At 35.7% G+C, this 144179-nt stretch overlaps 1 pseudogene; it reads right to left on the bottom strand.

The window, feature by feature from the left end:
- Positions 1 to 32940: 32940 nt before the first annotated feature.
- On the bottom strand, positions 32941 to 128677 carry LOC114205260 (U1 small nuclear ribonucleoprotein C pseudogene; annotated as a pseudogene).
- Positions 128678 to 144179: the final 15502 nt, after the last annotated feature.

Below are 144179 nucleotides of genomic sequence, written 5' to 3'. Positions count from 1 at the left end.
ATTTATTGTGATCATAATTGTATAAACTGCATCATTGAGTGTAGGTAGAAGAAAACTTCTGTTTTGACTAGCTGACAATAAATGTAGAATCTTGCACCAACAGTCTTATATGTATGATTAGTAGAAGAATTTTCCACGACTAAATTCTGGTTCAGTACATTTCAATCCTTTTTATCCTCTCTTATCCATAGATTTATTCCTAGATGCTATAGAATATGTTCATTTGCACTCCCCAGTTCTCACCTTTATGTCACGATGCCAGGTGAATCATCACATCAGTAGTTGGCATATAGGAGAATGGCTAGCAATAACTTAACTATACATATATATAAATATATGTACATATATACGCCATTAGACTCTACCTAATCATATTCTCAATTTAAATGATCTTAAGTTGGATCCCAAAAGTACCCACAGGTGTTCCAGTGCCATCAAGTAGGAGGAGAATTCTGATGGAGGGGAAGACAAGGTAAAGAGAAATAGTAGTCAACTGATCTTAGTTAAAATACTTTACTTCAGGAAATTTCGCAGAAAGATTTGAACGTGTGAACATATTTTTAGGACCTTCCCCAGGTCTTCGAAGGGGTACAGGCAAATAAGGGACCATAACACTTCAAGAAAAATTCCCTCTTCTAAGAAAACTGATCCATCCTAGGCCTTCTGTAACTCAGCTGATGGCAGTTCCATCTTTCAAGTAACTCAGTTCAAAGAACTTGAAGTAATTTTGATTTATCTCTTTCATTCAGTTTCTATATTTATAAGTAAATCCTTCAAAATATACTCAAGACTCCAAATGTTTCTTCCCATCCCACTCTATCATTGTGAACTGAGCTGCCATCAACTTTCTTTTATATTATTTTAATAACCTCCTAATTCATCTCTCTTATTTTACTCTTACTGTCTTTCAGTCTACTCTCAATATGGTGATTCAAGTGCTCTATTTAACATTCGGTTATGTGTAAGTCAGATCATGCACTTCTCTGCTTAGCACCCCTGCATGGAACGTATTCTTAAGTAAGAGCCAAAGTCATTATTGTCACCTATAAGGCCTTCTTGATCTGATCCCCTTAGTTCTTGACCTCATTTCCCTTTACTCTCTTCCTTTTCTTTGCTGCTGCAGCCAGGCTGGTCTCTTCACTTCCTCAGACATGCTAGGAAGTCATATAGCTTGTAGTCTTAGCCCTCACAGCTCCTACTGCCTGGAGGGACCGTGTTCAGACAGAGCTGTTTCCTCACTTCCTTCAGGACTTTATGCAAAAGTTACTTTAGTGAGGATTTCTCTAGCCTTTTCTACTATAATTTTCCCCTTGTATTCTGCCACAGATTCTTCAGATTACTTTTCTTGCCTTAATTTTTAATAATTATCATTTTCAAAATGAGTATGTGCTTTATTTTTATTTTTTCATATATAATCTATATTTACTACTAGAAAATAAGCTCCATGAGGCAGATATGTCTCTTTTGTTTATTGTGCCCCTCCCCCCAATGCCTAGAAGGATGCCTGGCATAAGGTAGGTGTTCAATAAATATTTATAAATGCATATTCATCAAAAAGGAATGAATTTTGATCTGGGGAATACATAGTCATCTTTTGTTTATCAACCTCTTGGACTGTTCCCAAGTCCTTCAAACTGGAATTAATAATATTAATGTGTTACCATAGTATTTTGCAATGACCTATAAAATATCATAATCCTGATGGAATTGTACTTAGTTGTTTAGCATTCTTCTTTACTCTTTACAATATGAATTCTCTTAGGTCAGGGTCTGTGTTATGATCACTTTCATATTCTGAGTGTATAGTCTATTGACTATAACTGGTAAGAATTTGAATAATATTCATCAAAATAACTGTGAAACTAAGTGAATATATTGGCTAAATGCCAGTAATAAATTTTATTCTGAGGCATAGAAGTAAAAGTTGTTCTTTCCTTGAGGGAGAACTCCAGATAAAAAAAAGACTTGACAGGGGCGCCTGGGTGGCTCAGTTGGTTAAGCGACTGCCTTCGGCTCAGGTCATGATCCTGGAGTCCCAGGATCGAGTCCCGCCTCGGGCTCCCTGCTCAGCAGGGAGTCTGCTTCTCCCTCTGACCCTCCTCCCTCTCATGTGCTCTCTCTCCGTCTCTCATTCTCGCTCTCTCAAATAAATAAATAAATAAAATCTTAAAAAAAAAAAAGACTTGACAGGACAGAATCTTTAACTGGAAAACCCAAGTCAGAGAATCCTTGGGAGTTCTATGCTCAGCAAGAAAGTAGCACTTTAGTTGCTACAGAAGTTACAATCAGAGAGGAGTCCATAATGGATTACTCAATTAAACCAGATGTTTACAAATCCTGAAGCATGTAATAAAGGCAGTCTTGGGCATAAAGGCCTTTTAGTATTTTTCATGTCAAAGGGGGAGAATAACTTGAAATGTTCTAGACATCCTCTTCATTTGAGGATTGCATTCCAGAGAAGCATCTCTCCAAGTGTATAAAGAAAATTTTGTTCATAGGATATTAGTAAGGTTATGTAAAAAGAAACACGAAGGACCTATTAGGTGAAATAAAGCTAAAATTATTTCTTTATTACAGGATTCCCCCCCCAGCCTTTAATATGTGTTGTGATTCACCAAGGAGTAGATACAGAAGCCCACATTCCCTGAAAATTTTTGTTTACAGAACTTATTTTTGCTTATTTTTTCTTTGGCACCTTTATGTCTAAATATTTTTTAGAGGAGGCTCCACAAACAGCAAATCTTGATGGGACATATGGTTCTGGGGAAAAGGTGTCAATGACAAAGACCCTGGCTTTAGATAATGTTCTTCATGGGTTGACACCACGTGTTGTGACAATAAACCAGCAAGAACCATCATTTTATGGCACAAAGCCTTAACATTCATGCCTATTCCTGAGTCATGTATTTCATTGGTACATTCAATATTTATTTCCCTTTAGGAAGACATATCAGCTGATTGTTCACAGGATCGTCAAGTGCTACCTTAAGGTGAGTTATTCTGAGAAGCTACTTTATACCAGAGTAGTTCCCCTATGGATTTCAGTGGTTTGAAACTACTGCAGTCACTTTGCCAATGATTGTAGGTATTTTCAGCCACTGTGATCAAAATATTTTGCAAATATGGAACATTTTTCTGCTAATCCTGTTTGGGACTACCCGTATTCTCATTACATTGTTTTTTCTCCCAATGAAATATTCTCTGTATTTGGAATATTCTTTGTATCTGAAATATTGCACAAGATGGTGTAACAGCTGTGTGAGAAGCTGGTTGATTTCAGAGTCATCTCCAACCTTGTGATTGTCCAAATTCCAAAAGAGAATGAGTATGATTATAGCCTACATAAAAGTTACAGGCTACAGAAGGGCTGGCTCCAAATCAAATGCCAAATGATGCCACCATGTATTGTACTTTAGACTTGTCTAAAGCTGAGCATATAGAAAACACTTGATTTAATTCAACAAATATTTATTGAGTACCCATTATGTACAAAATAGTTTGTTTCATGCTAATCCCTGGAGCAAGATGACAGTCTCAAAGTTTAATCAGCAAAGCATTTATTGGACACCCACCAGGATGCTTCTCTTCAATACCACTATAATTCTATGTAGTGAACACTCATCCAACCCATATGAGCAGCAAATAAATATAATTGAATGGATGTAATTGGGAGAGGATTAGTAATGCTGACAGCCCAGCCACTGTAATTTCACATCAAGTGCCCTTTTGATAAATCTACATAAGAGAAGTCAGACGTGGTTTTGACAGGGGTGGATCCTGACAGGAATATGCCAGGAATTTTACCAGTTATAGATCAATTTCCAAGTAATTGGAAGCTGAGTGATTAAAACCAAATAGAGAGTTAAAGTTTTAAGCTGAGGTTATCATTTTTAAGAGCTGGTAGGGAACATAAAAGAAAAATCCAATGTCAGCAAGGTGAGTGCTCAAATGAGTCCAGGTGTAAAGAAAGCTAGAACTGTCAGATTCTGTGGTGCAATTCAGGAAAGGGTTCAGGACTGAAAATAGAATCAAACCATACTTAATATTCGATGAATATCAGCAAGTGAATAAAGAGATGAACCCAAGTTAGGACCGGAAACCAAGTCAGAAAATCTAGAAAAAATACTAAAGAGAACAACATGAGCAAAAGTTAATGTGATTTTTTAAAAAAAGATTTTATTTATTTATATGAGAGAGAGAGAAAGCATTAGCAGGGGGTGGGGAGAGGGAGAAGCAGACTCGGAGAAGCAGACTCCCCACCGAGCAGGGAACCTGACATGGGGCTCATTCCCAGGATCCCGGGATCATGATGAGCAGAAGGCAGATGCTTAACTGACTGAAGCACACAGGCGCCCCTAATGTGATTTGAATGATAGGAGAAGAGGGACCTAAGGGGAGGACAACGTTAGAGTTTGCTCTTTTGTTTCCATGTAGAAATTAATGCAAAAAAAGTCTGGCTTTAGGGACTCCTCAGGAAGTTTAGATGAAAGATTGAGACATATGATTTTTTTTCTTTTCTGGAAATGAGCCCCTGAGTAAAGCAATCTATAGTTGTACCCATTCCATCAACTAAGCAGAAAAGAACAGGGTCCAGGGGGTGTGTCCCGTATATTCTGGTTCATCTGGGGGTGTTGGCAACAGATCATTCCAGAGAACTGAGGTCAGAAATTTACACTCAGTATCCCTTCCTCACCTATATTTGGGCACTTGACTGCTTTTTCTCACTCAGTAGAGGAGGGTGGTGGCTCTGTGATAAGGTAGACATGCTTGTAGAAGAATAGTAAGGATCACCTCAGGCTTATTTTCAACTGTGTGCTCTAGAGTCAAAGTAAAAATCGCTCTTAGATCTATTTTTGGCAACAAAGATAGTTGCCAAAATACAAAGTTTGTATTGCCAGTGTGTATAATATTATGTGTTCTTTGTAGTCAAGATTTCACATGATCTCTGCATTCAGATAAAAGTGAGGGGTAAAAACTTTATTGACTTCCCCTAGTATGTGATCTAGTGAGTTAAGGAAATCTTTTCTGAGTATTTAATAGTTACACTGAAACTTAACAAGCCTTATAGTTTGGTAACAAGCAAGCTGTGATGGAATGTGCTTTTTCTAGCATAGTGGTAACCTGCATCTACACACACAAAATGACCGAGCTGAGCAAAGAAAACATCCTGACATCAGAAAACATCCATAATAACTTCAGTGAATAAAAATCATATGAAATGAGTGTGATGTTATCACTATAGGTGGCACAAGCTATTAGTAACTAACACTCACAGACACTTGCAATATGTCAGACGTTTCTTATACCTTAATTCGTTTAATCCTGACCATAGCCTGAGAAGAGAGCTACTATCATCCTGTAGGCAGAGTAATGAAATGTCCCAATGCTGATCGTCTGATCAGGTAGGCACTGCTTTTAAATACAGGTCTGATTTCAAAGCTTATTACATCTTTATCCCATATTTCTTTGCTAGTGCCTCTTAAATGCACATAAAAGGAGGTACAAGGGGTTTAATGGTTGTAGCAGATGCCCTTTGAGCTCTGCATCACATCCCTTGGCTACCTCTGATTTCAGCCTGTATGTAGCTGGGTGCAGTCGTCCAATAGCTCATTTCAAACACTCATGCTTTACTGTCTCAGTGTTGTCCCTGAAACTGCGGGGATTTTCTTAGCTTGGTTGAGTTTGTGGGGGTTATAACACCCCCTGGAATAGCCCTCACCTAATGGATGAGGGTAGTCTGGTACATAAAGGCCCCAGTCCGCTCTCCTTCAGAGGGATGTTTCTGAGACAACTGCTACCTGATTCCTCCCAGGGTCTGTGGGGGATTAAGACACAGCTGTCCACAGAGGTGACCAGCTTCATAAAACACACTTCAGTTTTCTTGCTTTTCTGTCTTTCTCCACTCTTTCAATCTAACTTCCTGAGATTATTTCCCAAATAAATCACCTCCATCTCAGTCCTTGTGTCAGGTTTTTCTAACAGGGGAATTCAAACTAAGATGGTGATTTGAAACATTGGATTTTTAAGTACAATTTTACACTGCATTTCTGTTGGAATCTGTTAGATCTTCAGTAAAAAGTAATATGATATGACATTCTACTTGTATTTTACTACCACATGGGAGTCCTCAGGTATTTCATTTAAAAAAAAATGAGCAAAACATGCATAAAACACAGCATAAAATCTGAAGGAAATTTAAATACTATGAAAAATACCATTGGAAACATCTGTTATTATAGAAAGTCAACTGCAGAGTTAAAAGTATTAAAGGCCAAATTCTAATTGTACCAAGTATATTTATAAAGCCACCATTGTATCAAAAAATTATTTATGCCAACCCCAGTGATTTTATATAATTTCATTGATATTTATTTGACCATCTCACTGATATCATAAAATAAAAAGGAACTTCCCATAGGCTATTTTTAATGGATGCCTCCTGTAAACAAATTTTATTTTTAAATATTTTTTAAAATTTATTTTATTTTATTTTATTATGTTATGTTAATCACCATACATTACATCATTAGTTTTTGATGTAGTGTTCCATGATTCATTGTTTGCTTATAACACCCAGTGCTCCATTCAGTACGTGCCCTCTTTAATACCCATCACCAGGCTAACCCATCCCTCCACCCCCTCCCTTCTAGAACCCTCAGTTTGTTTCTTAGAGTCCATAGTCTCTCATGGTTCTTCTCCCCCTCCGATTTCTCCCCCTTCATTTTTCCCTTCCTGCTATCTTCTTCTTCTTTTTTAACATATAATGTATTATTTGTTTCAGAGGTACAGGTCTGTGATTCATCAATCTTACACAATTTGCAGTACTCACCATAGCACATACCCTCCCCAATGTCTATCACCCGGCCACCCCATCCCTCCCACCCCCCACCACTCCAGCAACCCTCAGTTTATTTCCTGAGATTAAGAATTCCTCATATCAGTGAGATCATATGATACATGTCTTTCTCTGGAGGGTATTATGCTGTAAACAAATTTTAAAATGTAATTTGTGTTATTTAATTCAGTGTGTTGTGTAGATGTAGCAATGATTTAGAATTTATCTGAAGTGAAATACCTCATGATCTTGTTTCCTTAGAAAATGCCACATATTTTTCAGAAATAGTCTTCTAAGCTTTTTTTCTGTCACTCACATATATTTCAGAAGCAATCGCTGTAGTAAAAGGTTAGTCTTTGAAGGGTTTCTATGTTTTTCCGTCCCCTTAAAGTGTCAAATATAGGGACATAGAAAGAGAAAACATATTGTATTGAATGATCTGTCATTCATTGGAAGGTGATGGATGGGGTCAGTCTCATTCAGGCAGTAAATTCACATCCATTTTCTCAGAAAGCTTTTTGACAGAGTTTTGGAAGTCCTCTCTTTATGTAAAATATTACTTCCTTCCTATTGCTCCTCTATCCATTTCCTCCTCCCTCATTTAGAAGGCAGTGAAATTTTAGTTACATTGAAGATCTTTTTAAAAATCAAAACACCTGATATGTTTAATGAAAGTCAGTGCTTTGATAATCTAGAACTTGCCAAAGGAAATGAATTACTCTGAGTTGTCTTCTCATCAAATTCATTAAAATGAGTTAGAGGCAGAGGTAATTATTTGTTTCACACACTGAGAAACAGGTGTAGATGCTATTTGGAGATCCAAATGAACATGCCAATTAGTACATTAGTTTTATGTGCAAATGTAGTCTCACTTAATTGCTGTCTGAGAAAATTTGCCTTTTTTATAAAGTGAGTTTTGGAAAACTATACTGCTGTTCATTCACGAGCTATGATGATGGAATGCTAATGAGTGAAGAGAGAATGTCTACACACTGCATCTGGACCTTTTTGGAAATGCCAAATTTGCAATGCTCTGGGTTCTGCCCCCATGATTAACACTTTGCATTATTGTATGTATCACTGGGGATATGGTACTGCCTACTGCCTAAAGCACAAAACTATAGAAATCAGTTCTGATAGAACATATATGTGTTGATGATGGGAAATATAGAAAAATATGAGATATTTTAGAGGAATTTAGGCAGGAAACGGCAGAAAAGCAAGGCCTCTCAGATCTGATACTGCATTTCAAGAGAAAGAGCAAAAATTTAAAAAAAATTTGTTTGAAATAACCTTGCTAAGGATTAGTGTTGAGATTCCTGATTTTTGGTTTCTTTTCCCTTATATTTTTATTTATAATCTAATGGAAGAGAGTGAGAGGAAGGAGGCTAACTTTGTGAATGCTATCATCTGACATATAAGTTATGATATTTTTAGGTCAGGAAGATTATAAATATTCAGCAGAATGAATTTCCATGAAGCAAGCAATATATAAAATAATTTATTATTTAGAAACCTCAATTATGCCATGTAAGTTACTATTTGTGGTAATTGGTTGGTGATCTAGAAATAGCACCTCTGATGAAAAATGCTGGTGCTCTTACAACCCAGCCACTTGTTGGAGCATCTCTGTGCTTTGTTTAGGACATGAGGTTATAAGGGTATACAAGGGTTGTCTTGGCAGGGATGGGAAAAGACATGCCATTCTTTCCTGAGCAAATTTATAGCAGTTATAAATACTGGGTTTGTTCAGAGCTCTTTGCTTTTGCAGCAAATAATTGGAAATAATTTTTAAATATGATTTTTGACAATGTTATGTTTTGAAAAAACTAGTTATAGAAGTATAGAACAGAAACCGAGAAACAGACTCTTAACTATAGAGAACAAACTGATGATTACCAGAGGGGAGGTGGGTGTGGGGGTTAAATGGATGATGGGGATTAAGGATGGCACTTGTGATGAGCACTGGGTGTTATATTTAACTGTTGAAACACTAAATTCTACACCTGAAATGAATATTACTCTGTATGTTAACTAACTGGAACTTTAATAGAAACTAAAAAAAAAAAAAAAGAAAAGTATAGACCAGGACATACTAGTAGAAGTTAATCTAATCTAATCCCTCTTGTTCAGGGATTTGTAGAAGCTGGTTTACCTGGTAGTTGTTACTCAGCCTGTACACAAAAGAGTCAATTTTAAAAACATTTGCTACATAATATGCAGAATATTTTTTCATTCAAAAATATTACTTAAGCATCTCCTTTACTACATCTTGGGACAAATGAAAGTAAGCTCAAATCTATAATTGGTTCTGCCATCCCTCAACAAACTTACAGTCTGGTTGGGAAGACAAGGCATAGTTGCATGAATAAAACAGAGTAACTAAAAAGAAGAAACCAGAGTAGCAGGCTATGTAATCCACATACATGAGAAATATAGTTATTTTATATGCAGTTAATATTTTTTTCAGAGCAGTTTTTTTCTCATAATAACTTCTTGATTGAAACAATGATGATCTTTTTTCTCTATTCTCACCATCCTTTGGCTGACTTTTTGATATTTCTTAAAAAAAGAAAAGATGGCTTTAGCTTTTCTCGGTGTTTATGGCCTGTCATACTCCTTTGGTCTAATTAACTGCAGATAGAATGAGAAGAGCTTAGAGTGTTGTTATCATCAACAACTTAACATCAGTCTCTCCTGTTGAACATCTCTAGTGAATATATTTTTGTTTCCTCTGATATTGTTCCTAATTCTCTTCATTTTACATGTATGCTTTTGCTTGTTGTTTCTCTTGGCTTAGAGTTAAGTCTGTGTGCTTCTTGGAAAGGAAATATTTGTTGAGAAGCTAAAAAAGCAGTAAGTAGAATTTACAGTTGGTGTTAAGTTTGATATCAGTGATACACTTCATTAAAGAAAACAGATTTAAATAGCCTCTTCAGTCTATATTAAACTTTATATAAGGTCTGAATGTCTGTAGCATTTATTTGCCATATTCTAGAGCTAAAATAAGCATTTCTGAGAGACAAGACTTTGTTCTGCTGGTATAATAGTCCATTTTGTTAATCATAGGCTCCCAGCTGCTTCTTAATGAGATACAAGCATAATTCAGAGAAAAATAGACTAAGAAACCAAGACTATTAGTAGCAAACGATGTAATAAGAGTTAGAAAGGAAAGAATATGAGCCACCAAAGGATTTTTTTATCAGGCTACCCTGTGGTACACTCTTACTGTGGGCAGACACAAATTGATATTCAACATTACATTGAAAAGTTACCAACTGTTAAATTGGCAACTTTATGATGGCAGGAGGAGAGGAGAGACCTAAAAATTCTTGCAGCTCTGTGTAAAAGGCATCTTTAGATTGATATTTGTAATGTTTTAACTTTTTTCTGGATAATTAAAAAGATTTTTGATCCAGGTTGTTTGAATTGTGATTACTGTCAAGAGTGCTTAAGCCCAATAGATATATTGGAAATAGTGTAATTTTTCAAATGTTATAAATTGATCATTTTACAAGATATTTTCTGTCTTTTTTAGTATGTAATCACTCACAGGTTAAATTTGACACCTAGCCAATGCCAAATATACTTTAGATGCATATCTGTTTTTTGCACAAGCAAACAGAATTCTGGTAGACAGGTAGAGGGTATCCACTCACCTGAAAGATGCTGGAGTAATCTATCTCTCATTTTGTTGAAGAAAGTCCTCATGGATGTCACCCAAAGTGAACAACAGCACTTGGAGGAGTTCACGGAGCATAAGCATCCCATGTACAATAAGTAGGTTAGCCCCAAGCAGGTCCTAAGAGATATTAGAGTTGGACAGTCACAAGGAAATGTCTGCCTTTCAAATTATCATGACGATCAGTGGAATTATATAAGGAACAATTTCAGCTGAAATTAAAAGCTAAATACACGATGGACTTGTCATTTTATTGGCAAGATATTTTTAAACACATGCAGCCATCTAGATACTCATTCGTTTTCTCAGGAGGTTATGCCGTTGCTGTGAACAATTATGAAGGAGTAACCAGTTAGAGGTCATCTAAATTATTAAAGTAAGAAAATTTGTCACACATTTAATAAAGAATGTGTTTAAGTGAAAACTATGTTCATTGTATTTGGTCATGTGTAATATCTGAGGTCTCTCCTCTTTGACAGTATCAACTTAGATTGAAATGAAAATGTTCTGTGTCTCACACCATTCCCATAAATCCTCATACATTAATTAGCATTCTCTGTAAGCTTTGTTTAGTCCTTTAATTTTTTTCTGTACCCCATTTCTTTGGTGCAGAAGACCAACCACTCCGACATAAAGTGTCATCCAATTCATCTTTATGCAGGTAAGGAGAGTTTTACCTTCAATTTCCAAAACAGGTGGTTGTTTTCCCTTTAAGAGCCTCTAGAATAGAAATGTTATGATTTTTTTCAATAACAATTTCATCACCTTTATACCAGGTATATATCTTTCATCTTTGCATCTGGCATTTAAAAAATCTATGTTATAGGTTAAACCATTTTCCTTTAACTGTGAGCTTTATCTATTAAAATACAGATACTCTAGAAGTACGGTTTCAAATAAATAACTTCATACCTTGTAATTGTTTAATTTCTAAGCCACTAGACATAAATTGGATAAAAATTGAGAGAACACAACTACCTAATGTAAAAATTGTCAGATTTGGATGGTTTCTATACTGACAACAAAATAATTTTTAAAGAGAAACAGAAAATGTGATTCTTGCTCAGAATCACAGAGACAGCTGGTTATTTATACATGCACTATAATATATATGGTGGTTTGAAATAACCTACTATTTCTACTTAGAATTATAGTATGCTCTGATGCTTTTGTAGATCATGTGCCTCAGTTTTTCAATGTAGAGTTGCCTCTGGGTAGTGCTAGGACTGCTCTGTTTTAACAATCATCAACAGAAAAATGTCAAGAACCATTTCCATTAGTATTTAGTCAGATCAATCAAAATGACATAAAATAGGGTTTAGTAAAGTAGTCAGTATTGCTGGTATAAACTGTTCTATGAAACAATATGACAAATGTTTTGACAGTGCTGGCTGGAATAATAATTGCAACCATTCTTTAACCAGATGTTGCGACTAACATGACATGATGTTAGAGAAAAATGTAAACAAATATATTTTGAGCCATATGTTTAAGAGCTTTTTAAGTCTGCTTATAGTGCTCAGGCCCATTATATATATACTTGGTCAAATTCATTTATTTTACGTATTCATTTATACTACCTCATTCCTAAAGGACTTGAGGTTTGTATACTTGATACAAAGACAAAAACCCATAAATATATTTAGTACTCTAGCCAGAACAGCCTTTTGTTATTCATTCAGAGGTAATACTTTGGCCCCATGTGCACTGATGGAGGTGAAAAGGATTTTAGCTCTCCTGTTCTATTAATATCAATGAGTTTTTCAATTCCCATAGTCTACCTCCTTGACTTTCCTGTTAAATTTTATCAAGAAACAGAGATTGAGGAATCTTCAAAACAGAAACTGCAGATTCAGGAAACTCTTTGATGTCTTCTAACAATTTGAATGAAAAAAAAATTCTTTATACAATTGCTTTTCCTCAAGAATAGGTTACTCTATTTGAAACAAGCCAAGAAAAGATATAATACATGGAAACTTAGGAGGTGTTTGTCTAGAAAGTTAGGTTTGTAAAATCATATATAATTTTAATTCCTCTTTCTATAACCTCTCTTAGACACATAATTCTGATTAATGATGTAGCTCATTAAAATTGCTCTGCATGTTCCTTAGACTTTTTGGAAATTAGTCACTTTACTATATACTAACATCAACTTCCTGAGGTCTAAGTTCTACTTATGACTCTGACACTTTTTTACCTCAAGTAAATCTTTTCATATTTAGTGCCCTGTGTTTCCATATCATTAATGAAATACTAATTTGAGGCTGCGTGTGTGTCTTTGAAATTGGTTTTGCATGTAAAAATTACTAAGTAGAAATTAATTTCAGTTTAAGCAATCTTAAATTTTTGAAGTTTAAACAAAACCAATTCTGAAGCTTTAAGCTTGGACAAAATGTTTATTCTATTACTAAAATGCAACATATTCTAGTAATCATTGCCAAAGGTAGCTGAATAATATTTGGTCCCATTCAAAAACTTAATATTAAGTTCTTTAGAACTTTGAATGATTTATCATGTGTAAATACAGCATATGGAATTTCTCTTAAATATTTCAATTTTCTGATTGACAATCTCTCTAAAGCACTCAATCTTAAAATCTGATATATGAAACTAAAAACATGGTAAAATTCATTTAATAGTCTAATAGTTAAGATTGTTTAATTTCAACTTAAAATCAAGTTTAAAATAATAATTTAATTATATATTTTAAATGGGATGTATTGAAGCATTAATCTAATCAATATTCTCTTAAATATAATAAATATACAAAAATAAATATTCATATTAACTGAAAGTATGAATAGCATTGCTTTGATTTTATAAATATTTTTATACTTCATTATAAATCTTCCTTTGGATGCTTAACTACTATACAAATGTGTTATTTCAATCAATTTGGGGAGTACCTCCCATATAATTTGGGGTAGCTTCTCAGTTTTCTGGAGCTAATACAGAGATTTAAGGAAGACTGAATTCTTATTGAAGTTGCTCTATAACTGCTGTTTGGGGGTGGTTACATATTTGCATTCAAGTTGCAGATTAATTGCATAATTTTTTCTTTACCCATAGATTCATAAATTGCTCCCGTGCTTTGATCATTTTCTTCTTTGACTCTTAAAATATGTAAATGCATTTTCTAGCTAACTGTGTAGACATTTGCATTTGTTGAAATCTTTATTTTCTTATTTCTAGAATCACACTGATATTATAGATTTTATTGCAATAATGATTAAATTTTAGACTTTCATTGCTCCAAATGATTATTTAATTATAACTTTCAAGGTCATCCAAATGACATGAAAGATCATTTAGCAACATTTTCAGTATTAAGATTCAACTCACTTAAAAATTGATTGTGTTTGTACTATGCAAAAGAACATTTCCAGGAATTTAGAGCAATAAAAGGTTCATCATGATCTGGTCTTTCAGAGAGGTCATGTTATGGAAAACTTTAAAAGACCTTGAACAAAGCTAAAAAAGTTAGAAGATCACTAGGTATATTGTGGGAATAACTGTATAGGGAAGGAGTGAGAGATAATATTAATGAAGCATGTAATGAAGCATGTAGATTTCAGTAGATACCTCTACTGAAAACAATTTTGAATACTCGGCAGAGAGTCTGAGTTCCATTCTATATGCAGAAGGAATATAGCTCTGACAGTCATGGACCGGGTAGGTTTCTATGTAACCAGAAGCTAAAAAACTCAGGGAAAAGATAGTGCTAAAAATATAAAATGAGGGAACTCTTCATATAGAGCTTACATCTAAGTAATGGAACTTGGTGATTTTATACAGAATAAAGTGGTAGAAGAGTAGAGAGATCTGATCATTAAGATTCAGGCAAGCATGAGCAGAACAGAAGGAGCCAGGACAAGGGTCTTCAAGATAGTAACCAGCTTTGAAGAAAGACAACCATGTTTTGGAGAAGAGAAGAAAAATATGAAGGGTGGGTAGTGTGGGAGCTATTTCATGCTGTAGAGATGAGATAACACTTTTAGATAGGTAGGAACAGAACTCAACCTCATGGGTAGAAGAGAAAAGAAAAATAGAAGCTGTAGATATAAATGCAGTGTTCTGTTTCAGTAAGCTTTGTGTTGAGGAAAATGAAAGGGATTGGATAGGAAATTTTGTGTGTGTGGGGGTCAGTATTTTGGGGGTAATGGAATGTGAGAATATTAGGAGATAAGACCCAAGGACTGAATGAAAAGGGAGTATTGAACACCAAGAGGGAAGAACTTAGGAGCAAATCCAAAAGATAAGGAGGAATACATGTCTAGATAGAGGATGTGTTGAAGTGGGGATGGGGGGGGTGGTCTGAGACAGGACATCCACTTCTCCTAATGCCTGGAGGGAAAAGAATAAAGGGCATATCCAGATTCTGAGGTGAAGCGAAAAAGAAAAATTTACGTAATTAATATTAGTTGCACTCAATGCTATGAATGATTAGTCAGAGGAAAGGCATAGCTGAAAATACTTTTCCTTTCTATGCTTCTAGGAATAACTGTATTGTTTTTCAACATATTTGAGAGGAAAAATGAAATCCAATAATATATTTTATAATTGCTTATTAATGATTATTATGGTACCTCTGGTTGGAAATAATTGGGCAGAAACATCACAATGCTTATAAATTGAATTCATTTTGATATTTGAAATGTTATTACTGTATCCATTTTGAACAATTTTTTGCAGTGTGAGATTTATTATATGTTGGCAGAAACAGTTGAATTTGTTGAAATGACTTTGAAGAGAGGTGTAGTATCAGTAATAATCTCCAGAAGTCAGTTCACCAATAGCTAAATTAGCAAAGGTCACAAATAGGCTATTCACAAAAGATGAAATGCAAATCTTCAATAAATAAGTGAAAATTCCATTTCACAGGTAAGAAAAATAGAAAGTAAATACATTTTTAAAAAAGTTTTTATTAACATATAATGTATATTTGTTTCAGGGGTACAGGTCTGTGATTCATCAGTCTTACACAATTCACAGCACTCACCATAGCACATACCTTCCCCAATGTCCATCACCCAGCCACCCCATCCCACCCACCCCCCTCCACTCCAGCAACCCTCAGTTTGTTTCCTGACATTAAGAGTCTCTTATGGTTTGTCTTCCTCTCTGGTTTCATCTTGTTTCATTTTTCCCTCCCTTCCTCTGTCTTGTTTCTCAAATTCCTTATATCAGTGAGATCATATGATACTTGTCTTTCTCTGATTGACTTATTTCGCTTAGCATAATACCCTCTAGTTCCATCCATGTCATTGCAAATGGCAAGACATCATTTTTTTTGATGGCTGCATAATATTCCAGCGTGTGTGTGTGTGTGTGTGTGTGTGTGTGTATCACATCTTCTTTATCCATTCATCTGTCGATGGACAGCTTGGCTCTTTCCACAGTTTGGCTATTGTGGACATTGCTGCTATAAACATTGGGGTGCATATATCCCTTCAGATCACTACTTTGTATCTTTGCGGTAAATACCCAGTAGTGCAATTGCTGGGTCTTACGGTAGCTCTGTTTTCAAGTTTTTGAGGAACCTCCATACTGTTTTCCGGAGTGGTTGCACCAGCTTGCATTCCCACCAACAGTGTAGGAGGGTTCCCCTTTCTCTGCATCCTTGCCAACATCTGTAGTTTCCTGACTTATTAATTTTAGCCATTCTGACTAGTGTGAGGTGGTATCTCTTTGAGGTTTTGATTTGGATTTCCCTGATGCTGAGCGATGTGGAGCACTTTTTCATGTGTCTGTTGGCCATTTGGATGTCTTCTTTGGAAAAATGTCTGTGTGTGTCTTCTGCCCATTTCTTGATTGGATCATTTGTTCTTTGGGTATTGAGTTTGATAAGTTCTTTATAGATTTTGGATACTAGCCCTTTATCTGATATGTCATTTGCAAATATTTTCTCCCATTCTGTCAGTTGTCTTTTGGTTTTGTTGACTGTTTCCTTTGCTGTGCAAAAGCTTTTTATCTTGATGAAATCTCAATAGTTCATTTCTGCCCTTGCTTCCCTTGCCTTTGGCACTGTTTCTAGGAAGATGTTGCTGTGGCTGAGGTGGAAGAGGTAGCTGCCTGTGTTCTCCTCAAGGATTTTGATGGATTCCTGTCTCACATTTAGGTCTTTCATCCATTTGGAGTCTATTTTTGTGTGTGGTGTAAGGAAATGGTCGTTTCATTCTTCTGCATGTGGCTGTCCAATTTTCCCAACACCATTTGTTGAAGAGATTGTCTTTTTTCCATTGGACATTCTTTCCTGCTTTGTCCAAGATGAGTTGACCATAGAGTTGAGGGTCCATTTCTGGGCTCTCTATTCTGTTCCACTGATCTATGTGTCTGTTTTTGTGCCAGTGCCATACTGTCTTGATGATGACAGTTTAGTAATAGAGCTTGAAGTCTGGAATTGTGATGCCACCAGCTTTGCTTTTCTTTTTCAATATTCCTCTGGCTATTTGGGGTCTCTTCTGGTTGCATACAAATTTTAGGATTATTTGTTCCATTTCTTTGAAAAAAGTGGATGGCATTTTGATAGGGATTGAATTAAATGTGTACATTGCTCTAGGTAGCATTGACATTTTCACAATATTTGTTCTTCCAATCCATGGGCCTGAAATGTTTTTCCATTTCTTTGTGTCTTTCGATTTCTTTCATGAGTATCCTATAGTTTTCTGAGTACAGATTCTTTGCCTCTTTGGTTAGATTTATTTCTAGGTATCTTATGGTTTGGAGTGCAATCATAAGTGGGATTAATGCCTTAATTTCTCTCTCTTCTGTCTTGTTGGTATGTAGAAATGTAGCTGATTTCTGTGCATTGATTTTATATCCTGCCACTTTACTGAATTCCTGTATGAGTTCTAGCAGTTTTGGGGTGGAGTCTTTTGTGTTTTCCACATAAAGTATCATATCATCTGTAAAAAGTGAGAGTTTGGCTTCTTCTTTGCCAATTTGGATGCCTTTGATTTCTTTTTGTTGTCTGATTCCTGAGGCTAGGACTTCTAGTACTATGTTGAATAACAGTGGTGATAGTGGACATCCCTGCCGTGTTCTTGACCTTAGGGGAAAAGCTCTCAGTTTTTCCCCATTGAGAATGATATATGGTGTGGGTTTTTCACAGATGGTTTTTTTGATATTGTGGTGTGTACCCTCTAACCCTAAACTGTGAAGATTTTTAATCAAGAAAGGATGCTGTACTTTGTCAAAGGCTTTTTCTGCATCTATTGAGAGGATCATATGGTTCTTGTTCTTTCTTTTATTAATGTATTTTTTCACACTGATTGATTTGTGGATGTTGGACAAAACTTGCAGCCCAGGAATAAATCCCACTTGGTCGTGGTGAATAATCCTCTTAATGTACTGTTGGCTCCTACTGGCTAGTATTTTGGTGAGAATATTTGCATCCATGTTCATCAGGGATATTGGTCCGTGATTCTCCTTTTTGATGGGGTCTTTTTCTGGTTTGGGGATCAAGGTAATGCTGGCCTCATAAAATGAGTTTGGAAGTTTTCCTTCCATTTCTATTTTTTGGAACAGTTTCAGAAGAATAGGTATTAATTCTTCTTTAAATGTTTGGTAGAATTCCCCTAGGAAACCATCTGGCCTTGGGCTCTTGTTTGTTGGGAGATTTTTGATGACTGCTTCAATTTCCTTAGTGGTTATAGGTCTGTTCAGGTTATCTATTTCTTCCTGGTTCAGTTTTGGTAGTTGATACGTCTCTAGGAATGCACCCATTGCATCCAGATTGTTGAATTTGCTGGCACATAGTTGCTCATAATATGTTCTTATAATCGTTTGTATTTCTTTGGTATTGGTTGTGATCACTCCTCTTTCATTCATGAATTTATTTATTTGGGTCCTTTCTCTTTTCTTTTTGGTAAGTCTGGCCAGGGGTTTATCAATCTTGTTAATTCTTTCAATGAATCAGCTCCTAGTTTTGTTGATCTGTTCTACTGTTCTTTTAGTTTCTATTTCATTGATTTCTGCTCTGATCTTTATTATTTCTCTTCTCCTGCTGGGTTTAGGCTTTATTTGCTGTTCTTTCTCCAGCTCCTTTAGGTGTAGGGTTAGGTTGTGTATTTGAGACCTTTCTTGTTTCTTGAGAAAGGCTTGTATTGCTATATACTTTCCTCTTAGGACCGCCTTTGCTGCATCCCAAAGATTTTGAACAGTTGTGGTTTCATTTTCATTTGTTTCCATGAATGTTTTAATTCTTCTTTAATTTCCTCGTTGACCCATTCATTCTTTAGTAGGATGCTCTTTAGCCTCCATGTATTTGAGTTCTTTCCGACTTTCCTCTTGTGATTGAGTTCTAGTTTCAAAGCACTGTGGTCTGAAAATATGCAGGGAATAATCCCATTCTTTCGATACCTTTTGAGACCTGATTTGTGACCCAGAATGTGATCTATTCTGGAGAACGTTCCATGGGCACTAGAGAAGAATGTGTATTCTATTGCTTTGGGATGGAATGTTCTGAATATATCTGTGCAGTCCATTTGGTCCAGTGTGTCCTTTAAAGCCTTTATTTCCTTGCTGATCTTTTGCTTAGATGATCTGTCCATTTCAGTGAGGGGGGTGTTAAAGTCCCCTACTATTATTGTATTATCATTGATGTGTTTCTTTGATTTTGTTATTAATTGGTTTATGTAATTGGCTGCTCCCTTGTTAGGGGCATAGATATTTAAAATTTTTAGATCTTCTTATTGGATAGACCCTTTAAGTGTGATATAGCATCCTTCCTCATCTCTTATTACAGTCTTTGGTTTAAAATCTAATTTGTCTGATATAAGGATTGCCACCCCAGCTTTCTTTTGACATCATTTAGCATGGTAAATTGTTTTCCACCCCCTCACTTTCAATCTGGAAGTGTTTTTGGTTATAAAATGAGTCTCTTGCAGACGGCATATCGATGGGTCTTGTTTTTTAATCCAATCTGATAGCTTGTGTCTTTTGATTGGGGCATTTAGACCATTTACATTCAGGGTAAATATTGAAAGATATGAATTTAGTGCCATTATATTGCCTGTAAGGTGACTATTACTGTATATTGTCTGTGCTCCTTTCTGGTCTATGTTACTTTTAGGCTCTCTCTTTGCTTAGAGGTCCCCTTTTAATATTTCTCTGGTTTGGTGTTTGCAAATTCTTTTAGTTTTTATTTGTCCTGGAAGCTTTCAATCTCTCCTTTTATTTTCAATGTCAGCCTAGCTGGATATAGTGTTCTTGGCTGCATATTTTTCTCATTTAGTGCTCTGAACGAGCCAGGCCTTTCTGACCTGCCAGGTCTCTGTGGTTACGTCTGCTGCCAATCTAATGTTTCTACTGCTGTAGGTAACCGACCTCTTGTCCCGAGTTTCTTTCAGGATTTTCTCTTTGTCTCTGAGACTTGTGAGTTTTACTATTAGATGTCGGGGTGTTGACCTATTTTTATTGGTTTTGACGGGGTTTCTCTGTGCCTCTTGGATTTTGATGCCTGTTTCCTTCCTCAAATTAGGGGAGTTCTCTGCTATAATTTGCTCCAATATACCTTCTGCCCCTCTCTCTCTTTCTTCTTCTTCTGGAATCCCAATTATTCTAATGTTTTGCTTTATGGTATTCCTTATTTCTCAAATTCTCCCCTCAAGATCCAGTAGTTGTTTACCTCTCTTTTCCTCAGCTTCTTTATTCTCCATCATTTGGTCTTCTATATCACTGATTCTCTGCCTCATTTATCCTAGCAGTTAGAGCCTCCATTTTTTTTATTGCACCTCATTAATAGCCTTTTTGATTTCAACTTGGTTAGATTTTAGTTCTTTTATTTCTCCAGAAAGGGATTCTCTAGTATCGTCTATGCTTTTTCAAGCCCAGCTAGTATCTTTATAATCATCATTCTGAACTCTAGTATTGTCTAGTAATGTCCATATTGATTAGGTCCCTGGCAGTCAGTTCTGCCTCTTCTTTTTTTTTTTGAGGTGAGTTTTTCCATTTGTCATTTTATACAGAGAAGAATAGATGAATGAGAGAACAAAATTCTAAAAGGGTAACAACAACCCCAGAAAAATATACACTTCCAGAAAGTCGTCACTTTTCTGTTCATAGAATTGCCACTATTCTTTTCTTTGATCTCCTGTTGAGTTTGTAGGTGTTCTGAATGTTTGATAACTATCTAGCTGAATTCCTGGGACCAGATGAAATTTAGGTCTCCTACTCCTCCGCCATCTTGCTCCTCCCCCTTCCACGTAAATACATTTTTGACCTATTGGCAGAGATTTAAATAAAAGTGACACTGCTGTTTTGGTGAATATAGAGTACAAAATACTTCCCTGGGAGTAAGAACACAATTTGAACTGTGGGGACATTAACAAAGACCCAGGACCTTTTGTACATAAGCTCAGCTAACGTGAGTTTGAAAGTTTTTTTTGTCCTTTTTATCTTACCTGAAGTCAGAATAATGTGGACTATAGAGATTCCAAGTAATGAGTAGCATTTTATAAGTCTCCTAGTAAAAATTTTAGGGAAATAATTTTCTCCATCACTAGATAGACAATGAGAGATATCTCAGATATAAAACACAAAGTGAATTTTATATATATATATATATATATGTATATATACATTTTATATATAAATTTTATATATATATATGGAATGCACATGCATTTACCAGGCTGTGATCAAATCTAACATAGACATGTAATCATCACATATATTTCTATTAGTGGGGGTAATTAAATCCATTTGAAGATGTTTAAAGGGGTCTTTAGGCTTGGGATCTGGTTTCTGTTCCATCAGCCTTGATTAAGTAACAGGAGTGCAGGCCATGCATTAGGAAAATACTTGACTATGGCTTTAAAGTTTTCTCATGAATGCAGGATTTTAATCATTTTATCTCTACAATGACTGACCAGCTGATTTGTATGCTGTTGGCCAAAAGGGGGAACTGCTTTATTATTCATAAGACCGGTATAATATGCATAGAAAAGGCCCATTGCAAAGTTAATAGGAAACAATATTTCTCCCAAGAACATGCTACAGCTGTTAAGTGTCATAACTACTTCCTTCTTTGAATGACTATTGCTTTTTTAGTTATTGAGAAATGTAGTTCTCCAAAATCTTAGGCTGTTAGAAATTTTGTTGTTTTTTGTTGTTTAAAATTATATAATATGAAAGAAACCTTGAACTCTCATCAGGAACCTCTATGTCACTTTGACATAAACAGCTTTGACTTACAACCAGAATCCATAGCTTCAGGTAGGGGGTTTATGAAGACAGCATTCCTCATTTCTGTTAACTTTGTAGTTTATAAGGAAGAGGATCATGGATCCACTTTCTTGATAATTTTCATATTTGGGGCTATTTTTCCATTTTACTTAAGTTGTTGAATTATTAGCATTAGGTTGTATATACTAGTCTCTTGTTATTCTTTTAATGTCAGTAGGGTCTATACTGATGTCCCATTTTTCTAATTCATTGATTTCTAGGTTTATCTTTATTATTTTCTCCTTTTCCTTGGGTTTAGTTTGCTTTTCAATTATTAGTTTCTTAAGGGGGACACTTAGATTGTTGATTTGTGAACTTTTAAATACAAGCACTAAATGTTATAAATTTCACTCTAAAGATTGCTTTAGCTACCTTCCAAAAAATGCACTTTTATACTTATTTTTTGTGTATTTTTATAAGTTATATGACTTTAATCCTCTTAAATTATATAGCCTTATGTTATGACTCAGAATGTTGTTGATCTTGGTGAATGTTCATGTGCACTTGAAAAGGAAGTTTATTGTGCTCTGCTTGGTAGATGTGCTTAATTAGTGTTTTCTATGTCAGAATAAGTTGATTAATAGTGCAATTTAGTTATTCCACATCTTTACTGATCTTTCTACTTCTGTCAGTTATAGAGTAGTGTTGAAATCTTTAACTGTAATTCTAAATTTTTCTCCACTGAGGTCTATCCACTTTTGCTTCTTCTATTTTGAAGTTCTGATATTGGCTGCCTACACATTTAATATTCTCATGTCTTCTCAATGCATTGACTTTGTGATTATTAACTGATTTCCCTCATTATCCCTGGTAATATTCTTTCCTCCCAAATCTATTTTATTTGACAGTAAAATAGTTATTCCAGCTTTCTTTTACTTAGTTGTACTATAGTACATCTTTTTTCCATTACTTTAATTTTTTTCTTTCTTTGACTTCATAATTAATGTGAGTTATTTGTATGCTGAGTTTAGTTGGGTTTTGCTTTTTATCATCTGACAATCACTGTCATTTTTTGGAGTGTTTAGATCATTTATATTTAACCTAATTATTGATGTGATTGGGCCATGTCTTCTTTCTGATCAATATTATTTAATGTTATTTTTTTCTCCATTATTGAACAACTCTTTTTTGGGGGGAGTTCTAGAGTTTATATTATCAATTTTTAACTTATTATAGTCTACTTTGAGATAATGTAATATGTCTTTGTATATTGAAAAAAAAAGAAGTAGATAGTAGGAAGGGAAAAATGAAGGGGGGAATCGGAGGGGGAGATGAACCATGAGAGACTATGGACTCTGAGAAACAAACTGAGGGTTCTAGAGGGGAGGGGGTGGGAGGATGGGTTAGCCTGGTGATGGGTATTAAAGAGGGCACATACTGAATGGAGCACTGGGTATTTTACATAAACAATGAATCATGGAACACTACATCACAAACTAATGATGTGGGCACCTGGGGGGCTCAGTTGGTTAGGTGACTGCCTTCGGCTCAGGTCATGATCCTGGAATCCCTGGATCGAGTCCCGCATCAGGCTCTCTGCTTGGCAGGGAGTCTGCTTCGCCCTCTGACCATCCCCCCTCCCATGTGCTCTCTCTCTCTCTCAAATAAATAAATAAAATCTTGAAAAAAACTAATGATGTAATGTATGGTGATTAACATAACATAATAATAAAAAAAACCTGAAAAAAAGCAAGTTACAACAGTATCCTCTTTTCCTCCTCATACTTACACTTTTGCTACTATACATTTTTCTTTCTTTTTTTTAAAGATTTTATTTATTTATTCGAGAGAGAGAGCAAAAGTGAGAGAGATCACAGAGGGAGAGGGAGAAGCAGACTCATTTCTGAGTGGAGAGCACTATGCGGGACTCGATCCCAGGACCCTGAGATTATGACCTGAGCCAAAGGCAGACGTTTAACTATCTGAGCCACCCAGGCACCCGTATACATTTTTCTTTTACATAAATTACAAGTTACACAGTTCACTCATTATTTTTGTTTCAAGCTATACATTATCTTTTAAATAATTTTAAAATTAGAAAACATTTACATTACTAACATATTTACAATATCCTGTTCTTTGATTGCCTTGGGTAAATGTAAGGTTTCATTTAATATTTTCTTCTGCCTTAAAAACTTCCTTTAACATTTATTTGAGTGCAGGTTTTCTGGAAACAAATATTTCCAGCTTTTTAATTTTTTAACTAGTTTTTTTTGGTTTCATATTCATTTTTGAAAGATTTTTTCTCTGAATATAAAGTTCTAGATAAACAGATTTATCAAAAAAAACACATTAAATATATCATTCATTGTCTTTTAGTCGGCATTGCTTCTAATGAGAAATCTGAGATTTTTATTTTTGTCCTGTTTTATGTAATATTTTTTCTCTGTCTGCTTTGCAGTTTTTTCTTTCTCTATCTTTGGTTTTTAGCAATTTGATTATGGTTGACTTTCATGTGTTTTATTGCATGTTTATTCTTTTAGAATGTGTGGGCTTATGGTTTTCATAAATTTGGAAGTTTTGGACCTTTATTTCAATGTTTTTTTGCCTCCCACTCCCCTCAGAACTCAATTGTATACAGATATTAACTGTTTGATATTATCCACTCAGCCTCTGTTTTTTCTTTTTTTGGTCTTTTTTACTTTCCATGCTTCATTTTATATAGTTTCTATTTCTTCTAGTTTATAGATTTTTTTCTTCCGCAGTTTTAATCTTCTGTTAAATCCATCCAGTGTATTTTCTATCAGGTATTGAATTTATCTCTATATTTTATATTTGGGTTTTTTTAAAAAGCTTCTAGTTTTTTTCCTTCCCATGGTCATTTCTATATCACATTTTTATTTTATTTATTTATTTTTTAAAAAAGATTTTATTTATTTATTTGACAGAGAGGGACACAGCGAGAGAGGGAACACAAGCAGGGAGAATGGGGGAGGGAGAAGCAGGCTTCCTGCAGAATAGGGAGCCCAATGTGGGGCTCATTCCCAGGACCCTGGGATCATGACCTGAGCTGAAGGCAGATGCTTAATGACTGAGCCACCCAGGCACCCCTCTATGTTACATTTTTAAACATGTGAAAAATATTTAATAGTTGTTTTAATACCCTTGCCTGCTAATACCATTACCTCAGTCATTTGTGTCTCTGTTTCTATTGTTTGACTTATCTCCTGGTTATGGATCGTATTTTCTGCTTCCTTGCAAGTTTCAAAATATATGATCAGATCTAAAGCATTGTGACTATTATGTTGAGTGTTAGGGATTTTGTTATTTTTTTTAAGTAATGTTGGATACTCTTCTGGTATACACTTAAGTTACTTGGATCTGTGGTGGTTTGTGTTGAAAAATTTTCTGTTGGTGCTTGATGTAATTAAACCCCATTACAAAGAAATAGCCTTCTGTGAATTTAATTCAATGTTTCAAGTCTTATGAAATTTCACCATTCTGGCTAAGAACACAAACTAGTCCTAGCTTTGTGTGAGCTTTGGAAATTTTTATGCCTCCTCATTTCGGTTGTTGTTTCCCAGATGATGTAGTTTCTACTTACAGATGTGCAGATCTGTACTAAGCCAAAGACTTAAAGGAAGTCTCTGAGGATCTCCAGAGCTCCCTCTGCATGGTTTCCTATTCTTTGGTGCTCCGCACCATATTTTCTAAGTAGTTCAACCTCTCAAAATCTGATCTTTGTCCCCTCAGCTCAATGAGATCACCAGGCTTTCTGTGGGTTCCTCTTCCCTTTGTTGAGTCTTTGGGCAATAAACTGGTATAATATTAGGGCTCATTTTATTGATTTTCCTTCTCACAGGGAGTAGTCCTTAACTGCTTGTTGTCCAATGTTTGAAAATCATTGTTTTATATATTTTGTCCAGTTTTCTAGTTCTCTAAGATAGGAATAGAAATTTAATTTCTGTCCCTCCAACTTGGCTGGAAACAAACATCCTCCAAATCGATTTTAATTCTGCTATTAACTTTCACTTTTCTTTAATCCTTCTTGTGTCATCATTCTCCATTCGAATTATCTGTGATCTGTAATTCACAGTCTGTTCACTCCTTAGGGTTTGTTCTTATTTAATTAATGCCAAATCTTTTTGCTTTCTAAGATCTAGGATGTACATCCAGCTCTCAACAAGATCATGGTATCAGGGGTGAAGGATTACTAATTAAAAAAAAAAAAACCTGAACAACTCAAGTGAAAACACTTAGATTATATCAGAGACTCTGACAAGCACTGACATCATAATTCTGTATAAATTCTTACTGAGGTTAAGGGCATTTAATAAATCAAAGGATATTTTTTTCCTGCCCAAATGTATTTAAAAGAAAAACAAAATCTCTGCTTTTAATATTCATGTCTTGCTTAGTACTATGTGCCACTCTTGATGCACAGGGTTGACATTTTTTAAAATAATCAAGCATCAATTCACATTTTATCAGTGGTTCTTATTCTGGACATGCCCATTGCACTTGGGGGCTACTTGAAGCCTTGCAAACTGATGGAACATTTTGTGTATATATGCATATGTACATTAGTTCTATACCTTTTTGTAATGGTATAGGGCCCCGTGATACGAAAAAAGTTTAATTGCAAATCAGATTATAACCTAAACTATTACTTATGCATGTATTTTTGATGTGAAGGAATCACTAAAAAATTAATGAAATTTTTTATTTTACTTTATCATTTGTTTTATTTGGTGCTTGATGTTCTTATATTTTCTGTATATTTAGAGTTTATTTTTTTAATTTTTTTTAATTTTGTAGAGTTTATAATTACAAAGAAGTGATTTGCAGCTTTCAGGGCCTGTTACTCTGTCTTCAGGGTTGAAGATAACAATTTTTTTTAACTTCCATTAGTAATGTAATCCCTACCATTATTTTCAAGAATGGTCAGGAATAATGACTGGTAAGAAATAATTGGGAATTATATTTCCCACTGGAATTTCTACAGCTCATCAAAAGTTTCTGTTACTTCTTTGAGATCTTAATATTATTCAGGGGAAGGTAACTAGAAATAAAAAGTCTTTACTCGGCAATATGCCTTTTCTCTAGTAATGATGATATGGTGGTGATACTTGTTAATGTGCAGAGCTTATCGATTCAAAGGAAATAATTTGTGAACTGCAAAATGGTGCAGTAAAGAATATTAAATCTATTTTTGACAGTGTTTCATGGAACATATCTGTATATTAAAAACATATTCTTAATGCTTTTTTCCTCTCAAATTGACACAAAGGAGTTGGTCTTTTTTCCATATTGCTGCAATGAAAATATGGATGTTTGTTATACTTTTACACATTTATTGAGGCATAACAATTTACATACCATAAAATTCATGCACTTTAATGGTATAATTTTTAATAACTTTATAGAGTTATACAACCATCAATACATTCTAGTTTTAGAACATTCTATATACCCCAAAATTTTCTTATGCCAATTTTCAGTTAACTCTTCTCCCATCCCCCGCCTTGGTAACCCCTTTCTGCTTTCTATCTCTAGATTTTCCTTTTCTGGAAATTTCATAAAGATGGAACCATAAAATATGTAATCCTATGCATTTGAATTCTTTAATTTAGTATTTTTGAGGTTCATCCACATGGTAGCATGATCAGTAGTCTGCTTTATTTTTACTCAAGGGTACATTCTAAACATAAAGGTAATAATTACCACTAGCAGGATATTTTTGTCAATTTATTTTCAAAACATTGCATATGTATTACATTAGGATTTATTTTTTATGAATACCTAATATTTTAGAAAATATTTTAAGGGGATTTTAAAATATAACTAAGTCATGTTTAATAAGGAGAATTATAGGTAACATATTTATGGCATACTCACTCTGCTATAAACATGGGGTTACATAGATATATAAGACACATCTACTTCCTTGAAGCTGACTCTATGGTAAAACACATGTGCTAATTCTTGTGCACACCATTTCATATTCATTTATTTATTGCTGTGTAACAAAACACTATGTGTTAGTAGTTCAAAGCAGGGTTCACAAAATACTAGCTGATGGGCCAAATCTGATCCAAGGCCTGTTTTTGTATGACCTATGAGCTAAGAATCATCTTTACATTTTAAAATAATTGTTAAAAAAAATAAAGAAGAATATGTGACAGAGACCATATGTTCCTTGCAAAGACTAAAATATGGCCCTTTACAGAAAAAAAAAAAAAGTTTTGTTCCCTGGTTTAAACAAAAATGAATGTTACCTCTAAAGATTCTGTGGGTTGACTCATTCCGGATAGATGGTTCTTACTTTGAGTCTTTCATGTGGTGGTAGGCAGTTCCCGACTGGGGCTACAACCATTGAGCTTGACTGATTGTTCTTTCACATGGCTGGCAGATGATGTTTGCTGTGGCCTGGAAACTCAGCTGGGAATGTTTACAGGAAATCTATGTTTGGCCTTTCTATGTGGCTTGCACCTCATACAGCATGGTATCCAGAGCATCCCAAATGGTAAACATTCTAAGAGATCTATGCAGAAGCTGTAAGGTTTTTTGGAAAGTCATGGAGTATAATTCTTCTGCAATTTATTGAATATACAGCATCAGCTTAGATTCAATGTAGGTGGGGTCCAGCACTCTAGGGAGTGACTACTGGGAGACATGGTTCCCCGCAGGAGGCCAGAGGAGGGGGTGGTCTTTGCAGACTAACTTCCACAATCTTTACTCTGGATTCTAATGACTCCTTTCCCTCCCAAGTGCAAAATATATGCAGTCCCTCGCAAGACTCCCCAAGTTTTATCTCATTATATTATCACAATCAGGTTTAAAGCCTAGCATTTCATTATCTAAATCAGGTCCAGATGTGAATGAGACTCCTCAAATAAGGTGCTTCTTAATCTGAAAATCTGTACATCAAAGAGACAATTTACCTGCCTCCCACACATTCAAAATAGACTGGGAGACATGATAATTACTATAGCCATATCCATCTAAAACAGGAAATAGGCGCATGAAAGTCATTGTTCTACAGCAATGTGAAATCCAGCTCGGCTCAGGTGATGATTCATCCTGCTTTGGTTGCAGGAAACGTATGCTGGTTAAGGCCCAGTTCTGCCCCCTGGGATTGTTGACTTCTGGTTTTGGCTCTATCCTTCGGGGCTCCAAACTTAATCATTCCTTCTTTTCCATAAGAAATGGCCAAGCTCTCAGCTGAGTAAATTTTACAGCCTGCTTCCTGCTCATAGAAATTTGATGCCTGAGATACCTTTTCATTGTAGCTGTCTCTTTCAGTACAAGTTGGTACAATTATTTTAAAAGTTTGTTCATTTTTATGTATCGAGTTATAAATCTGTTCATTTGCTAATTGTGGGCCCACACCCACATTTTTTTTTCTGAGAGGATCCCTTCTCTAGCTCACAACTTTAAAGAATCTTTGTCTAGTAAAGAGTATCTAAAAGGCAAGTCCCTTAGATTCATAGCAGACCTTTTTTCTAGGCAAGAAAATCTAAGTAGCATACCCTTAAGATTTTTTAAAAACATTTTATCTAGCTAAGAGGGTATAGAAGGCATGCCCTTATTATTCTTAGAAGTCATTTTTTTTTTTCCTAGTGGAGAAGGTCTACAAGGAACTTCCTTAAATCTTTCTGAAGCCTTAACAAAAGGTTTTACAGATGCTCTCTCAATCTGAAATTTATCCTGAGGCCACATTTTACAAAAAGAGCCCTGATTTGATCTTTGTCCAGATGCCATTTCTTACTTTGAGAAAGTTGTGCTGTCTGGAAAGACTGGGTGTGAGAAACGATTCTATATTTTAAACAAGCAAGTCCTTGTTTTTTATATCTCCTTTAAATTCTGATAAAAAATTTAAGTCTTTTCTGTAGTTGTAATTTCTCTATATTTTTTCATATCCAGCTAAAATAAAATAAACAAGATGGCATTTTTTCATATTCTTCCAGGAAAAAAGAATCCTGAGCTATATCAGATATCTCATTAAGTAAATTTCTGATACCCAAACAGTAATGCACCATGGCGAAAATGGCCAGAGCAGTGTATCCAGAATGGAGGCACAACGGAGTGCATTATCTGTGATTTTTAAAACATACTGAAACAATCTAAAAGTCATTGTTTATACTATGACCTTTGAACAGCAATTCTTAAACAATGCACTGCGAATATTCTCCGCTGGAGCAGACCACTCCACTACTCTCTCTTGTGGTTATGTTGGGATATCACTTTCATGGTTATGTTAGGTTATATGGCAAGAGGGTTTTGCAGATGTAATTAAGGTTTCTAATTGAATGAGTTCATCAGAAGTAATATCCTGGTTGGTCCTGACCTAATCATATGAGCTCCTAACAGGGAGTCTAGAGGTTAGAGACAGAAGTCAGAGAGATGCAGTCCTGTTCACCTTGAAAACACACATTTTCAGGTCACAAAGCGCCTATGAGGGCCATGAGACTTCGGCTTGGGGAGACCCTGACAGAGAGCCAGACATACAGATATTGTGAGATAATAAACAGATATTGTTTTAAGCCACTAAATAAATTTCTAAAGTGGAACAAAAATGCTCTTGGAGATAAATATAACATCCTTTGGAAATACAGATGATGAAGCAAGTACTTATCCCTGAAGGTTTTGATGCAAGCTGCATCATGTTGACATTTGAACTAGGCCTTTAAGGATGAGTAACAGCTAGCCTGGCTGGCAAAGGAGGAAAGGATATTTGTAGAGTGAACAGCACGAGTTGTCCCCCTGAGTGAAAGGCAGATGCTTGGGATTATGGAAGAGAAACAGATTGAGCATTAAGGTGATTTTAATGTATAGTTAAGTTTACTGCCAAGAATCTAATTTTAAAGGATACAATATTTTGTTTGAGTTTATGGATAAAAACAATGTTTTAAAAATATGGATACCTACAGAAGAAAAGGGCTGGGAAAAAGTAAAATCTGTTGTGTTTCTGGACTTTATTGATTAATATCACCTAAAGTGCCAAGGTGGGACAGGTCAAAGGATATGGAACCAAAAGGAATAAACTTTTACTAATCTATGATAATAGTCTTCATACAAATAATAATCTATCCAACTTTAAAGGGCTGTATATTTTATATAGAAAAATATGCTAAAAAGTTTTATAAGAAATCATGAGATTTATGGTGTATATTGAGATGCTGCTTTATGTTTAAAATACTGTCAATATTAACTATATATATCCTATTTAAACATATAACCCATAATAAAATTATTCCACATTTGAAAATCTCATATCAATTATAAAGAAATGCATTATTTAATCATAATGCATAAGAAAACCAATTCAGATTAAACAGGAAGTTTGAAAATACTTCTATTTCTTATTTCATTGTGTATCATTTTTATGTGGAATCATAAAACAGCAAAAAATGCGGTGACAAAAAATGTAACAAATTCTGGACATGCAACAACAATATTGAGCTACTCAGCTAAAAGTAACAAATTGCTGTGTTTTTTTCCTCTAATTTAACAGTGCTGCGGAGATGAGCCAGGCACTTGTGCAATCAGCATGAGGAAACTAAGTTAGCAATAGTTCAACTTCAAGATTAAGTTTTTATAGTAGAGCTACCTAGTGGAGCTTATATGACAAGGCTCATATTTTTTTGTCTCTTCATCCCCTTATCTCGATTTTAAATTTGACTGCTTTACTCTTTAGCTATGATGGCTTCTTCTTTCTGAGATGAGGAAATTAAGGCTCAGAGAGAACATTATGGAATCACTGACTCTCCTATTTAGAATGGAACACAGAGATATCTGAGTCACAAGAACCCTGGTGTGGTATCCTGGTAATGCTGAAGATGTGATTACCTCTTAGAGGCTAGGATACCTTCAGGCTTGATACCTAGAAAGTATTCTCATCTTGAATCAAAAAACATTTGGAGGCACATACTTTAAGTCTTTTAAGTCTTTTAAGCATAAGACAGCGTGTCAAATATGTAAAGATTGCTCTTATCATTGCAGTCCACAATCCACTAGGCTAATTCTTTAGGTAGGCCAATGGTTGAGTAGGGGTTAAAATTCAGGTCTCATTCTTCCCATACTTTATTTTTTACCCCTACCTCCATGCTGTCTAGGGAACGATCCAGGATGTATAAGTAGGAAAGGGCAAGTTGTCATTGCCTTCCATGAAAATCTTACCATAAAATTTTACTAATATTTTTATATAGTTGAATTTTTAAAAAATGCTATATAAATGTTTACATCCAGAAATTGCAATAGAAATTATGTGATATTAGAAGTTATGTTAGCTTATACAATTTCCAAAAGGTTAGAATGAAGAACTTTACAACTTATGGAAAGCGTCAAGGTCAGTTTAGCCAACTTTCTAAGAATATTGGGTGTACCCCATCTAGGAAAGAATGAAAGAATATATTGCTTTCAAACCAGCTTCCTATTTGATGAACTAAAGCAGCCATGCAGTATTGTACAGATCGGCTAATGCATTTTTTTCACTTAACTGTAATGGTCACTTATGAAAAAATTTAAAGCTACTAGATAGGAAAATATCATGACTATGCTTTTTTAAACTGCCCAGGGAATATAATAATACTTGCAAAGGCATTTTTAGCCAGAACATTATGAGAATCTTAACAGTTGACAGATGTAATTTGCTCCTATCTTGTCATGGTTATTTTGAATGGGGAAAGATGTGCCATTAGAGGAGAAGTTCTGCCAGCTAATTAGCACATTAGATGTTTTATCAGCCTTGCTGGCTTCCTGCACATAGTATGGTTCAGTATATTCAAGTTTATTTGACATGAGAAAATGGCAGTGCCTTTTACATATGAATCGATATAAGTAAAAGTATATATTACAATGTGCTATGGTTTGAACGTATGTATCCCTCCTCCCCCATGTTATTGTGTTGAAAATCCAATACCCAATGTAATGGTATTAGGAGTGTGGGGCCATAAAAGAAGTCCCAGAGGGCTAGCTTGTCACTTTTGCTTAAAACACAATGACAAATCTCCAACTGGAAGAAGGCCCTCACCTGACCATGCCGGCACCTTGATTTCAGCCTGTGCCAGCCTCCAGAACTGTGAGAAATAAATTTCTGTGTGTTTTTTTTTTTTTTAACTAAAACAGTTGACAATTTTATTTCCACATTTCACAAGACAAATGAAAATTGATTTTTTTTTTAATCTCACTACTCCCCTGCCAAAACTATTCTCTCTTTGATAGGAAGGAGGAACAAGTCTTCCTTGTCCTGCTGTTAAAAAACACCTAGAGTCACACCACCATTATCTCCTGGGGAAGCAGAACAAGTAATATAAAATGGACATAAAAGAGGCTCCCCCCTCTCCTCATCTGTCCAATCCTGAGTCATTCCTTGCTGCGTGGGTACCGTGTGGGCAAGAGATCTCATCACTGGGGACCCCGGCATTCCTGGCATGTGGCCTCCCATAAGCAGACTCATTCCAGGAGCAGGTCCCGCTGGCATCATCCCAGGAAGAGGAGAGCCCATCATTGGCATCATGGGAGGGCCCCCCATATAGAAGTGCTGGCATCATACCAGGGCAAGGCAGACCCAGGAGACCGGGGGGTAAGTGGGATCCTTGCCTATGCAGGAGTAGGAGGTATCTTTCCTTATTGAAATACAGCAGTTGTTTTGTCAATCAGGCTCTGAGCCTGTTCTTCCATACATTTCTGAGAGTAGTCTTTCACATTCTCCTTGTGTTTCCCACCACTGCAGTGTTTATTTTTCACAGACGGACAGTCCTGGGTGAGATATGTGTTGTAGTGGTCACAATAAAATGTAGGCCTGTTGCTTTCAAATTTCTGTTTTTTATAAGCTAACCAGTCTGTGGTATTCTACGGCCCGAATGAACTAAGCGCAAAAGAAATTGTAAATTATGTTCAAGGTAGACTTATATTTCTTTAATTTGTATTTCATTAATTTTAATGTATTTCATATTCCTGTCTACACCTCAAAGTCCAATGTAAATGCCACAAAGTATGGTATGTCTATCAAAAAGGAGCAATTGAAGGCTAGAGAATAAATAATGCATTCCCATAATTATATGCTATTTTAGCCATTTTCAATAAAGAAAAGGAAAATGCCTCATTATTGTACCATATAACATACTAAAGGCATTGTAGAAATAATGTTTCTAAGTAACTTTATGTGGAATACTGAAATAGGTTTATATTAAATCAACAGTTCAATTTTTAGAAGTATGTAATTTTGCTATGATCTTGTCAGGGAAGAAATTGTAAGAGATTATGAAAAAAAGATCATTTCTAGCTCCATAAGTCTAGGTTTCCAGAATTTTGTTCTAAACTCTATAGGCAAAAATAAGAACATCTGAACGAGGACTATGAGCTGAATATCCTTGTGAATAGTTTTCAAAATAAGTGATCTTAATCTGGGAAATTGGTCTCCTAGAGTTATTTAACAAATTTAAACTAGACAAATGTGGAAAGCTGTGGACTTGGGAGATGATATACACAAAAACCAAAATAATAGAAAAAAATCTTCAGTGAGTGTATGCAGCTCAGTAGTCCTTTCCCCCTTTTGTCTCTCCATCTCTTCCTGTGGTTGACTCATTTCCCTGGCTTAGAAACATTCAGAGGCCTCCTTTTGTCTTAAAGGAGGAAATTTTTACCTGATCTTGCCTGTCACAGCCTCTGTCATTAAATGAGACTTTTATATTCACATGCCGTACACCCACAACTTCATAAATGTCTTAACCAGCTCTGGCTCTTCAAGCGTTATAACTAACCCCAAGCTCTGCACTGGTGTTTTGCCTTTCATTTCCCATCTTTACTGTCAGGAATTGTCACAATCCTTTATCTTATGCACCTAACTTTTCTTTTCCAAGTGGAATTTTTCCTCCCACTAATTAAAAAAATATAGGGGCGCCTGGGTGGCTCAGTCATTAAGCGTCTGCCTTTGGCTCAGGTCATGATCCTAGGGTCCTGGGATCGAGTTCCAAGTTGGGCTCCCTGCTCCGCGGGAAGCCTGCTTCTCCCTCTCCTCCCGGCTTGTGCTGTCTCTCACTATCTCTGTCTCTCTCTCTCAAATAAATAAACAAAATCTTTTTAAAAATATGGAATATGTATATAATACACTTAGGACATTAGTGTCTGCCTTCAGCTCAGGTCATGGTCCCAGGGTCCTGGGATCGAGCCCCACATTGACCTCTCTGCTCAGCGGGGAGCCTGCTTCTCCCTCTCCCTCTGCCACTCCCCCTGCTTGTGCTCTCTCTCTGTAAAAAATAAATAAAAATCTTAAAAACTATAGATATTTTCAGGCTTGTGTTGATTAAAAATCAAACAACACGTGAATAAAGTCCCTTAGTTTACCACCTATGCCCCCATCACTACCACCTCATCTCCTTCCTTTAAGAACCAAATAGGTTTCAAGAATTATCATTTTTATTTTTTCAGAATTTCATTGTCTCAGTATATCCTGCTCCCACTGAAAGCCACACAATCTAGCTTCCTGTCCATTCTCTGCACTGGTACAGCACTCAATAAATTCGTCAATGACCTCTCTGCTGCTTCTCCTGATGGCTATTTATAGTAACATCTCGTTCAATATTTCAGAATCACTTAAAACTGATGGCTACCCTCTCTGGAAAACTACCCTCCCTGAGTTTCCATGTTAGGGTTCCCCTTTCCTTTTCCTTCTGAATTTCTATCCATGTTCCTTCTATTTCTTCTTTGCATTTTATCTCGGCACAGTCCTGGGTTTTTTTAATGTTCTCATTCTTCACTCCCTATTCGCTTGGTGATTTGATCCATATCCAGTGCTCTGACTGCGACCTCTATGGAGATGAAAGCTGGCCTTGTTCTCGTTCTCTTCCAATTCACTCCTTTCACTGTTACTTCTCTAAAGAAAGGATTGGATTATGCCATCCAGTGGCATAAGCCAAAAGCACAGGAACAAGTCTGCTACCCTTTTCTCTCTCGCGTCACCCTTTATTCAGAGCTTTAACAAATCCTGCCAAAATCTCCTTTTAAATATTATTGAACTTGCCCCGTTTTTCTCCATCTCTACCATAATCACTACCACCCTTATCCAAGCTATCATGATCTTTTGCTTGGATGATGCCATCATGTCCTGACTATCTATCTTTATTCACTCAGCCTTTCTTCAATTAGTTCTTTTTTTTTTTTTTTTAAGATACACTTATTTATTTTAGAGGAGTGTATGCAGGCTGGGGGAGGAGCAAAGGGAGAGGGAGAGAATCTCAAGCAGACTCCCCACTGAGAGTGGAGCCTGCTGTGGGGCTCGATCTCAGGACCCTTAGATCATGACCTGAGCCAAAATCAAGAGTCAGAAGCTGAACTGGCTGCACCACCTAGGCACCCCTTCAATCAATTCTTTATATTGCAAATGTTAACTTGATTATGTTGCCATGCTCCCCTCCACACACTTAAAATCTTTTGATAAAATCTCATTGTTCTTTGGATAAAGAAAATCTCTTTTAGATGACTTGTAAGACCTTACATGGTTTGTAACAACCAAAGAAACTCTTTAGTTTCTTTGCCCCATTCACAAAGCACTCTTCAATCCTTTGTATCCGATATACTTTCCCAAAATACCTCTTTATTTATTTTTAATTCTCAAATTGCAATTCAAGCATTGCTTTCTCAATGTAGCCTTTTCTTTCTCCATGATAACAGTCATCCCACGATGGTCTTTTAGGATCCTGATAACTCTTGTTTTTAGCACTTCCTCCAGTTAGAACTTTGCATTTTTATCAGTGGTTACAAAAATATCTACCTTTGCTAGTCAACTATTAGTTCCACCGGGAAAGACATTAAGATTTTTGTTCTTTATTATTACATAATTAATGTTCAAGAAATAATGTATTGTATGACTTAATGAATGCCTCCCATATTAGTATCCAACTCCTTTCTGGAGAGTTTATAACTCTGGACTCCATCCCACTTTTATAATACTGCTTTTAACTCTTTGGTACCGGCATTTGCTTCTTGTTCTTTCTCATTCTTGACTCTTAAGCAAACTTCTAAGGACTTGATTGGATTTGCCCTCTGCCACTCTATTCTGAGAAATTGTAGACTAGATAGTGCACCTAGTCTACCACAATTCTAGAATTTGGACAGAGCCTTGTAGTTACTTAAAGTTGCCATTCTCCTTTTCCCTTAGGAAAATCTTGCATTCATGCCTTTTACTCAGTTTACTAGGACATCTGCTCAATAAGATTTTTTAATGTATTGTTTGCCTCATTATTTACAGCCTTCCTCTTCTGTTTAATTGTAGCTACTCCTCAGTCTCTTTGGTTCTTTGAATTTTCTTTATTTCTTATCCTTCTGATAACTCATCTATAGTTACAGCTTTGTTTTTAGCAGCTTTATTAAGATATAATTCACATACCCATATAATTCACTATTTAAAGTGTACAATTCAATAGTTTTTAGCATATTCACAGGGTGCATATCTATTACCACAATCATTTTTATAAAATTTTCATTACCCATAAAATAAACCATGCACTCCCCAACCATCACCCTGCAATCTCCCACCTCTTTCCTGCAGCTTTAGGAGACCACTAATCTACTTTCTGTTCTATAGATTTGCCTATTCTGGACATTTCTTTTAATTGGGATCACACAATATGTAGTTCTTTGTGACTGGCTTTGTAGTCATGATTTTAAACTACATCGCACTGTAATTTCTCAATAATTTATTTCTAGACATAACTCCTCCTCTGAATTCCAGTAATGAATTGACAAATGTGTGGTCTATATAAATCATTCTTGCCGCAGCATAACATACCTAAAGTAGAATTGGCAACTTGACTTTTCAGCTAGCTTGCCTGCCTTTATTCCTTATTTCTGTCAAGGCACATGACATCATAGGCGTGTTCTCTCCCCAACCTCGTGCTTGCTGTAAACCCATCTATTCAGCACCAAGCATGTAGGTGTTTGTTAATTGCTTTTTGAATGAATGGTGATTTGATAGATGCATCAGTTACCTTCTGTTTAGTCTCATAACAGTTGACCAGACCTTCATTTCCTCAGGCATGCTTCCAAGGGTCTTTCTACCCCAATAAGACTTTGATTTGTTATTCTTAAAATATCACTCTCCAATTCCTATTTAGCATATAGTTACTGAGTTTTTGCTGGGAAAGCAGACTCATGCAATTCAAAGAATATAAGATTTGATATTATAGGGTCTGGATCTAAGTCCTAATTTAATTACTTTCCTGCTGTGTGATTATGGGTAGGGTACTTTGGCCTTTTTTTGGATTCAAGTTCCTTATTTGTAAACTGGGAGAGGTGACATTAGTATTGCCTGTCCCACCGGAGATCGAAACATTTGCAGTACCTGCCATAGTACCTATTATATTGCAGGTACTCACAAACATTGGTGGCAAAAGATATTCGAATGTGTTTGTGTGTTATAAAATACTCTCTAATTTACAAGGATTAATTTATTAATTAACCCTGTTTCAAGCTCTGAGAAACAAATAAAAGATCTAAACCATTTTCTGGGAGCAAGAAATATTGTAACCCGTTGGCTTAATACAAAGTTGGATGATACACTTTCATTAAAATGCAGTGGTTCGGTGAGGAAACAATTCAGTGCTTCGAATGTTGGAGTATATTTTTCAATGAGTTTTGAAAAGATTGGTTCATTACTTGTGTTTGTACAGCTTGGGTTCAGAAGCTAGGCTACTCTTACCAAGGCTGATCCTGTAAAGTGAGAGGACTTAAAGCCTTCTCTTAGGGCTACGTAAGGCATCAGGACCTGCCCTTGGTCTGCATTGCTGCTCTTGTCCCTGCTGAGACCCTCTGGCAACTGAATTGTTTCTTCTTTGCCGAGGCAGCCAGGATCCTTGGGCACTAGATTGCTAGAATCATTCTCTCACCACAAGCTCCCTTGTCAACAGTGGAAACTATAACCCAGAGGGAATAATGAGCAACAGTAATTCTCTTGGACTAGATCCCTTCCTTTTCCCTAAAAGCTATGGAAAAAGGTTATGAATCTATGCTAACTGTGCAAAGAATCACTTATTTTGAGATAAAGAATTGTTCTGGAGGTAAGAATTTAGTTTTAATCTTTCGAACAGAGTCTCAGTTACTTAAATTATTGAAATATTCTTGGGCTCCCTTTAATATGGTTCTATAATCTGGTCTTCATATATTCTTATAATTTATTTGCCACTTTATTTTGATGTTAACCATATGATCCATGAAAAATCATTGCCTCAGTGGCCCTCAGACATAACTTTTTCTTTCTTATCTTTTCACTGTTTTTTTTCTTTACACAGGGATGCTTTTATTTTTTTTAATTGAGGTATAATTGGCATATAACATTTTATTAATTTCAGATATACAGCATGATTCAATATTTGTAAAATGTAAAATGTAAAATGATCACGACAATGAATCTAGTTAAAATTTTTATCATAGTTACAAAAAATATATTTTCTTGTGATGAGGACTTTTAAGGTATGCTCTCTTAGCAACTTTCAAATATACAATATAGTATTATTAACTATAGTCATCGTGGTATACATTACATCCTCATGATTGTTTTATAACTGGAAGTTTATACCTTTGGACCCTCTTCACCCATTTCATCCCACCCCCACCTCTGGCAACCCAGCCCCCACCCCTTTTTTAAACCCACTTCTGCATGCAGGGAATATTTTCCCCCATTGCTTTGAAGCTTCCTCTGATCATGGAGGTTTACAATCATCTTACCTTTCTTTAAACTGTAGAATTTATATTCAACACCCTACTCTTTTGGCACTGGATCTATTCCCCAATGAGATTATAAAACTCTCAGTAGTTTTATTTTTTTAAGATTTATTTATTGTTAGAGAGGGAGTGCTGGGGAGGGGCAGAGGGAGAGAGAGAATCTCAAGCGAACTCCCATTGAGTGTGGAGCCAGACATGTGGCTCAGTCTCATGAGCCTGAGATCATGACGTAAGCCAAAATTAAGATTTGGATACATAACCAACTGAGCCACCCAGGTGCCCCAAAACTCTCATTAGATTTTATATTTTTTGTCCCACCAGTGTCTAGCATGTTACAAACATAGAGTGCAGTCAATACCTGTTTTTGTACAGATAAACAGATGATTGCTATAAATAGCTGAGAAAAACAGATGCCATTAGGAACAACTCTCTTAGAAGGTTGATTCAAGCAATTTTACTAAAACTTATTGAAAAATGACTTAATTTTAAAACCAGAGACAGAAAAATACCTAAAGAACAATGAAACAGTTTATCAGTTAATTGAATTCTGAAATTAATCATTTTTGTATGCAATGTCCCTGTTTCTAGTCTAAGTTCAAGTATGAATGCCAATGTTGAATTCAAACAGAGCTTTGGTGAATGAGTAACTAGCTCAAGGTCAGCAACAGGCTAAACATGCTGCTTGTCTGCTTCCTAGTCAGTATTGTGGAAGTTACCATTGTAGCTGAAAGGTCACTGTGATACCCCACAATTTGCATTATTAAACTTTCTGGGAATACGATCCTATATCATGCCATCTCTTAGACTACTTAAGTTTTTAAAGCAATGAGATTTTATGACTTTGGGAAACCAACTCCTGAAGCCTAGAAGAAATGACATAACACCAATGACATTGAGAATCCCTATAAAATATTGACAGGTGACAGAAACCTAAGCAGAGATAGATATGACTTTCATTTACTGGGCACTCTAAGTCAAATCAATTAATATTGATTAATTGGTCTTGCATCTAATTAAGTGGTATTCTTTTCACCTAGGTAAAATCATTGAACTGTTTTGTGTGTGCATGTGTGTGTGTGTGTGTGTGTTTCTGTGTCTGTGTGTGTGTATATATCTATCTGTGGTAATGATGCCGAGACCCGTGGTCTCCACTTGCCACTAGCTCAATGTTGTGGATGTTTTAGAAAAGTAGAGGGGCGCCTGGGTGCCTCAGTCAGTTAAGCGTCTGCCTTCGGCTCAAGTCATGATCCCAGGGTCCTGGGATCAAGTCTGGCATCAGGCTTCTTGCTTAGTGGGGAGCCTGTTTCTCCCTCTCCCTCTGCAGCTCCCCTTGCTTGTGTGCTCTCTCTTTCTCTCTCTCTGTCAAATAAATAAATAAAATCTTAAAAAAAAAAGAAAGTAGAAAGTTTTCCCTCTAGGAAAATATGACTGCAAAGCTCACTTGAGAACTTGTCTTAACCTCGCGATTGAATCCAAGACTATTTTGGTTTGTTTGTTTATCAAGCAAAATGTTCTGAAACACTGATATGATCATTGTTGGATTTTTAAACTCATTTTTAATTTATTTTGAATGTGATAAATGATAAAATTATGAATATAATTTTGTATTGAATGTGCACACAAGATACTCTAAATCCATCACATTATTATCTACTTAAAAAGCAAATCATGATCATGTTGTTCGCTACACTCTGATCCTTACCCCAGGGGTGTCTCTATGAAAGCCAGGTCAAAAGTCCTATGCATACAAATTTCAAATCTGTCTTAGGGGAGGAACAGAGACTATTAGATTAGATTTATAGATAAGAGATAGCCAACCCTTTATCCTGAGATGGGATGGAAAGAATCCTAGGGTTTTTCTCTAACCCTTTGAAACATAAATGCATCTTTCCAAGAGTCCTATAAACCATGGGTGTCTACTACTTAATGACCTAGATCTATTTCCAGCTTCTAGATTCATGTTTTTTGAAATATAAACAGAGACTGTGCTTCCTGTCACTTTGGGCCTTAACCTAGGGACCTAATTCAGAGCATTTAGCATTCCTGGGTCAGAGCACTTAACTACAGATCTAATTCTCATGGTATGTGAAGAGTAAAATGTTTCTAGAGGAATTGAAATCATACATTCCCTACCTTATGTCATAAACCTTTCTGTGTCTGAGGAGGTTATGGCTTTTCACAGGAGCACTGAGAAATATAGGGGCATTTTTATCTCCTTGTAGGCTAGATTCGGCGATAGGTGCTTTCCATTATATTACTTGATTGTCACAAGAAGTCTGCATGATAGCTATCACTGTGATACTTTTTAAAGTTGAGGAAAATGGAACTCAGCAAGTTTAAGCAAATGGCCCAAGATTATGAAGATAGAATAGCTATTGGTTTGGTAAAAAATAAAATTCTGCCTTGTTCCAAGCCCATCCTCTTTCCACTATACCAAATGAAAGTTAAGGAGAACAATTTCAAGGCATCTCTTTTTTTTCTTTTTTTTTAATTTTTTATTGTTATCTTAATCACCATATATTACATCATTTGTTTTGGTGTAGTGTTCCATGATTCATTGTTTGTGCATAACACCCAGTGCTCCATGCAGAATGTGCCCTCTTTAATACCCATCACCAGGCTAACCCATCCCCCTACCCTCCTCCCCTCTAGAAACCTCAGTTTGTTTTTCAGAGTCCATCATCTCTCCTGGTTCGTCTCCCCCTCTGACTTACTCCCCTTCATTCTTCCTCTCCTGCTATCTTCTTCTTTTTCTTTTTTCTTAAAATATGTTGCGTTATTTGTTTCAGAATTACAGATCTGTGATTCAACAGTCTTACACAATTCACAGCGCTCACCGTAGCACATACCCTCCCCAATGTCTATCACCCAGCCACCCCCTCCCTCCCACCCCCGACCATTCCAGCAACCCTCAGTTTGTTCCTGAGATTAAGAATTCCTCTTATCAGTGAGGTCATATGATACATGTCTTTCTCTGATTGACTTATTTCACTCAGCATAACACCCTCCAGTTCCATCCACGTCGTTGCAAATGGCAAGATCTCATTCCTTTTGATGGCTGCATAATATTCCATTGTGTATATATACCACCTCTTCTTTATCAATTCATCTGTCGAAGGACATCTTGGCTCTTTCCACAGTTTGGCTATTGTGGACATTGCTGCTATAAACATTGGGGTGCACGTACCCATTCGGGTCCCTACATTTGTATCTTTGGGGTATTTACCCCAAAGTATTACTACCCCCAGTAGTGCAACTGCTGGATCGAATGGTAGCTCTAATTTCAACTGTTTGAGGAACCTCCATACTGTTTTCCAGAGGGGTTGCACCAGCTTGCATTCCGACCAACAGTGTAGGAGGGTTCCCCTTTCTCCACATCCCCGCCAACATCTGTCATTCCCTGACTTATTAATTTTAGCCATTCTGACGGGTGTGAGGTGGTATCTCATTGATGTTTTGATTTGGATTTCTCTGATGCCAAGCAATGTTGAGCACTTTTTCATGTGCCTGTTGGCCATTTGGATGTCTTCTTTGGAAAAATGTCTGTTCATGTCTTCTGCCCATTTCTTGATTGGATTATTTGTTCTTTGGCTGTTGAGTTTGATAAGTTCTTTATAGATTTTGGATACTAGCCCTTTATCTGATATGTCATTTGCAAATATTTTCTCCCATTTTGTCGGTTGTCTTTTGGTTTTGTGGACTGTCTCTTTTGCTGTGCAAAAGCTTTTTATCTTGATGAAATCCCAATAGTTCATTTTTGCCCTGGCTTCCCGTGCCTTTGGTGCTGTTTCTAGGAAGAAGTTGCTGCGGCTGAGGTCGAAGAGGTTGCTACCTGTGATCTCCTTTAGTATTTTGATGGACTCCTGTCTCACGTTTAGGTCTTTCAACCATTTGGAGTCTATTTTTGTGTGTGGTGTAAGGAAATGGTCCAGTTTCATTCTTCTGCATGTGGCTGTCCAATTTTCCCAACACCATTTGTTGAAGAGACTGTCTTTTTTCCATTGGACATTCTTTCCTGCTTTGTCAAAGATAAGTTGACCATAGAGTTGAGGGTCCATTTCTGGGCTCTCGATTCTGTTCCATTGATCTATGTGTCTGTTTTTGTGCCAGTACCATACTGTCTTGATGATGACAGCTTTGTAATAGAGCTGGAAGTCCGGAATTGTGATGCCGCCAGCTTTGCTTTTCTTTTTCAAGATTCCTCTGGCTATTCGGGGTCTCTTCTGGTTCCATACAAATTTTAGGATTATTTGTTCCATTTCTTTGAAAAAAGTGGATGGTATTTTGATGGGGATTGCATTGAATGTGTAGATTGCTCTAGGTAGCATTGACATCTTCACAATGTTGGTTCTCCCAATCCATGAGCATGGAACGTTTTTCCATTTCTTTGTGTCTTCTTCAATTTCTTTCCTGAGTATTTTATAGTTTTCTGAGTAGAGATCCTTTGCCTCTTTGGTTAAATTTATTCCTAGGTATCTTATAGTTTTGGGTGCAATTGTGAATGGGATCGACTCCTTGATTTGTCTCTCTTCTGTCTTGTTGTTGGTGTATAGGAATGTCACTGATTTCTGTGCATTGATTTTATAGCCTGCTACTTGACTGAACTCCTGTATGAGTTCTAGCAGTTTTGGGGTGGATTCTTTTGGGTTTTCCACATAAAGTATCATATCATCTGCAAAGAGTGAGAGTTTGACTTCCTTTTTGCCGATTTGGATGCCTTTGATTTCTTTTTGTTGTCTGATTGCTGTGGCTAGGACTTCTAATACTATGTTGAATAGCAGTGGTGAGAGTGGACATCCCTGCCGCGTTCCTGACCTTAGGGGAAAAGCTCTCAGCTTTTCCCCATTGAGAATGATATTCGCTGTAGGTTTTTCATAGATGGCTTTTATGATATTGAGGTATGTACCCTCTATCCCTATACTCTGAAGAGTTTTGATCAAGAAAGGATGCTGTACTTTGTCAAATGCTTTTTCTGCATCTATTGAGAGGATCATATGATTCTTGTTCTTTCTTTTGTTAATATATTGTATCACATTGATTGATTTGCGGATGTTGAACCAGCCTTGCAGCCCAGGGATAAATACCACTTGGTTGTGGTGAATAATCCTTTCAATGTACTGTTGGAACCTATTGGCTAGTATTTTGGTGAGAATTTTTGCATCCATGTTCATCAAGGATATTGGTCTGTAATTCTCCTTTTTGATGGGATCTTTGTCTGGTTTTGGGATCAAGGTAATTGTGGCCTCATAAAATGAATTTGGAAGTTTTCCTTCCATTTCTAATTTTTGGAACAGTTTCAGGAGAATAGGTATTAATTCTTCTTTAAATGTCTGATAGAATTCCCCTGGGAAGCCATCTGGCCCTGGGCTTTTGTTTCTTGGGAGATTTTTGATGACTGCTTCAATTTCCTTAGTGGTTATAGGTCTGTTCAGGTTTTCTATTTCTTCCTGGTTCAGTTTTGGTAGTTGATACATCTCTAGGAATGCACCCATTTCTTCCAGGTTATCTAATTTGCTGGCATAGAGTTGCTCATAGTATGTTCTTATAATTGTTTGTATTTCTTTGGTGTTGGTTGTGATCTCTCCTCTTTCATTCATGATTTTGTTGATTTGGGTCATTTCTCTTTTCTTTTTGATAAGTCTGGCCAGGGGTTTATCAATCTTGTTAATTCTTTCAAAGAACCAGCTCCTAGGTTCGTTGATCTGTTCTACTGTTCTTTTGGTTTCTATTTCATTGATTTCTGCTCTGATCTTTATTATTTCTCTTCTCCTCCTGGGTTTAGGCTTTATTTGCTGTTCTTTCTCCAGCTCCTTTAGGTGTAGGGTTAGGTTGTGTATTTTTGACCTTTCTTGTTTCTTGAGAAAGGCTTGTATTGCTATACACTTTCCTCTCAGGACTGCCTTTGCTGTATCCCAAAGATTTTGGACAGTTGTGTTTTCATTTTCATTGGTTTCCATGAATTTTTTTAATTCTTCTTTAATTTCCTGGTTGACTCATTCATTCTTTAGTAGGATGCTCTTTAGCCTCCATGTATTTGAGTTCTTTCCGACTTTCCTCTTGTGATTGAGTTCTAGTTTCAAAGCACTGTGGTCTGAAAATATGCAGGGAATGATCCCAATCTTTTGGTACCTATTGAGACCTGATTTGTGACCTAGGATGTGATCAATTCTGGAGAATGTTCCATGGGCACTAGAGAAGAATGTGTATTCCGTTGCTTTGGGATGGAATGTTCTGAATATGTCTGTGAAGTCCATTTGGTCCAGTGTGTCATTTAAGGTCTTTATTTCCTTGTTGATCTTTTGCTTAGATGATCTGTCCATTTCAGTCAGGGGGGTGTTAAAGTCCCCCACTATTATTGTATTGTTGTCAATGTGTTTCTTTGCTTTTGTTATTAATTGCCTTATATAGTTGGCTGCTCCCATGTTCGGGGCATAGATATTTACAATTGTTAGATCTTCTTGTTGGATAGACCCTTTAAGTAGGATATAGTGTCCTTCCTCATCTCTTATTACAGTCTTTGTTTTAAAATCTAGTTTGTCTGATATAAGGATTGCCACCCCAGCTTTCTTTTGGTGTCCATTAGCATGGTAAATTGTTTTCCACCCTCTCACTCTCAATCTGGGGGTGTCTTTGGGTCTAAAATGAGTCTCTTGCAGACAGCATATTGATGGGTATTGTTTTTTAATCCAATCTGATAGCCTGTGTCTTTTGATTGGGGCATTGAGCCCATTTACATTCAGGGTAACTATTGAAAGGTATGAATTTAGTGCCATTGTATTGCCTGTAAGGTGACTATTACTGTGTATTGTCTCTGTTCCTTTCTGATCTTTGTTGCTTTTAGGCTCTCTCTTTGCTTAGAGGACCCCTTTCAATATTTCTTGGAGGGCTGGTTTCGTGTTTGCAAATTCCTTTAGTTTTTGTTTGTCCTGGAAGATTTTTATCTCTCCTTCTATTTTCAATGACAGCCTAGCTGGATATAGTATTCTTGGTTGCATATTTTTCTCGTTTAGTGCTCTGAAGATATCTTGCCAGTCCTTTCTGGCCTGCCAGGTCTCTGTGGATAGGTCTGTTGCCAATCTAATATTTTTACCATTGTAGGTTACATATCTCTTCTCCCGAGCTGCTTTCAGGATTTTCTCTTTGTCTCTGAGACTCGTAAGTTTTACTATTAGATGTTGGGGTGTTGACCTATTATTATTGATTTTGAGAGGGGTTCTCTGTGCCTCCTGGATTTTGATGCCTGTTTCCTTCCTCACATTAGGGAAGTTCTCTGCTATTATTTGCTCCAATATACCTTCTGACCCTCTCTCTCTTTCTTCTTCTTCTGGGATCCCAATTATTCTAATGTTGTTTCGTCTTTTCATATCACTTATCTCTCGAATTCTGCCCTCGTGATCCTGTATTTGTTTCTCCCTCTTTTTCTCAGCCTCTTTATTTTCCATCATTTGGTCTTCTATATCGCTGATTCTCTCTTCTGCCTCATTTATCCTAGCAGTTAGTGCCCCCATTTTTGATTGCACCTCATCAATAGCATTTTTGATTTCGACTTGGTTAGATTTTAGTTCTTTTATTTCTCCAGAAAGGGTTTCTCTAATAACTTCCACGCTTTTTTCAAGCCCAGCTAGTATCTTTAAAGTCATGATTCTGAACTCTAGGTCCGACATCGTACTAATGTCCACATTGAGTAGGTCCCTGGCTGACGGTACTACCTCTTGTTCTTTTTGCTGAGGTGATTTCTTTCGTCTTGTCATTTTGTCCAGAGGAGAAGAGATGAGTGAGAGAACAAAATGCTAACAGGTTTACAATGTCCCCAGCAAATATACTGTATACAAATCAGAAAACACCTGAAACCAGGGGAAAAGAAAGGGAAAGAAAGAAAAAAGAAAGAGAAGAAAGAAAAAAAAAAGAAAAAAAGATAAAAACCAAAACAGAGCAATACAAAAAAAGCAGAATGTGATCAAATATGATCAGGCTAGTGCATAGATCAGTGCCACACACTAGATTTTGGGCGTATTTTGGTCTGTTAGAAAAAAGTGCCTCCTAAAATTTTAAAGGAAGAAAGACATATATGTACAAAATAAGGGTTGATACAATGAAGGGATAGAAGATGACTGTAAAGATGAAAATTATAAAAGATTTTATAAAAGGACTTGATAAGATAAGAAGTTTGAAAAAAGAAAGACGATTTAAAAAAAAAGAAAAAAAGAAAAAAGGGAGAGAATGTGATCAGGCAGGAGACTAGAACAGAGCCATACACTAGTGATTTAGGGTATATTTTTATCTGTTAGAAGAAACTGTATCTCAAAATTTTAAAGAGAGAACTTATATATATATGCCAAAAATAAGGGTAACTACTATGAAGGGATAAAATATGACTCTAAAAATGAAAAATAAAAAATGTTTTTTTTTTTAAAGAGATTGATAAGATGTTGGTTGAAAAAGGGAAAAAGAAAAAAGAAAAAAAAACAGTTAACAAAAATTAACTTTGATGAACTAATGAATCATGGTAAAAAAAAAGCCATGATTTCTATGTGCAGTATTCCCCTAGTGCTGGAGTTCTCCCGTTCTCCTTGATCGGTAAACTTGGTCTTGGCTTGCTGGCTGTTCGTGCTGATCTTCTGGGGGAGGGGCCTGTTGCTGTGGTTTCCAAATGTCTTTGCCAGAGGCTGAATTGCCCCGCCCTTGTCGGTCCGGGCTAAGCAAGCTGCTCGGGTTTGATCTCAGGAGCTTTTGTTCCCTGCAAGCTCTCCGTACAGCCTTGGAGGACCAGGGCAAAAATGGTGGCCTCCCAATCTCCACCCGGGGGAGCTGAGAACTTGGGGCCCCGCTCCTCAGTGCGCCCCCAGAGAAAAGCAGTCACTCCCGTGTCCCCGGTCTCCGGCCGCACTCCGTGCTCACCCGGCCTGTGACCGAGCGTTGCTATCTCTGGCACCCGACCCTGTGTGGAGTCTCCAAACCCAGCAGATCCCTGTGGTGCGTCCCCGCGCCGCTCCTCCTGGGGGAGGAAGCGGAGTCTCCCCGGATCTGCCGCTTGTTGGGTCCCTGCTGCAGGAGCAGTGGCCCGACTGGGCCGCGGATCACAGTTTATGGCCACCCCAAGCTGAGAGCCTGCCCCTCGGCTCCGTCTCTGCAGCCGGCTTCCCCACTCCGATACCTGGGAGCTCTGCCGCACTCAGGCACCCCCGGTCTTTCTGTGACCCCAAAGGTCCTGAGACCACACTGTCCCGGGAGTGTTCCACCCCCGCTTAGCCACTGCAGCGACGTCCCTCAGCGGAGCCGACTTCTAAAAGGTCTGATTTTGTGCTCTGCGGCTCTAGCACTTGCCAGAAGCGGCCGGCAGAGGCCCCTCCCCCGCCGTCTATCCTCCCGAATATCGCCTCGGATTCACTTCTCCGCACGTCCTACCTTCCAGTAAGTGGTCGCTTCTCTGTTCAGATAGTTGTTGCTACTCTCCTCTTTGATCTCCTGTTGAGTTCGTAGGTGTTCAGAATGGTTTGATCCCTATTCAGCTGAATTCCTGAGACCAGACGAAATCTAGGTCTCCTACTCCTCCGCCATCTTGCTCCGCACCCCCCAAGGCATCTCTTGTCCAAAGTTTCTTTGACAAATAAAACAGATTTCATTTTATTACTTTCACTTTATAGAAAGTTAAAAACCTAGGGAAATATGAATCCACATTGGTACCTGGTGTCTGGGAGAAAAAAAACCAACATGAAATTTTTCTATAATTTTCAAAGGATAATTTTTAAAAGTACCTGATATCAGAAAGGGGACCTTTCTAAAAACAAAAACTACTACAAAATGTGTTATTTAGTAGCTCTAGTTACTTCCTCAGATGGACACATCTTCTCTACCTTTTCAATGTCTCCATTTTTCCAAGTTAACATGAAGAGACCTATACTGAGAGGCAAGATAAGTACTCCTAAGAGATTATACAATAGCACATCATAGATCTGAGAGAAGTTTTCTACATGTCTGGTGCCTAAGGATAGCATTTAAATAAAGGAAACATGCTAAACCTGGAATGCTAGGTAGAGTTACTATACTAATGGTGCTTTTTCAGCCTGAAGTCAAATACAAGACAAGAGATAGTATCTTCCTTCTTGAAATAAAGAATTCCTATAACTTGAGCAGAGAGATGAACCAGCAAATTTCCTTATTTCCTTAGTATACATCCCTCACTCCACAATAAGACAAAAGAAATTGATTGAATGAATTCAAAACCAAACACAACAAAACATAGTGGCTTTATAAGATATGATTAATATTTCCTTTGCCTTTTTCAAAATGGAAAAAATACTCATAAACTAATATTTTTTCCAATTATTTAAAGTCTTAGAAATATTTTTGGACAACAAATGACATAATATTTGATACTTCTCAAAATATACAGTTTTATATTTTAATTGTGGGTAATAGGAAAACTTGTGGAAAGTCAAATGGCTCACAGTTGATTCAAAGACTCATTTGAAGGAGAAAGGAAAGAATAATATGATCTGAATTGGAATTGAAATCTTGTTTTTATTTAATTTGATATGATTTTTTAGGGAAGGAACAGGTGAAAAAATATGAATATATGTATATTTTCTTGATCCTCCCCCTAGTAAATTACACATATCAGGGAAAAAATATAAAAACATATACATCTGAGGTTCTAAAATTTGTATTTTTGGCTCTATTTATTTGTAAAGCACTTATCAAGACTTTTTAGAAAGTGCTACAAATTATAAATAGCTGGGAGAATTGTGTGAACAAGGAAATGAGGGAATATATATTTCTCTTCCAGATATAGTAATACTGTACCTAGGCACTTTCCAAATCTACTTTATTGTGAAGCTCTCCATCACACAAAGCCTCTTCAGGATGATCTTCTATGCCTTAGAACCTCTAAATACAAGAATCTGCCTGATTTTTATTCCTCAGGTTTAGGTCCTTAGATACATATTGACTTGCCTTTATCAAAGAGTATATTTAGTTGATTCATAATTTTCAAGTTTTGTGTTTTAGGTTGAAAGTCCCTTGACATCATGCATTTTCTCTTACATGTTATGTAGCTCTATATAAAATCCAGAGGGACTAAGATGTTATTTGCAGAAAGAACTATTGAAAGAAGTTTTTGGAATTATGGAACTTAAGTCACCAGACCTGAATGAAACATGTTTAAGCAATTCACTTAAATAGATTTCTCCCTCAAAAATATTCTAAAGAAGTGGACACTAATGGGAATGGCTTTCATTAAATGTCAAATATATAATGCCCTCTGTCCTTGACCTTGGGAAAATCAATATGTTACATTGACAGGTATGACTAGCTAGGCATAATTAAGAGATTTAAAAATGTTAGCATACATCTGCAAAAGAATGAAACTGGACTATTTTCTTACACCCAACACAAAAATAAATTCAAAATGGATTAAAGACCTAAATATGAGATCTGAAACCATAAAAGCCCTAGAAGAGAACACAAGCAGTAACTTCTTTCACATCAGCTATAGCAACTTTTTTTTTTTCTAGATAGGACCCCTGAGGCAAGGGAGACAAAAGCAAAAATAAACCATAGGACCTACATCAAAATAAAAAGCTTCTGCACAACAAAGAAAACAATCAACAAAACTAAAGGCATCCTACAGAATGACAGAAGATATTTGCAAATTACTTCTCTGATAAAAGATTAATATCCAAAGAACTTCTAAAACTCAACACCTCCCGCAAAACAAATAATCTAAAAATGGGCAGAAAACATGAACAGACATTTCTCCAAAGAAGATATACAGGTGGCCAAAAGATATATGAAAAGATGCTCATCATCACTTACCATCAGGGAAATGCAAATCAAAACTACATTGAGACATCTTACACCTGTAACAACAGCTAAAATCAACAACACAAGAAACAACAGGTGTTGGCGATGATGTAGAGAAAAAGGAACCCTATTACGCTGTTGGTAGGAATGCAAACTGGTGCAGACACAGTGGAAAACAGTATGGAGGTTCCTCAAAAAATTAAAAATAGAATTATGCTAAGATCCAGCAATTGCACTACTGGGTATTTACCCAAAGAATACAAAAACACTAATTCAAAGGGATACATACACCCCTATGTTTATTGCAGCATTATTTACAATAGCCAAAGTGTCTATTGATAGATGAATGGATAAAGAAGAGGTGATATATATATCTCCATAATATTCTATTAGATATATATATAATAATGGAATTATATATATTTATAATGGAATATTATTCAGCCATAAAAAGAATGAAATCTTGCCATTATATAATATATAATATATATAATGGAATATTATTCAACCATAAAAAGAATGAAATCTTGCTATTTGCAATGACATGGATGGAGCTAGAGAGTATAATGCTAAGCAAAATAAGCCAGTCACAGAAAGACAAATGCCATATGATTTCACTCATACGTGGAACTTAAGAAACAAAACAAACAAGCAAAGGTGAAAAAGAGTGAGAAACCCAAGAAACAGACTTTTAACTATAGAGAACAAACTGATGGTTACCAGAGGGGCGGGGAGTGGGGGGATGGGTGAAATAGATGGTGGGGATTAAGGAGTGTGCTTGCCCTGATGAGCACTGGGTGATGTATGGAATTGTTAAATCACTATATTGTACACCTGAAACTAAAATAACACATATATGTTAACTAACTGGAATTAAAATAACTTAAAAAGAAAACAATAGAAAGCATAAAAAAACCAATGTTAGCATGAACCAATGCATATCAGTAGAGCCATATTTAAAATAACATATATAATATATATATAATATAAAATAACATATATAATATATAATAGGGATCAGTTAAAGCAGAAGATAGAAAATGCTTAAAATCATTTAGTAATAGAACTTTTGAATGATTAATCACTAACTATACTAAATAATGAACTTGAAACTGTTTTTTTACTTTTCCCAAATGAACAATATCACTACAAGGTGCTAAATTATCCCAATTACAACTTGTTTAATTTAGCAATTTTGAGGCAAATGAAATGAGGGAGTAAGAGAAAGGAGTGGCCCCCCAAAATTTGAATTAATACAAATACAAGAGATATCTGGGGACCTCATGTGGGTGCTTTTACAGTAGTTACATAATTTGCTTCTCTCCTATATCACAAGATATAATTCCTTCCAAGGAGCTAAAGCTATTTTATTTTCTTCTTTCAAATGTATAATAAAACGTCATGCACATGAAACCTCTTAAAGATTCAATAAGATTAAAAAAAGACCAGGACTAAACAGAGTATCGAGATTTCTACTAACATTGTAAAGGGTAATTCATTGTATATTAGGCTATGGGAAAGAGACTTTATGGGTAGGTTTTTCTTTTCTGATCTGCACAAGTCGCACTGGATTTAGTGAAGTGTTAGCATTACGTATAAAAGAGATGTGTTCGTGTCGTCACATTCTAAGGTTCTCTACGCCATGGATATTGTTTATCTTTTAGTGCTGTTACCACCCCTCTCCAGAAACAGGTCTTACTAACCTATAGTGATCTTTAAGCCTTAGTCTGCCTCTCACGATTTTTTCCCAACGATTTGTGGTTTGTCCTCATCTTTTTTTTCCTTTCAGGAGCCCAATAATTCTTTGAAACCGGCTCAAGCTCTTACCTTCCTCGATTATGTCCTGACTAATTCCAGTCCATCATGCCCCATCTATTTGGTAGGAAATAAAAAAGTTTCTTGGAGAGACAGATGAATAGGGCAGCAAGAAAGTCAGCTGCTAGATCGTCTCTAGTTTGTGGCCTAGATAGGCCAAAAAAAAAAAAAAAACTGGCAATGAAAATCACTCTGGAGATCAGTTGTTACTACACTTTCTCTGTGCTTCCTTTGACTCTGACAGGTAAGAACATATGGCTGAGTGAGGCCAGACTACAAAGGGTCAGTCTGACTGCAAAGCTGTGCAAGAAAGATGACTTGTCCCTCTTTAAGCCTGCTTTCCCTCTGGCTTACTATGGGAAGCAAACACTCAGAATAAAAGATCTATAAGGTATAAAAATTTAAACGAGCAGACACAAAATGAGTGACCTCCCTTTCATCCCTTGGTTCCTCTTTTATTTTCCCTAGTTCTTCATAGAGGTGATTTCCGTTCTTAATTATGCAACTACTGCAGCCTGTTCCTAATAGAACCAAAAAAAAAAAGTTAAATTGGAAGTTGAAAGAAACCAGATGTTCCCTGCACTTTGTATGGATAGTAAGAGTGTATGATAATTACGCTAGGCTCTGCTGTCATATAAGACAATTTGTTTCCGAGCCACAGTTACCTAACTTTGGTACTCTAGTATTTCTGATGACATGATATCCCACAGCAGGTCTGGCTGTGACCTACCGGAAACATTTCAGCAACTTTGGTGGATTCTTGGCAGAAATGTCTAAGAATGAATCATTTACAAATAACTCATCTCCCTGGAGAGAAATAAAAGATACCAATGATCAGAGATACAAACATGTTTGTACTTAGTGAATTAAAAAAAAAATGAAACTGCATTTTGCTTAATTGTTAAACAGTTGTTCTTTCCCTCACTGCCACGCCTTATCATGTGAACTAGATTCTTTTTTCATCTTATGCCCTTCCAGAGCATTCTTTGTTTCTTTTGGTTCTGGTCAATTTGCCAAATTCCCATCCCTTGTTTTGTACATTGTTTTTCATTTTTTGTTCTTATATTCCTTTGGGATGTTCTTACTTTTAGGTTGTTATGGAAAGTGACATAGTAAATTGAAGTAATTATACCCATTTTTTCCATGGTTAAGTTACACATGGCTCACTGTCCTTGTTTGTTACAAATACCTTACCATCTGGGGATCCTCATTCTATCCTAAGATAATCGACTAAAGTAGATATACAAGGATCTTCAACGTCTCTTAATATGACTTGTAAACCTTTCCCCAAATTGTGTTTTTTTAAACTGTTCCTTTTTGGAGCACCTGGGTGGCTCAGTAATTAAGCATCTGCATTCTGCTCAGGTCATGTTCCCAGGACCCTGGGATCGAGCCCCACATCAGGCTCCCTGCTCGTTGGGAAGCCTACTTCTCCCTCTCCCACTCCCCCTGCTTGTGTTCCCTGTCTCGCTGTCTCTCTCTCTGTCAAATAAATAAATAAAAATCTTAAAAAAATGATAATAAACTGTTCCTGTTTTAGGACACATGATGTAATGAGCCCTGAACTCTACCTCTGAAACTAATAATAATATACTATATGTTAATTACTTGAATTTAAATAAAATAAAATTTAAAAAAATAAAGAAAAACTATTCCTTTTTTAATACAACTTTCTGATCAAAAACCTTGAGTGATTTTTTTTTATTGTATATTGGATATAATCCAAAACCTTTATTGTCCATTTGGGATCTTTCCTAACCTTATCCTAATTTGAAATAATCTCTCCTGCAAGTAATTAATTTTACATGTCCATTATCCATGACTTATATCCTCTTACTTATTTGGGAAATTCTTCCTTTTCCTCACATCTGATAGAAATCATAAGTATTTTTCATATCCAATTCAAATTTCACCTCTTTGATATTGTAACTCTCTCCATCTTCTGAACTCATGCATGATTTATATTCTCTGCTATCCATTTTAAGCTTTCTATAAAGTCTTATTTATAAACTATGTTCATACATCACATACTTTTTCACCTAGATTGGAAATGTTGTAAGGAAAGAGGCAACTTTTTTTTTTGGTTTTATTACTACTCTAGTATGGCTTTTCTGATAGTAACTAATTTGTTTTCTAGACTAATACAGCAGATTATACTGTATTAGGTATAATTTAGACTATTCCAAGTGGTTTTCAGTCAAAGAATAGGTAAGATAAATGGGTTAATGCTGATGATGTTCATTAGGGCACAGAATGCAAAAGATGTATTCATGGGAGGAGATGATGATTTACACTTCAGATTTTTATGTCCAACATGGCCCTCATTTCCCTTTGGTTTTGAGTAGATGTATTTATTGAGATTATGGAGTGACTTTTAAAAAAGCAAAGGTGAATTTAGCAGATTGTTTATTGGGAAATTTGTATTGATCTCATTAGCTAATATTAGCTAATAACCTGAATCCCAAGACTTTATAAATATTTATATTTTTGACCAGGACTTATATAGCACATAATACCATTCCCCTCCTACTACCACATTATACAATGTTCCCTCCAAAATTTAGCTTCATAGGACATATACTGGGTCCACCAATATTGTATAACAAGGGATATAGAGGGAATATTAACAAGAGAGAAAGGATAACTCTTTGATTTTTGTCCTTGAATTTCACTCTCATTTTCATTTTGGCAGGGCTCTTCATCTTATGACCTTCAACATCCATCACTAAATTCTAAAAAGTAAAAAAGAAAAAAAAAGCCAACTGTGCTAGTTATATTGGTGTTGGAGTCTGTCTACCACATCCAACAATAATAGGTAAGCAGGTAACATGGCAACTAGAGAGAGAGGTCAGTCATTCAAAGATAATACGGCTGATGGAGAGTATAATTATCACTGACTTGTTCAGGCCGGCAGACAAGGAAAATACAATGATTGAGGGCTGTAACATCACTCTATCCTGTTGTAGGTACAGCTCCACAAACTGAGAATACTAGAGAGGCCAGAATACTACACACTTCTAACTTATGCATTTCAATGTGAATACTTTGAGTTTAAGGTATTCATGGAACATCTAAGTGGGGATGACCTTTATGTAATTGAACATGTGTATTTGGATCTTGACAAAATTGTTAAAATTAAGTATAGCTACAATATTTTGTTAATGGATATATAACATAAAAATATATAAATTGTGATTATCAGCAACATAAAATGGGGGGAGCAAGTAATGTGTAAAATATTTCTATGCAATTACAGTGCAGTTATTATCAGCTTAAAATGACTGTTATATGATATATATGAAAACCTCATGGTGATCACAAATCAAAAACCTATAACAAATATATACATGATAAGACAAAAAAAATCAAAGCATACCACTACAAGACATTAATTCACAAAGACAGCAAGAAAAAAAGAAAGGAACAAAGGACCTACAAAACAGTCAGAAAACAATTTAAGAAATGGTGATAGTAAGTCCTTACATATCAATTTTTTAAAATGTAAATAATTTAAATCTTCCCATTGAAAGACAAAGTAGCTGAATGGACCCAGCTATATTTTGCATACAGGAGACTCACTTAAGGTTTAAAGACATTCATAGAATGAAAGTGAAGGGATAAAGAAAGATAATGCATGCAAATGGTGACCAAATGAGGCAGGGATAGCTATACTTAAGTCAGACAAAATAGACTTGAAATCAAAAGCAGGATAAGAAGAGATAAAGAAAATCATCATATAATGACAAAGGAGTCAATTCGTTAAGAGGATGTAACAATTATATATGCACCCAATATTGGAGCACCTAAATATACTAAAAAATTATTAACAGATCTAAAGGCAGAACTGCAATAAAGATAGCAATGCAATAAAAGTAGAGGACTTCGGTACCCCACTTTCAACAATGGAAAGATCATCTAGACAGAAAATCAATAGGTAAATAAGGGACTTAAACTACACTTTAGACTAAATGGACCTCATGGACATGTACAGAACATTTTATTCAACAACAACAAGAATACACATTCTTCTCAAGTGTACATGGAACATTCTCCAGGATAGAGCATATGTTAGGTTGCACAACAAGTCTTAGCAAATTTAAGACAACTGAAATCTTACCTCTTCCAAGCACAATGGTATGAAACTAGAAATCAATAACAGGAAAGCTGGAATATTCACAGATATGTAGAAATTAACTGACAAATTTATGAACAGTGGGTCAAAGAAGAAGTAAAAAAAAAATATATCTTGAGACAAAAATGGAAGCACAACATACCGAAATTTGTGGAATGCAGCACAAGTAGTTCTAAAATGGAAGTTCATAGTGATAAAGGCCTACATAGAGAAGAAAGACCTCAAACAGTTTAACATTACACCCCAAAGGAATTAGAAAAAAAGCCAAAAAATTTAGCAGCATAGGGGAAATAATAAATAATGGAGCAGAAATAAAAGAAGTAGAGACTAGAATAATAATAGAAATGACCAATGAAACAAAGAGTTGGCTTTTTTAAAAAGCTAAAATGCACAAAGCTTTAGCTAGCCTTAGAAGAGATTACTCAAATACAATAATAAATTAAGGAGGAGACATTACAACTGATACTACAGAAACACAAAAGTTCATAAGAGACTATACTATGAATAGTTATATGCCAACAAAATTAGATGACTTAGAAGTGGATAAACTCGTTACCAAGACTGAGTCTTGAAGTAATAGAAAATCTGGACAGACCAATAGCAAGCAAGGAGATTGAATCAGAATAACTGAATTCAGTAAGTTTTCCAGATAAAAAGTCAACATAAAAAATAAGTGGAGGGATGCCTGGGTGGTTCAGTTGGTTAAGTGTCTGCCTTCTGCTCAGGTCATGATCCCAGGGTCCTGGGATGGAGTCCTGCATTGGGTTCCTTGCTCAGGGGGAGTCTGCTTCTCCCTCTGCCTGCCACTCCCCCTGCTTGTGCCCTCTCTCTCTCTCTCTCTCTCTCTGACAAATAAATAAATAAATAAATAAATGATTTAAAAAATAAGTTGTGTTTATGTATACTAATAATGGATTATCTGAAAGATTAAGAAAACAATCCTATTTATAATAGCATCACAAACAATAAAATAGGAAAAATTTAACCAAGAAAGTGAAAGACCTGTACACTGTTAAGACGTTAACAAAAGAGAATGAAAAAAACACAATTGGAAAGATATTCCATGTTTTTTGGATTGGAAGAATTAATATTGTTAAAATGTCCATGCTACCCAAAGTGATCTATGGATTCAAAGCAATCCCTTTCAAAATTCCAATGCCATTTTTCACAGAAATAGAAAATGATCCTAAAATTGTTATGGAACCACAGAAGACCCCAACTAGATAAAGTAATCTTGAACATAGAACAAAGCTGAAGTCTTCATACTTCTTGACCTCAAACTATATTACAAATATTTAGTAACTAAAACTGTATGACACTGGCATGAAAATGGACACCTAGAATAAGATACTTAGGAACAGAAAAGAGAGCCCAGAAATAAACCAACACATATACTATCAACCAGTCTTCAACAAAGGTACCAAGAATATATAATGGGCACAGGTAGTCTCTTGAATAAAAGGTGTTGGGAAAACTGGATATCCACATGCAAAACAATGTAACTGGAGCCCTATCTTATGCCACTCATGAAAATTAACTCTAAATGGATTTAAGACTTAAATGTAAAGCCTAAGACCATACATGTCCAAGAAGAAATCACAGAAAAAGTTCCTTGACATTGGTCTTGGCAATGATTACTTGGATAAGACCTCAAGAGCACAGGCAACCATGGCTAAAATTGGTAAGTAGGATTACCTCAAACTAAAGAGTTTCTGCACAGAAAGGCAATACAGAATGGGACAAAATATTTGTGCACCATATATCTCTTAAGGGGTTAAAATCTAAAACGTATGAACAACTCCTATAGTTCAATGGGAAAAGAGCAAATAATTCAATTAAAAAATGGGCAAAGGAACTGAATAGATATTTTTTTCCAAAAAGGACATGCAAATGGCCAATATGTACATGAAAAGTTGCTCAAAATTAATCATCATGGGAATGCAAGTCAAAACCATGATGAGATATGACTTCATGTTTGTTGGGATGGCTATTATCAAAAAGGCAAAAGATAACAAATGCTATTGGTAGGTTATAGAGAAAAGGGAACCCTAGGCACTATTGGTGAGAATGTAATTTGGTATAGCTATTATGGAAAATAGAATGATGGTTCCTCAAAACATTAAAAATAAAACCATATGACCCAGCAATCCCATTCCTGGGTATCTGGAGGAAATGAAATCAGTATGTCAAATAGTTAACTGCATTCCCATAAGTGCAGCATTATTCACAATAGCCATGATAAGGAAATGACCCAAAAGGTTTCTAAAGAATGAATGAATATAAATTTTCAAAGACAGAATGAATGAATAAGGAAAATGTGATACACACACACACACACACACACACACACACACACACACACACACAGTTGATCCTAAACAACAGAGGTTTGAATTGCCTGGGTCCGCTTGTATGCATATTTTTTACAGTACTGCAAATGTATTTTCTTTATGCTTAGTATTTTCTTTTTTCTAGCTTTTGCAAGAATGCAGTATATAATACATATAACATAAAATATGTGTTGTTTATGTTATCAGTAAGGCTTCCAGCTAATAGTAGACTATTAGTATTAAGTTTTGGGAGAGTCAAAAGTTATACATGGATATTTGACTGTAGGGGGTTAGCACCCCTAACCTTGTGGTTGTATAAGAGTCAACTGTATAATAGAGTATTATTCAAGCCATAAAAAGGAAGGAAATCATGCCATTTGCAACAATGTGGATGAAGCTAGACAGACAAATGCTGAGTGAAATAAGCCAGAGAAAAAGAAGTACTGAATGATACCAACTATATGTAGAACTTAAAAAAAAAAAAATTGATTTCATAAAAATAGCAAATAGAACAATGTTTGCCAGGGGCTGGGGTTGGAGGAAAAGGGGAGGTGAAGATCAAAGGGTACAAACTTTCTGTTATAAGATGAATACATTCTGAGAATCCAAAGCATAGCATGATAACAATAGTGAATAATATGGTATTATATACTTGGAATTTGCTGAGAGTAGATTTTAAGTGTTCTCACACCACACACATGTAAAAAGAGTTAACTCTGTGCAGTAACAGATGTGTTAATTATCTTTATCTTGGTAAGCATTCCACAATGTATATTATATCAAACCATCACATTGTACACTTTAAATATGTACAATTTATTTGTCAATTATTCCTCATTAAAGTTGGGAAAAAAGTTAAATTCATGAGAAGTCCATGCAGTAACCCAGAGATCCAGGCTCCTTCCTGATTTTGGTATTACCAGGCTTTAATGTGTGGCTTCCAAAATTATTCTGGTTATCTTCATCAAGCTAACACAGAAGGTCAAGATCATGTAGCATAGAGGAAGAAGATTTTATGGTGCTGTTTAGGTAGTAGTGTACATTACTTATTCTAATATTTTGTTGGCTAGTACTTTGATTGACCTGAACCTAGCTAACTACAAAAGACTCAGAAATTTACTCAAGCTGTGGACCAGCAAATAAGAGGTTAGATGAACAAATTCAGGTTTTTGCCGCACTTCCTGATGTAAATTGTTTTATTTCATAGGCTTTAAAACTACGTAATTCTAGTTCACACTGGGACTAAATACTGTATGAGGAAATCCTAAGATTTTTAACAGTAATTTAAGATAGTTTTGTGATGGCTTCATGCATTTTTTAAATGAAACATTTTTATGCCTGCTTTGGAATAAAATTAAACTCTTTGCCTTTTAAAATTATATACGAAAATAATTTTTTCTACATAAGAAGTACAGTAAAATAAACCAGAAGCACTTTAATCTTAGTTCTTCATTTATTTTTGGTGTTGAAAGGTTGAGAAATGAGAATTTATTAAATGTTGAAGTGTTGTAAATGATGAAACCAAGTAAGTATAAAGCATATTGCTATGTTATGAATTTTTAATGAATAATAAGAGAAATCCAGTTTACCTATGACAAAATTGAGGAAAAAATGCTTTCCATAAAGACAAATGTGAATAACACATTTGCTTTGACATTTAATATTCCTAATACAGAGGACATTTTAATTTAATAGAGATCTATTTTCTAAAAGTACCTCCTAAAGTACTAACTAACAAACAAAGAGACAGGAATCTAAGTGCTAATCGAAAAACTTCCATTTTCTTCATTCATTAAAGTAGTAGAAAAAGATCAAAACATTTTTCTTGTTTTATCTCTACTCTCTTATTTTACTCCCTACTCCCCCACATACGTATGACAAGTAAATATCCTGAGCAGAAGAAAATCACATACATATACCATATTTTTTATTTGTTTACATTCGCAAGGACAAAATGAAATTTGAACCTTAAATAAAGCAGCAAAAGAATAATAAAATGCCCCCTTCATTCTATGACACAAATATACTAATTATTTTTCCTTTGAAAATCTATTTGAATTTTTCTAGTGACAGTAGCTACACAAAATTACCAGTCATTATAGTTGTTATTTACCTTGAGTTTCTAAAATTACATAAGAGGTAGTCTTTCCTTTTAATAAGTTAACATCTAAAAAGAGTGGATTTTTTGTTTTTTGTTTTTTGTTTTTTTTAGTAACTAGGGCATCATGCTTGCACGTTGAATACTCAGATTTGATATTCCAGCTATACACCTTGTACAAGTAAAAAGTTGTAGGGACTAAAGTATAGCGGAGAGAGGAAATCAGGTCTGTGTGCATTACTGTGAAGATTTTAACATTAATAACTTTATACATGAAATAAAGAAAAAAATGCTATTTAGAGATTCTAAAAATGTAGCTATATTTAGGCATTCTCAAGAACTGCATAAGCAGAATGCCCAACAGTTTCTAATCATTAAACTATCTTGTATTTCATTATTTTCATAGTTTCCATTCTATATTTGCCCTTGAAAACTTAAGTCTTTTGCATACCTCACTTTGAGTGACCACAGTGTGATGTGAATTTCATCATGCATGTAATTGTAAACTTTGAATTTTACCATGAACAATGTGTTCTTGGAGGGAGAGAAAGAGAAGTGGAAGGAGAACGTTGGAGAATAAATAATACAAAGGGGCACCTGGGTGGCTCAGTAGGTTAAACCACTGCCTTCAGCCTAGGTCATGATCCCAGCGTCCTGGGATCTGCCCGTGTCAGGCTCCTTGCTCAGCAGGGAGCCTGCTTCTCCCTCTCCTCCCCACTTGTGCTCTCTCTTGCTATCTCTCTCTCTCTCTAATAAATAAATAAAATCTTTAAAAAAATAATAAAGAAATTCTTCCTGCTATTGTACTCAAAGCACTTATACCCCAAGGTGAACCTAAGAAGGAAAGTAGGATTTTTGCTATTGGGGATGGGGGCTGGATCAGTGGGGGCATAATGTCAGTTTCAGAGGGCCTCTCATAGTGTATCTTGTAGCCTGAGTGTAATTTTAGTGTTTGAGTATTCTAGTTGAGATACTAATGACTCTAAGTGCCAGTCAAAACTTCCATCTGTTGCCAGCTGACAAAACATCTGTCTGATCCATTGTTGGAGGAAAAGCCAGCTTTGCTAGCATTAGTGAGATATGATGATCTCTAAATTACAGAATTTTTATGGGGTAGTCAAAGGGATTCCTTATAGTAATTTGATTTATATATAATTTTGGAATTAAAAACCAATTTTAGAACATTTACCCTGTGTAAGATGGAAATCTATGGGATGAAATATGCATAGTGCCACATCACTTTTCCCTGATCCATTTGTATATTTAAACAGTTTCCCAAATTAAGTGGGTACATTGCTCTTTATTTTTCTAAAGAAAATTTACTGTCATTCTTTCAGCATCATTAATATATCCTGTTCCCCATAGCTTTACTTGACGCCCTTAAGATTTCCAGAACCCAGTCTTTAAAAGTCACAAGGCAAAAAGATGTAAGATGTATAGCCAAAAATATCTTTTCTTAAATTAGAAAAACATCAAAAATTACAAGCTCCAAATATTACTGGAGAAGAGTCTATAAATGCACATTGAAATTTATGAAATATTTTATATTTCCAAAGACATAGAGAAGAGTATCCTAAACCATCTAGTGAAGAAAATGTTAAAGCGTGGGAATAATTCATAAAGATTTGAGTTTCAAGAAGCTATCTCTTACAGTTGGATTAGAATAGCAGGAAAGTGAAACCTGAAGAGCTAAGTAGAAAGCTTTATGATAATGACAGCAGTGGTCACCAAAGTTAAGTGTTGTGGCTCTTGCCTGAACTGATCCATATTATGCTGGATTTATATATCATTGTAATATATTTGAATGTTTTAAAATTAGCTTAATATCTAATATGTCATGTAAATGATTTATAAATTGACCTACATATTTGGGTTAATCCTAATATTTATTTATGGTGGTTTATTTTTATTTTGGAAATTGCCAAGCCAGATATCAATATTCAGAATTAAAAAGGTATCTGAGAGGGACTTTGTGGAGATTTATGGAAATAAAAACTTTATTTTCTTGTAAGCATTTCTTACTGCTTTTAATGTGAGTGTACTTTTCTCCTCTTGACTAAAACTGTAGTATAATTTCAGAATTGATTTTGTTGCAACTTACTGAGTTAAAAGCTTTATCTGAAGTGGGTTATAGTGTATAAACTTCGAAGTGGGTTACTGTGTATAAACTTTCTGCCTTACAGAGGCAGAAAGCTGCAAATAATGTGTGTCTTGTTAAATTTATAGCATATTCATGTAGGTTATTGAGTAGGAAAAACCCACTTCTAGTTATCTCTTTTATTTTTACACTATAACCCACACTCAAAACACTTCAGATGCCTGGTTTTTTTTTTCCCCCCTACACCAAGCAGTTCTCTGTGACACCAGCTGGATGTTCCACAATTTAGCTCGATTCTGACACTATCTACATGTTGATAATGTCAGATTCCAAAGGTTAAGACCTTAGTCTCATGAGCCTGTCCCTCTACTTCAGATGCCAATCAAAAGTAGTAGGTCCTTGGGTTACCCAAAACTTCTGTCCAAGATGGCTACACCCAGGGTTCCCATGACTTCCTTACCATCAAATTTGAATATTTGCTAAAACAGCTCACAGAAGTCAGGGAAACACATTTACCAATTTATTACAGAATAAAGGATATGATAAAGTATACAGATGAATAGCCATATAAAGAAATATTTCGGGTGAAGTCTGAGAGGTCCTGAGCACAGGAGCTTCTGTCCTGGTGGAGTTGAAGTACACCACTCTCCTAGCACATGGATGTACTCACCAACCTGGAGGCTCTCCAAACCCCAGGCTATTGGAATTTATGTGGAGGCTTTATCACGTAGGCACAATGCATCATTAACTCAGTTTCCAGCTCCTCTTTTCTTCCTGGAGAATAGTGGGGAGGGGTGTAGAATGTGGGGCTGAAAATTGCAAGCTTCTAATCATGGTTTGTCTTTCTGGTGACCAGTTCCCATCCAGGAGCCCATACAGTCACCTTGTTAGAACAAAAGGCATTCTTATCACCCAGGAAATTCCAAGGGGCTTAGAAGCTCTGTGTCAGAAACTAAGGTCGAAAACCAATTTTAGAACAAAAGATGTTGCTTGTGCTCTTATCACTTAGGAAATTGCAAGGGTTTTAGGAGCTCTGTGCCAAGAGCTGGGAAAGGAGACTATTTTTTCTATTTCAGTCATGGACTGTAGTCACAGTTCCTCTATTAACTTGAAGTGTGTACTCTTGCTGTCTTGTCTGCACGACCTTCAGGAGTTGCACTAGATGAACCCATACCTTTAACGGAAACAAGTAGGTGATGGTTTGCAAGTGTGGGGATAAGGTGACATAGAATTAATGATGCTTCTAAACTCCTTAACCTAGGTGAATAGGTTACTGACCTGAGTATTTGGAATAAGGGATGAGGGTCAAGAAAAGTAAGTCTGGTAGTCGGAGTAGATAGATTTTATTGCAAAGTTAGTCAAATATGTTTTCTTGGTTATCATTTATGAAACATTATTTACAGGTTCTTTGGTTATTTAAAAATTAGGTGAACTTTACAGCTCTCAGTGAAAGTTTTATGTTTTCACTTTTTAACAATAACCCAATACAGTAAGAGTAAGAACTCTGCTAAGAGTCACCGAGAAAACTAGTGAACTAGGAAAAAAACTCTTCATTTCTGTCATTTATATGTTCCCTTGAGTGAATGAGCTAACTACACACAAGAAAAAAGAAAGGGAAATGCTCTGTTTATGATCTTATTTTATTTAAAATTTTGTTTTTGAAAAATTTTTACTTTCTTATAAACTGTACTCTCACTTACATATGATTATTTGAATCTCTTAGGGATATATGATTGGGAACAAATTCTAATTTGGCTTGAGATTGAGAATCTGGCCAATGAACAATGAGCCCTTTTTGAGCTGTTGCAATTCTTCTAAATGCTAATGAGAGTTCATGTTTTCTGCTTACTTTTAGGATTATATTTTGAAGAGACAATATTACTTGTGAATATAGGCTTACTCCTTAGTGTTTCTCAAAATATGGGTCACAATCATCTAAGCTGCTGTTAAAGGATAGATTTGTAGATACAATTGCTAATTAACTGAATGAGAATTATGCAGGGCATAAGAATATGTGTTGTAACAAGCACCATCAAATGATTCTTATATACTTATCAAAGTGGGAAAACCACTCTTTTAAAATGTACAAAGTTATCTGGAAAATATATAAAAATCTATTTATGCATAACTTCCATTTATAGTTTTCTGGAAAACATAAAATAAAAAAATATCTATGTCTTCATACATCTGGGATGTTCTGTTATTTTATTTCAGTATTTTAAGGATGTCAATGTTTATTTTTAATATAGTCCTCAGTATTATAAAACTATATTAGTGATAATTATTGAATGAATCATTAGTTATCAAACAGTAACGTGAAAAATCTTAAAAATTTTCTTGAGTATAGAGCATAGGTGAATATGTATTATGTTAGTGAAAAAGGCGTTAACTGACAATTACTGCAAGTAATATATGTCATACTTTATGCCCATTAAGTGCATAATTATAAATTTTTTTCAGCTATAGCATAACCTATGAAATTGTGACATAACCCCTATAGGGTATAACAGCATTTCATTACATCACTCAGCCATAGTATTGCGGAATCAAAATTTTCCATGCAAGTGAAAGACTTATAATGAAAAGCAATCAAATTAGGCATGCAGAACATGGGTGTTTCCTCTGTATCAGATAGAAATGTGTTTGAAATATAGAAGAGAGTAATAGATCATTATTAACATTGCATGGATTTCATTCTTGGCATTTCAAGAATCTTTAAGTATAGGAAATACTCCTTTATTTCTATATTTGTAAATCCAATTGTTTGGCACTCATCTCAAAGCATTATTATTTCTATTAAGAATGTGTTTTTTAGTCATTTTAAGAACACATTTTAAGCATCCCTCTGATAGTCAATGTTATCCTTTAATATTAGAATTAGACATGCCAAAATCTGCCTTCTTATTTAGTAAATGAGGTAATTTTTTCTAGCAAGAAAAGGAATTATGTAAAGAACACATTTTGAAAAGATAAACACATTTTGAAGTTTTAAACATTCTAAGGTATCTGGATGGATACATTCAAAGTGTTCCTTGGTCTTTTAGAATACTTTTTCTTTCTTGATAATTTAAAAAAATTATAATGTAAAATATAGATAGAAAAGTATGTACAATTCTATAAGTTATCACGAAGATTACACTTGTAATCTTTACTTAGTTTAAAAAATAAAACATTAGTACCACCCATAGGCTCCCCCCCATGTATCCCTTTCCAATTATAAATTCTGATCCCCTCCCCAGAAGAAACTCTGACTTCTAACACCGTGGTTCAATTTTGCCTCCTGTATATGTCTGTTGGTTTATGCCAGTAAATAACACAGGTATATCTGATTATTTGCATGAGATTTACTTGTAGACAAGAAAAAACAATAGATTGATTTCTTTTAATAAATGCAAAACCAATTTATAGACAAGAAAGGAGAGGAATGGAGAAGGAAAAACCAATTAAGATATTTTTGCTTCCCTTCAGTAAGATGCTGATTATTTGACAGTGAGTAGAGATCAGTCATGGTTTTCTGTCTTTGGACACTGAGCCATCCCCAAAGAATTTCAGTTGTTTAAGAATTATCCAGAATAACTTGGTTGTTTAACCAGAGACATGTAAGTAACAGGATGCCTCTGTAGTCAGACTGCCAGTGTCTTTTTGTTTTTCCCCTCTGTCCCACTTATGCCAGATCCGTACCACTTCCTCTATACACTCATACACCTAGGTATGCATTTTGTTTGGATAATATATTTTAGAAGCAGAAATGAAGTATCATAGGCAATGTGTGAGCTCAATTTTGGTGGCCATTGACAGTTTTCCAAAATGTTTGTGCAAATTTAAATTCCCACTGGTAGTTTATGAGAGTGCTAGTTATTCTCTGTCCTCTCCAACACTTTTAAATCACCTCTTCTAACAGTATCTCATTGTAGTTTTAAATTACATTTCCTAATGGCTAATGGAACATGGGGCTTTTCCTCTAGCTTCAAGAATAACTTGAGGATTTGACTATTCATTGAGCCTTCCTTGCAACATGAACTCAGTAAGCTGAGTAAGGGAGCTCGATGTGGGGCTCAATCCCAGGACCCTGGGATTATGACCTGAGCTGAAGGAGGATTCTTAACTGACTGAGCCACCAGGCACCCCATTTTAGAAAGTTTCTATGCACTTTTCTTGTCTATTTTTTCCATTGGGTTGTCTGCCTTTTTCATATTAATTTGAAGGAATTTGTTACAATTTTTTGACATAAGCCCTTTCTCAGTTGTATTTATTCTAAAAACCTTCTTGCCTTTGTTGAAGAATTTAGTCACAGGAAGTTCTAAATTTTAATATATTCTAATTCATTAATATTTTTCATTTTGATTAGTGTTTCTTGTATCCTATTTAAGAAATCTTTTACTACTCTAAGGTCATGGAATTATTCTCCAAAGGTAACTTCTAAAGCCTGTGTGTTTTACCTTTTATATTTAGATCTAGGTGAATTGATTTTTGTGTGATATGAAGTAGCAGAAAAGTTTCATTTTTCCTATGTGGATCTCAAACTATCCAGCACCATTTATTGAAAAAAATTGCCCTTCTCCCACTTTTCTATAGGACCCCCATTATTATAGATGAAGAGTAAGAGTACATATGGATTTGAGTTTGCTTCTAAATGTTCTGTTCTTTCATTTCTCTTCCTGGCTATACCACAATCTTAATTATTGTACTTTTATAGCAAGTTTTGATGTATGATATGGTGGTTCTCCTAACCTTGTTCTTATTTGAGAGTGTTTTTCTCTTTAAGTCCTTTGCATTTCTAAGTAAGTTTTAGAATCAGATTGCTCATTTACATACATACATGTATACAAACATGCACCAACACACAAATGCAAACACTGTTAGCATTTGGGGGGGATTGTACTGAGTTTATAAATGATTTTGAAGAGAATTGACATCTTTAATAATGAGGTTTTCAATCCATAAAAATAATTTATCCATCCATTTGCTTATTTTATACTTTTCTCTCACTTAATAATTTTCTTCATAGAAGTCTTACATATCTTTCATTAGCCATATTACTAGGTATTTGGTGTTTATTGATGCTGTCTTTAATGGTATATTTTATAATTTTACCTTCTTTGTGGTTAGGATATAGAAATCCATTTGATTTTTTCATATTGACTTTTGATCTAACAATCTTCCAATATTTATCTGTAGATTCTTTTGGACTTTTTACATAAATAAGTCACATGATTATTAATAGTGATATTTATTTCTTCCCTTCCTATATCTTTGGTTTTAATCTGTTTTTCTTGCTTATTTGCATTCACGAAGACCTGTAGTACAATAGTGACTAGAAGTAGTGAAGATGGATTGTGATAGTTTGGGGTTTTTTAATTATAGTAAAATATGCATAACATAAAATTTGCCATCTTAACCAGTTCAATAGTATTAAGTACATTTACACTGTTGTGCAACTGTCACTGCCATCCATCTCTAGAACTCTTTTAATCTTGCTAAACTGAAACTCTGAATCCATTAAACAATTGCCTCCTACCCCAACCCTTTGCAACCGCCATTCTATTTTCAGTCTTTATGAATTTGACTTACTTATATAGGAGAAGAAACTCTAGGTAACTGGTATAAATGGAATCACATGTTTGTCTTTTTGTGACCAGTTTATTTCACTTAGAATATTGTCCTCAAGGTTCATGCATCTTGTAGCATGTGTCAGAATTTTCTTCTTTTAAAAGTTTGAATAATATTCCATTATATGTATATACAACATTTTGTTGATCCATTGATCTGTTTATAGAGCCTTGGATTGTTTCCATATTTTGGCTATTATGAATAATGCTGCTGGTATAAGTTTGGGTTTTTTTTTTTTAACAAAGATTTACTCTCTTCCCACTATGGGTTGATTATGCTTTCCTGCTCCTATGAATTGCAGTGCTAGTAGATGTTTCACAAACACAAGCTTGAGAAAGACATGTATCATATGACCTCACTGATATGAGGAATTCTTAATCTCAGGAACAAACTGAGGGTTGCTGGAGTGGTTGGGGGTGGGAGGGATGGGGTGGCTGGGTGATGGACATTGGGGAAGATACGTGCTACGGTGAGCGCTGTGAATTGTGTAAGACTGTTGAATCACAGATCTGTACTTCTGAAACAAATAACACAACATATTTTAAGAAAAAAGAAAAAGAAGAAGATAGCAGGAGAGGAAGAATGAAGGGGAGTAAGTCAGAGGGGGAGACGAACCAGGAGAGATGATGGACTCTGAAAAACAAACTGAGGTTTCTGGAGGGGAGGAGGGTGGGGGGATGGGTTAGCCTGGTGATGGGTATTGAGGAGGGCACATTCTGCATGGAGCACTGGGTGTTATGAACAAACAATGAATCATGGAACAGTACACCAAAACAAATTATGTAATGTATGATGATTAACATAACAATTAAAAAAAAAAAAGAGCTTTCTCAGTGAAGCTTTCCCTCTTGTACTTCTATCATCATGAGAGCTTCCTGGTCATTGAAGGATAAGAGTCATGTTGAATTGAACTAGACAAAATCCTAGAATGGAGCCAAGCTCATTTGAGCTCAGCTTCTTGGTTAGTCAACCCCTATATGATCCACAGTTGTTCAAATGTCAATAAATTGTTGTTCTTTTAAGATGACAGGTTGGGAAGGAGCATGTTATGCAGCATTATTGTGGCAATACCAGCTCTCAATATTTTATCATTAATGAGATTGTTGTAGGTTTTAAAAAAATAGATGCTGTTTATTAAGAAAGTTTTCTTCTATTCCTAGGTTTATATATTTATATACATATATATTTTCTTGTTTAAATAAACAGTCTTACTGAAGTATATTTCACATACCATAAAATTCACCCATTTCCCACATAATTCAATTATTTTTAGGAAATTTATTCTTTCCTCTTCCTAGCTTTCTAGCTTACTTGTGAATGGATGTTTAGATGTGGAATTCTATCACATGCCTTTTTTCTATGTCTATTGAGACACTCATATAGTTTTTCTGTATTTTCTAGATGTGGTGAATTCCATTATCTTGTATTAACATAAATACAAGCATTGTAAATATAATATAAAGACAATATAATAGTGTCAAATGTCCTGACATAGATATCTCTGGACTCAGTATTTGTATTTATGAAATATATTGGATTCTTTTTTTTTCCTGTGTGTAATGCCTTATCTGGCTTAGGTATCTAGGTTATTTTGGTTTTATAATATGGGTTGAAAAAGTCACCTTTTGAATGTTCTTAAAGTTTGCTTAAAATTGGTACTATTTCATCCTTAAATGTGTGTTAGAATTCACTGGTGACACAAATATATATATTTCTTTCTGTCAAAGAAAAGGATGTTTGTGCTAGAAATTCATAGGAGATATATGAAAAACACACACAGAGACTCATCTTCTGGGTGACTAATTTATAACACAAATTGAATTCCCAAACATATAGGGTCTATTTGGCATTGGTTAGGAAGAAATGGGATCCTTAAATTTAGGATGGAATCTGTGTTAAAATACCCAAGGCCTCCCTCAGCCTTGACGATTCACTAGAAGAACTCACGTGACATGGAAAAAGCTGTTGTATTTAGTTATGGTTTTGTTTACAGTGAAAGAATACAGATTAAAATCAGCAAAGGGATAGGACACATGAGGCAAAGTCCAAGAAAAATCAGGTGCAGGCTTCCACGTGTTTCTTTTCAATAGAGTCACATAGGAACATGTTTAAATCTCTCAGCAGTGATGTGTAACAAGTGCGAAATACTGCCAATCAAGGAAGCTGCTCACCAGAGCTCTGGTGTTCAGGGTTTTTATTAGGGGTCAGTAATGTGGGCTTGTAGCACCCATGTGACTGACCTCAGCTACTCAGACCCCAGACCCTCAGAGCAAAAATAGACATTCACTGTAATTCACACTGTCAGGATAAACTTATCTAGTCACACTGTACAGCGTGGCCCAAGGCCTCAGGCATACAAGAATAATCCTTTTTTTTTAAAGTTTTTATTAAAATTCCACTTAGTTAATATACAGTGTAATAGTAGTTTCAAGTGCACCGTATAGTGATTCAACACTTCCATACAACACCCAGTGCTCATCACAAGTGCATTCCTTGATCAGGGATATAAAAATCAGGTGGAAGATTACAAATGCTCTGAGGCTAGCTCCTGGGAGCTGTCCAAAGTCTAGTCCTGAAAATGAATTTTCCTTTGGAAAATGTTTTTCAAAAGAAATTTCTTTGGAGTGTGCAGGGTTTATGCAACCTAGTCCTGCTGAACTAGCCATGTCTTGTATACCTTCTTTATCTCTTGTCAGAGTGCTATTTTAAAAACTATTTGAATAATATTAATTTAGCTACATCAGGTTTTTTTTTTTGGATTATTCATATTGTACATATTTTTCCATTGGCCTTGATTCCTCCTTGTCTCTCTTAGCTTCCTTCTGGGCCCATTTTCCTTGTGCATGAGAAATCTTTATTAACATTCTCTTCAGTACAGATCTGCTGATGATGAATTCTCTCAGTTTTTGTTTGAATATTTCTTTATGTTACCTTCATTTTTAAAGAATATTTTTAGTTAATAGAGAATTCAATTTGGAAGTTAGATCTCCCCATCCACTTAGAGTTTTCATTACATTTTATTTGGATATTTCCTGTGTCTATGAAGAAATCTGTTGTTAGTTTTTCTGTTGCTACTTTAGAGATAATGACTTTTTTTCTTATAGATTTCTATTATTTTTTGTTTTTGTTTTTCATTGGTTTTTCATAAGCTGTATTCTTAAATGCCTAGGTATGTTTTAATTTCTGTTTATCTACCATGGGATTTATAAAATTTATGTAATTTGTGGCTTCCCGTCTTTACTCACTTTTGGAAAATACCTAGCATTACACATAGTGTTTTTGCACTCTTTAACCTCCAGTACTTCTGGGTTATATATATATTTTTTTTTAATTTTCCATCTTTTTTGCATTTTTGTAATTTAGTCTATATATTTTATTCTGAAATTTTTTCATTTATTTTTTATTTTTATTTTTTTTAAAGATTTTATTTATTCATTTGAGACAGAGAGCGAGTGTAGGAGCAGGGGAAACAGGCAGGGGGGAGAGGAAGAAGCAGACTCCCTGCTGAGCCAAGAGCCTGATATGGGGTTCGATCCCAGGTCCTGGAGATCATAACCTGAGCTGAAGGCAGACGCTCAACATCTGAACCATCTCGGTGCCACTGAATGGTTTTTCAGTTCATTAACTTCCTTTTCGATTGTGTGTGCCAATTCATTGAGTGTTTTATTTCAGTTTTTGTGTTTTCAGTTTTCAAACCTTTTATTTCTTTTATAAGGTAAAATTTTTCATCACATATTTAATTCATTGCCATGTTAATCATAGATTTTGTTTTTTTTAAATTTATGTATGAGCACTCTGTTCTCTGTGACTGTTTTTACTATTTGAGGGTGTCATTTGTTTGTTTGCTTTTTGTTTTTTCAGTCTGGCCTTTGACTTATATTATGCCATGACTTAACTTCAAGGGTTATTTTTAAACTACAATAATCGAGAAACTTATTTTATATTAAAATAAAAATAGGCTAATTGAAAAAGAACAGAGTCCAGATATAAACTCTCACTTATATAGTAAATCTGTTTTCAGTAAAGTTTCTATAGTAGTTTCCTATAGTTACAGTAACAAGTTATCACAAAGTTGGTGGCTTAAAAAAATACAACATATTCTCTTACATTTCTGGAGGCTGGAAGTGCCAACTGGATTTCACTGTGCCAAAATCAAGGTGTCAGGGTTTTACTCCCTCCAGGGCTCTCAGAGAGGAATTGTTTCCTTGCCTTTTCCTGTTTCCAGTGGCTGCCTGTATTCCTTGGTTTGTGGCCCTTGCCTCCATCTTCAAAGACAGTGGATAGCATCTTTTCTCTCCGACTCTACTCTCCCCCACCTATCATGGCTACTTTCTTTTCAGTAGTAAAATCTCCCTCTTCCTTCTTGTAAGAACACTTATGATTACAATTAGAGTCCATCTGGATAACCTGGGATAATCTCTCCATCTCAAGATTCTTTTTTTTTTTTATTTTTAAAGATTTTATTTATTTATTTGAGAGAGAGAATGAGAGAGAGAGAAACAGCATGAGAGGGGAGAGGGTCAGAGGGAGAAGCAGGCTCCCCGCTGAGCTGGGAGCCTGATGTGGGACTCGATCCCAGGACTCTGGGATCATGACCTGAGCTGAAGACAGTCACTTAACCAACTGAGCCACCCAGGCGCCCTCAAGATTCTTGAATTAATCAATTTGCAAAGTCCCTTTGCCATAAAAGGTAACATCCACAGGCTCCAGGGATTAGGACCTGGATATTACTGGGGGCCATTAGTCAACCTATTTATGCGCCAAGTCAGTTCAATGGGCTAGGGCTAATATTTTCAACATATAGTCTTAAAAACTATTGTAAAACCATGAACTAGCCAGTCAGCCCGTCAAAGGAAAGAAGGAAGGAAGTCTCTTTACCTAATACCATATAAAAAATTACCTCAATATGGATTATTAATTTAATGTGAGGGCTAAAGTTATGAAATTTCAAGAAAAATTATGGGAGCATCTCTTTGTAATGTTGGGTTTTTCAAAGATTTCTTAATATGAGGAAAAAAACCCATGAGACATAAAAGAAAAAATAATTGGGCTTTATCAAAATAAAAAACTTTTCTCTCAAAAGACCTCATTTTGAAAATGAGGAGGCAATCTACACACTAGGCATAAATATTTGTGAAACATATATCTGACAAAGGACTTGTGTCTAGAATATATAAAGAACTCTTGCAACTCAACAAGACAAACAAGCCAATCCTAAAAATGGGCAAATAATTTCAATATTCATTTAACAGAAGAAGATACACTGATGACAAATAAGCACATAAGATGATGCTCAAAATCATGTAGCTCTCCATGTAAGATACCTAATAATAGGATTATCTCTGAATTCTTTTATACCAAAACCAATACCCTCCCCAAATCACCTAACCAAAACCCAAACCCTATAATAAGTACTTTCTAATACTCTCCTACTGAGATTCCACACAGTTCCCATGGTGCATATTATTCCTCAGAGCAATGAGGAGTAAACCCAAATTGTTGGCTGGAAGAAAGGCATCAATAGTAGTGATAGTTTCAAGACTGTTTCTGAAGAGAGAGAGAAAGAGAGAGAGAGACAGATTTGCAAAACTCCCACCATCACAGCACATCTAACCTTGTGGTAACATCAGCGTTAACACCTTCCAACATATCTGTGTTTCAGTCTAACACTAACACCCCCTTTTGTGCACTAGAACATATTCATTCTAGCCTACTCAAGAGCATTATTCCAGTAATTCTCCCTTCAAGAAATAGCACAGAGTATCTAGTATCCATGTGGATACTATGGACCCTATACCTAGACTATCGGGGTTGAAATGCCACGATTTGTATGACTTTGAGTAACTTAGTTATCTCCTTTGTGTCTCAACTTTTACATCTTTAAAAAATAAGGATAATCATAATACTTACATTATAAGATTGTGAAGAATAAATGTTATTTTTTCCTAAGTGATTTCTAAGAGGGCTTTGCTTGACTGTTAGCACAATGACTTTAATTAATACATTTCTTCTATATCATCAAATTTCACTCCTATTAGATCATTTCCATTAATGTACAAACATGCCTCTCTATTTTTTTCTCCCATTTTAAAAATAAACTACCTTTTAACTGCACTTTCTCCTCTGGCTACTACTCCATTTCTTAAGACATCTCCTTTGCAGCCAGACTCCTGGAGGGTTAACTTCACTTCTTGTCTCCAACTCCTCTTCTACCATTCTCAGGTTTTTGCCCCCACCACTTCTCTGATTTTGCTCTTCTCAAAGTTACAAATCACTGTCTACCCTGATGTTGTGAAATATAATGGTTAATTCTCAAATTTCACTTTACTTGAACTATTAGTATTTCATATAATTATACAGTTAATTTCTCCCCACTCTCCAATAGTCTTTCTTTACTGGGCCTCCAGTACTCTGCATACTCCCGCCTGTCCTTTCCTATAGTTAGTTCCTTTCTCTCTGGCTTTTTTAATGTTGATAAGTACCAGGGCTTCATCACTAGTTCTTTCTTTTTCTGTTAGTGTCCTCCCTCTCTTGGTGAGTTCATATCTTCCCATGACTTTTAATACCATCATATATGTATTTCTTGCCCAAACCTATCTCAAAAGAATAATATGTATATAATTATGTGTGTGTGTGTGTGTGTGTGTGTGTATCAGTGCTCTCTTGACATCTCCAATTCAAAATACCTATCCATCAGTGTCCAGACCTTCCCTCACCAACTATGCTCAGCCAATAATCCTCCCTGCTTTAGTTGTTCTCTGCCCTTCCTGTTGCTCAGTATAAAAACTTGGTGTTCTCCTTGACTCCTCTCTCTTTTTCACATACTCCATGTCAACTCCTATTGCTTCTGCCTTCAAAACATATCCAGAACATGACTGCTTCTGATCCCACCCAGTGTAACAAACTTGGTATAATGCCTCACCATCTCTTTTCTGCATTTCCATAGTAGTTTCTAACTAGTAGTCCTGCTTCTACTCTTGGCCATTACAATTTATTCTTAACAAAATATAAGGCAGATCATATCACTCCTCAACTCAAGCTGTCATCATTTTATACAAAGTCATTAAAATAATCTGTAAATCCTTATCTTCTCCTTGCTTCCCTCTACCTAGCCAATCATATAGCTTGCTGTTTTCTCCTTCTTCCCTTTACCTACACTCTGGTCACGTTAATCTTGCCATATCTTGCACATTATAGGAAAGTACCCATGTAGGACTTTTGTACTGTAGAATTTGTTTTCCTGCAGTGACCTTCCCAGATAGCCACATGGCAATTTTTAGGTGATTGTGTTCAGATTTTACCTCCACAATGAGGCCACTTTCCCTCTTAACCTATTTAATTCTGCAATTGTGCTTTTTATGCAGGTATATTCTTGATACTCTTTTGTCCTGCTATTTTCTATTATATTTTTAATAGCACCTAAACACTGTATTATACTGTAGAGTTGACTTATTCATTGTTTTTATCATTTATTTTCTGTCACCCCTGCTGGAATATATGCTTTATAAGAGTAGGAATATTTACATCTCTTTCACTGATATATCCCAAGAACCCAATTAGGCACATGTAATAAATATTTGCTGAATAGTGAATAAGAATAAAGGAGTCAAAAAAAGGAGCTCTGAAACAGTGTCCCTGCCCCATAGTACTCTAGTGTTTGTGTCTAGGAAGTCCAATGAAATAAGTAAAAGCCTGTAAAATTTGAATGAGCAAGAACAAAAAACATAACAAACTTTCTATCATTCACTGAGAAAAGCAGACTACTTGTGATTTAATATATATGAGTTTAGTCTATGTCCTATGAATTAGTATTCTAAAGAACTATTATTTTAAAACCACTTTATTGTTTAGAAAGGTTTACTACATTTATAAATATGAATAATCCTGGTGTAAACTTTACATGTTTCTTCAAATTTATTTGCTTCACAGTCTAAGCATGGAGTATCAAGAAGCCAGTGTGTTATATGGACATCTGCTTTGTGTTTGTGCAAGATAGAGTGATCTTACAGCTCAGCTGGGGCAGATAGCTTTAGGCTCAGCTCCAGGAATGCTTGGATGACTGATACTGACCCTTGGCCAAGATGAGTAGAAGCAGGATGGCTGGTGACGTTTGAATTTTGAAACTCTCCTGGAGATACCCAGGCTAGTTTGTTTACATTGTTTAGAGATGTATTGATTAATGGCTTACACCAGGTTTAACATGTCACAATCTCTGGATTTATCAGAAGACCCTGGTGGATACATGTCCAAGCTCTGCTGAAACCAAGATTCTTCACTGGTATCTTGGTGGGTCACAATAATAAAATGAAGCACATCCTGTACTAATAAGAATAGGCCCTATGGAATGACACCGGAAGTCTCTTGGGCTCCCCAGGCTTTCCTTCAGTTGATATGCCACATTTTTTACTTTTATGAAAAGCTTAAAGTGTGTGGGTAGTCTAGAGTCTTGTGAATTCTTTCAATTATACTCGTGTAATTGATATAGTGGTTGTGGATTTTTTTCAAGGAATGAATTATAACCTGTTTTCAGCTCTAGTTTATAATTATTTCACTGTAATATTTTATAGTGTTTAATTAAAAATAGATAAATACTTTCACAGATTATCTTCTTTAAAATATCTAACTTCTCATAGTCATTTTTTTTCATTCTCCTAAAAACTCAGTAAAATAATTAAAGGTTTTAAGAAAGGCTGCAAATCAGATTTTCATTTTATGAGATGATGTAGCTACAGTTTGATCACATCTTAACTTCCATATGTCCTATAAACTTTTAGGGCCATGCTGTATTATTTTCTGAATGTGAGTCTCTCTTACATAACAGCATGGAATTATATTTTACTATAAATTCTATAACTTTAATTGTAAAATATAATTTTAAACTTTGCTTCTTTCAAATGATTTAAAATGAATTATTTTTCCAATTTACCCACAAAGTCTAGGAGTAATACTTCCTAGAAATGTACTCTCTTTGTTAAAGGGCTGCATTTTTGAGGTGATTTTTACATAGCCAGAGAATTCCTAAAATGAACTTTGAGGCAAAGTCATGTCATCGTTGATCTCCTGTTCAACAATCCTTGAAGCACTAATAACTCAAAATGGTTACAATATTTCATTACCATGGAAATTGGAAGTGATGGCTGTGACCTTGATGTATGAGCTGTTGACCCAAAACATCTAATGGATTCAGAGTCTCAAGGTGCTTGAAAATTATGTTTGTATAACCTTTTGAGATCAAAGTATATTGGTCCTAAAATGAATACATTTAAATCTGTTGGTAACCTGCATATTTAAAAAATAATACTGTTACTCTGCTGCTTTTTTCTATTTGAATACAGATATACAATTTCTGATGAGGCTGTATTTGTTGAATCAAAAACTACAAAAGCATCTTGAGATAATGCTGTTCTTTAAATGAATGTTTGGGTAAAAGATTTTACGATGGAAATAGTCAAAGTTAGCTAATAAGCCATGCCTGTTGATTAACATGTAATGTGTGTACTTTTCAAACCATGTATTTTCTTTTTATCACTTTTTTAGCTGTTCCTTTGAAATAACTATTCCCCAATTTTATAAATCCTTCTGTGGCAAACACTGGCCACATGATCACCATGACCATCTCCTCTTTCCAGGCTCCCCTGTAGTTGTAGTGGGGGAATATAATCTATTGTGGTAAACAGAATACTGACAGAAGTCATGGTCATGATCCCAGGGTCCTGGGATTGAGCCCTGCACTGGGTTCCCTGCTTAGCAGGAAGCCTGCTTCTCCCTCTCCCACTCCCCCTGCTTGTGTTCCCTCTCTCACTGTGTCTCTCTCTGTCAAATAAATAAATTTTAAAAAAAGTGAGAAATTATGTCAGAATGCTACAGAAACAAATGTGTTTGATCTTGGGAGACTGCTCAGACTCCTTAAATTACCTATGACTAGAGTTAGGGGTATTTCTAGATTGTGAGATGGGATTGAATCTTAAGGAACAAGGCAAAAGGTTTCAATTTATAAAATTATTAGGTATAAAAGTAGGGAAATTTTTAAAAATCCATGGTTACTACATCAATTAATATTACCCCCATATTTTATTTAGGTATTTAGTAACTTGGAATGTTTATTTATCAGCTTCTACCTATATCATAAGAAAACAGGGTTATCCTAGAATATGCATGTTATTAAAAAAAAAGTCTTGTAAGCAAATTAGACAACATCTGTTGTCTTAGACAACACAAAGTTTCTTTGTGGAACAGCATTGATTTTAATTCAAGTAATACTCATTGCACTCACTCTTGCCTAGAGGTAAAGTACCTTAATGAAACTTTTCAAGTGAATTGATGACCAAAGTAAGAGAAAAAATACCTACACTGTGATAATCCTTTGGTTTGCCCAGGAGGAAGTTACTCAGATGCCAACATTTCTAATGCATGTTGAAATTTTTTTAAGTAACCACAGTACACATCACTTAAAATGGCCAAAAACCCCCTAAAACCCAAAGAAGACACATATTTTCTTCCTTAAATCATGTTTCAGTGTAAAAACAACCTGTACATGATAAAGAAAATTTAGTAAGTAAAAGAAGGATGGAAAATGTTCATCTATTATCAAACTACCCAAATACAATTTTATATTCTCAGTTTTTATATTCTCACTTTAGTCTTTCTTATTTAGCATCTTTTTATATAGTTAAAGTCAACATTATATATATAATTTATATTTCATACCTTCCATATTATAATATTATTTAACTGAATAAGTTAAGACATTTGTGAAATGAAACGCTGAATTTGCATGGGTGACTTAGCTACTTATCTCTTGGTGAGTATTCAAATTATTTCTCAATAGTTACTATGACACATAATACTGAGATGAAATCCTCTTGGCATAACTTTAATGTTTAATAAATATGTACGCCTACCACATTATTATGGTTTTCCAAAGCATAATTACCCAATCAAATAATATGAAAAATAACATATTTATATATCACCTAAATGCATTAACCTATACCTATTACATAGTAAACTTACAGTTTTTCTGAATGCAACTATTTTATCAATTCTTCCTTGTGGTGTTACAATGTTAATATTTGATAACATAAATTAAGTAGTTAATAATATAACTTTACTAGCCTCTATAATTTTTATAACCATCTAGACATGTGTGTCTAATATGGGAAAATCCTTGGGCTTTCCAAATATCTAGCAGACTATACTGTATTGTTTTATTATTTGTGTTTTCATGTTTGCTAAATATTTAAAATTTGGAAAATCATGAAGATAGAAATAATAAAATGACACAGCCCAACAGGACCCAGTGAGGTGAATAACTTGGGTCACTGAATATAGAGTCAGATTTTTTTTAATCTAAAGTTTTTATATTCTGTTCATTGTAGATTTTTTACATTAATTTTTACATTTTATTTTTTAATCTTTCATTAAATATTATTGTTATTAGTGAGTTGTCATCTTGAGTCTTAAACCTGAAAGTATTTTGTATATATTTTCTCAATGTGAAGTCAAATATTTTTAATAAACATGTTAAACTTAATTTGAAAGTTACTCTATTCCTAAGAATAAGTTTTATTTCATTTTTACTGTTCATCAAGATTATACAATGTAATATAACCTCAATCAATTAGAGATGCCATGGTCATGTTGGCATATAGTACTTTATAATTTATCATTATTAAAAATGTGAAGGTAGACTTAATAAAAATGTAACATGACAAAATCAACCATTCAAGTTTATAGAAAAAATACATTTAATTTTAAGGTTTTCATAATAAGAACAATTTATATACATAAACAAGGCAGACCAGAGATATTCAGTGGAACTTTCTACAGTGGTGGAAATGTTCTATACCTGTGCCGTTCAGTGTGGAAACCACTAGCCAATGTGGCTGTGGCCACTTGCAATGAGTAACTCAACTTTACATTTTATTAAATTTTTGTTCATTTAAATTTAAACTTAAATAGCTTCATGTGTCTAGTGGCTGCTTTAATGGATAGTAGATTTGGATCCTATAGGATTAGCTATAATATAAACAGTTTACTTCAATTTATATTAGATCTAAAAGGTTACCTGGGCCTATGGATCTCAAACCCAGTGTCTGCAGTTTAGGAATAGAACCATGTATTATATATCTTTTAAAAAGTAAGGGACTTGGAAACTTGATGTGGAATATTTGACAAATAAGTCTCATCAATCACTTTTTTCACAAATGCTTTATGGCTTCTGAACATGTTGCAAATTGTTCCCAGTCTTAATGTGTTTAGGAACATATGTGCCTCCATACGATCCTCCTTAGAAGTGATAGAACAAAATTGTATCAACATGATAATCCTGGGGCACCTGGGTGGCTCAGTGAGTTAAGCATCTGCCTTCAGGTCATGATCTCAGGGTCCTGGGATTAAGCCCTGTGTCAGGCTCCCTGGGACCCTGCTTCTCCCTCTCCCTCTGCTCCTCCCCGCCCCGCTAGTACTCTCTCTCTCTCTTTCTCTCTCTCAAATAAGTAAATGAAATCTTTAAGAAAGAACAGAACAGGATAATCCTGAAATTTAGGCTAGCTGCAAAACAAAAACCCCACAAAAACATTAGTGTAAAATTTGCATAAAGCAGAGCCCAGAAAGCCTATCTTTGATAGTGTGCTTGAGAATTCTGTGTTATCAGCTCAGTGTAAACTCGATGAGCCCCTGAGCTCTGTACAATCTAAAACTGCTGTGATCACATGGAACACCTTGTTAGTTTCTACACCAGGATATAATGAAAGAGCCCACAGATACTGGAAAGAAGGACAGGTCTTAGGGGAAATACGATGCTCCTCTTGTCAGGCATATAATTGTATTTAAGTGTTGACTGATGATATCAGATGGTGACAGTTAATTATCTGAAGTGATTTTAAGTAGCTTGCTTTGAATAATTAGTTTCTTTAAATGATAAACAACAACATTCAAAGCTCCCTCTTCTGATGGATTTTGCAAATGATTCCTGAAAACTAAAAGAAAGCATAGTCTTCATCAGTAGACAATAGAACTCTGTTTGTGGATCTGTGAACTACTGTTTGTTTGCATTTCTGTGAGTTTCTCCTTGCATCTTGAACAAATGTCAAAATAATTATTTGCATGCTGCAACATGACCATTATGGATTCTATCCTAAATTAAGAAAATGGTCTACATTAAAAACAAAACAAAAAAATGAAGAAGACATGTAAAAAAGCAAACCAACTTGTAGAAGAAAATATAAAAATAGTTTTTCATAAATTCAAGGTGGGGAAGGATTTCTTATACAAGCCATAAAAGTGCCAACCATTAAATAATAAACATGATTGACAAGTTCTACATTATGTTAAGAATACAGCACGTTGAAAGGCATGATGAAGGAAGTAAAAAAACAAGACACAATCTTGGACATCTTTTTCATATATGTAACCATCAGATAATTATTATTTACAATATATAAGAAAGTACAAATCAATTATAAAATAAGCCATTAGGAAAATGAGCAAAACACAATAATAAGCCTATTCTAGAAGAGAATATAGGAATGTCAATAAACATAAGAAATGATTTTCAACTTCATTAGTAATTAGGAAAATGCTAATTAAAGCCCTAGTGGCATAGCATTTTATGTAATCTAGGATGGCAAAAATTAATAAGAGCTTCTGAAGCATGTGAATGAGAGAAAACTTGTATAGTAATGTTGGCATGTAGTTGGTACCGCTATACTGGAAAGCAATTGGGAATTCTCTTGTGAAACTGAATATAGTCATTGGTATGCTCCACCAACTTCACCCCTAGGATTATAATACAGATATATTCTTGCATAGGCATACCAGGGGATATATGCAAAAATGTTCACAACTAATAATAACTATATTAGCCAAAATCAGAAATGACTCAAATTATTTTGACAGAATGCACACAATGGGATGTTCTACAACAATAAAAATTCAATGAACATTGACCTGCAATAATTTAGATGCAGTTAAAAAAAATACATCGAGTGAATTTATTTTCTGAAGATGTCATAAGCATTCCTTTTTTTTTTTTTTTTTTAAAGATTTTATTTGAGAGAGAGAAAGAGCCAGCCGGAGAGCATGAGCTGAGGGGATGGGCAGAGGGAGAGCGAGAAGGAGACTCCCTGCTGAGCAGAGAAATGGTCCTGGTCCTAGGATCACGACCTGAGCCTAAGGCAGATGATTAACTGACTGAGCCACCTACGTCCCCAGCATTCCCTTTTTTTATAAAGGTTATAAAAATCCCAAATTAAACTATGTTTTTAGTAATTAATATATACTCTTAAAAAATAACAGGAAAATGATTTTCTCAAATCGCAAAAATGATTATAATTGAGACGTACACAAAAGTACTGGGTGGAGCCATTATTGCTAATCTTTAATTCTTCGGTTGGGATTTGAGGTTACAGATTTATATTTGATAACTGATGATATATGAATATTTATATTTTGCAAGTATTACATTAAAAATTAAGGTCAATAAACTTGGTATATATTAAAACATTCCATTGCTGGATCTAGGGGTGACTTATTTTGTGTTTTTGTTTTGTTTCTTCCAAATTTTTATTCAAATTCTAGTTAGTTAACATATTGTGTAATATTGGTGTCAGGAGTAGAAGATTCATCACTTACATATAACACCCAGTGCTCATCATAACAAGTTCCCTCCTTAATACCCATCATCCATTTATAGGGTTGATTTATTTTACCAATAGATTTGTTAAAGGACTTACACAGTGTACATATAGGTGCTTACTGAAAAAGGTCATCTTCATTCCTTTATATTGATTATTTTTTGAGAGAAACTATATTTCACATTCCTTAATTATTAGTCAGGATATCTGAAGATTTTATATATACATATATATGTATATGATCTTAACATTAAATATTTACAATAGTTTTCTATCACATAGATTCATTTTATTTAACCATTTTTATTTGTCCCTTTTCACTGTATTTTAATACCCCAGAAAAACATTCTTAGCAATTTTTAACCTCATTGTAACTGTATGCTGATTTCAGAGAAATGATAAAAAGGCATCTCTGCTAATTTTCTAGGTAAGTGGTACCATCTGTATAATTGAGTTCTAAATGCCTGAACCTAACACAGAAATACAGGTGAGAGGGTGGCACATTATTTCGAGATAAAGTGATGTGAGTTTTACATTTTCTTTCCTTTTTTTCCCCATGATTTTGAATAGCTTGCTGATCCATACTTGCTCAGGTGTATATTTTTGCTAATCATCCAGCTGATATTTCTAGAATAGTGTCGAGCAAGTGAAAGAATGAGGCATTATCAATATAAACTGAATAGTTTGCTTTAATTGTACTTTAATATTTAAAAATTACCATGTAATTTACTATGTAAAGGACCATTACATGATTTCATTTTTAGATACAAATTATACTCAAGGATTTTTCTGTCTCTTTTTAAGTATTTCAGAGTGATGGTTTATTACTTTTCAAAATGGCAAAGTTTTTAGTGTAGCAGACAACAGGCAAAGAATTATTATGATAAGTGATTATGCATAAAACTGGATGTTTAAGTAAAGAATTCCACTTTCTTAAAAATTTGGTTAAAAACATATAGCAATGGTGAAATTATTACATATAATTTTTACAGCATATTATTTCAATAATTATATTTTTATGAAAGAAAATGATATAAACAAGATTTCCAAACTATACATTTTTACTAGCCTCATCACTAAAAAAGTCATTATAATTGGTTTAAAATAATTTGACATTTCTGCTTTGCATTAAATAGATTTAAACATTGGACCTTATCCATGTGTAGGAAACTGCCCATTCTCATTTTCTTTGTCCCTCTATTTTATGATTTGAATTTCAGCTAGCTAAATATTTTTGAGATGAATATTGCATACAATAAAATGATTTTTCTAGGCTGAACCAACTAGATTAGTTACAGCTCAGGGAATAGTTTGCAAAATAATATTGCTATTGTTGCCTTGTGCTTTCCTATTTGCTGTTTTTATTTTATATCAGTGAAAGTACATTCCACACTAGAGCTTTATAAAAAATAAAAATCATGCCTCCAGCAAAAGTACACTTTGTGTACTTTAGCACCAAGCAAAATATTCGACCAATAAAATCTGATGTTTGTGTTCAGCTGTTAAAAGGACTTGATATTCAGAGAGTGCATTAGAAAATGCATGAGTCAAATCAGACGAACCCAAAACTTCATCTAAATCAAATCTATTTCAACTTTATGTATTAATATTTATTGAATTAGCGTGTCAAACTTAAATGAATTTAATCACCAAAGTTGGTATATATTATTTTGATATTTGTTATATATATTTTTTAATTTTAAAGATTTTATTTATTTATTTGACAGGAAGAGATATAGCAAGAGAGGGAACACAAGCAGGGGGAGTGGGAGAGGGAGAATCAGGCCTCCCGCCAAGCAGGGAGCCGGATGCGGGGCTGGATCCCAAGACCCTGGGATCATGACCTGAGCCGAAGGCAGGCGCTTACCGACTGAGACACCCAGGTGCCCCGATATTTGTTATATTTTAAATGCCTACATATTTATTATTCATTAGGTGTCTTACCTGATTATATTAGTTAAAATGCTGTTATTTTAAAGTTATAGTTATATAGCCTTGTTTTATATACATCACACCCAATAATCATTAAAAAACTGATCCATATATTTTGATTGACCTGGTAAGTTGTAATTTCTATAATTTCTAGTTATTGTCTGTATGTTATTAGACAAACTTCATTTCATTAATCGTTTTCTTATCAGGCAGGCATAATTATCTGCAATTTACCACTGAAAACTTTAGGCCAAAGAGATTGGGAGATTTATCTCTGGACTTAAGCCAAGTAAAGGAGAATTCACACTAAATGGATTTGCCTATTAACTCGCTTTGTGGTCTTTTTATTTTTTTAAGTTTTTTATTTTATTATTTTGTTTTGAGAGAGAGAGTGTGTGTGCGTGCGTGCTCAAGAGTGGGGGTGGGGAGAGGGAGAGAGAGAATCTTAAGCAGGCTCCATGATCAGTGGGGAGCCCAATGCAGGGCTCAATCTCAGGACCCGAGATCATGACCTGTGCCAAAATCAAGAGTTGGAAGCTTAAGCAACTGAGCCACCCAGGCGCTCCTTTGACTTTTAATTGACTTACAAATTTCATAAGCATTTGATTAGAAATGGAATTAAATATGTGATATTACTTTGAAAGTTTAATGCTTGCTACCTTTTTTAATGGTAAAATAACATGCCACTCATTTAACAAATACAGCAGTAGAGGTCTGCCATAACGAAGTGCCATAGATGGGGTGGCTTAAATAATGGGAATTTATTTCCTTATGTTTCTGGAGGTGGAAGTCCAAGATCAAAGTGTCAATAGCATTGGTTTTTCCTGAAAGCCTTTCTCCTTGGCTTGTAGATGGCTATCTTCTCCTCATGTCTTCATGTGGTCTTCTCCCAGAGCTTATCCATATTCTAAGTTACTCCTCTTATAAGAACAACAGTTATACTGGATGAACATCCACTCTAATGACCTCGTTTAACCTTAATTATCTCTATAAAGATGCTATCTCCAGGTACAGTCCCATTCTGAGGTAATGGGGGTTAGTACATCAACATATAAAATTTGGGGTTACACAGTTCACCTCTTAACGCCACCATAATTTCTGGCTTTTGCTCTCTATGTTGTATTTGCTCTGCTGTGTGAATTAATTATAATGAAAATACATTATGACACTGCCATCTGAAAAAAAAATTTTTAAAAGGAACTTAGTGAAGATATATCAAGTAGGTCGCCACATTTGTGTTAAAATATGTAAACTTTATGTATAAGAGAAACCACTACTGTTCTTCACTCACAGGCAGTTTACTCACTTTTTAAACACACATCAAAACATATTTGCTTATCTGTTTTTTTTTGCTACAAATTACAACCAAGAAATTATAAAGAGAGAGAAGTAAGCCAACTAGAGGCCTGAAAATTGATATTAACTTGAACTTATAGAACTCTAAGTGAAAGAGGAGAGAGATATTGACATACAAGCATATATGCATGTAGAAGTTTAATATAAAGGGCATCATTTAAACACTTCAAAAGCTCATGTAATATCACTATATTTTTATAGAGGGTAATAACTTATAATAATAATGGTAAACCTGGATCAATAAGAAAAATGTGAGAAAAATCCTTTGTTAAAGAACCCACATAATATTTAATATAAAATAAGACTACATTTATTGAAAGAATATTAAAGTTTAATGTGCATGTAGGTTCTTCTTGTTTTAAAACATTTTGTCGGGGCACCTGGGTGGCTCAGTTGGTTAAGCATGTGCCTTCGGTTCAGGTCATGATCCTAGGGGTCCTGGGATCAAGCCCCACATTGGGCTCCCTGCTCAACAAGGAGCCTGTTTCTCCCTCTCCTGCTCCCCCTGTTTGTACTCTCTCTGTCAAATAAATAAATAAAATCTTAAAAATACATTTGTCTTCAGGAGATCTAACTTGATTATAATATATTATTTTGGGGGGATTACTAGATTGGTTTGCTAATATTTTAGGAACTTATAGCATCTATGTGCAAAAATGGGATTTATGTCTTCCTTTTCATAGAACTTTTATGGTTCTGTGATCTCATATTTACTGTATTGAATGGTTTGGACAATATTTTCTCATTTTGTATGCTTTGTAAGATTGGAACGACTTATTTATTGAAAGATAGTAGGAAGGGAAAAATGAAGGGGGGGAATTGGAGGGGGAGACGAACCATGAGAGACTATGGACTCTGAGAAACAAACTGAGGGTTCTAGAGGGGAGGGGGTGGGGGGATGGGTTAGCCTGGTGATGGGTATTAAAGAGGGCACGTACTGAATGGAGCACTGGGTGTTATACGCAAACAATGAATCATGGAACACTACATCAAAAACTAATGATGTAATGTATGGTGATTAACATAACATAATAAAGTAAAAAAAATAAAAAAAGAAAGATTAGTAGAATTTACCTTTAAAATTTCTGAGCCTGGGATGTTCTTTGTTGAAAAATACTTTAATATTAAAGTTCCTTTAAAGGGATAATTCATTCTTGTTTTTGTATCAATTTTTGTAAATTATCTTATTCTAGGAATTTTACCATTTCATCTAAACTTTCAAATCTCATTGTACATTTTTTTATAATCTCCTTTTACTTATTGAATTTTTACTCCTTTTTACTTATTGAATTCCACTTAATATACAAGAAACTTAAAACACCTAATGCACAGGATCCTTTCCTGATTTCTATGCTACTGTCTCACTTCTCTCATATTTTTAATCTTAATGTATTAGTTAGCTATTATAAAATGACGAATCATCCAAACACGTAATGGCTAAAAAGTGACATTTATGTAGCTCACAGTTTGTGGTTCTGAGCTAGATGCTGGACTTAGCTGGAAGTTCTGGTTTCAGCTGGACTTTCCTCAAGTGTCCACAGTCAGTTGTGGCTCAGGTAGGTGTCTCTACACCTGGAGTGAGCTGGCTAATGGTAGGAGTGCATTGATTTTCCTTTGTGTGGTCTCTCATCTTCCAGCAAGCTAGCCTTGACTCGTACACATGGCGTTGGTAGTTTCGAGAGAACAAAAGCACACAGGTCTTTTGTGGCCTAGGCTTGGACCTGGCACATCACTTCTGCTTTATTCTATTGGCCAGAACAAACCACAGAGATAGATCTGATTCAGAGAGCTGGATAGTAGTTACTACCTTTTAATAGGAAGCACTTGAATATCACATTGCGAAGGGTACGATACAGCGAGGGATGGAGAACTCTGACCATTTTAACAATCGAGCATTATCCTTTTAATATTGAAAACATTTGTTTATATTTATCTGCATTTTTACTACTTCCTTTTCTTACCATTCTTTCATCTCAAATCATACTCCTGGATGATTGTCCTTAGTTCTCTAATACATCAATTAGAATGTCCTTTAGTGGTATTTTTGTTGTTTTGTGAATTCTGAAGTTTTTATTTATCTGAAATATCTTCATTTTGGAACCATTCTTAAAAGAGAGATTTTCTGGGAACTCTATTTCACATTGTCATCTCAGTATACCTAAGAAAATTTTCAGTGTCATTTGGATTTCATTATTGAGATGTCTAATTGCCGTTCTTTTCTGAGTCATTTCTCTGGGGCTGCTGTAAGATCTTTTTGTTGCTTTTGTGTTCTGTAGTTTTAGTGTAATATACAAGGGATGAATGTCTTTTTTATTTTGTCCTGTTTTATACTTTATATATCTGTAGGTTTACAATTTCATGAGTCCTGGACAATTTCTAGTCATCACCACTTCCTCCTAAATACACTTAATGTCTATTCTCAGTGCCAATTAGTTGTGTATTATACTTTCTCATTTTATTCTCTGAGTTTCCTAATCTTCATATTTTTCATTCCCTTGTTCAGTATACTACATTTTAGATAATCCCTTAATGTTTACTTTTAGATTTTTTCATTTTCACTAATCAGCTATTCAAACCATTCAGGTTTAATTTCAACATTTTTGTTTATTATTTCTGAAAGTTCCTTCTCATATTTTCCCCCCACTTCTGATAGTCTCTTGCTCTAAAAATCAATATTTAGTCAGGTTTTTTTCTTTTAAAAACTGTATTATAGTAAGTTATATTATGCTCTGTATCTAATTAATACAATTCCTGGGTTTGTAAATATATAATTTGTTTTTTTTCTATTGACTGTCAGTCATGATTTTATTATTGTGTTTAGTCATTTTCTTATTGTAAGCTTATATTTTTTGAAATTCCATCACTGGAAATCTTGAAGAACCTGTGCCTTTCTCCATGGAAGACTTGCATATTAGATTCCATGAGATTCCATTGGGGGTCACTATAGTCTAAGAAGCATGTTATCCTATTTTAACCACCCTTGGCTTAAAGTGACATTCTCATCAGTTTCTCAATCTTGAAAGTCCCAAGGCTTAGAACCCTGGTCACTGCAGTGCTAATATCAACATTTACCTTTAGCACTATTCTATCTAAAAGGTCTCTACTCTATTGCTTGCTTATTAGTTACTGTTCCCTTCTTGGTTTCAACTGTTGTGTGAGTGTATTTGTGTGTGTATGAGTTTGGCCCTAGAGATTTAGATTACTTTCTAGTGAATTCAGTGATGTAATAAATTATATTTGTTGTGTTTCAACAAAGATACAGTTGTATTTTATTAGGAGGGTTCTTCAAGTATCTAATCTACCATCCTGTCATGAGAACAAGCATACAAGATTTTCATCCAGAATTGTTACATGAGAAGCATAATTCAAAAATATAACATATAATTATCAGTAAATTTAAGTTATGTGATATAGTTCATTCATAAATATTCAATATGAATAAAGTAATGTTCACTAATTTGATATTATTATTTCCATGATTCTATTTTTGCTCTGAACAGGATACCAAATTTTTAGATATTACTGGGGATATGATTGAGTCAACAGAGTGTTTAATAGTTTTGAGATCAGTGTGGGAGAAGCAATGAGACATAATAACATGCTTAAAAATCAGATGACTTAGAAGCCATGTCCTTTGAACAGTTAAAATCTCTAGACTTCAAATAACTCTTATTTAATGGGGATAATAAATACAACCTTTTAAGTGTTATTTATTTTTTTGTTTTGGCGTTATTTTTTTTCTTATATTCAGTTAGCTAATAAGTGCTATTTAAAGGATTAATTGAAATGCTGAACCAGGGGAGCCTGGGTGGCTCAGTTGTTAAGAGTCTGCCTTGGGTGCAGGTCATGATCCCAGCCCGCATCGGGCTCCCTGCTCAGCCAGGAGCCTGCTTCTCCCTCTCCCACTCCCCCTGCTTGTGTTCCCTCTCTAGCTGTCTCTCTCTGTCAGATAAATAAATAAAATCTTAAAAAAAAAAAAAAGAAATGCTGAACCAAATCTGAAACATGGCACATCTCAAATGTTCAATAAATAATATCCCCAATTTGTTACACACTGAACATCTCTGCTAGGCATTACTTTGCTAGTTTTGGGGATATCGTATAGCTTCAGAGAATTACAAGATTCTTTAAATTTTTGAAATCTTATTGTGAAGACAGTATAAAACCACATAAAATTAATTCAAGAAAACTTATTGCATTCTTAGTTTTAAAAGTGCACCAAAGATAATGTATTCTGATAATAGAGAAAGGAAGATAACAAAAAGTCTTCCTGAATCTCCCTTTTCTTAGGGAGTGAAGACAGCATTCAGATTCTGATTTAAAAAGTAAACAAGGGGTGGGAATGCAAACTGGTGAAAAAAATTAAAAATAGAATTATTGTATGATCCGATTATCCTACTACTGGGTATTTACCCAAAGAATATGAAAACACTAATTCAAAAAGATATATATATACCCCTATGTTTATTGCAGCATTATTTACAATAGCCAAATTATGGAAGCAATCCAAATGTCCATTGATAGATGGATGGATAAAGAAGATGTGGTATACATGTATAATGAAATATTACTCAGCCATAAAAAGAATGAAATCTTGCCATTTGCAACAACATGGATGGAGCTAGAGGGTATTATGCTAAGTGAAATAAGTCAGAGAAAGACAAATACCATGTGATTTCACTCATATGTGGAATTTAAAAAACAAAACAAATGAACAAAGAAAAAAGAGACAAATCAAGAAACAGACTCTTAACTTTAGAGAACAAACTGATGGTTACCAGAGGGGAGGTAGATGGAGGATGGGTGAAATATGTCAAGAGGAGGAAGAGCACACTTACTGTGATGAGCACTGAGTAATGTATAGAATTGTTGAATCACTGTACTGTACACCTGAAACTAGTATAACACTGTATATTGACTATACTGGAATTAATAAAAAAAAAGAAAAAGTCACATTCCTGAGACAGGTTAAAACTGTAAAAAAAAAATGAAAAGGAGACAAGGTGAGGTGCCTGGGTGGCTCAGTCAATTCAGCATCCTACTCTTGATCTCAGCTCAGGTGTTGATCTTAGGGTCATGGGTTCAAGCCCTACTTTGGGCTCCATGCGGGGCCTAGGGCCTATTTAAAAAATAAAAAAAAGGAAACAAGGTATCAATATTTCCTTTTATTTCTCTAGACCTATGACAATAGTTTTTATGATTCCCACTATACTCAAAGTTTGAAAGATTATGACATCTGAATTTAAAATTCAGTTGTTTGCTATTTAAGTAGATATTACTATTAAAAGGATTGTGAAAATGTATTAACCTTAGAACTCTATAAATTATATTCCTCATGGAAGAGAACAAAAGCAATTGTAATTTACTGAATATTCTATTTGTCTCTTAAATATAGCTGTGGATGAAATATGTTAATTTAGTAAATCACAACTATGCCATCACAAGAATTTTCTTAGTTTGTGATCCATGCAAATGTTAAATCTATTCTAATTTCATTTAAAAAAATGGATGTAAGCAAATGAGCTCTGTTCAACTTTATTTATTTGTCAAAAATTGCTATGGGCAAACCTTTCCAGTGGAAAGTAAGAAATGAGATGGAAAGCATTAATGAGCCAAAGCAAAACTCAAAAATAAAAGAGAGCCTATGGGATTTCTTTCGTTTCTTTTATAAACTATAAATATATTTCATCAGGTGAACTGTAGCAGAATTATAAGGCAGAAAAATGAGATCGTTCCTGGAGGCTTGAGGGGAGGGTATTAATTTGGGTTTTAACTGGAGTAAGGAAAATCTAAATTTTCACTTTGCACATATTACCCCCTGCCTTTCAGTTGAGGATATTGCATTGCCTCAAGAGAGGAGTGCAGTTTGATTTCATGTGCTCTCCTAAGTCCGTTAGCTTCAGACAACCTCAGGTTTACTCTATGTTTTTCAAAGACACAAATAAAATATTTTAAGTTTAAGTGTCCGATAACAAATGAACATTCTTCTTTGAACATCATTGGTAAGCTCATGAATGCTGGGGGGTAGTGCTTATGGTGGTAGGATGGTAGTACAGAGGAGAACAAAACAATCTTTTGGAAACAAAAGAATTCTCTTATGTAGTTGCTTTTTGCATTATTTCTTCTGCCTCATTTATATTTTTTATTTGTGGCAATACTACCCTGTATGATACCCTTTTTCAGAGTACCAGTGACTGTCTATTAAAATAAATTGATATTTCTATTTGTATTATCATTTGGTGGGAACAAATAAGCACTACAGAAAGCAATGGGTCGGGGACAGATATAAGAGGAGGGAAGGAAAGGAATTCTACAGTATATCAAGATAGGAATAACAGTATTTCATTTTTTAATCCTCATTTTTGAGATATAATTTACATACCGTAAATTCAATATTTTAAACACGTAATTTAATGTTTGTTAGTATATTTTCAGGGTTGTGCAACCATCATAATACTCTAATTCTGAACATTTTCATCATCTTCAAAAGAAATGTCATACCCATTAAAAGTCACCTCTTATTCCCCTTTCCCCCAGCAGCAGATAACCACTAATCTGCTTTCTCTAAGATTAGCCTATTTATATAAATTGGATCAGGCATTAACCTATTAGCTTTTGTGACTGGCTTCTCTTACTTAGTGTTTTTGAGGACCATTCACATCATAACATATATTACTACTTCATTTCACTGCAGAGTGTTATACCATTGTATGGCTGTATACCAGGTGTTGTTTATCTGTTCATCACTTGATAAATATTTGGGTTGCTTCCACTTTGTGGCTGTTACAAATAATGCTGCTGTGAACATTTGTGTACAAATCTGTGTGTAGACAGATGCTTTCATTTCACTTGCGTGGATACACAGGAGTGGAATTTCTGGGTTTAACAGTTTTGAGAAATTGCCAGTTTTCCAGCATGGTTGCATCATTTTACATTCCTATCAGAAACATATGCAAGTTTAAATATCTCCACATCCTTGTCAATACTTGTTTGTTTTATTTTTTTCATGATAGCCATCCTAGTGAGTATGAAATATTACCTCATTGTGGGTTTGATTTGCATTTTATTAATGTCTAATATTTTTATAAACAATTTTAATTAGACATAATGTCTAATAATTTTAAGCATGTTTTCATGTACTTATGTATTTATTCAGATCTTTTGCCCAATTTTAGTTGGTTTGTCTCTTTATCATTGAATTATATGAGTTCTTTATATAGTCTGGATATAAAAACATCAGATATATAATTAGCAAGTATTTTCTTCTACCTTGTGGGTTATCTTTTTATTTCCTTGATGGTGTTGTTTGAAGTTTAAAAGACTAATTTTAAGAAGTCTAATTTATAATTATTTTTGTTTTATCACTGCACTGTTCATGTATTACTTAATAAGTAATTGCCTGAGAAAGATTGTGAAAATTTACTCCTTTTTTTTCCCCCTAAGAGTTCTCTATAATTTTAGCTCTTACATTTAGGCCTATGATTCATTTTGAGTTACACTTTGAACATGGTATGAAGTAGAGGTCCAACTTCATTCTTTGGGACATGGATATCCAGTTGTTGCAACACCACGCTTAGCAAAGAGTACTCCATTACAACGGCTTTAGTCTCCTTAAAATACCATTGTTCAGCTTTGAAGCCTCTTTGATCCTTGCTGCTATTATGAAGAAACAAACACACGCATCTTACAAACTACTTTTTTTGGTAAGAAACACCTGGGGTATTTACTACACTAAAATGGGCTCTATTCTTACTCTTGACAGAGAAGCATAATACTTGACAGACTCTAGATTAATTTTATAATATGATGTTAAAATAACTAAGATATTTTGTAATGTGCAAGTATTTGATTAAAAAAAATAACTTAATCCTTAGTCTAGCTTTGAACTACCAGCAGGAAGGTATATGATTTTCCATTATTTTCTGTTAGAAAACAAAAGAGAACAAAAGATGGGGCAATACTATATAAAATAAGTTATTTTTAAAAGAAAATTTCAAGGCTTCTGTATGTACTTTGCAAAGAAAGTATTCTACGAGTAGATTCTTCTCAGAATAAACTTTAATCATTTCTCCTGTTTATGAGGATATAAATGCTAGGATCTACTCTGGAAAGCTAAACTGCTTTATAAAAATGTTATAAAAGTCTATCTGCACTGTGAGCAGAAGTAACCTTTCCAGATTTATGTTACCTTCAGAAAAAATTCATTTTTCTTTTTTCTTTTTTTAAAGATTTTATTTATTGAGAAAGAAAGAGAGAGAGAGCATGAGAGGGGGCAGGGTCAGAGGGAGAAGCAGACTCCCTGCTGAGCAGGGAGCTTGATGTGGGACTTGATCTGGGGACTCCAGGATCATGACCTGAGCCGAAGGCAGTTGCTTAACCAACTGAGCCACCCAGGCGCCCAAAAACTTCATTTTTCTTATGGTTTTAGATTTTTTTTAATTTCAGAAAATCTGCTCGTGTTTGCATTTGTATGTGTGTGTGTTATGCATAAAATTTACCTAGTAGATACTAAAATATGACCGAAATAGAGAGGAGTCTTACTTTTTCCTAATATTTACGTTAGGATCTGGAAAGGTATCAAATATCCATACTGAGCTGATATTCTAAAGCCCCTTCACAGTGATATTCTTCTAGAGAGAGTAAATCAGACTCCAATAAACATACTGCTGTGTATTTGCATAGTATGCATATTCAGGTTGGGAAAATGTTACTTTAAGATAAATGTATTAATCACAGGAGTGAGGTTTTACTAAAGAGGAAAGTGAGGATTGAAAAGGGGGTGCAGAGCTCTAAGAAGAAATAAAAAAAAGGAAAGCAGATCTTACCAAAGGGAAGCAGACTAGGAACTGGAGAAGGCCTGACTATGGGGATGTTAACATTATTCCAAGATTTTCTTTGGCCTTTGTTAACAGCATATTTACAATGTAGTTGCAAGAATATTTTTTCACTATGTTTTGAGTCTAGATATTCCCACATTTCTAGGTCAGAAAATGTGTGGTATCAGGGGGAATTCAACAACTAGGTAAGTAAGGGATAAAACTCAGCTCTGGGCTATATGGAATAAACCATGTCATTTTGGGTAGTAACCATTCTTCTTTTGGGGAGCAAGGTGACTAGACTGACTCAGAGCTATAATTGATATGTAATTGAGACCCTCCCAAATCCCTTCTCCTCAAATGTCCTTGAAGAAGATTGTTCTGGAAAGGGAAGGATGTGGGATGCCTGGGTGGCTCAGTCGTTTAAGCACCCCACTCTTGATTTCGGCTCACATCATGATCTCAGGGTCATGAAATCGAGCCCCGCCTTGGGCTCTGCGCTCAGCACAGAGTCTGCTTGAGCTTCTTGAGATTCTCTCTCTCCCTCTCCCTCTGCTTCTTCCCTGCTTCCTCGCTCTCTCTCTCTCTCTCTGTCAAAAAAAAAAAAAAAGGAAGGAAGAGATGTATACTTTGGTTGATTGCCCGTTTAATGAAACATAGGGGTATAGGCTTCTTGACACCAAGGAACTCCCATAATTTGTTTTTAAATGTCAGTAAAATTACCTAAATCAAATTTCTCTGTTTCCAATGTTACATTCTCCAAATTGTTTTCCCTACAGAGGGAAGATCACCAAAGCAATATCTCTCTAAAAGCGTATTTAATAATCATATTTTCTAACTTAAGAATTCTTCAATAACTGATAGTAACCTGCAGGATAAAATCCAAACAATTTTGTAGGATATTCTAGGTTCTCCAGCTTCCCACCCCCTCCTTCTCTCTTTTTTCTTTATCTTCTCCTTCAGGAAAAATTTCCTTTGGTCCATATCCTACCCATCTTTTTAGAATATTGTATTTACCAGTAGCAGCATCTATATTTTATTTCCTTTACTTGATTTTCTTCTCCACTAGTCTGTGATCTCCACAAGGGCAGGTATTATACCTTCCATTTCTATATTCTCAGTGCTTGGTTCCTTGGCTAACATGTAGTAATGAACAAGAAATATTTTTAAATACAGTTAAATGGCATATATATTTTCAATTTTTAAAATAATTTGGATGAAAATAAATTTTTATAGTATAATTAAAATATTGAAAATTTGGAATTGAAATTCATGCCTTTGAATGTGTTTTCACTTTTTAAAAAAATTACATCAAATCAGATAGCTAAATAATTTCTAAAATATACTTACCAATATTTGGTAGATTAAAGGAAAGTTAGGATTAATGTTTTAGTGCTTTAGATTCCCTGCTTACCTTTCATTAAAGTTATTTAATTATGCAGATTCATAAGCTTTATCAATAGAATGACCTTCTGAACCAAATTTTGCAATAGTCTTTTGTCTTTAATTGGATTTGGATGATTTATAGAGTGGCTACTGGAAAAATGATTTTAGACTCTGTAGTGTTGATGCACACATCAGCAATGGGCATTTCCCATGTGTTTCAAATGGTAAAAGTAACCAAATAACCAAATAGGCTATTGCTTTCTAGTAAGGAGTATCTTCTCTGGCTTTTATTTATTTATTTTTTTGCCTCTCTAGATTCAGTTAGAAATTACAGTTAGAAACTCTCTAAGCATAGAGTAAATATACTACTTTTTTTTTTGTATTTCAAGTTTTTATTTAAATTCTTATTAGTTAACATATAGTGTAATCTTGGTTTCAGGAGTAGAATTCAGTGATTCATCACTTACATACACTTACATACAACATCCAGTGCTCATCACAACTGCTCTCCTTAATACCCATCACCTATTTAGCCCATCCCCGCCCACCTCCCCTTCAACAACTCTCAGTTTTTTCTCTATAGTTAATAGTCTCTTATGGTTTGCCTCCCTCTCTCCTTTTTTCTTTATTCCTTCCTCTATGTTCATCTGTTTTGTTTCTTAAATTCCACATATGAGTAAAATCATATGGTATTTGTCTTTGACTTATTTTGCTTAGCAAAATACACTTTAGCTCCACCCACGTCATTGGAAATGGCAAGATTTCATTCTTTTTGTGGCCGAATAATATTCCGTTGGATACATATACTACCTCTTCTTTATCCATTCATCAGTTGATGGACATTTATGTTCTTTCCATAATTTGACTATTGTTGATAATGCTGCTATAAGCATCAGGGTGCATATGCCCCTTCAAATCAGTATTTTTATATCCTTTGTGTAAATACCTAGTAGTGCAATTGCTGGGTCGTAGATTAGTTCTATTTTTAACTTTTTGAGGAAACTCCATCCTGTTTTCCAGAGTGGCTGTACCACTTTGCATTTCCACCAACAAAGGTTTCCCCTTTCTCTACATCCTCACCAACATCTGTTGTTTCCTGTATTGTTAATTTAAGCCATTCTGACAGGTGTGAAGTGGTATCTCATAGTATTTTGATTTGTATTTCCCAAATGATGAGTGATGTTGAGCATCTTTTCATATGTCTGTTAGCCATTTGAATGTCTTCTTTGGAAACATGTCTATTCATGTCTTCTACACATTCGTTAACTGGATTATTTGTTTTTCGGGTGCTGAGTTTGATAAGTTCGTTAAAGATTTTTGGATACTAACCCTTTATCAGATATGTCATTTGCAAATATCTTCTCCCATTCTGTCAGTTGTCTTTTGGTTTTGTTGACTGTTTCTTTTGCTGTGCAAAAGCTTCTTATCTTGATGAAGTACCAATAGTTCATTTTTGCTTTTGTTTCCCTTGCCTCCAGTGACATGTGTCGTAAGGAATTGTTCTGGCTGAGGTCATAGAGCTTCCTGCCTGTGTTTTCTTCTAGGATTTTGATGGTTTCCTGTCTCATATGTAGGTCTTTCATCCATTTTTGAATTTGTTTTTGTGTATGGTGTAAGAAAATGGTCTAGTTTCATTCTTGTGCATGTGGCTGTCCAGTTTTCCCTAGACCATTTGTTGAAGAGACTGTCTTTTTTTCCATTGGATATTCTTTCCTGCTTTGTCAAAGATTAGTTAACCATATAGTTGTGAGTCCATTTCTGGGTTTTTCTGTTCTGTCCCAGTGATCTATGTGTCTGTGTTTGTGCCAGTACATACTGTCTTGATTCGGGATCTTTTGTGGTTCCATACAAATTTTAGGATTATCTGTTGTAGCTCTGTGAAAAATGCTGGTGGTATTTTGATAGGGATTGCATTAAATGTGTAGATTACTTTGGGTAGTATAGACATTTTAGCAATATTTGTTCTTGCAATCCATGAGCATGGAATGTCTTTCCATTTCTTTGTGTCACCTTCAATTCCTTTCATCAGCGTTTTATAGTTTTCAGAGTACAGATCTTTTACCTCTTTGGCAAAATCTATCTGTGAATAGATCTGTTGCTAACCTTATTAGTCTTCTCTTGTAAATTAGGGATTTCATTCCCTTGGTGCTTTCAGGAATTTTTCCTTATCTCTGTATTTTGTGAATTTAACTAGGATACGTCTTGGTGTTGGTCTGCCCTTGTTGATTTTGATGCGAGTTCTCTGCCTCCTGGATTTGGACGCCTGTTTCCTTTCTCTAGATTAGGGGAGTTTTCAGATATAATTTGCTCAAATAAACCTTCTGCCCTTTTCACCCTCTCTTCTTTTTCTGGGACTCCTATGATCTGAATGTTATTATGCTTTATGGAGTCACGGTGTTCCTTACATCTACCTTTGTGATCCAATATTTTTCTTTTCCTCTCCTTTTTAACTTCATTATTTTCCATAATTTTATCTTCTATGTCACTTATTCATTCCTCTGTTTCTTCCATCCTTGTGGTCTTTACATCATTATATCCAGTCAGTTTCACATCTCAGTTATACCATTTTTTTTATTCCAGTCTGAATAGTTTTTAGGTCTTTTATCTCTGTGGCAAGGAACTACCTGGTGTTTTCTTTGCCTTTCTCAAGCCTAGCTAGTACCCTTATGATTATTGTAAATTCTGGGTGAAGCATATTACTTATATCTGTTTCCATTAGATCCCTGGCTATCACCTTTTCTTGTTCTTTCTTTTGGGATGAATTCCTCTGTCTTGGCATTTTTGTCTAGGTCTCTGTCTTCTCTGTGTTAGGAAAGCCTGTTATGTTTTCTGCTCCTGAGAGTAATGGCTTTATTAAGAGGTCATATGCTGTCTAGGGCCTGGCATATCAGGAAATGTTTCTGGTGTGTGCTGTGTGCACTCTGCTGCTGTGTTTTGGCTGCTCTATCCCTCAGGTCAGTCTGTACAGTTTCTCCTTGCCTGCAATACAGAGTGTTTAGACCTTGTCCAGTGTTTGGTGAGCTGAACTAGTGTGCTCTGGTCTGCTTGTTAAAGGAGGCCAGATTCTATTTCCACTAGAGTTGAAGCTTTGCAGCACTCTATGGTCAGTAATGTGCTGCTTGTGGGGCTGGGGGTGTTGTGCTGGTCTTCCAGGGGAGGGGCCCTTTGCTGCTCTGGCTCTCAGGTACACTTGTCTTAGTACAGAAGCACCTACAGAGTACAGGCAGTTAGGGCTTGGTGTAACCGGCTCAAGATTCCACCATTGGTGCTGTGCTGCTCACTGAAGTTCATCCATGCTCCTGTGTTGTGTGTGTGTGGGGCGAGTGGCGCCCACCCCCTCCCTCTTCCCTGGTGAGGGGAGTTTATGCCCGCTACTATCTGGGAAACCCTCACAAAAGAGCAAACAGTCTCCTCTCATGTGTCTCAGGTCTCCCTCAGATCCCTGCCTTCACCCTGTCTGTGTCTGGGCTATCTACCTGCCTGGCAGTGTAGTAAACCTGTGTTTTATCTCAGGCATGCTGGCTGAGTTTTTAAACTCCAAATTTTAGGGACCCGGCGTAGGGTGTAGCTGTGCTGATTCTCTGGGGGAGGGTCTCGCTGGGCTGGGACTGGTGCCTGTCTGTCCCATAAGGGGAGTTGCACTAACGTTCACCACAGCTTGGAGTTTAAAGTGGAGCAAAGGGCCGGCATCTAGGTTAGCTGCCCTCAGCTTGTGTCTCTGCCCCTATGCTAATAATGCAATGATGCCTGCCAGCTATTTTGTCCCCTGAGAAGCAGTGCCATCTCTCCCAAACACACTCAATAAGGGGAACTGTCTGTCCCAGTGCATCCAGGGGATCCTGGGACCACCCTGTCTGCTCCTAGGACTCTGCCCTCCTCCACAGGAGCACCACTATGCCTGCCAGGCTCCACCCTGGCCACTGAGCGGACTGCTAAAACTTTAGTCTTTGAGCTTTGCTGATTGTAAAAACTCACAATAGTCCACCTCTCTCATTTTCCCAGTGGTTTAAGGGAAGTGTTTTTCTTGTGCAATCACCTGTGCACTGCTTTTCTCTCTCTCCTCTCTCTCTGATCAGGGCTTCCTCCCCTTTACAGCAACCATGATTCTTTTCTCCCCCAAATCAAATCTCTGCACCTCCTACCTTTCATGATATGGCCTCTTTTTTCCCTCTGGTTGTGCAGTTTGTTCTCTTGGTCCTCATAATGATTTCTTGGGTATTCAGGATGATTTGATATTTATCTAGCTGTGTTTGTGGGATGAGGCAAACATAGGGTCCCATTGCTGCTCCCCCATCTTAACTCCTCCCAGAATAAATACATTTGTAATAAGCTGGAACCTCCTACTTCACTGAATACAGCAAAACATCTCTTATTACAGTTTACAGTATTTTGAACTTTAGTGAAAGAAGGTAAATTGTAACTTTATTTTTACTTTTTATTTTTTTAGTTTGGTTTTTAGTTTAACTCTTACAGGAACAATGATGTTTTTGCCATTTTTAAGAAGTTATAATTACAATGCAATTTGAAAAATGACAGTTTTTCTTAGTTTTCAAATAAAGAGTTTCCACTTATAGTGTTTATGATAAGATCAAAACTGGCTCTTATTTATTTATTTATTTATTTATTTATTTATTTATTTATTTGACAGAGAGAGACACAGCGAGAGAGGGAACACAAGCAGAGGGAGTGGGAGAGGGAGAAGCAGGCTTCCCGCCGAGCAAGGAGCCTGATGCGGGGCTCGATCCCAGGACCCTGGGATCATGACCTGAACTGAAGTCACATGCTTAACCGACTGAGCCACCCACACGCCCCACAAAACTGGCTTTTAAATTTAAATTTTACCTTCATGTTTTTCTAAGTTTTGATATGTTTGTAAGTTATTCATAGGAAGTGATAGTTATAAAGGTATAACTACGTCATAACAAAATTAACTCAAAAATCTTGTGCTTGATGACAATTCAATCAGCCCAGGTGTGAGTTAGCAAATTGCAAAAGCATTACCTTTTTTGAACTGATGGTGAGTATGTAAGAGGGTAGTGGCCAAAATTCATCCAACTTTTGATAAAACCAAAACGTCAAAACTAAAACAAAACAATTAAATATTTCTGTAAGAAGAAAAGGTTTTTGATGATGGCTTTTTAAAATTATTATAATTTTAAGGTTTTGAAAAAAGTTAGGATATTTTAAGAAAGTTTCTCAGCCAGAACTAAAGAAAGATGGTATGCATGTACAAGCATAATGATTTTTTCCTTTACTATGCTGGGCTGTACAAGTCTAATACAGTGAGTTTGGGAGTGGTGGCTTGGATCTTTCTTTATGTTTCTTCCTGAGGCTTTACAGCTTTCTTACCACTACCTGAAACAATCTAATTTCATAAGATGAGTAGGTTTTTTTAAGCATATTTATTTTTTACTCAGAATAATAGTAGGCAGAGAAGAGCAATTCTCAAGATCTATTGTTAATTTTAATACTAAACAGTTGAAGATGGTCTCTGTCATGGATTCTAAACATATGATATACTCAAATACAAAGGTGATTGTCTGATTTATAATAAATGCTCCACCTGCACTGATAGCTGGGTTGTGTCAAGATCCTCTGATGAGCTTCCCAAGGTAACTGGGCTTACAGAATTAATTTTAGAATCTCTATTTAAGACAAATCTAAGATGATTCAGGAAGGAGTAATTGGCAGAGAAATTGCATTATGAGTTCAAGGTCTTTATTATTCATCAGCACTAGTTTTTGTGCAAAGATGATACTTTTGGGATAATTGTAATGGTATATAAGAATATAATTGTTACTTTGCTTTGGAGAATATTCATGTCCAAATGAGAATATTTATAATTAGCTGTGATTTCTCTTTCTCTCATTAGAGATAACCAAATGATCCAGTTAATTTTGCTTCATCTATTTTCTTTATTTAAACTCCTTTTCCTAATTTCTAGTGTCTTTTTTAAAAACTGAATTCAAGCCTACCTCATAGTCTTTGAGATTATTTTTTCCAGTAACTCTCTGTCATCCCCCCCTTTTCACATATTTTAGTCTATTCCATGTTTTGGATCCAGAGTAATTAAAAAAAAAAAGGTTATCATGTGACTGTCATAGTAAAACTTTGGAATTCTAATATCTCAAATCATGGCTTTGAAGGAGATACAATGTATTTAATGATAATTTTGTGGGTATTTAAAATCTTAAGCTGGAGATTTCTGGTTTCAACTCCAACATGTAAAGAACTTACTACAACAAGAAGAAGTTGAATACCTGAAAGTTAGCCACTTTTCTTGGACTCATCTTCTTGGACACTGAGATCACAAGGCAAATCACTACCCTGAAATATGGAGAGACAGGCAAATCCAGACAGTCACAGCTGAGATATGCTCTCTTGGATGGAGCAGAAGCCACTGCAGCAATAAATTGATAGTGACGTTTAAATGTAGTTTTGAGGAATTGCTGGAGGCAGAGTATGGACTAGAATGAAAGTGAGGAATTTTGGGGGATTCCATACTTTTATGAATTTTAACTCCAGAAACCCCACCAGGTTCTCCCTGTGAAGATCTGAGAAAGATCCTTTAGTGCCTCTGGCAGGGGAAGGGGAAAAGTAATCATGTGAAATGATGCTTAAAGCATTCTCCATAACAAAGGCTTACTATAAGGGAAAAAGACTACCAGAACCTATCCCTCCCGAGGGAAGGGTATTTTCCTTATTTCATCCCCCTCTAGTCATCTTGTCTTACCTATGGTGGGGGAAGTTAAGCAACACTTCTGAAGGACACAGCCCAGGGACACAGGTCCCCTGAAATACTGATTTTAATTTTAAGATCATAGAAAGCTTCCCGTCTCTCATAACTTACTACTTCGTCACTAGGGCTCTAGCATAACAATGGTGGATTATACCTGAAAGAACTGAGAACATGGACACTAAAGGAGGAGTTCATACAGGAGCCTGGAAACAACAAAAAAGACAAAAATAAGGAAACTAGAGTAATTTCAAACCTATGACACCTACAGTTAACATTAAATGCAACCCAACTCCTAGCCAGAGTAACAGAAATTCTCAAACAAAAGGCCCGTTGACCTTAGTTCTTATTATCCAGCGCATCATGTTTATCATTCAATAAAAATTACAAGGCATACTAAAAGGCAAAACACACATGGTCTGAAAAGACAAAGCAATCATTAGAACCAGAATCAGATATCACACAGATATTGGAATAATTAGAGAATTTAAAATAACTCTGATTAATATGTTAAAGGGTTCAATAGAAAAAAATAGACAACATGCAAAAAAAAAATGGGCGGTGTGAGCAGAGGAATAGAAACAATAAGCATAAATTTTTAAAAAATACAATAACAGAAATGAAGAATACCTTTGATTAGCTTTTTAGTAGACTAGACACAAATAAAAAAAAATCAATGAGCTTGAAGATATAGATCCCTATCAATTTGCTAAACTAAAATGCAAAGAGTAAAAGGAATAAAAAAACAAAAACAAAAACAAAAACAAACAAGGACACCCAACAGAACATTCAAGAGTTGTAGGTAAATTTTTAAAAAAATCTTGAAAAAAGCCAAAGGAAAGCAGATCATCTCATCCATGGGGAAACAAGGATAAGAATCACAGCAAACTTCTTGTCAGAAATCATGCAAACAAGAGGAGAGTCTAGTAAAATATTTGAAGTGTTGAAAGGAAATAAACCCACCAGCCTGGGATTCTAATTCATGGCATTTTTCTTTAAAACTGTAGGAGAATAAAAACTTTCTCTGGCAAACAAAAACAGGGAGTGCATTGCCACTGGACCTACCCTGAAAGAAATATTAAAGAAGCTCTTTAGTATTAAAAAATGACCCAGGTCAGAAATTTTATCTGCATAAAGAAAGAGAGAGCATCAGAGAAGAAGTAAATAAACATAATCATTTATTAGTAAATATGTATTGGGTGATCATAGCATATGGGTAAGTGAAATGAATAAGCCATGATCCTAAAGGACAGAATACTGAGAATACTCTGTTACAGGTATTATGTGTGAAGCAATATAGTGTTTTTTGAGGGTGGACTTATATTGGTTAATGTACATTTGAACCTCTAGGGAAATTGATAAAACCATTTTTAAAAGTATAACTGAAATGCTAAGGAGAGAAAATTGAATTATAAAATGTTCCATTAAAACCCGAGAAGGCAAAAAAAAAAAAAAAAGAAGAAGAATAAAGAACAAATGCAATGAATACCAAACAATTAAAAACATGGTAGATATTAATTAGACTATATCAATAATCGCTTTAGGGGTGCCAGGGGGGCTCAGTCGTTAAGTGTCTGCCTTTGGCTCAGGTCAGGATCCCAGGGTCCTGGGATCAAGCCCCACATCAGGCTCCATGCTCAGCAGGAAGCCTACTTCTCCCTCTCACACTTCCCCTGCTTGTGTTCCCTCTCTCGCTGTGTCTCTCTCTGTCAAATAAATAAATAAAATCTTTAAAAGAAATCATAATTGCTTCAAATGTAAATGATCTAAATACATTAATTGAAAAACATTGTTAGAGGAGAAAAAATCCAACACATATATTTACAAGAAACTTAATTTAAATATAAAAACTCATGTGGTTTGAAACTAAGGGGTAGGAAACATACTAACATAGAACATACTAACTAACCAAAAGAGAGCTGGAGTAGCTATATTAGTTTCAGACAAAGCAGATTTTAGAACAGGAAATTGATCACGGTTAAAGAAGGGCATTTCATTTGTTTCAGAGGTACAGGTCTGTGATTCAACAGTCTTACACAATTATATATTAAAAAAAAAAGATAGTAGGAAGGGAAAAAGGAAGGGGGGGGAAATCGGAGGGGGAGACAAACCATGAGAGACTATGGACTCTGAAAAACAAACTGAGGGTTCTAGAGAGGAGGGGGTGGGGGGATGGGTTAGCCTGGTGATGGGTATTAAAGAGGGCACGTACTGAATGGAGCACTGGGTGTTATATGCAAACAATGAATCATGGAACACTACATCAAAAACTAATGATGTAATGTATGGTGATTAACATAACATAATAAAAAAAAAGGGCATTTCATAAGAACAGAGTTCTCCGAGGAGACATAATTGTCCTTTTTTTTTTTTAAAGATTTATTTATTTATTTATTTGAGAGAGAGAGAGAGAACATGAGCGGGGGGAGGGTCAGAAGGAGAAGCAGACTCCCCGCTGAGCAGGGAACCCGATGCGGGACTCGATCCTAGGACTCCAGGATCATGACCTGAGCTGAAGGCGGTCACTTAACCCACTGAGCCACCCAGGCGCCCGAGACATAATTGTCCTTAATGGGTGTGCACCAAAATTCCCTAAGCCTAGTCCATCACGCATAAAGCAGGAAACAAAATGTCCATTAGAGGATTTTGTGATATTAGAAACTGTAAAGTGACCACCCAATGGTTAATGTATGTTATTTTTTCTTAGTGTAATATATTTCCATTTACAGTCTGTCCCCATTTTCGTTTCTACTTTCAATTACTACTACTCTTCCCGAAGCATGCTTCCTGCAGCCATGTCAATTGTTAGTGGTTTCATGACTAGCCCACACTGTTGTATGCACTTTTCACATGTAATTTCTTAATTTCTTGCAAAGGAGTGTTCTTCCCTGCCACCAAATTCAATCTGTTTACCTTACAAAATTTTCACAAACTTGCAAGAAATTGATAGTATTAATTGCTGTGTTCTCACTGTTTTCATATAAATTGTAGTTAACTTCAGTAGAACTTGTTTCATTCCTTTATGTATCATTCTTCCAATAAATTTTCCTCCCCTTGTAATTGGAGTTTCTGATGTAGAGGGACAGCATGGTATTTCATTTTTTATCCTTTGCATTTAGCAAAACAACTTGTATAGGACTGTGCTTAATAATGAAAGAAAATTAGATTAATTTACACTAAATATACACTGAATATACACTGAATTTACATTTTTTTGTACCTTTGCATGGGTTGTTTTTCTCTAATTTGGATCTGTTTCCTCTCTATGGCTGATAAACTCTTATTTATAATTCATGTTCTTCCTCAACTATAACACTCTTACAGTATTTTGTAGATGTTTTATAATTTTAGCTTCTGTGTTTAGGTTTATGATCCATCTCAAATCAATTTTTGTGCCTCATGTGTGAAGGGGTAGACATTTATTTCTCGTCTATTCTTTATCCAGTTGTTTCAATACACCACTTGCTGAAAAGATTTTCCTTTTCCCATTGACTTACTTTGCTGCCTGTCAAAAATCATTTGATTGTAAGTATGTAGAGCTATTTCTAGAATCTCTTTTGTTCCATTGATCTATTCATATATCTTATGCCCATACCACAAACTTGATTATGATAGCTTTATAGTAAATCTTGAAGTCAGGTAGTATAAATCCTCAAATTTTATTTCTCTTTTTTAGTAATGTTTGTTCTGTCTCGGTCTTTTACATTTCATATAAATTTTATTATTCATTTGTCAGTAACAACAGAAAAGCCTGTTATGAAATTGATTGAAATTACATTCTATCTTTGATTAATTTGGAGAGAATTGATATCTTTACAATATTTATTTAAGGACATCTCTAATTTCCCTCAAAGTTTTGTAGATTTCAGAGTAGAGGTCTTGCTCAGTTTTCATTAGATGTATCCCTAAATGTTGTTGTTGTTGTTGTTTTTAATATTGTGAATGGTATTGACTTTTAAATTTCATTTTCCAATTTTTGTTACCACTTTGTAGAAATACAATTGATTTTTATATCGATCTTAAATCCCAAGACCTTGCTGAACTCATCTATTACACCTACTATGTTGTAAATGTATTTCTTGGGAGTTTCAATGAAAGCAATTTTGTTTTGTGTAGACAAAATTCCCTTTCTCCTTCATTCTTTCCTTCTTTCCTTTCTCCCTCCCTCCCTCCTCCCTTTTTCCCTTCCCTTTCTCCCTCCCTCTCTCCTTTTCCTTCCTCTTTCCCTCTCCCTCCCTCCCTCCTTCTTTCTCTCTCTCTCTCTTTTTTTTTTTACCTTAAATGAACTAGCTAAGACCCCTAGCACAAAATATAGTGTTGAATAAAAGTGGTGAAGAATACACAGCCTTTCCTTCTCCCAAATCTTAGTGTGGTGAAGAATGTCTAATATTTCACCAATAAATTTGAGTTCAGTTGAAAGTTCTTCACAGTTTTTTTTTTCAGATTGAGGAAGTTTTCGTCTTTTTCCTGATGCTAAGAGGGTTTTTTTTTTTTCATTAATGGGTGTTAGATTTTGTCTGATGAATTTTTTTGGCTTTGTTAAGATAACCATATGACTTATGTCCTTTGTGCTTTTAAACGGATGGATTATATTTATTGATGTCTGAATGTTAATATAATCTTGAATTCCTGGGGGTAAACCCTACTTAGCCATGATATATTTTCTATTATATATATGTTAGATTGCCGGATAATTTTCCCACAGGTAATTAGCATTTTGATCACTTGTTTTTATATTTTTTATTTTATATTTTCTCCCTCTCTGTAATTCCTTTAGGGTAATCTCTATCAAACTGTTATTAAATTAACTGATCATTTCTTCTGCAATCAATTTAATTCTAGTGTTTAATTCTGTGTTAGACCATTTTGTATTGCAGATCTTAGAATTACTATATTCTAGCAGTTTTCTTTTTTCTGCTGACATCTCCTATGTGTTTATTCATACTTTGTTCCTGTAAGTAAGTCCATGTATTCATTTAGAATAGTTATTTCATAGTTCATGTTTACCAGTTACAATATCTAGGCTATCTGTGAATTGGAGTCTTCTGAAATTTTATCTTGATTGTGGGGTTCTAAAAATCTAGAAGATTTTTGCTTCTTCACACAGGTCATCATTCTTTTATTGGATGCCACACACTTTCTGTCAAAGAACAAGGACCACTGGAATACACTATCGTTTTGCTTCATTTTCCCAGGGTATGCAACATTTTTTTAAGATCTAGTAGCTAAAGTGAGAAAGGGATCATTCAAATCTTACCAACTGTTGAATGATTTAGATTAATGGAGTTTATAGTTTTAAGGTGAAGCTCATTTCTGATTAGCGTAACCAAAAACATACAGTCTGTGGCTGCTGCCAGCTGCCAGGGCTACAGAGGAGCTACTCTCTGTAGAATTCAAATGAAGAGTGAGGAGAGTATTATTTTTTTAAATTTTATTTTATTATGTTATGTTAGTCACCATACAGTAATCATTAGTTTTTGATGTAGTGTTCCATGATTCATTGTTTTCATACAACACCCAATGCTCCATACAGTATGTGCCCTCCTTAATACCCATCACGGGGCTAACACATCCCCCCCCCACCCCCCTCCCCTCTAAAACCCTCAGTTTGTTCCTCAGAGTCCATAGTCTCTCATGGTTGATCTCTCCCTCCGAGAGAGGGAGAGGGGGTCTTTCCCCCCCTTCATTTTTCCCTTCCTTCTCCTAATGTCCTCCAGCTATTCCTTATGTTCCACAAATAAGTGAAACCATATGATAATTGACTTTCTCGGCTTCACTTATTTCACTTAGCATAATCTCCTCCAGTCCCATCCATGTTGATTAAAAGTTGGGTATTCATCCTTTCTGATGGCTGGGTAATATTCCATTGTATATATGGACCACATCTTCTTTATCCATTCGTCTGTTGAAGGGCATCTCAGCTCACAGTTTGGCTATTGCAGACATTGCTGCTATGAACATTGGGGTGCATATGGCCCTTCTTTTCACTACATCTGTGTCTTTGAGGTAAATACCCCGTAGTGCAATTGCCGGGTCATAGGGTAGCTCTATTTTTAATTTTCTGAGGCACCTCCTCACTGTTTTCCAAAGTGACTGTACCAACTTGCATTCCCATCAACAGTGGAAGAGGGTTCCCCTTTCTCCACAACCTCTCTAACATTTGTTGTTTCTTGCCTTGTCAATTTTTGCCATTCTAACTGGTGTAAGGTGGTATCTCAATGTGGTTTTGATTTGAATTTCCCTGATGGCTAATGATGATGAACATTTTTTCATGTGTCTGTTAGCCATTTGTATGTCTTCTTTGGAGAAGTGTCTGTTCATGTCTTCTGCCCATTTTTTGACTTGATTATTTGTTTTCTGGGTGTTGAGTTTGAGAAGTTCTTTATAGATCTTGGATACCAGCCCTTTATCTGTAATGTCATTTGCAAATATCGTCTCCCATTCTGTGGGTTGCCTCTTTGTTTTGTTGACTGTTTTCCTTTGCTGTGCAGAAGCTTTTTATCTTGATGAAATCCCAAAAGTTCATTTTTGCTTTTGTTTCACTAGCCTTTGGAGATGTATCTTGAAAGAAGTTGCTGTGGCTGATGTCAAAGAGGTTACTGCCTCTGTTCTCCTCGAGGATTTTGATGGATTCCTGTCTCACATTGAGGTCTTTCATCCATTTTGAGTTTATCTTTGTGTATGGTGTAAGAGAATGGTCGAGTTTCATTCTTCTGTCTATAGCCGTCCAATTTTCCCAGCATTTATTGAAGAGATTGTCTTTTTTCCATTGCATATTTTTTCCTGCTTTGTCAAAAATTATTTGACCATAGAGTTGAGGGTCCATATCTGGACTCTCTATTGTGTTCCATTGGTCTCCGTGTCTGTTTTTGTGCCAGTACCATGCTGTTTTGGTGATCACGGCTTTGTAATATAGCTTGAAATCTGGCAACATGATGCCCTCAGCTTTGTTTTTCTTTTTCAACATTTCCTGGGCAATTCAGCATCTTTTCTGATTCTATACAAATTTTAGGATTCTTTGTTCCAGTTCTTTGAAAAATGCCATTGGTACTTTGATTGGGATGCTGTTGAAGGTATAGATTGCTCTGGGTAGCATAGACATTTTAACAATGTTTATTCTTCCGATCCATGAGCATGGAATGTTTTTCCATCTTTTTGTGTTTTCTTCAATTTCATGAATGTTCTGTAGTTCCTAGAGTATGGATCCTTTACCTCTTTGGTTAGGTTTTATTCCAAGGTATCTTATGGGTTTTAGTGCTATTGTAAATGGAATAAATTCTCCAATTTCTCTTTCTACAGTTGCATTGTTAGTGTATAAGAAAGCAACTGATTTCTGTGCATTGATTTTGTATCCTGCCACACTACTGAATTTCTGTGTGAGTTCTAGTAATTTGGGGGTGGAGTCTTTTGGATTTTCCACATAAAGTAGCATGTCAGGAGAGTATTAGATAAAGATGTGGCCTTTGTATTTACTGGCTTCTGCTACTATGAGAATGGGTATTAGAGCTTTAAAAATGTGTAAATTATCTCTTATTTTTCAGTCTCAATTTCACTGCCTTTGTTTCAGCAAAATTGGGAAGGAGTGAGTTTATGAAAATTGTTATGCCAAGAAAGTTTTTGTTGCATTTGGGGTTTCTCAGGCTCACTCCAATCATTCCTGCCTGCTTATCAGTTGCCAATATCTACCTAACCTCTTTCCCCTTGGCACAGCCTCTGATCTTTGGCAGGTCTCTTTATACCAGATGCTGTTGAAGGAAGCTCATTGCCTATGAAGGAAATCAGTTGATCAAGGCTGTCTTGGATCGACCACTCTTCAATAACCCCATAGACAAATATGGTTTTCATATTTTCTAGATTTTTCTTGGTGTTTCCCCGGAGATAAATTTCTTCTTCATCTTTTTACACTGGCACTATAAGCACATATCTGGAGAATATATGTGTGGGTCATCCTGGTGTTGATTTCTCAACTCTGTCCTCTGAAGAGTCTCTAGATGCTCAATTTGAAGGAATAAATATTCTTCTGGACACATCTCACTCAATAATATCCTGTGGAAAGTACTTCTGAACAACTTTTATAAATACAATTTGTTTTTATATAAGCTGTTAAATAGCTTTATATTCACACATAGTATGAATCTATCATAATTTAACCATTCTCTTAATTAGAACACGATAATTTTATTTCTGTGTATTTACAACTACAAATGATTCTGTGATAAATATTCTTATGCATATATTTTTAGATACTGATCCTTGCTCCTATGATGTGGAATCGTAAGAGTGGAATTGGTAACTATGTGTAAAGTGATTGTAATAGATTTTGCTAGATTTATTTTTTAAGTGATAATAATTTATATTGTCACCCATAGTGTGGCTTATTCTACATCCTTGCCAACAGTAGGAATTATCAATCTTTTATAGTTTTTGTCACTTGGGGGAGTGTAATTTTATTTTGTTGTGTGCTTCCCTGACTACTACTAGATTTTTGTCTAATATTTTGTTGTGCACTTTCCTAACTACCAGAAAGTTTGAGCATTTTAAAATATATCTGTGGTCATGTGATGTATTTTCCTTCTGTGAATTACCAATTCATAGCATTTTATCCTTTTTCTGTTGTAAACTTATAGGCATTCTTTGTATGTTATAGGTCAGAGCTCTTACTCTGTTATCTTAATTGCAAATACATCAGTGTACATTTTTATACACCTGAGCTTGTGACCTATAAACAAGCCAAAAAAAAAAAAAAACCTACTATGTAATAAATAAATAGGACATGTGAGTGTGTCTGAGACTCAGTTTGCTCCTTTCTTCCCAGTGTACTGGCTGGTTAATGTCCCCTTTTATTCTCAAAATTTCCTAATGTGCTAAGTTATGTGGTTGCCTCATATATGAGGAGTATTTGAAGGAATTAGAGATGTTCAAATTAGGTAAAACTCTTATTTGCATATATGACATTTACATGCGTGTGTACGTGTAATTGTTTCCCATTGGAGACCCTATGAGTAGAACTAAACCACTATGTGGGACACATAGGATGATAGATTTTAATGTACTCTAAGGGAAATAGAAATATACAGTGTTTCAAAGTTGCATTCAGCCACTTTAGGAAATCTTTGAGCTCATCACTGCCAGCCATAAAGTTTACATTGATTAACTATTTAGTGGGACTAATATTGTGGGATTAAATCCCCCAGAAATCTAATATGTCTTCTGAGTATATATATGGTGATTCCATGTGACTGGAATGATAGAAGCCACTTTGTATGGTCAAAAAATATTTGGATATTCTGCAGACTGGTGAGAATTCCAGATTTTGGAATATAGCAGGGTTCTAATTCTGGTTAGGCCATTTACTTTCCACATGGCCTTAGTAACATTAGCAGACAGCTCTAAGCCTTGGTTTTCTACTCTTACAAAATTATAATACTTCATGAGGCAATTTTAAGTTTTAAATGTGACTGTGAACATAAAATATGTAACTTAATGTTTAGGATGTAGTAACCATTCAAGTCATGGGGACTACTCATTAATATTCTTGCCAAATGTATTGAACAACAACGTTGTCTGTAGGTCACTGTTGACATACTAATCTTGGAATTCTTATAGAAGTTTGCTGATTGTGGAGTCAGACTAAGGTTAGTAAAATAAGGTCAAAGTACTATAGAACCTACGGTTTTCTTAGATATGGAAGCAGGTAATTAAAACAAACACAAACTCTCATAGAAAGAAAAGTTTTGTTCTTTTATAGATCATACTAAGCTATGTTTTAGACCGTTCCGGAATATGAGCTTAGACATGTTCGGTTTTATAATGCCTTCTTCTCTTGTTTAGAAACAAACAAAAAGCACAAGAACTAGGAATGCAAGTTGTACAGATAATTAAGCCAAGGACATCAGCTAACCTTAACAATCAGATATTAGAAAGGGCTGTCACAGTGGTAGGAAAAATGCTGAGAGAGGCTTTTATAACTACAGATCTTGGATCAAGCTGACTGGGCAAAGTTCTTACTCTGAGGAGCAAAACAACAATCTTTGTTTTGAGAAATGGGCATGGTTTTCACAAGCAGGTGGTTTAATTTGAATCTGCATTTTTTTTTTTTTTTAAGTCAGAGAGTAACACGAAAGGCAGAAATAAGTGCATGGGGAATGTGACATGGAAAGCAATGCCGTATTATTATGGACCATAGCTGGAGACCTCCCTTTATTGGGAAGAAATCAAGTTAAAAAAACACCTGGACATGAAGACAACTTATGTTATAACCCTGGAAGAACTCTTGCTAGTTGTAATTTTGCTCTAGCATTTATCTAATAAAAACACTAGACACTAATAGAGAATGAATTTTTTTTCATTTGAAGACAAGTAATAATAACAAAAGAGGAGTCAATGCAAATATAGTAGGAGAAAGGGGCAAGAATGAAACATACACCAAAATGAATGATGGACAAAGAAAACACCCTCTAAACTTTGTCAGTGATCAGGTAAAGTGATTAAAAACACTGGCATGAGTGAGCATATCTTAATGAAATGAGTATGAACTCCTGGCTCAGAAACAAAGCCCAAGGATGTATGGTGAGACCACAGATGTAGAAGTAGCATGAGAAACAGAAGCCAGGGAATACTTAGATGTTAAAAATAAAATAATCACAGAGATAAAGTTACTATTGACCGTGCGTATATAAATATATTTGTGGAAAATACAAATAAAAGTCCTGAAGGACAGGGTTTTTTTGTGTGTGTTTCATTTTGTTTTTTAATAAGCTAAAAGTAATGTAAATGAACAAATAATTTTAAGAGTTAGAAATAAACCAGTATTTATGGAACAAAGGATCCCACATAAGCCATAATTAGTGTCCCTGCATAAGTAAACCAAGCAATTAGAAGAGAAAATAAATATTTAATAATGTATTTTAAGGGGAATTTCCACAAATAAAAGAAGACTTGAATTTATAGGTTGAAATGACATACTATGTTCTGGGGAAAAAATTCACACAATATGATTAACAGACAAACCCTGGTGATGATTTTGTCAAATATAAAGAAAATTATTTTTCATATCCAGGCAAAATAATCCAGACACCAGTGGAGAAATAAAATAACAAAGCAAGCCGACCTTAAAAAAAAAAAAACACATTCCAGATAAGATGTGGAACAATGCTCCTAAATTACTGAGCAAAAACATAAAAATCTTATGTACAGCCAAATCATTGAACTATAGAAGATATATATGTATATATGTATATATACATATATATATATATATAGTTTTTACATGTGCAAGAATGAAAGTAAGGTAATTTCCATAGACCCTTTTTGAAGAAACTGTTCCTCAGCAAAAGAGGAGAAAAATGAGTAAAGAATGATCAAACAACTGGTGGGCAGTCTTGAACCCATTTCCTGAAAGGGAAGAAATGGAAACAAATGTATGAGTTATTCTACAAAATTGGCAATAAAGTTATATTGTTTATAGATGACTCGATTGCTTGCTAGGAAACTCAGGGGAAATCAAACAAAAAAACTATGGGAGAATTTGGTAGTTGCCAAGTTATAAAATTAATAAACAAATGTCAACAGTCTTTTCTCCATAAAAAATATTTAAAATTATGGAGCTCATGGTAATATTTGCAAGAGCAAAGGAAATGAGGGAGTAAAATTAAGCAGAAATTTATAAGAGGTAGGTAAAGAAAACCTACCTACTATTGACAGAGCAATCAGTAGATAAACATACCTTTTAAGGATAGAAAGATTCAATAGCATTATAATGTAAATTATTCCTACATTAACACATAAAAGATACAATTCTAAAGCAAATAGAAACTGAATTTTTAAAATACAAGAAAGGCTCATTATAATATTTGAATGGAAAAACAAATAATATTCTTTTTTTTTAAGATTTTATTTATTTATTTGACAGAAAGAGAGCACAAGTAGGCAGAGCAGCAGGCAGAGGGAGAGGGAGAAGCAGGCTCTCCGTGAGGCAGGGAGCACGACGCGGGGCTCGATTCCAGGATCCTGGGATCATGACCTGAGATGGAGGCAGATGGTTAACCGACTGAGCCACCCAAGCACCCCAACAAATAATATTCTATAAAAGAGAGTGAAAAAGAAAATAAGCACACACAAATGATAGCATACAATATCAATCTAAAGAAATGACCATGTGGTACTCAGAAATGACTGACAGGTTCATCAAAGGAGAAGAGTAGAGGGTAGATGAAAGCCATACAGGAATTCACTACGTTACCAAGACAGCCATGTTTATTATTTTGAAAAAGAAGGATTATTCAATAAATGATGTTGATAGCATCTAAGAGACTAATGTAAGGCTTAGCTCACCTTTTATCCAAAGAGGAATTTCCAGATAAATTTCAAACCCTAAATTTCTAGGAAATAAGATGGAGATTTTATTTTCCCCCATAATTCTAGAGTAAGATACAGAACCTAGAAATTATTGATATATTTAAATGTTTAATAAAATATATGACAAAAGGATAATTTCACTTATATGCAAAGAGTTAAATTGATTAGGAAAAAACTCAGTAAGAAATTAGAGAAAACACATGAACTGACAGTTCAAAGTAAAAGAAATACAAACAGGAAACTATCTTTAAATTCCCTGGAAATGAGATTTGAAAATTAAAATTAGATGAACATTTTCAGTTATCATCCCTAACATATTATATAAATGACTATTTTAGATATTGGTGAAAATTAAGGTTTTCTCTTCTTATAGTGATGAATTGGATTTTTCTGAACCTCACTTCAACTTTTCAGATACTTGTGATGGTCAGATTTATGTGTCAGTTTAGCTAGGTTACACTCCCCAGGTATTCTATCAAATATTAATCTAGGTGTTGGGAAGATATTTTGCAAATGTGATTAAGGTCTGTAATTGTTTGAGTAAGGAATTTTGTCCTAGAAACTAGGACACCTAACTGGGTGGGCCTGATTCAGTCAATTGAAAGGCCTTAAGAGCAAAACTCAGGCATTTTTCCCCCCCTGAAAATTCTTGCCTGTAGATTGCAGTTTCATCCCTGGATGTGCTGGAGGGTTCCAGCCTGCCCTTCCTGACTGCCTGCCCTAAGGATTTTGCACTAGCCTAGCCAACCCCACAGTTACATAACCTAAGTCCTTGCAGTAAATCTCTTAACCTCTTAATATACATATCTTCTACTGGTTCTGTTTCACTGGTTGAACCCTTAATAATATATTTGTATTCAGTTGGTATAGCTGCTTTTGCTCACAGTCAACTAGATTCTTTCACATATTAAATGGTTATGTTCCCGAGCCTCTTTCAGGTGGGTACATATTTTAGTTTCTAAATTTAAGTGTGGAAGAGAGCTTAAATATAATGACATACCATGAATGATTCTGATTTTGCCCCAGGACATGGATTGAAATAGATGTTAACAACATGATATTTTAGGTGGGTATACAAGTCTTTAGGAGACCTGAAATAAATGGGACTCAGTAAGATAAGTTCAGTTTATCACTCTATTCTACTGTTGAGCTTTAGTTTTTTTGTTTGTTTTATTCCTCCAGTTCTCTTATAATAAAAAAAAAATGTTGCAAGGAGAATTCCTGCTCCAATGTTATGTACAAGAGTTTCTTTAAGACGGTGGTTCTCAACCCTGGCTATATAATGAAGTCACCTAAAGAACCTGTAAAAATAATACTGATATTTGGGTTTCATCCTCAAAGATTCTGAATTAATTGGTCTGGGGTTTGCTGAAGAGAATAGGATTTTTTTTTTTTTTTAAGATTTTATTTACTTGGGAGAGTGAGAACAAGAGCAGGAGAGAGGGCAGAGGGAGAGGGAGAAGCCGACTCCCCACTGAGCAGGGAGCCCAACATGGGGCTCTGATCCTAGGACCCCGAGATCATGACCTGAGTGGAAGGCAGGTGCAGATGCTTCACCCACTGAGCCACCCAAACACCCCAAGAATAGGATTTAAAAACCTTCTCAGATTGGTCTAATGTGCCAAAAAGGCTGACAACCTCCTATAACTAGGAGTGAAATTGTTTGATTATAAGATGTGAATATGTTTATTTTTAGTAGGTAAGGACAAATTGTTTTCCAAAGTAGTTTTACTGGCTTTTATTCTGACCATCAGTGTAAAGAACTTTCCTTTCCTCTCTTAATCATGTTTGTCTTAAATTTTTGCCAATATGGTGATTATAAAGGTAACACGTTATGATTTTATTTTACATTTCCCTGATTATAACTGAACTTATTTATTTTTTCATATGTTTATAAACTTTTCAAGCTACCTTTTTCTGCAAAATACTAGTTCCTATATTTTGCCTATTGTTCTGTTAGTAATTCATCTTTTTTAAAATTAATTTATAGGAATTATCCTGAATTCCAATTCATTGTCAGTTTATGCAAGTATCCTCTTCAAATTTGGAGGGTTTATTTTTTTAAGAGAAACACTCCATTTTTTTCATGTTTTAACCCTAAACAGCTTTCATGCCATCCCCTTTCTCCTTTAACCTACATGTGAGCAAGCCAATAAGAAAACCCCTTTACCCCCACTGCTTTGTGCTTGCATGAAGTTGAATCCTCATTCCGGCCCCACTTCCTAGCCACAACACAACCAAAACCACCAGTTTGCTCTTGCTAGCCGCTCAGACCAGCCTTTATCTGCCTTGCTTTCCCTAGAAAGTGCAGTTGTGTAAGTAATAAATTATTTCATATCCTTTTGCTATATGTAGCAACATCAGGCTCAATAGGTTGATGAAATTACTAATTATTTTTTTAAAATTATGTTTTATTTCCAGTTTTAACTATGTTTTTGCAAGTGTTAATTCTTCTGTTTGTTCAAATGGATATGTGCATTGTATCTACTGGTTTCCTTACATATTTTAGATTCTTAGTAGTCTGCTCGTATTTATCAGTGAGGACCTAGAAGGAAAAGCATTGAGAGCTGGAATAGATGTCATCAGCATAATTACAATTTCTCCCTACAGTAATGTATTCAGATTATAATCATAGAAATTTTCATCCTGATGATTAGATAGGGAAGAGGGTTGTATGTGACTTTTGGATCATCAGTTTTCTTTATAATGTTGAGAAAAATTTGCTTTCTGGGTGTGTGGCAGCACATACTCTTTTGTGTCCAGAATTTATCTGGACCACTGCCTGATTTTATGCCCTACCTCAGTAACTTGTTTGGCAGACTCCTGTATCAAACTGCCACTTTACTACCCAAAGGCAAGAGCCCTTGGCAGCAATACTGGGATCTGGTATAACTAGTTTGCACTTCTTTCATTGGTATCCTCATGACAAAATCCAAAATCATTTTTTTAAGTTTATTTGAATGTCAGTTAATGAATGTATTGTGCAATATCAGTTTCAGGTACACAATGTAGTGGTTCATCACCTCCATACAACACCTGGTGCTCATCATGACAAGTGTACTCCTTAATCCCCATCACCCACCCAACTCATCCCCCCACCACATCCCCCAGGCAACCATCAATTTGTTCTTTATAGTTAAGAGTCTGTTGCTTAGTTTCCCTCTCTCTTTTTTCCCTTTGCTCATTTTTTTTTGTTTCCTAAATTCCACATATGAGTAAAATCATATGGTATTTGTTTTTCTCTGACTGACTTATTTTGCTCAGCATAATACACTGTAGCTCCATCTGTGTTGTTGCAAATGGCAAGATTTCATTCTTTTTTACGGCTGAGTAATATTCCAGCGTGTATGTGTATGTGTGTATGCATATGTACATAACACTTATGTATGCACATATATGTACACATATGCATACATACATACCGTCTCTTCATCCAAACACATTCATCAGTCTATGGACACTTGGGCTATATTCATAATTTGGCTATTGTAGATAATGCTGCTCTAAACATCAGGGTGCATGTATCCCTTTGAATTAGTATTTTTGTATTCTTTGGGTAAATACCTAGTAGTACAATTGCTGGATCATAGGGTAGTTCTATTTTTAAGTTTTTGAGGAACCTCCATAATGTTTTCCAGAGTGGCTACATCATTTTGCATTCCCACCAGCAGTGCAAGAGTGTTCCTCTTTTTCCACACCCTCACCAACACCTGTTGTGTTGTTGATTTTAGCCATTCTGACGAGTATGAGGTGATACCTCTTTGTAGTTTTGAATTGGAATTCCCTGATAAGTGTGTTTTTATGTGTCTGTTGGCCACCTGTACATCTTCTTTGGACATGTATTCATGTCCTCTGCCCATTTTTTAATTGGATTATTCAGTTTTTTGGATGTTGAGTTTTTTAAGTTCTTAATGTATTTTGAATACTAACCCTTCATCAGATATGTCATTTGCAAATATTAATTGACCATATAATTGTGGGCTCATGTCTGGGTTTTATCTTCTATTCCATAGATCTATGTGTCTATTTATGTGTTGGTACCATACTGTTTCAATGACTACAGCTTTGTAATATAACTTAAAGTCTGGAATTGTGATGCCTCCAGTTTTGCTTTGCTTTTTTAAGATTGCTTTGGCTATTCAGGATCTTTTGTGGTTCCATACAAATTTTAGGATTGTTTGTTCTAGCTCTGTGAAAATGCTCTTAGTATTTTGATAGGGATTACATTAAATATGTAGCTTGCTTTGGGTAGTATAGACATTTTAACAATATTTGTTCTTGCAATCCATGGGCATTGAATGTCTTTTCATTTCTTTGTATGGTCTTTAATGTCTTTCATCAGTGTTTTATATTTTTCAGAGTACAGGTGTTTTACCTCTTTGGGTAGGTTTATTCCTAGGTATCTTATGGTTTTTGTTGCAATTGTAAATGGATTGATTCCTTAATATCTCTTTCTCCTGCTTCATTATTGGTGTATAGAAATGCAACAGATTTCCAGACGTTGATAGCAGAATCCAAATTCTGCTTTTATTTTTGTATTCTGATTACTCTGTTCCTGGGGCTATCCTAAGGTTTTTCTTTGATACCTCACTCTTTAGAAAGTCCTTCTGAACACGAAGTGGTTTTAAGTTCCTAATTTGTAATTGGTTTCTTTTAATTTTCTTATATCTACTTTATATTTCTAGAAATTCTTCAGGTTTTACCTGCTAATGACTCACATCTTAGTTCTCTGTCATGGCTATGGATGTATTTGTATTTTTATATTCCTTCTGTTATTCCAAAGAAATTTTAAGGAGGAGAGATAATTACCTATCACGTACCTTGAATTGTAAATTCTTACCTTTGTCCTTTTACTTGTTTTATTTATGTATTCTCTCCTTTAAGTTTGTCTATTCCTCATATACAATCTCCTGGTCCTATTCCTAGGCTTGACTTTCCTAAATAGGTTCAGTTTCTTCAAGACACATTTTTACTCATTAGATTTTGTGCAACTATGCACTGGACATGCTCTGTCTGATACAGTTTTTCTAACCTATAAGGACTCTGTTTCAGTCACACCATATCTTCTGTGTCCAATAACTTTGTCTTCTTCCTTCCCAGATGAAACAATAATGCTCATCATTGGAATCAATTTGATCTTAGTCTTACTGTATTTAAATATATGAAGCCCAGTTTTTGAGAATGAACTTGATTTTTAACTCAAAATAGTACAGCAAAACAACCATATCATAGCCCTGGTCACAGTGAGTTATATAATCATACCTTTTCTTCTACAAAAACTCTTTTCAAACACAAAATTTTATTTACTTAACTTTCACAGAATAAACTTATCTATTTTAATTCAACACATTCTCCTCCAATTTTACACCTCAAAGATCTAGGTTAGTGGTCCAGGTTAGTATTAGGAAGGGAAGCAGGAGTGAGGAGTGTCAAGGTCAATCCCACAGGAGTCAGACTAGATTTCTAAATTAGGGATACTTGAGACCAATTAGTACACAAATCAGGAAAAAGAGGTATTTAAAATCATGAAGCAAAGGGACCACAGAATATAAATTAGTGCTCCCAAATGGGGAGATCAAGAAGCTCAACAGAAATATGGGCACACAGCCTGCAGATAGTGACAATATTTTTGATGGACATTAGAAAGACAGACCCTTTATTAGGCACCAAAGGCATACTGTCACTTTCATCAGAGTAATGAGACATTATGAAAACAAGTGAAGGAAAAAGTTAACTCTGGATGCCATAGGCACCTGCATGAGACATCTGAAAATATTGTTTAAGTTTCTAGAAAGGTATTCTAGTGTTTCTGTTTGAAGGAGCAGGGATGGAAGAGGCAGTGGTAGTTTTGAATCTCCACATAGTCAATGGGAGGCAGAAGTTAACAGGGTTTTGTGACTGTTATTATGGTGCATATTTTTATCTGACCCATCATTGCTTTCCTTAATTCCTCTCACAGAATGCTCTGGAAATATGTTACAAATGTAAAATATCTGTCCCACTGAGGAAATGCCCAGTAACTGGTGTTGTAACTATGACCACATTTTGGAGGTATTACAATTAATCTCTTTTTCTCCTTTTCGTCATGATCACTCTCATTTTGGGAAAATCCTGGGAGACTTATAATGGAGTTTACATAGTTTTCATAAGCACCCATCTAGATGTTAACAGCTATCAAGTTTTTATTTTTATTTTTATTTTATTATTATTTTTTAAATTTTGTTTCATTTTATTATGTTATGTTAGTCACCACACAATACATCATTAGTTTTGGATGTAGTGATCGACGATTCATTGTTTTTGTATAACACTCAGTGCTCCATGCAGTATGTGCCCTCCTTAATACCCATCACCAGGCCAACCCATCCCCCACCCTCTCCCCTCCAAAACCCTCAGTCTATTTCTCGGAATCCGTAGTCTCTCATGGTTCATCTCCCTCTCCTATTTCCCCTCCTTCATTTTTCCCTTCCTTCTCCTAATGTCCCCCATGCTATTCCTTATGTTCCATAAATAAGTGAAACCATATAATTGACTTTCTCTGCTTCAATTATTTCACTTAGCATAATCTCCTCCAGTCCCATCCATGTTGATTAAAAGTTGGGTATTCATCCTTTCTGATGGTTGAGTAGTATTCCATTGTATACATGGACCACATCTTCTTTATCCATTCATCTGTTGAAGGGCATCTCGGCTCTTTCCACAGTTTCGCTATTGCAGACATTGCTGCTATGAACATTGGGGTGCATATGGCCCTTCTTTTCACTACATCTGTGTCTTTGGGGTAAATACCCAGTAGTATAATTGCTGGGTCATAGGGTAGCTCTATTTTTAATTTTTTGAGGCATCTCCACACTGTATTCCAAAGTGACTGTACCAACTTGCATTCCTACCAGCAGTGTAAGAGGGTTCCTCTTTCTCCACAACCTCTCCAACATTTGTTGTTTCTTGCCTTGTCAATTTTTGCCATTCTAACTGGTGTAAGGTGGTATCTCAATGTGGTTTTGATTTGAATTTCCCTGATAGCTGATGATGATGAAGATCTTTTCATGTGTCTGTTAGTCATTTGTATGTCTTCTTTGGAGAAGTGTCTGTTCATGTCTTCTGCCCATTTTTTGATTTGATTATTTGTTTTTTGGATGTTGAGTTTGAGAAGTTCTTTATAGAGCTGGAAATCAGCACTTTATCTGTCATGTCATTTGCAAATTTCTTCTCCCATTCCGTGGGTTGCCTCTTTGTTTTGTTGACTGTTTTCCTTTGCTGTGCAGAAGCTTTTTATCTTGATGAAATCCCAAAAGTTCATTTTTGCTTTTGTTTCACTAGCCTTTGGAGATGTATCTTGAAAGAAGTTGCTGTGGCTGATGTCAAAGAGGTTACTGCCTCTGTTCTCCTCGAGGATTTTGATGGATTCCTGTCTCACATTGAGGTCTTTCATCCATTTTGAGTTTATCTTTGTGTATGGTGTAAGAGAATGGTCGAGTTTCATTCTTCTGTCTATAGCCGTCCAATTTTCCCAGCATTTATTGAAGAGATTGTCTTTTTCCATTGCATATTTTTTCCTGCTTTGTCAAAAATTATTTGACCATAGAGTTGAGGGTCCATATCTGGACTCTCTATTGTGTTCCATTGGTCTCCGTGTCTGTTTTTGTGCCAGTACCATGCTGTTTTGGTGATCACGGCTTTATAATATAGCTTGAAATCTGGCAATGTGATGCCCCCAGCTGTGTTTTTCTTTTTCAACATTTCCTTGGCAATTCGGAGTCTTTTCTGATTCCATACAAATTTTAGGATTGTTTGTTCCAGCTCTTTGAAAAATGTCATTGGAACTTTGATTGGGATGGTGTTGAAGTTACAGACTGCTCTGGGTAGCATAGACATTTTAACATGTTATTCTTCTGATCCATGAGCATGGAATGTTTTCCCATCTTTTTGTGTCTTCAATTTCTTTCATGAGTGTTCTGTAGTTCCTAGAGTATAGATCCTTTACCTCTTTGGTTAAGTTTATTCTGAGTTATCTTATGGTTTTTGGTGCTATTGTAAATGGAATCATTTCTCTAATTTCTCTTTCTGTGGTTGCACTGTTAGTGTATAAGAAAGCAACTGATTTCTGTGCATTGATTTTGTATCCTGCCACATTACTGAATTGCTGTTTGAGTTCTAGTAATTTGGGGGTTGGGTCTTTTGGATTTTCTGCGTAAAGTATCATGTCATCTGTGTATCAATTGGTCTTCTAGATCATTAATTCATTCTTCTGCCTCACTTACCCTAGCCATTAGATTATCTAAATTAGCTTGGATCTCATTGATAGCATTTTTAAGTTCTGCCAGGTCAGCTTTCATTTCTGCCCTTAGAGACTCTATGTTGCCATTATTGGTTTCTCCATTCTAGCTATTGTCTTCACAATTGCTACCTTGAATTCCATTTCTGACATCTTGGTTATATCTATATCCATTTGTAAATCTGTGGTAGAAGTCACAGTCTGAGTCTTTCCTATTTTTGGAGATCCTCCTCCTAGTCATTCTGGTGAGGGTTGGTTGAGGGCATGTACAGAGTCCAAATTATTGACCACAACCCAAGCAAGAATCACCTGTTTTCTAGGGACTTTAGGGTTGCTGGCCTCTTGTTCTCCCAGCCTGTTTTCTGTGGGAGGGGCCTGCCACGTTTTTATTCAGGCAACCCTGTTTGGGCAGAGTTGCCCTGCCTCCTGTGGGGGGGGGGATGGGCTCAGTGAAAACTGTTTTGGGGGGACTTTTTTTCTCTTGTGGCTTTCCCTGGTGGCTTGCTGCATCTCTTCTGAGAGTCAGAGCAGAAGGGATCATTTCCAACCCCCTGCCACAGAGCAGGGAGATTGCAATGTGTTCTTCAGTGAGCTCTCCAGGCCACAATATCTCCATTTCTGTCTGTGCTGCTATAAACTGCAGTGTCCTGGATTGTGCACCTCTCAGCAGCACTTCCAGTCCTCGCCTCCAGGTCGGGGAATGTCTCTGCCCTTTGTCCTTCTAAAACCACCAGCCACCCCCAGTTTGCACCCCTGGCCCCGCTGCTGCAGGTTTCAGTCCAGGGGGCTACCCTAAACTCCTTTCCCTGTTACTATCCGTCTGCTAGTCTGTGCCCAGTCCCCAGTGTGGGAGCTTTTGTGCTCCTGTGTTATTTCACCTTCCTGGCACCGGCACTTATGGCAGCCACTCCCCCTTCCGTTTATCTTCCAATATCTGCCCGCAGAATCACAGCTTCCTGCTTCATACCTCCAAACCAACTGCCTGCAATATTCTGTTTGTAAAGATCCAGATCTATCATCTTACATCTCAGGCTGATTTCATGGGTGTTCAGAGTGGTCTGGTAGATATCCAGCTCAATTCTGGGGACCAGAGAAATAAGGTCCCCTACTCCTCCGCCATCTTTTCCTGACCCCTAGTTTTATTTTTCTTAAAGATTTTTTTTTTTGAGAGAGAGACAGCAAGCACAAGCAGGGGGAGCAGGAAGCAGAGGGAGAGGGACAGGAGAATACCTGCTAATCAGGGAGGCAGATGCAGGGCTTGATCCCAGGATTCTGGGATCATGACCTGAGCTTAAGGCAGACCCTTAACAGACTGAGCCACCCAGGCACCCCAGCTATCAAGTTTTTAGATTGCACTTCAGAATAAAACATTTCTTACTCCATCATAATACCTCCACCTCCATGTGGAAGTGCATGGTGCAGTATTTCCATTCAGAGAAACAGCTACAAATAACTTTGGTTACAATAATTTCGTGTTAATATTAGTTAATGACATAGAGCATTTATTGTATAGAATATTAACAATATACTTTTTACGGTACACAAGAACTGAGAAAACCTGGACTACAAAGTATGCCTTACCATTGCCCTCAAAACCTGGTCCACATGTAAATTTTTTCTCCCTCTTTAAAATTATACTTATTTTACTAAGGGATTATATAGATTGATAATTATTAACCATTTGCAAAACAGAATATGCAGTATAAGGGAAAAACCTTAATTATAAAATAAGTAGCCATGGTTACAATGGCATTTATAAAGGTTAAAGTAGAATAAATCCTTTGGAAATATGACATTTTTAAAATGCATTTTAATGAAATACACCTCTCTTTGGTAATTAAATGGAAGGAAAAATCCATTATGTTAAATCTTCAAATTATTTTTAATACATTTAGTTTTAGCTATCTTTTGGAGTCAATTATTTGTCACTTTTATTATGTATTTTTCCACTCCCTAAGGCTCTAATTTGTTGTACTCATTAACATCAATGATTCTTCCTCAATAGATGAGTGATATATCTGATCTTACACATTAACATATTTATTTTGCTGGAAAACAGATTTTGATTTTGAAAGTTCTGTGGGAAAAAGTGACAAATAATTTCCACAGGAATTATTTCTATTTTCTTGCAGCAGCAGTTTCTTTATTTGATAATCCTTCAGATATAAGTGACTTGAGTATAGGAGAAAATTAAATAGAAAATGAGGTGAGAAGAAATTAACCACTCTTTGTATAAATCCAGCTATTTCTGCAAAAAAATCACATCATATTATGTTTGGCTGTTAAATTTTATTCTTGTTAATTTTAATCATAATTATTATAGTAAATTTGAGGAATGTAAATATTATGGTAAATTTGAGGAATGCAAATAATAAAAAGAGTCAACTCATCCTTTTTTAAAAGATTTTACTTATTTATTTGAGAGAGAGAGCATGAGTTGGGGAAGAAGCAGAAGGAGAGGGACAAGAAGACTTGGCACTGAGCACAGAGCCCCAATGTAGGACTTGATCCCATACCTCTGAGATCATGACCTAAGCCCAAAATCAAGAGTTGGACACTTAACCAACTGGGCCATCCAGGCACCCAACTGATCTTTGACAAGGGAGTAAAGGCAATTCAGTGGAGAAAAAGTCTTTTCAACAAATGGTACTAGAATAATTTGCCCCCCCCTAAAAAAATGTATCTAGATATAGATGTTATACATTTAAAAAAAATGAAATGAAAATGGATCATTGACCTGAGTGTAAAACTTAAAACTCTACATTTTTAGAAGAAAACACAGGGAATTTAGATGACTTAGGATTTGGCAATGAATTTTTAGTTACAACACTGAAAGCATGACCCATGAAAGAAAAGATTTAAAAGTACAAATCATGAAAATTTTGATCACTCTGACTTACCTTGTTTGTTTATCTTTAGGTGGTATATATTAGATTATTTTTCTGATTTTTTCCTTTAGCTACATAGTTAAATTTTTTTCTTCAATTTTCAATCTTGAGAGTGGCAGTGGCTCTTGTACATTTATTTATTAGTCAACTTCGACCACCATAACAAAATACCATAGACTGGGTGGCCTACACAGCAGAACTTTATTTTCTCACAGTTCTGGAGACTGAGAAGTCCAGTAATAAGTTACCAGCCAATCTGGTAATAAGTTACCTCTCCTAGTGAGAGCTCTCATCCTGGTTTGCAAGACTGCAGCCTTCTTGCTTAGTTCTCTTTATGTCCTTCTCACATGTAAAATACATCCATTCCATCCCAATGATCTCCCAAATCTTATTCACTTATTTTTTGATCCCCCAAATCTTAACTCCTCCCAACTTCAATCCTTAAGTCCAAAGTCTCATCTAGATATTACCAAATCAGATATGTATGATACTCAAGATATGATTCACCCTAAAGAAAAATTCCTCTCCATCTGTGAACTTGTGAAACCAGACAAGCCATGTGTTTCCAGATACAATCATGGGAAAGCCGTAGGAGAGACATACATATTCCAAAAGGGGAAAGGAAAAGGTGACAGATCCCAACCAAGTCCAAACCTAGCAAGGCAAATTTCATGAAATTTTAATTTCTAGAATAATCCTCTTTGGCTTGATGTCCATCTTTTAGATTCATTGGGATGTTGGCCTTGCCTTCTGTACTTACTAGATCAACAGTCCTACCTTCATGGCTCTTCTGGGTGGGAATTACACCCCCAAAGTTTTGCTAAATGAGGCCCTGACACTGAGGCTCCAAGGATAGCACTGTCCCCAACCCTTTGATCAGAGGTCTTTGACCTGTTGAAACAGAAGCAGTGAGTGGCACCATCCTTTAAAACTAATCAGGCAGCTCTGAAGGTTTGCAAATTACCTTCGGGGCATTCTTTCCTTTTCTTGAAGAATAGTGCATGTTTGCAGCTGAATTAACTCTATGGTTATGCCTGTTGGATCTAAGAAGTCACCCTTCTTTCTTTGACTCTTCCTCCCCCCCCCCCCCCCCATTTAGTTCAAAATGTCAGTGTATCTGCTGGTATTCCATCTCTATGCCTGGCTTCTGCTGAGATGGGCAATTAAGTCCCTGAATCAGACCCACAATCTCTTTATTAAATGGTTTTTCAGCTATACCCTTAGTGTTCTCTTTAGGACAAGCTTTCTCACTTTCTGCCATATGGATAGGCTGATAATTATTCAAATTTCCAAGTTCTGGTTCCTTTTTGCTTAACAATTTTTCTTTAATTCATTTCTCTCTTCTCATATTTTAATGTTAGCCACCAGAAGGAACCAGCCTTCTCCTTCAGCACCTTGCTTAGAAATCTCCTCAGCTAAATATATAGTTTCATCACCACCAAACACTACAACATAATTCAGTCAAGTTCTTTGCCACTTTATAACAAAGCTCACCTTTCCTTCAATTTCCAATAACATGTTTGTCATTTCCACCTGAGATCTCACTAGAATAGCCTTGAACATCCATATTTCTATTAATATTCCTTTCATCATTATTTATGTATTCTCTAAGAAGATGGAAGCTTTCTCTCCAGCTCTCCTTTTCCTTTCTGAGCTCTCATCAGAATCACCTCTAACATTCATTTCAAAACTCTTTAATCTTGGGGCACCTGGGTGTCTCAGTCAGTTAAGCATCTACCTTTGGCTCAGGTCATGATCCCACGGTCCTGTCATTGGGCTCCCTGCTTAGCGGGGAGCCTGCTTCTCCCTCTCCCTTTGCCCCCTACTCGTGCTCTCTCTCTCAAATAAATAAATAAAATCTTAAAAACAAAACCCAGATCCAAAAGCCGATTTTATATTTTTAGGTGTTTGTTACAGGAGCATAATTGGTGCTCCTCCACTTCTTTGTACCAAGATTTGTATTAGTCTGTTCAGGCTGCGATAACAAAATACCACAGACTGGTAGCTTAAACAACAGCAATTTATTGGTTTACAGTTCTGAATGCTGGGGAGTCCAAGATTGAACTGCTGGCCTGTTTGGTTTCTGGTGAGAGCTTTCTTCCTGGCTTGTAGACTTCTGCCTTCTCTCAGTGTTCTCACATGGTCTTTTCTCATTGTGAGTGTGTGTGAAGAGAAAGAATCTGTCTTCTTATAAGGGCACTAATCCTATTGGATCAGGTTCTACTCTTATGACCTCTTATGACCTCATTATCGTCAGAAGGCCCTATCTCCAAATATAGTCATATTAGGCTTCAACATACTACTTTTGGGGGCACACAATTCAATCCATAGCAATTTCCAGTTGATCTTTGTTAACAATGCTTATTTTTATTTTGCAAATACCAGCTCTTGACTTGACAAAAAAGCAGACTGAAACCACACACTTGGAAAGTCTGGTTGTTGCTCAAAAAACATTAACATTCTGATTCAGCATAGGAATGTGGGTGTCTCTGGGAACATATTTGTTGTAAGCCATGTGTTTTGTACATCATGTTACCGGTTCTTGGGGACAGCTCTTTTTCGTGAAGACCAAACCCAGCTAATAAAAACCTCTTAGATTGATAGTCAATGGAGGTTGAGCCTATAGAAGAAACAAACAAACAAACAAAAAATTACACTCTAAATTCAGAAAGGAAAAAAATGAAAACAGTAACATTTTTTTCCCCACAATCATCCATCTTTCCTGGGAATTTTATATCATGGCATTATATTTATTTTGGATTTTAACAGTAAATAAGAGCCATGCACTTTATTTACCAACAGAAAAAATAAGGTATTCCGACATATGCAGAAAAATGGGATATTCAGGCAGCTATTTAGATGATTTAAAACTCCAAATATTTTTTCTAATAAATTTGGTAGCTCTAGTCTTTCTGTGTTACTTTAGAAATATAGAAGCAATAGACTTCTGGCTAAAATGGTAATTTGAATGCAAGGGCCTGACTATCTACTTTTTAGAATTTAAATAAGTAGATATAAATGTACTTGAATTAATTCTACAATTCCTATGTTTTAATCTTACTGCAGTATTGAATTCAGTGAAACACTATACACAATCTAGAAATAAAATATGTACTTTCATCTCCCCAAGTCCACTTAAGGCTAATTTATAGCTCACAGCATGAGCTATAAGTTTTCTTGCCTTCCTTCTACAGGTGTCCTGAAGGCTTAAACTCAAATCATCTCACTCTGATCTCCTTACCCAAATACTCACCTTACTTAGTTCCTGTATCTTTGAGTCTATCTTTCCTGATCCACAAATTCTCTCAGGTATCTGTTATCCACACTCCTTCTGTTACACACATTAATTTCTTTGATATATTTGATAACATGTGAGCATTAGAAAGGAGCTGGGATCCCTCTGATATCACTGAGCCCTTTGGATGCAGAGGGACTGAGCAGGTGGGATGAATGGCGGTGAGTCCCTGTAGTTGGAAAAAGAAGGCTGCTTACTCTGGGGGAGACTTGAGCCTAGGGAAGCTTCCTTTTAACTCCCGAAGTGTCTGAGTTTGCAGGTTTAAACATGCTCTGCCTTCTACCAATTGATTTCCAGGTCCTCAAGAAACACCACCTGTTTGACAACTAAGGGAACACAAAACCCGAGCACTTTTTCAGTGGTTTATTAAATCATAAGCAAAGATGCACATACATTTAAATTAGAAACATTTCCACCATAACATTCTACATTTAAATTAAAACTCTATGTTCTTCTCCAATATGACGACTTGTTGAAATCTTCAGATTCCAACCAACCTAACTCCTTGATAAATAGTTCTTGAAAATATCTAGGTCATCTAATGTTAAAAACACAAACATGAAGTACAAAGTAACAAAAGGGCTATGTAAGAGACTACAATACAGAGATTCAGCCACCCTCTATTCCCCAGTTACCAAAAGCAAACTCCTGAATTTGCTCTTGCTTGATCCACACTGTGTCCAGAAACTACTCTCCTGTGCTAAATGTTCTTAACCACATTTTTCAAAATTGATGCCACGAAAGCTTCCTATTGTTTTAAGACAATACATTTAATTGAAAAAATTATTTTAGGGCGCCTGGGTGGCTCAGTTGGTTAAGCGACTGCCTTCAGCTCAGGTCATGATCCCGGAGTCCCGGGATCGAGTCCCACATCGGGCTCCCTGCTCAGCAGGGAGTCTGCTTCTCCCTCTGACCCTCTTCCCTCTCGTGCTTTCTATCTCTCATTCTCTCTCTCTCAAATAAATAAATAAAATCTTTAAAAAAAATTATTTTAATCAGGTGTGAATAGTACTAAATATTCTTTTCTTAACATGTATAATAAAAAACAAATGGCTCATGCGGTGTTTATTGGCATCTGTATAATTAATTCAAGCGGGTTTATAAGAAGCTGGTGTTTCATTTTTGAAAACCTTCTGAAAATTTATAGGTTGGCAAAATATTTCATAGCAATGTTTCAAATGCCTGATATCCCACGGTCCTTAATACATTCTCTCTGCTGATGTACATATAGTCCTTCCAAACATAGCTTCTCTGTCACAAGGAAGTTATCTTTGTATGGAAAAAATAAGTAATTCTTCAGGATATTCTTTGATTCTTAGCAAATAATTAAGAGGACTGATAGCAATCAGACAGGTATAGTTAGAAGTCAGTGAAGCAAAAGTAGGAGAAGAATGGAAGCAGCCAGCTCTAAAATCAGTCCTTTAGACCCTATGATTCTAGATACTATTCATGGAAATTAATCATCATGCAGAAGACAAAGTAAGAATGTTTTTGCCATTATTTAAAAGTTTTCACTGAATATTTATGATCTGATATAGATAGGTAAGTGATAGATTGAAATCTGATAACCAAAGCCTAAACCCCCTGTCCCAGAATTCCCTATATTGTTAACTTCTGAAGGTTAACTTTCCTCTAACTTTCCCTAAGGAGTAGAGATGCGTCATCCTCACTTTTTTTTTTAACTTTTTTTTAAAGATTTTATTTATTTGACAGAGACACCGTGAGAGAGGGAACACAAGGGGGGAGTGGGAGAGGGAGAAGCAGGCTTCCCGCAGAGCAGAGATCCTGATGCGGGGCTTCTGAGCCTAAGGCAGATGCTTAACGACTGAGCCACCCAGGAGCCCCTCATCATCACTTCTTGTACATTTATATGCACTTCTTGTGCATTTTATATGGCCTAAAAAATCTTTGCCTCTTTTAGGCACTCTGAAGGTCTAATTCCTCTTAAGGGCCAAGGTTTCTCTTTACTACTAAATTATACTTATATCCCTACATATATGTGCATATATATGAATTTGTTGGTAAAATATTTTAAAAGGTATTCAAACATATTGAAAATGCAAAAATATATCACAATGACTTATAAGTATCTAAAGTATCACTGTGTAACATAGGATTGATCCCCATTTTTTTAACCCGTTGGTTTCTATAGAAGGAATTCTGCAAAAAGTATTTTAAAAAATTTGTTTATAATCTCAATCTTTCTAATTCTTATAAATCAAAAATTTTGGATTGTGTTATAGTCACATTAGATTTAAAAACAATTAAGATGCAATGTTTTTGTTAAAATAGGATTCCTTAATCTTGGCACTATTGACATTTTGGACCAGAAAATTCTTAATTGTAGGAGGATGTCCTGCGTATTGCAGGATGTTTAGGAGCACCCCTATCCTCTATCTACTAGTAGCACCCCTCAGTTGTGACAACCAAAAATGTCTCCATTTAAAAAAATATATATTTATTTATTTTAGGGAGGGAGGAGGGGCAGAGGAAGAGGAGAGAAAGAATCTCTAGCAGACTGTCCCCTGAGCACTGAGCCAGATGCAGGGCTCGATCTCATGACTCAGATCATGACATGAGCTGAAACAAAGAGTTGGACGCTTAACCAACTGAGCCAGCCAGGCGCCCCTGCAATGTCTCCATTTTTGATGAGTGTTCCATGTAAGACTATATCTCAAAAGAAATCAATGTAATTCATTCATTCCCATTCAGTAGACATTCACATTTTAGTGAATCTTGTAGAAGTAAATGCAAATCTGAAGCTCAACCGAATACTATCCTTCGCTTTTAGATTAAAATTGTGAGGACATTTAAATTCCTCTCCCTGTGTTTATGCCCTTCTCTTCCTTTGTTTCATATGTTAAGGCAGGAGGAGATGATTTGATTATTGTTTCTACACAGTTCATTGATGACATCTGCTGTTTTGCCCTCAGCACCTCACAGAAATTTCAAGGCAAATTAACAACCAGATGGCTTTACCTGTATAAAAACTTTTCTGGATATCCAGCCTATTTCAGCACAGTCCCTTCTGTCCTAAAGAGAAAGCCAAAATTAATGCCATTAGGCAGAGTAAAATTTAGAAAATATGGTCTATTTATTCTTTAAAATTCCAGTTCTTCTGGTTTTACATGTTTTTTTCACTTTGGCATAACTGCATCAGCCCTTTGTGGTGCCCTTCTACAGTTAGTATTGACCACTGTGACTAGTGTATCTTCCTTCCTCATGAAATTTTTGTAAAATATTATTTTAACAACTTTCAAGCCAATTTGGCTTTAAGAAGAAAGGTGTGTCCATATTTTTTTAATAAAGATTTTGTTTATTTATTTGACAGAGAGAGAGAGCAGGAACACAAGCAGGGGAGTGGGAAAAGGAGAAGCAGACTTCCCACCCAGCAGGGAGCCTGATGCGGGGCTCAATCCCAGGACCCTGGGATCATGACCTGAGCCAAAGGCAGACGCTTAATGACTGAGCCACCCAGGCACCCCGGTGTGTCCATATTTGAGAAGCAGCTGTATGTTTGTGGGCCCCATCTGACCCTGACTGCTGCCACTGGCCTGCCCCACTACATACCCCTACAGTCAGCTCCTACAGCTGTTCCTGCATGCTGAAGCTCCTGTCACCAGCCTTCACTGCAGTGTGTGCCCACAGTGCATCCCTGCAGCCACGTGAGTGCACACTGACAGCCAAGGACCAACCTCCCACTGCTGCCCTTAGGCCTGAAACCAGCCCTGACCCATGTCACTGGCCTGCACACCATGTGAGCCCACAGCTTAGCCCCGGCAGCTAGGCACCTGCATGCCCTGAGCCCCAGTCCTTTTTGCTGGCCTCCACTGCCACGTAGGCTCCCATAGCTAGCCCCTGCAGCTGCACGAGTATACACCAACAGCCAAGGCCAAAGCTGCCTGTGGGTCTGGATCTGGCTCTAACTCCTGTGACTGGCCTGTAGTGCTGCAAGGGCCTGCAGCTAGCCCCCGCATCTGTGTACCTGCACACCATCAGCCCCATCTCCCATCACTGGCCTCACTACCATGCATGTACCCATGGCTAGCCCCTGATTTCACATGAGTCCAGATTGCTGCTCCAGTGTCCGAATATGTCCTGACTCCTGTCAAAAGTCTGCACCACTGCATGTGTTGGCAGCTAGTCCCTGCAGTAGCACACTTGCTCATCACTCAGCCCTGACTTCCATCACTGGCGACCACCATTGAGAACACCATTGAGAATACATTTATGACTAGTCCCTGCAGTCAAAATACAGATGCCCTACAGATTCAATGCAATCCCCATCAAAATTCCAGTGGCATTTTTCACAGAAAAAGAAAAACATAACTAAAAGTCATGGGAACCACTAAAGACCCTGGAGAGCCAAAGCAATCATAAGAAAACCTTGCAGAATCATACTTCTTAATTCAAACTATATTTCAAAGCTATAGTAATAAAAACAGTATGGTACTGGCATAAAAATAGACACATAGAGCCCACTGGAACAGAATCAAGAGCTCAGAAATAAACCCCCACGTATATAATCAACTAATTTTGAAAATGGAGCCAAGAATACTCATTGGGAAAAATATAGTCTCTTCAATAAATGGTTTTGGCTAAACTAAATATTTATATGCAAAAATGAAACTAGACAACTATCTTATACCACTCAAAAATGAACTCTGACACTCTGACTGGATTAAGGACTTAAACGTAAGACCTGAAACCATAAAACTCCTAAAAGAAAACATAGAAATCTCTTTGACATTGGTCTTGGCAATGATTTTGAGATATGACAATAAAAGCACAAGCAATAAAAGCAGAAATAAACAAATGGACCACATTAAACTAAAAAGCTTCTGTACAGCAAAGGAATCAAGAAAATGAAAAGGCAGTCTAAAGAATGAGAGAAAATATTTACAAACCACACATATGATAAGGAATTAATAACTGTATAAAGAACTCATACACCCCAGTAGCAAAAAAAAAAAACATTCTGGTAAAAAAAAAAATGGGCAAAGGCCGTGAATAGATATTTTTCCAAAGAAAACAGAAATGGCCAACAGGTATAGGAAAAGATACTCAACATCCCTAATCATCAAAGAATTGCAAATCAAAACCACAGTGAGATACCACCTGACTCCTATTATTAGTTCCTGGTATAGAGAATGAAAACAACCGAAGTTCATAGCAATCAGCCTCTGCTGTTTAGATCTCCCTTTTTTATTTTTTAATAATTTTTTATTGTTATGTTAATCACCATATATTACATCATTAGTTTTTGATGTAGTGTTCCATGATTCATTGTTTGTGCATAACACCCAGTGCTCCACGCAGAATGTGCCCTCTTTAATACCCATCACCAGGCTAACCCATCCCCCCACCCCCTCCCCCTCTAGAACCCTCAGTTTGTTTTTCAGAGTCCATCGTCTCTAATGGTCCGTCTCCCCCTCCGACTTACTCCCCTTCATTCTTCCCCTCCTGCTATCTTCTTCTTTTTTTTTCTTAACATATATTGCATTATTTGTTTCAGAAGTACAGATCCGTGATTCATCAGTCTTGTACAATTCACAGTGCTCACCATAGCACATACCCTCCCCAATGTCTATCACCCAGCCACCCAATCCCTCCCACCCCCCACCACTCCAGCAACCCTCAGTTTGTTTCCTGAGATTAAGAATTCCTCATATCAGTGACAGACCTCCCTTTTTAAAATTGAGACCAAGACTCCCATTAGCTCATCTCAGATGTATACCAGAACTGCTCAGGATTTCTACATTTCAAGTCTGTAAATATGGACCCAATGCAATGTAACCTAATTTAAGAAAAAGGGGGAATTGGACCTTCCACTCTGAGGGCTGCATGCTACTGCATTTAAAACAATACACTGACTACATGATTAGCAGCCATCATCTTAGGCAGAACTTACGATGTTAGCAGTACTTTGAGAGCAAGTCTGAATGGGCCCATATATAATGTGCTGTGAAAAACCATTAGTAGTGTGTTTCTTTCCTTTTTTTTTTTAAAGATTTTATTTATTTATTTGAGAGAGAGAGAATGAGAGATAGAGAGCATGAGAGGGAAGAGGGTCAGAGGGAGAAGCAGACTCCCCGCTGAGCAGGGAGCCCGATGTGGGACTCGATCCCAGGACTCCAGGATCATGACCTGAGCCGAAGGCAGTCGCTTAACCAACTGAGCCACCCAGGCACCCAGTGTGTTTCATTTTTGATTGTGTGAAAATAAAATTAAAGGAAAAATGTCTATTATCAAAAAGACAAGAGATTAGTATTGGCAAGAATGTGGAGAAAAGGGAACCCTTGGACATCATTGTTACTGGGAATGTAAGTTGGTACAGTCAGTATGGGAAACAGTAGGGAGGTTCCTCAAAAAACTAAAAATAGTACTACCATATGATCCAGCAACCCTGCTTCTGTGTAATAGCCAAAGGAAACAAACTCATTTTCTCAAAGAAATATTTGCACTGTTTCCTGCAAATTATTCGCAATAGCTAACATAGCTTCATCGATGGATAATTAGATAATAAAAATGTTGTGTGTGTGTGTATTCATCCACAATGGAATATAATTCAGCCATAAAAAGAAGGAAATCCTGCATTTAAAACAATATGAATAGACCTTGAGGGCATTATGCTAAGTGAAATATGTCAGACAGAGAAAGACAAATACTGTAAGATCTCACGTGTGGAATCTAAAATAGTTGAACTCATGAAAAAGGACAGTAGAATGTTGGTTGCCAGGATCTGGAGAGTGGGGATAATGAGATCTTGATTAAGGAATATAAAATTACAGTTATAATATGAATAAATTCTGGAGATCTAAGGTACAGCATGGCGACTATGGTTAACAATACTATCCTGTATACTTGAAAGTTGCTAAGAGAATAAATCTTAAATGTTTTCCCCACAACAATAACAAAAAAGATGGTAATTATGTGAGGTGATAGTTGTGTTAACTAATCTTATTTTGGTAATAATTTTACAATATATACATGTATCAAATCATCAAGTGGTACAACTTAAACTTATACAATGTTATATGTCAATTATATCTCAATAAAATTGGAAAATAAAAGAAGCATCCACCTGCAAATCTATATTTACAAAATCTAAATTTAAAAATCTATAATTGCTAGGCAAATGAATATTTTTATTGCAGTATTATTTCCAATGTTTTTCTAATTCTGTATGTCCATTGTGGAAAATGTTTAAATAGAGTAAACCCAATAAAGAAAATCAGCCCAGAGATAATGACTGCTAAGTCAAAAGATAACGACTCTTGAGCTCAAGCCTCACTATAAAAATAAAATACACACACATGTATTCAATATATACATATCATTAAATACTTAAAAGCCACATGTATAGAAAGTAGTAGTAAGTCAGAGAAATAATGTATGTTTTACTCTATGTCTATAACCTTAGTTTTTCTCTTTTAGAGAGAGATTAGAAATACTTCATTACCCTTGGAAATAATTTGCCAAAACTCTAATTACCATAGAATTTTCTGATCATTTTAAAACACAGTATTCCTGTATGACATTTGGGAGGAAGTACCAAAATATACCCAAACGTCATTTTAAAATCCTTAAGGAAACATAACAAGGGGAGTGCTTCCAAAGTAGTGAGTAGTGAACCTCGTTCAGTGTCCAGGGGACACCTTTACCTCTTAGCCCTGATCCTGTAATTAGATCTGTGAAAGCTGGAAAAATTACATTAAAAATAAATAAAAACTGTGTCAATTTTATATTCTACACAGCAACTTATTTCTATTATTTTGATTGGTTTGATAATTACAAATTTCAGCATCTGTACAGATTGGCTGGGCTAGTATTTGTAATACTTATGAAAAAAATGTATCTAAAAACCAGTGGTTGCTGGGGCACCTAGCTGGCTCAGTCCGTAAGTCACGCAAGTCTTGATTGATCTCGGAGTCCTAAGTTCAAGCCTCAGGTTGGGTGTAGAGCCTACCTAAAAACAAAAACAAAAACAACTCGTTGCTAGGGTTTTTTTTTTTTTTTTTTCCCTTGCTAGGGGTGTTAAACAGGGGTTCTTTGGACAAAAACTTCTCTTGTTCTATCATGATCAGAATGACTTATGAGTTTCTGCACAGTGAAGGCTCATGGAGAAGATACGTGCCTCATCAGTGTGACTGAGTTATGGCAGGAACCGTTCAGAAAAAGCAGCGCAGCTACAAACGTAGGAACTGGTAAGTGATCTATGTACAATCTTTTTATCTCCAATGACTTTTCTCCTGTGGTACAAATTTCTGTTCATACCATTCTGTGATTTCATGCTCAGACAATTTCTTTCTTTTTCTGGGCAAGCTGAGAGATTTTGCTTTTCTTTTTTTGTAAATTAAGCACATTTAAAAAAAATCTACTTTCAGTATACCTGGGGTTTAAGTTACTAAGCATTGTTTGTCTTACCAAATGTTTATTTTAGTACTATTGCCATTGTATATTAAAATGATTTACTAAACATGTTGCAGCTAAAACCTGTTAAAATTGTGTTTTGGAGGAAGTATTCTACCTCTGATATTTAATTCAATTCTTACAGTGTGATAGAAATACACTGTTGATGCACTAGAACTATTCACTCAGGCCATTAAAGTGCAGTAAGAAAATTGCTAATTCCTGTAAAACTTATGACAATGTGGTATCTTGAAATGACTGATAAACCTCAAAAAATACTATTACTTGCTGGATAGGCAGCTGTAGTATATACTTACAAACTTTTGAAAACTCAATTCATATTTAATCAAAATTATAGGATATTTAAAATATTATATTTGCAATTGATGGATTGAATTACAATAGAAACACTCTCTGGGTCCTAAAGTAACCATTGACATGTATAGCTATTGTAACTAGAAAACAGTTATTTATAGTTATTGCTAGTAGGATAGAATAATTTTATATCATTTTTGAGCCTCAGTTTTTTTGTCTTATAAATATATTCAACTATAAAACCAATGCTTATACAAATTTTGGAAAATACTAAAAATGCAAATAAGAGTAAACATAAACCATTCATAATTTTACATACACACACACACACACAAAATCCCACACATATTATAAACATTTTGAAAGATTTCCCTTTGTCTGTTTTTTATAATGAGAGTCCCATTACTTTCTTTTGTATGAGGCAGCATAGACTAAACATTAGGTTCATGGATTTTGGACCCAGGCTGCCCACTTTTGAATCATAGTTTTGTAATATTGGGCTAATTACTGGTTATTTAACCTCTAATTCTCAGATTCTGCATGTATAAGGTGAGAATAACAGTAGTACCTAATTCATAGGGTTGTGTTATAAGAGAAAAGAGTATGATTGAGTAAGAAAATTAAGAACAGGAAAAAATGGGAAATACAGAAAATTGTATGATGCAATAGATATGATTAAAAAGGACTGGCATGCTTGAAATTGGGACCAAAGTAGTATATTGGTTAGGATATTTATAAAACTGATGAAGCATAAGTGAAGAATGTTCAGGAGACCCCGTAAAGCTCCCATTAATCTGTAACTGCAGAAGCAAATAGCTGGAAGTAAAGATTTAATACATAGACTAATATCAGATTCATGTAAAGTTCATGCAAAGTTTTATTGGCATGCCTGGTATTTTTTGTAGAATTCCTGATATTGCATGTGGAAATCATTGAGGCCTTGAATGATGTTTACATTTTCATCATTTTTGAAAGGATTGGATTTCATCGTTTTGAAAGGATTGGATTATCTTCTGGCAGAAGGAGAGATGGCATGCAGATTACCTTGATCCAGTTGAAAGTGGATTTCAGGTGTCTTTAGGGCTGATCTGTTTCTCCTTTGTACTTCTGGGAATAACATTTACATCCAGGGCATGGGTCTTCCCGGTCTCAACAGGAACACTGGAGTTCCTTTTGAGCCATGAACTCTGACTTCTGTCACCCCAGCTCCATGAGATTGTCAAAATCTCTGCTCAAATTTTTAGGCTCCAAGCGCTGCTGTCTGCTTGCTTTATTTATTTGTTTTTTCAGCATTTTGTTCATTGCATTAGAGGCTTAGGATTTGGCAAATACTTTGAGGAGAAATTGAATGGAGAATTTAAGGCTCATATCTATGATTCTGTCTTCTCTAGGATTATGGCCCCTTAAACGCCTGCCACTTTAGCATTCCTGAACTCTAGTCTTCGCCTCTACAGTCCAGTGAAACTCCCACAAGCACCTGGCCACCTGTACACTTATCTTCTCCTCACAGTAAAGGAGATTTGCAGATACCCTGGAGGGAGTTTGAACCACATCTCAATGTCCTTCCCTTCCTTGTTGGATCTTGGTCACTCAAATCCTGAAGTTTGATGTTTTTAATCCACATTTTAGATTTATATTCATTGGGAGTGTTAGTCTGATACAAGCTTCTCTACTGAGACCAAAGAATCAGTGATTTTAAGATGTGGAGTATGTTTTGGGTCTCTGTACTGACACCAACAGGTGATAGATTTCTGAAACTGCTCAATCCCTTTAAAGGCCATTTTCCTCAATACCGTTTCCAATAGTAGCCTTGAGTACAATATTTAAAGCAGATGTTCCTAGTACATAGAACAAAGAATTGACAGATTGTCTAATCAAGGAAATTTCTCTACTGATGCAGCAGAGAATCCTTGATCTTCTCCCTAGTAGGATTTTATAGTTGTTAGAGACCAATTAGGGCTGTGCATTTCCCATTATTCTTCATACTCAAGGGTAGTTTAATTTTTTTTTTCTTGTTCTTCTGGATCATTGTTCAAGTATATCATGAGCAGGTAACTTGTAATTTAGTTTATACATCATCAAACCACAAGGAGTCATACCTAGATCTGATGGGAAGGATTAGACATCACCTGGAGATCTTATATTTTGAACTGACGGCCAGAGGATAGGGCTTTCTGGCTGTCTCCTTTGAGAAGGTGGGAAATATGCCTTATGCCTGGGAAGACGTGTGTATGAATGTTGTCTACTGGTGTTGGACAGCCAAAATATGAACTGCAGGGGAGATTATTTATTGTCCACATAATAAGTAGCCTTACTTTACTCTTTACTGATCAAACCTCAATTTGTTGTAAGCATCAAGAACTTCTCCAAATTTACATTCCCTAACTTTCCTTGTGCACAGAAATAGCCCCTGACTCAGTTCTACCAAACGACATATAAGCAGAAGTTACTGAGTAGAACTTTTAGGAAAGGGCTCTGAAAGTTGGTACAGGATCTTTTTTGCTGTTGTTCTTTTGCCCCTCCTGCTTCCTCTTGCTTTAAATACTAATGTGAGAATTGGAGCTGCAGCTCTCTCTTCTTTATCTTCATTCACATTATGAAGATAGAGCCAAGAGAATCTCAGTCCTGGGCCCTGACAGCCATGACGAGTTGATAAAAATGTCAGTAACTGCCTACCTTCTGACTTTTTGTAATATAGGAAAATAAAGCTCTGAGTTGTTTAAAGTACTATACCATGATCTCTCTTTCTTATAGGTAAACTCTACAGTTTCAAATCTGCATCATTATGAATAGAAAGCACCATACAATATTTTTTTCCTTAAAGGACCCTTAAATCTACATTGTACAGAACTGAATGTCAACAAAATATATCTATCTATTTCACTCATACTTTAGCTTTTAAGAAAAAGACTTGAAATAGATTGGCTATAATTTGTACTTTTAGGATTGGACACATAATCTAGTATTTTTTCTAAGATTTGTTTCCAGTTGCTTAAGTGATAGAGCACTTAGAATAATGATAATAAATCAAAGACAAGAGATTAAAGTTATACATTTTTTTTGCAATCTGTTTTAAATAGATGACTATCTAAACGAGTATCCATTCATTGTTGAGCAATTAACGCCAAGATGTTGCACAATGTTAACTGTTAATGTTTGACTCTAATGCTATTTAGAGGCCTACAATAAATAGACCATTGTACAGATAATAAGACTTAGCCATCCTTATATTAAAATTTCTAGGTATTTGTGTCTAAGTCTCAGATGGGTATTTTTTTAAAGATTTTATTTATTTATTTGAGGGAGGGAGAGAGAGAGCACAAGCAGGGGGAAGGGCAGACAGAGGGGCAGAGTGTGAGGGAGAAGCAGACTCCTGCTGAGCAGGGAGCCCGAGACAGGGCTCGATCCCAGGACCCTGGGACCATGACTTCAGCTGAAGGCAGACACGTAACTGACTAAGCCACCCAGGACCCCAGACGGGTATTGTTTTTACTGTTTTTTCCTCTAGGGTTCAATTTTGTACACTCATCACATAATTATTCCATCTAATGTCTATCAGAGGGTAGGGGAAATACAGAAGAGAGGATGAAGACTGGAATGGGTAGAAAAAAGAAAAAAAAATAATTGAGGAGAAAAAAATAAGAAGAAAGTGGTACCACATAGATGTGTGTGTGTGTGTGTGTGTGTGTGTGTACGTGTGTGTGTGTGTGTGTACGTGTGTGTGTGTGTGTACGTGTGTGTGTGTGTGTACGTGTGTGTATATATCTATATCTATATCTATATCTATCTATCTATATATATATCATTTGCTTTTCACCAGGTACTGGAATAATGTCATTGTATGTATAAAGTCATTTAATCTTCTCAACCACCCTATGCATAAGTTACTCTTTTTTTTTTTAAAGGATTTTATTTATTTGACAGAGACAGAGACAGCGAGAGCAGGAACACAAGCAGCAGGAGTGGGAGAAGGAGAGCAGGCTTCCCGCCGAGGAGGGAGCCCGATGCAGGGCTCCATCCCAGGACCCTGGGATCATGACCTGAGCCAAAGGCAGATGCTTAATGACTGAGCCACCCAGGTGCCCCGCAGAAGTTACTCTTATGATAACCATCTTAAAATAAGAAAATCAAGATTTAGTGATTTATGAGATTTGCCCGCATTCCAATAAGCAGTCTGAACAGAAAAGGGGCTCAATCCATGGTATCTGACTCAGGAACCAATGTCCCCTAGTAACACATAAACTGTTTTCTCAGACCTCTCCTTATTACCTATGACAGCAGAGGGTAGTACTGTGAGAGACACAGGCAAAGATTTTTTTTTCTCCCACATCTCTTCAGTTCGTTCTACTGCCTGAGAACCTTGATCACTGTTTGAGGTTTTATTGAGATTTTTTTTTTCTCTAAGGGAATATGGAACTTTAAAAAAATTCCAAGACATTTCTTATTTGAAATATTTCAAAACCTCTAAATTCAGTTCCTTCAT

Source organism: Eumetopias jubatus, unplaced genomic scaffold, assembly GCF_037043125.1.
Source record: "Eumetopias jubatus isolate StellerSeaLion01/CBP00866 unplaced genomic scaffold, mEumJub1_p1.0 scaffold_7, whole genome shotgun sequence".
NCBI classification, from domain to species: Eukaryota; Metazoa; Chordata; class Mammalia; order Carnivora; family Otariidae; genus Eumetopias; species Eumetopias jubatus.
This window is presented reverse-complemented; position numbering and strand designations above follow the sequence as displayed.